Below are 144179 nucleotides of genomic sequence, written 5' to 3' on the forward strand. Positions count from 1 at the left end.
GAGATCTGAGTTGCAGTGGGGGTGTATTTGAGGTAGGCTACAGTAGGTCATTTACCCTTGAATAGATGATATATTAAAGTCAACATCCTCATGTAAAGCCATTAGCCATGGCCTAGTCACAGGGGTATGAAAAACAATTGGGCCTTAATGATTATAAAGGTGAAGGCCAGAAATGAGTTTGTTCTCTTTTATGGAGAGTTTAGTTTTCTTGTCAAAGCACTGCAATGGGAGGTTTGTTGAAGAACAGGGTAGTGCTATGTCATATAATCCCATAATCTACTTTTACGAAGGCGGGTCTTTCCTTTCTTCACTCCAACTGCTATACCACATAAAGGCTAATCGATTCCCTAATACATGATTCTACAGTTTCCGTAGTATCTCCTTGTAATGCATATCTTACTCATGCACATCGCATTTCATATCACAGTAGTATTTGTGTTAGAGCATATCTAACGTCCTACTTATTAAACCTGTAAGAATGTGGCAGAGCAACTTTGAGTGTTTGTTTATTGGCAAGAACACATAGTTCTGGAATGTCTTTTTGCTTCTTGTCTTTTGAAGTAGGCTAATGCCACATTTGACATTTTAGTCATTTAGCAGACACGTTTATCCAGAGTGACTTACAGGAGTAATTAGGGTTGAGTGCCTTGCTCAAGGGCACATCGACCGATTTTAATTATATTTATTATTATATATATTTTTCTTCACCTAGTCGGCTTAGGGATTCGAGCCAGCGACCTTTCGGTTATTGGCCCAACACTCTTAACCGCTAGGCTACCTGCCACCCAAAAATACACCTCTTCAAATGATTGGCACATTTGGAATTAATGAACTTCTATTGGTTGTTTTCCTGGATGATTGTCATTGTTTTGAGTCTAGTGTTTCATAAGGTAGACACTGCTGTAATAGCTATGTACTTCCTCCCGCCATCAACACTGATACTTCCTTAACATGTTTCTTTCCACTTGACAAACTTAGCTATTTTAGGACCGAATGCTAACATGTGTATATGGGACACAGAGATTAAACCAAATGGGTAAAAAACAGCAGCCAGGACCAGAGCTATATACTACTGTTCAAAAGTTTGGGGTCACTTAGAAATGTCCTTGATTTTGAAAGAAAAGCACATTTTTTGTCTTAAAATAACATCAAATTCATCAGAAATACAGTGTAGACATTGTTAATGTTGTAAATGACTATTGTAGCTGGAAACGGCAGATTTTTAATGGAATATCTACATAGGCGCACAGAGGCCCATTATCAGCAACCATCACTCCTGTGTTCCAATGGCACATTGTGTTAGCTAATCCAAGTTTATCATTTTAAAAGGCTAATTGATCATTAGAAAAGCCTTTTGCAATTATGTTAGCACAGCTGAAAACTGTTGTTCTGATTTAATGAAGCAATAAAACTGGCCTTCTTTAGACTAGTTGAGTATCTGGAACATCAGCATTTGTGGGTTCGATTACAGGCTCAAAATGGCCAGAAACAAGAACTTTCTTTTGAAACTTGTCAGTCTATTCTTGTTCTGAGAAATGAAGGCTATTCCATGCGAGAAATTGCCAAGAAACTGAAGATCTCGTACAACGCGGTATACTACTCCCTTCACAGAACAGCGCAAACTGTCTCTAACCAGAATAGAAAGAGGAGTGGGAGGCCCCGGTGCACACCTGAGCAAGAGGACAAGTACATTAGTGTCTAGTTTGAGAAACCGATGCCTCACAAGTCCTCAACTGGTAGCTTCATTAAATAGTACCCGCAAAACACCAGTCTCAACGTCAACAGTGAAGAGGCAACTCCAGGATGCTGGCCTTCTAATCGAAACCACAAATGCTGATGCTCCAGATACTCAACTAGTCTAAAGAAGGACATTTTTATTGCTTCTTTAATCAGAACAACAGTTTTCAGCTGTGCTAACATAATTGCAAAAGGCTTTTCTAATGATTAGCCTTTTTAAAATTCTAAACTTGGGATTAGCTAACACAACGTGCCATTGGAACACAGGAGTGATGGTTGCTGATAATGGGCCTCTGTGCGCCTATGTAAATATTCCATAAAAATGTTGCCGTTTCCAGCTACAATAGTCATTAACCATATTAACAGTGTCTACACTGTATTTCTGATCAATTTGATGTTATTTTAATGGACAAAAAAAATTGCTTTTCTTTCCAAATCAAAGACATTTCTAAGTGACCCCAAACTTTTGAACGGTAGTGTATATATAGATAAATATATGGCTCTGGCCAGGACGTAAAGAGCACAGAGTATTGAGACCCAGGCTAAATCACTCCTCTCTTCTGTGTGTTTCCAGGAGCTGTACAGCGGGGGTAAAGACTGTAACATCCTAGCCTGGGTTCCTGTTGTACGACCACCAGACGTGGAAGAAGAAGGGACAGCCGCCAAGGTAGGAGGCTGCACAGCAGAAACAATTTAAAGCACGTTTGGGGGGTAGTAATTATACGCAGGTCCATGTTCTTGTTCTAAAATGCTGTCACATTAGCCAGACTAATAGACAGGCATCTAGTAGGCCCTTTTTATTTGATACCAGTACATTTACATTTTAGACATTTAGCAGACACTCTTATCCGGAGTGATCAATCAATCAAATGTATTTATAAAGCCCTTTTTACATCAGCCGATGTCACAAAGTGCTATACAGAAACCCAGTCTAAAACCACAAACAGCAAGCAATGCAGATGTAGAAGCACGGTGGCTAGGAAAAACTCCCTAGAAAGGCAGGAACCTAGGAAGAAACCTAGAGAGGAACCAGGCTCTGAGGGGTGGCCAGTACTCTTCTGGCTGTGCCGGGTGGAGAATATAACAGTACATGGCCAAGATGTTCCAACGCTCATAGATGACCAGCAGGGTCAGATAATAATAATCACAGTGGTTGTAGAGGGTGCAACAGGTCAGCACCTCAGGAGTAAATGTCAGTTGGCTTTTCATAGCCGATCATTCAGAGTTAGAGACAACAGGTGCGGTAGAGAGAGAGAGTTGAAAACAGCAGGTCCGGGACAGGGTAGCACGTCCAGTGAACAGGTCAGGGTTCCATAGCCGCAGGCAGAACAGTTGAAACTGGAGCAGCAGCACGACCAGGTGGACTGGGGACAGCAAGGGGTCATCAGGCCAGGTAGTCCTGAGGCAAGGTCCTAGGGCTCAGGTCCTCTGAGAGAAGAGAAAGAGAATTAGAGGGAGCATACTTAAATTCACACAGGACACCGGATAAGACAGGAGAAATACTCCAGATATAACAGACTGACCCTAGCCCCCCGACACAAACTATTGCAGCATAATTACTGGAGGCTGAGACAGGAGGGGTCAGGAGACACTGTGGCTCCGTCCGGCTATACCCCCGAACAGGGCCAACCAGGCAGGATATAACCCCATCCATTTTGCCAAAGCACAGCCCTCACACCACTAGAGGGATATCTTCAACCACCAACTTACTACCCTGAGACGAGGCCGAGTATAGCCCTATTTAGTTTGGGAAACGGAATAATAATTGCTTGCTTGCACTTGGGAAATGTTTGTAATGCTTTCCTGATTACTCAATCACTTTAACTCAAAACAACACGACAGCGAGAGAGTAGAGTGAGTTGAGAGTATTTTACTGAATGTATTTCTCCATCCCAGGGTGGGAGCCAGGCTACGGTGAATCCTGCTTTTGAAGACGCATGGAGCAGTGATGAGGACTGATGCATAAACACAACTGTACAGCCCTACTCCATCGGACATAGCTTTAGGAATCTCATCATGGTGCTAGCTTCAGGAATCTCAACATTTAAAAAAACTACAAATGCAGTTTAACAACTACTATGGAGTTGGAGAATGAACCTTAACAGACTTTGAATCTCTGTTGTGATATCTGATTTATCTTTTATTTTATATACAAAATGGAAATCTACACTGAGTGTACGAAACATTAGGAACACCTTCCTAATATTCAGTTGCATCCCCTTTTGCCCTCAGATCAGCCTCAATTTGTCGGGGCACCTCTACAGGTGTCGAAAGCGTTTCACCGGGATGCTGGCTCATGTTGACTCCAACCCACAGTTGTGTCAAGTTAGCTGGATGTCCTTTGGGTGGTGGACCATTCTTGATACACATGGGAAACTGTTAAGTGTGAAAACCCATCTGCGTTGCAGTTATTGACACACTCAAACCGGTGTGCCTGGCAGCTACTACCAGCAGCATACCACCCTGCATCCCACTGCTGCCTTGCCTCTGAAGCTAAGCAGGGTCGGTCCTGGTCTGTCCCTGGATGGGAGATCAGATGCTGCTGGAAGTGGTGTTGGAGGGCCAGTAGGGGGCACTCTTCCCTCTGGTCTATCTATCCCAATGCCACGGGGCAGTGATTGGGGACATTGCCCTGTGTAGGGTGCCGTCTTTCGGATGGGACTTTAAATGGGTGTCCTGACTCTTTGTGGTCATTAAAAATCCCATGCACTTCTTGTAAGAGTAGGGGTGTTAACCCTGGTGTCATGACTAAATTCCCAACCTGGCCCCACCTAATCATCCCCCTCATTCCTAATTGGCAGATATCACTCCTCACCTCTCCAGCTGATGTGTGGTGAGCGTTCTGGCACAAAAATGGCCGCCGTGCATCACCCAGGTGGGTTCTACACATTGGTGGTAGATGAGGTGAGTTTCCCCGTACTGTGTGAAGAGCTTTTAGTAACTCCGTTTGTAGAAAAGTGCTATATAATTCCAATCAATTATTAATTACCATACCCCGTTCAAAGGCACTTAAATCTTTTGTCTTGCCCATTCACCCTCTGAATGGCAAACATACACAATACATGTCTCGATTGTCTCAAGGCTTAAAAATCCTTCTTTAACCTGTCTCTTTCCCTTCATCTACACTGATTGAAGTGGATTTAACAGGTGACATCCATAAGGGCTCTTAGCTTTCAGCTGAATTTACCTGGTCAGTCTATGACATGGAAAGAGCAGGTGTTCCTAATGTTTTGTACACTCAGTGTATGGTGTTGAGGATTCGTGCATTAAAACCTATGGATGGGTATCTGCACTGTACATTGAGCTGTATAATCTGTTTCTATTGTCTGCCTTTGACGCAACATGTACATTGTACTTTACATGGTGTTAAAATCAGCTTTCCATTATTCCAATGATGACCAGAGTAAAACCAGCCGAACTGGAGCCAAACCATTCCTCATAGCGTCTTTGAACATGACGTTCAAGAGGCCCACCTTTCCGTCATCAATTCATCATTCATGTCTCTCTGTCTCTCCCCTACATTTGCATTATTTATTCAGTTGTCGTTGCTAAAACCAGCTCTGTATTGTTGTTGTTAGACATGATACTGAAATCAGACTCACTTTCTCTCCTACTGGCAGCCTCATGTTTACATATGATTGTCTTGAAGGGCATTATTTCCCTATAACTCACGGCATATTTGCATGGTAGAATTCAATGGCCATAGTTCATTCTATGGCAAAAGTCGAATTGAAAACATTGATTTTGTTGTATTCATAATGGCAAGCTAGGACTGATGATTTGGTTAGCTATAGTAAACTTGCTAGCTACTTCAGTGGATGTTGAACACATTTCTAGCGACAAATATGTTAAATTATAGCCATGGTATAATGGGGATAATCAACTCGGGGTTCTATGCGTTCTCTAGAAAATAACACAACTCTGTGGAAGGTCAGTTCCACTCTGCATGGAACACACCTTCCACGTCATTCATTATTTTTCATAGAACGCATAGCCTCTCTTTGATTAAACCCTTACATACTTATAACCTCTAGGGTTAATTGTAGGTAGGGTTTCCTATCAGTCCCGAGATTCCAGCAAAAATGTACTTTTCATTTATCTGACGTTAATGTATCTGTATGTCTAGCCCTTATATTTAGCCTCACAATTAAGTGTTTTACAGTTTTCTTTTCAGGATAACCAGAGCTCCAAGTAGAACACAAAACAATTTCACATAAACGGTTGCGTTCATGGGTTTTATTGACATGTCAATAAAAAAATGTCCGTCAAAAACATTGAAATTAATTTATAAATTAATTGATATGAATGCTGTAAGTACTGAAATTGTTTGCACACTGGGAAATGAATATAAATATCCAACCAGTCAGTGACAACTGTGGAGTTTGACAGCAATTATGTAAGCTTATTACAGTATTATATACACTATGTCCTAGGATTTGGTATGTTCTTTTCTATGTGGAACATTTTACACTTTTTCCTCATGCATGTGTAATATAAGTTCACTGCTTGAGACACCCAGAGGTGTTTGTTGTACACTATATATACAAAAGTTTGTGGAGCCCTTCAAATTAGTGGATTCAGCTATTTCAGCCCCACCCGTTGCTGACAGTTGTTTAAAATTGGGCACACAGCCATTCAATCTCCATAGACAAACATTTGCAGTAGACTGGCCTTACTTATGAGCTCAGTAACTTTCAATTTCAAAGTGGCACTGTCATTGGATGCCACCTTTCCAACAAGTCAGTTCATAACATTTCTGCCCTGCTAGAGCTGCCCCGGTCAGCTGTAAGTGCTGTTATTGGTAAGTGGAAACATCTAGGAGCAACAATGGCTCAGCCACAAAGTGGAAGGCCACACAACAAGACCGGCGAGTGCTGAAGCGTGTCCTCGGTTAACACTACCCAGGCCCTGCACCCTCATTTGTTGACTTCTGTGATCGAAAAAACCTTGGTTTCATGCATGTTAACATCAGAAGCCTCCTCCCTAAGTTTGTTTTACTCACTGCTTTAGCACACTCTGCCAACCCTGATGTCCTTGCCGTGTCTGAATCCTGGCTTCGGAAGGCCACCAAAAATTCTGAGATTTTCATTTTCATACCCAACTACAACATTCTCCGTCAAGATGGAACTGCCAAAGGGGGAGGAGTTGCAATCTACTGCAGAGATAGCCTGCAAAGTTCTGTCATACTTTCCAGGTCTATGCCCAAACAGTTCGAACTTCTAATTGTAAAAATGAATCTCTCCAGAAATAAGTCTCTCACTGTTGCCGCCTGTTATCAACCCCCCCTCCGCTCCCAGCTGTGCCCTGGACACCATATGTGAATTGATCGCTCCCCATCTAGCTTCAGAGTTCGTTCTGTTAGGTGACCTAAACTGGGATATGCTTGACACCCCGGCAGTCCTACAATCTAAGCTAGATGCCCTCAACCTCACACAAATCATCAAGGAACCCACCAGGTACAAACCTAAATCTGTAAAAATGGGCACCCTCATAGACATTATCCTGACCAACTTGCCCTCCAAATACACCTCTGCTGTTTTCAATCAGGATCTCAGCGATCACTGCCTCATTGCCTGTATCCACTATGGGTCCACGGTCAAACTACCACCCCTCATCACTGTCAAACGCTCCCTAAAACACTTCAGCGAGCAGGCCTTTCTAATTGACCTGGCCCGGGTATCCTGGAAGGATATTGACCTCATCCCGTCAGTCGAGGATGCCTGGTCGCTCTTTAAAAGTAATTTCCTCACCATCTTAGATAAGCATGCCCCTTTCAAAAAATGCAGAACTAAGAACAGATATAGCCCTTGGTTCACTCCAGACCTGACTGCCCTTGACCAGCACAAAAACATCCTGTGGCGGACTGCAATAGCATCGAATAGTCCCCGCGATATGCAACTGTTCAGGGAAGTCAGGAACCAATACACGCAGTCAGTCAGGAAAGCAAAGGCTAGCTTTTTCAAACAGAAATTTGCATCCTGTAGCTCTAACTCCAAAACGTTTTGGGACACTGTAAAGTCCATGGAGAACAAGAGCACATCCTCCCAGCTGCCCATTGCACAGAGGCTAGGTAACACGGTCACCACCGATAAATCCATGATAATCGAACATTTCAATAAGCATTTCTCTACGGCTGGCCAGGCCTTCCTCCTGGCTACTCCAACCCCGGCCAACAGCATAGCCCCCCCCCCCCCCCCCCCCCCCCCCGCAGCTACTATCCCGAGCATCCCCAGCTTCTCCCTCACCCAAATCCAGATAGCAGATGTTCTGAAAGAACTGCAAAACCTGGACCCGTACAAATCAGCTGGGCTAGACAATCTGGACCCTCTCTTTCTAAAACTATCCGCCGCCATTGTTGCAACCCCTATTACCAGCCTGTTCAACCTCTCTTTCGTATCGTCCGAGATCCCTAAAGATTGGAAAGCTGCCGCGGTCATCCCCCTCTTCAAAGGGGGTGACACTCTAGACCCAAACTGCTATAGACCTATATCTATCCTACCCTGCCTTTCTAAAGTCTTCGAAAGCCAAGTTAACAAACATATTACCGACCATTTCGAATCCCACCGTACCTTCTCCACTGTGCAATCCGGTTTCCGAGCCGGTCACGGGTGCACCTCAGCCACGCTCAAGGTACTAAACGATATCATAACTGCCATCGATAAAAGACAGTACTGTGCAGCCGTCTTCATCGACCTGGCCAAGGCTTTCGACTCTGTCAATCACCGTATTCTTATCGGCAGACTCAAAAGCCTTGGTTTGTCTAATGACTGCCTCGCCTGTTTCACCAACTACTTTGCAGACAGAGTTCAGTGTGTCAAATTGGAGGGCCTGTTGTCCGGACCTCTGGCAGTCTCTATGGGGGTACCACAGGGTTCAATTCCCGGGCCGACTTTTTTCTCTGTATATATCAATGATGTCGCTCTTGCTGCGGGTGATTCCCTGATCCACTTCTACGCAGACGACACCATTCTGTATACTTCTGGCCCTTCCTTGGACACTGTGCTAACTAACCTCCAAACGAGCTTCAATGCCATACAACACTCCTTCTGTGGCCTCCAACTGCTCTTAAACGCTAGTAAAACCAAATGCATGCTTTTCAACCATTTGCTGCCCGCACCCGCCCACCCGACTAGCATCACCACCCTGGACGGTTCTGACCTAGAATATGTGGACAACTACAAATACCTAGATGTCTGGCTAGACTGTAAACTCTCCTTCCAGACTCATATTAAACATCTCCAATCCAAAATCAAATCTAGAATCGGCTTTCTATTTCGCAACAAAGCCTCCTTCACTCACGCCGCCAAACTTACCCTAGTAAAACTGACTATCCTACCGATCCTCGACTTCGGCGATGTCATCTACAAAATAGCTTCCAATACTCTACTCAGCAAACTGGATGCAGTCTATCACAGTGCCATCCGTTTTGTTACCAAATCACCTTATACCACCCACCACTGCGACCTGTATGCTCTAGTCGGCTGGCCCTCGCTACATATTCGTCGCCAGACCCACTGGCTCCATGTCATCTATAAGTCTATGCTAGGTAAAGCTCCGCCTTATCTCAGTTCACTGGTCACGATAACAACACACACCCGTAGCACACGTTCCAGCAGGTATATCTCACTCATCATCCCCAAAGCCAACACCTCATTTGGCCGCCTTTCCTTCCAGTTCTCTGCTGCCAGTGACTGGAACGAAATGCAAAAATCGCTGAAGCTGGAGAATTATATTTCCCTCACTAACTTTAAACATCAGCTATCTGAGCAGCTAACCGATCGCTGCAGCTGTACATAGTCCATCTGTAAATAGCCCACCCAATCTACCTACCTCATCCCCATATTGTTTTTCTTTACTTATCTGCTCTTTTGCACACCAGTATCTCTACTTGCACATCATCATCTGCTCATTTATTACTCCAGTGTTAATCTGCTAAATTGTAATTCTTTGCTACTATGGCCTATTTATTGCCTACCTCCTCATGCATTTTGCACACACTGTATATAGACTTTATTGTTTCTACTGTGTCATTGACTTGTTTGTGTTATTGGCTTGTTTATTGTTTATACCATGTGTAACTCTGTGTTGATGTCTGTGTCACACTGCTTTGCTTTATCTTGGCCAGGTCACAGTTGTAAATGAGAACTTGTTCTCAACTAGCCTACCTGGTTAAATAAAGGTGAAATACTTTTCTTCTTTTTTTATGAAAAAAAAAACTACCGAGTTCCAAACTGCCTCTGGAAGTAACGTCAGCACAATAACTGTTCGTCAGGAGCTTCATGAAATGGGTTTTCATGGCTGAGCAGCCTCCCACAAGCCTAAGATTGCAATGCCGAGCATCGACTGGAGTGGTGTAAAGCTCGCCACCATTGGAAATGCGTTCTAATCTGGGTTTGGCGGATGCCAGGAGAATGCTACCTGCCCGAATGCATAGTGCCAACTGTGAAGTTTGGTGGAGGAGGAATAATGGTCTGGGGCTGTTTTTCATGGTTCGGGCTAGGCCCCTTAGTTGCAGTGAAGGGAAATCTTAACACTACAGCATACAATGACATTCTAGACGATTCTGTGCTTCAAACTTTGTGGCAACAGTTTGGGGAAGGCCCAAATGAGATGTTTGACGAGGAGGTGTCCACATACTTTTGGTCATGGAGTGTCTGTAGGCTATGTAAGGGAGTAGTATACAGCGTTGTACGAGATCTTCAGTTTCTTGGTAATTTCTCGCATTGAATACCCTTCATTTCGCAGAACAAGAATAGACTGACAAGTTTCAGAAGAAAGGTCTTTGTTTCTGGCCATTTTGAGCCTGTAATCGAACCCACAAATGCTGATGTTCCAGATACTCAACTAGTCTAAAGAAGGCCAGTTTTATTGCCTCTTTAATCAGCACAACAGTTTTCAGTTGTGCTAACATAATTGCAAAAGGCTTTTCTAATGATCAATTAGCCTTTTAAAATGGTAAACTTGGATTAGCTAACACAATGTGCCATTGGAACACAGGAGTGATGATTGCTGATAATGGGCCTCTGTACGTCTATGTAGATATTCCATTAATAATCATTCGTTTCCAGCTACAATAGTCATTTACAACATTAACAATGTCTGCACTGTATTTCTGATCAATTTGATGTTAATTGACAAAAAAGGTGCTTTTCTTTCAAAAACAAGGACATTTCTAAGTGACCAAAACTTTTGAACAGTTGTGTATATATTTTTTTAATAGCAATATATTAAGCAAATTGAGGTGAGGTCATTGGAAATACTTTTTGCGGTTGATCAGCTTCTGTACTGTGGGTGGCACTGTGTGCTCTTTTCGAAAGATGGGTCCTGGCCTTTCTAGGGCCTAGGGATCTGGGGGGATGTGTGGTCTGCTGGTCACTGGTGTCATGACGTTGCCCTCTTTGGGTACAGCGAGCACTACCCCCCCCCCCCCCCCCCCCCTCCCTCTGCACCATCCCTTTTCTATGCACAATCCCCCTATCTCTCTGTCTCCTACAACCAGGCTGCTGTGGTCAGAGAGGTCATAAATTCCTGGAGGAGGTTATCTCCTCATGGCCACAGTATAGAGAGAGAGTGAGTTTTCATAGAGAGAACAAAGGAATTTCTTCCACCTCACAGAACTTGAGGTCTGAACAACATTTATATTCTGGAGAAGGTATAAAAGATCGGTGAAGAATCCAGCTACGAACTAGTCCGTTTGGTACAATTTTGTGAAACTCATGGGAGACAATACGGCCACATTAGCATAACGCTGTTTATATAATAGCCTCAGTTATGAGGCTTACATCTAATTGTTGTATAAGATGAATGAGTGAGGATGATACTGTTTGTGAAATTGTGTAATGTGATTTTGGACTGTTTAATGAAGGAAACTCCAATTCCCTAAAAAGTTTCACTAAGTCATTGGCACACCCCCAGGGGCACAGACAGGACCTGGCTTCATGAGACAGCCCTTTTCAATGTTCTGAATAAAACCCCCACCTGGGTTTTCTATCACCAGACCAGCTTACCTCCGATAACGAGAGGGCCAAGGTTTGAGAGGAGACCGAGCTTACCTCAATTACGAGATGGCTAAAGGTTGCAGACCAGCTTACCACGAGAGGGCCAAGGTTTGAGTAGAGACCATAAACCTAAGGTTTGAGTAGATGGCTGAATCTTTAAACCATACCACGTGGTTAAACTCTTAGACTATCTATACCGACAGAATAAGAACAAGTCTTTGATATTAATTACTAGTCTGCAGCTAGGAATTCGGTATCATTGAACGCGAAGACTGACAACCGCCGAAACATCTATTCTATAACGACATGAATGAATGTCACTCTGAACTATCCATTCTAACCACGACAGAGAGAGGGCGGACAGACTCTCCAACAGAAACAAACTTTTCAACAGAGATCCCGACGACACACCGAGCGTAAATATATATATTGATTGCAATTGTTCCCGAATGAGTGAGCGTTCATGTGCAAAGGATTAGCATTTCAATTGTTATAATTATCACTCTGTCTAACAAGCCGCCATGCCAGTTTAGCTCACTAGGGCACATTCTCCTATCATTTCCTTGTAACCATATCTACTGTTATGAATTTCTGTGAATTACTTAGTAAATAAATGATTTTAAGACAATTGATGTATGGATGACTCATAGTAAAGACTGGGTTCGTGCAGATAACCAACAATTTACGACGTTTGGAATGAGACTGACGTGAGGTAAATAATAATTAATTAATTCTAAGACTAATTGATCAGATATTAAAATATCAGAAAGTTATATTAGGAAAATTATAACTTTTATCTGAATATTTTCCTTGGTGCCCCGACTTCCTAGTTAATTACAGTTACATGATTAATCAGTTGAATCGCGTAATAATAATTACAGAGAGTTATTTGATAAATAAGTCTTCAGTTTTAATGATGCCAAAGACACAACACTGGGATGACAACCCAAATTGGGAGGGGCTTTGGTGGGTGGAGTAGAGGAGAACAATTGGAGGGTTACTTAGTAGCATTGCAAATATCATTGTACAGCTATATGGATACTCAATCACTATGGTACTTTTTAATGGTAAATTTACAAACATATATTATGATGAATAGATTTGAATCATATCTCATTATGGTGAAATAAGTCTAGCCAGTTATAATAGTAATGGCTTAGCAGATAATAAGAAAATCAATATTTACCTGGCTCAAAGAGAAGGAATATAATATATATTGTTTACAGGAAACTCATTCAACAATTTTAGATGGTGAGTGGAAAATGGACTGGGGGGGGGTGAAATATACTTCTCCCACGGGCAAAGAAACTCAAAAGGGGTGATGAAAATAATTAACAGTAAATTTGATCTGAATGTGCAAATAGTCCAAACAGATCCGCAAGGTAGATGGATGATTTTAAATATGTTATTGAACCATAAACAGATATGGCTCATTAACCTTTACAGACCAAACAATGATGATCCACGCTTATTTGAAAATATATATAATAAATTATCAACCCTGCAAGCAATACAAGACTATTATTATGGTGGGAGATTATAATACTGTTTTAAATACCTAAATGGACCGTAAAGGAAATCACACTACAAACTATCACCCTCATGCTCTTAAGGAAATCATTAATTAATGTCATGGATATATTGGAACTAGTGGATATTTGGAGGCTGAAATACCCTGACCTAGTGAGATATACAGTACATGGCGGAGGCTCAATCAAACTAGTCGTCTTGACTTCTTTCTTATGTCATTCTCGTTGGCACCAAAAGTGAAAAAAGTGTTGATAGGGGATTGAATGCGGTCGGACCATCAGATAATTGGCATATACATTACTCTACCTGAATTTCCACGTGGGCAGGGATATTGGAAATTTCATCAAAGCTTATTGGATGATAACTTGTTTTTAACTTGGACATAGGAATTTATAACTGAATTTTTCTGACAAAATAGGTACAGCAAATCAGCTTATTGTATGGGACACTTTTAAATGTCCATTTAAAGGTCATGCAATTCAGTACTCATCTCTAAACCAAAAGCAATTTAGGTCAAAGGAGTCCATACCAACAAAGGAAATAGGTCTAATAGAACAGATAGCACTAACAACTGTACCATAGAGGCTAAGAATAAGTTAGAGGAAAAACAAAAAGAAATGGAGGATAATAATAAAGCAAACTGGATGGAATATGGGGAAAAATGCACCAAATAATTTTTTAAATCTTTAACATAGAAATGCTACCAAAAAGAATTTACTGGAACTTGTTACAAATGACGGAGTCACCTATGATTCACCAAATTATATTTTGAAAGTGGAAGCAAAGTACTTTAACCATATGTTTTCATTTCAGTCTCCTCTATCTCCTCTAACCAAAACTATTTTTTTCTATTAAATATTTCGAATTACCAGCCATACAGAAAGACTCATGTGAAGGTGAAATTACAGAGGAGGAACTTATTGATGCAATTAAAGCCTTTAAGTCTGGGAAAACTACAGGGCTGAATGGCATACCTGTTGAGGTGTTAGGACCGTTTTAACCACTCCTTTGTAAATGGTAGATTATCAGACACCCAAAAAGGTATGATTTTCATTATTACTGAAACAGGATACAAGTGGGAAATATAAAGAATCAGTCCACTTAAAAAATTGGATGCAAAATGTATAGTGCATAGAATTAAAAAGGTATTGTCAGACATTATTCATTCTGCCAGACAGTTTTTTTTACATGGACATGCATTGTAGATAATATAAGGCAAGTACTAGAAACAATAGATCACTATGAAAAATCTGGGAAACCAGGCCTGCTATTCATAGCAGACTTTGAAAAGGCTTTTGATAAAGTATGACTGGAGTTTATATATAAATGCCTGTATAAATCATGTATAGTAACCCTAGGTATAAAATAGTAAATAATGGCTACTTCTCAGAAAGTTTTAAACTGTCAAGAGGAGTAAAACAAGGTTGTCCACTATTGGCATATCTATTTATTATGGCCATCGAAATGTTAGCTATTAAAATCAGATCCAACAATAATATCAAGGGATTAGAAATACAGGGTTTAAAAACAAAGGTGTCATTGAAAACTTTTAAATCCACAATTTGGATCACTCCACAGCCTCATAGAGGATCTAGATAAATTTTCTAACCTCTGGATTACAACCAAATTATGATAAAATATTACGTATTGGATCACAAAAAAATACTACTTTTACTTTACCATGTAGTTTACCAATAAAATGATCTGATGGTGATGTGGATATACTCGGTATACATTTCCTGAAATAAATAAATGATCTCACTCCAATACATTTTAATAGAAAGTTAGCTAAAATAGATACGATCTTGCTACCATGGAAAGGTAAATACCTTTGTATTTGTGGAAAAATCACCCTGATTAACTCTTTAGTCATATCCCAGTTTACGTATTTGCTTATGGTCTTGCCTACACCTCGTGAACTTTATTTTTCATTATATAAGAAAAAAAGATTACATTTCATTTGGAACGGCAACCCAGACAAAATTAAACGGCCTGTTTATAATAAATATGAATTCGGAGGGCAGAAATTATTAAAGCATTAGACCTCTCACTAAAGGGTTCAGTCATACAAAAGTGATACTTAAATCCGAACTGGTTCTCTTGCAAATTAGTAAGAATGTTTCACCCTATGTTCAAGAAATGCATTTTTCCTTTTATTCAGATTACACCTACTCACTTTATTCAGATTACACCTACTCACTTTTTTATTTTATTTTTTATTTTATTTTAATCCCATTTTCTCCCCAATTTTCATGGTATCCAATCGCTAGTAATTACTATCTTGTCTCATCGCTACAACTCCCGTACGGGCTCGGGAGAGACGAAGGTCGAAAGCCATGCGTCCTCCGAAGCACAACCCAACCAAGCCGCACTGCTTCTTAACACAGCGCGCCTCCAACCCGGAAGCCAGCCGCACCAATGTGTCGGAGGAAACATCGTGTACCTGGCCCCCTTGGTTAGCACGCACTGCGCCCGGCCCGCCACAGGAGTCGCTGGAGCGCGATGAGACAAGGATATCCCTACCGGCCAAACCCTCCCTAACCCGGACGACGCTATGCCAATTGTGCCTGGGCGCGAACCCAGAGACTCTGGTGGCGCAGTTAGCACTGCGATGCAGTGCCCTAGACCACTGCGCCACCCGGGAGGCCCCACACCTACTCACTTTATTCAGATTACACCTACTCTCTTTCAGTTATTTGAAAAGGAAATCATCTCCCAAATATCGCTATTTTTAAAACAAGCCATAGAAAGTTGATTGCAATTTCAGTTTAATCCACCAGAAAAGACAAATAATACAACAAATATTGTGGTTAAACTCAAATATACTAATTGATTTAAAAAAAAACAACGTAAATGATGTTATAAATACGACTGGTGGAGTTATGTCATACATGCAGCTAACTAAAACATGGAAATTTCAGCCCTACTCAAAATAACAACCAACTAATTGCGAAATTACCGCAAAAATGGAAGAGGAAAGTGGAAAGGGAAAAAAGTAAAGAACAAGTCTGTTGGCCCTGCATTAAAGGCCATAATTGGTTAAAGAAAATTGTGATAAATAAAAAAGTATACCAGTTTCATTGAAGGACCAAAAAATGGACAGCAGTGCCATATAGATTTCAAAATAGTTGGGAAGAGATTTTTGACGTACTGATTCCATGGCACATGGTTTATGAACTGATAAGCAAAACGACACCGGATTCCAAACTTTGAATTATTTAATTTAAATTATTATACAAATCCAATGTATTTATAAAGCCCTTCTTACATCAGCTGATATCTCAAAGAACCTAGGAAGAAACCTAGAGAGGAACCAGGCTATGAGGGTTGGCCAGTACTCTTCTGGCTGTGCTGGGTGGAGATTATAACAGAACATGGCCAAGATGTTCAAATGTTCATAGATGACCAGCAGAGTCATATAATAATATACAGAATTATTGCAACCAAAATAATGTTATTTATATGGGGGATACAACCTTCCCAGCTCTACAGTATTTGCTGCGAAGAGGCAGAATCATTAGATTGTTTGTTTTGGTACTGTCCTTATGTAGCTTGTTTTTTGGTTACAAGTCCAGGAAGGGCTGAAGAATTGCAATATTTACCTGGCGCTAACCCTGCAGATAGCATTACTAGGCGATCTGAAAAGTCATAGTCAATCGATCAATAATAAAATAATACTTTTAGCAAAAATGTTTATTTTCAATTTACAATCTTTAGAAACAATGAGAATGGAAAGGTTCAGAGCTTTTGCGAAACAGCACAGTTGAAAAATGTATGGCAAATAGAAATCCAATATGGATGGTGTTAAGAGATAAATGGAGGGGTTGATGGAGCTGAAGGTTGAGACTAATATAAAACATACGGTGCCTGTAAAACGTATATAGGTTAGGAACCTTTTAGAAAGAGTACAGTTTGAAAGATGTGGCAAATGGAAATCAAATCAGATGGACATCATCAATATATGGGATAGGTTGAGGGTAGAGGAAGGACAAGAGTTAAACAAAATAATTTTAAAAAACAATTGTAAAATAGACTGTGTCCATAAAATGTATGTATAAACTGGAAATACAGGCCTAAGTGTTGTTGTTCACTAGTTTGCTCCAATTGGGGGAGGCGTTGTAGGGTAATAAAGGAAATATATATATTTTTAAATGTATATGTGTGTGTGTATGTATGTGTGTATGTATATATCTATATCTATAAAAGTGATTGCTTTTGATGAACACGCTTTATCTGCCTCCCAATGAAAACGAATTAGAAAATATATGTTTTATGTTTCTGGACGATATGTACTACGCTGCCATCTTGACAACATGACCGAGCGGCCCTCCTCCCTCACCGATTTTGCCCGTTCACGTCAAGGGCCATAGACCTGTGCCCCGCGCTTCAAGTTAATATAACTCACTCATTGGACGGCAGTTGCACAGTAGGGAAGCGACTCCCTGAAAATTACATTTGACACACCTGTCGTCAATTGCTTACAGCTGAGCCGGAGTAGTAACACAAGACCGAGTAGGATACTTCTCTCACAATATTGGAGGTTTGTGAATTATGTTACGGTAGCCTATACCATATTGTGTTGCTACATTATTCATACACTGAATAATAACTCTGCCTCGCAGTCTCAGCAGAATGAAAGTGTCATATTAACGTAGGCTATATACAGTAGGCTAAACGCCTCACACTTATTATTATTTTTCTTTTGTCACACATTGTCCGGCATTTTCTCTTAAGTGTAAACTGAGGTTGAAGGGATTTGCTTGAAGTCCATGTTATGCGGCATCCATCTTTGCACCTGTTACGATGCCTGGTCTGTGCTGCTGCAGCCCTGAAAGATTCCTTTTTTTATCAGGTCTCGTGCCTTTGAATCGGCTGTTGAAAATAACCTGGTCTTCAGGGGCGGCGATAAGGGAGGAAACATTATTTTATTAAATACTTTTGTAATCTTGCTTCCCTAATTTATTTGAGATGTAATGTCGAGAGTGTGGCGCATAATTCATCACAACCCATTGCTGTGGGAAATTAGGAGTTTGATAAACGTTGTGGCAATATTCCAAATGATCAGCGATGGTTTTATTGGTATTTTCTCCTCGAGCCTACAGGTCAATTTTATAATTCAGGTGTTGCGCATGCTGTTAGTTTTACCTTGCTGTCTAGCTGCGAATTTCTTGTCTAGAAAGACTAGGCCTAGGATAAAAATACTGAGCTATATTGTATTCTCCAAACAATGATAATCATTATTTTAGATTTACTAATACAATTGTTCAGAAAGATATTTACGTAACACTTTTCTCCCAAAAAGATGTGTCAATTCTTTGTACCCCAGTTTTTTTTCAATATTTTGTGCACCCTCTCCTTGCAAGGAAAATGGCACTGAGCCTTTTTCTATATGTTATGATATTGGAGAACATTGGAGAACTTTGGGTGGGTCATATATAATACCATTCCTCCATACAGAATCTTCCCAGATTATTAATATCCTTCAGTCTGTGTTTATGGATTAGATTACCCCCAAAGACCTTTATTTTCATCTCATAAAATTATGTCCATAGCGCCTGGTTCCAGTCTAAGTGCCAATACTGTTTAACAAGCTACAGGTGTTTACCTTTGTTGGTTCCTCTCAATAAAGTTTTTTTTCTGGCAACCCTTCCAAAGAGACTATTGGCAGGTGGCATCTAATTATGGATTAACAAACTTGGTGACCCCAAGGTGTCACCAAGTACTGTGATTCTCCAACTAGCCGATATACCGCGGAGTGTCTGGATACAGCATGGCCAAAAGTACATGGGCACACCTTCAAATTAGTGGATTTGGCTAATTCAACCACACCCATGCTGACAGGTATATTAAATCTAGCACACAGCCATGCAATCACCATAGACAGACATTGGCAGTAGAATGGCCCGTACTGAAGACCTCAGTGACTCAACATGGTACCGTCATAGCATGCCACCTTTCCAACAAGTCAGTTCGTCAAATGTCTGCCCTGCTAGAGCTGCCCCAGTCAACTGTAAGGGCTGTTATTGTGAAGTGGAATGTCTAGAAGCAACAACGGCTCGGCCATGAAGTGGTAGGCCACACAAGCTCACAAAACGGGACCGCCAAGTACTGAATCGCTCGGTTGTAACACTAACTAGTTCCAAACTGCCTCTGGACGTAACGTCAGCACAATAAATGTTGGCCGGGAGCTTCATGAAATGGGTTTCCATGGACGAGCAGCCACACAAGCCTAAGATCACCATGCGCAATGCCAAGCGTCAGCTAGAGTGGTGTAAAGCTCGCCGCCGTTAGACTCAGGAGCAGTGGAAATGCTTTCTCTGGAGTGATGAATCGCGCTTCACCATCTGGCAGTCTGACAGACAAATCTGGGTTTAGCAGATGCCAGGAGAATGCTACCTGTCCCAATGTATAGTGCTAACTGTAAAGATTGGTGGAGGAGGAATAATGGTCTGGGGCTTTTCTTCATGGTTTGGGCTAGGACCCCTAGTTCCAGTAAAGGGAAATCTTAACGCTACAGCATACAATGACATTCTAGACGATTCCTTGCTTCCAACTTTGTGGCAACAGTTTGGGGAAGGCCCTTACCTGTTTCAGCATGACTATGCACAACGCGAGGTACAGAAATTGTTTGTCGAGATTGGTGTGGAAGAACTTGACTGGCCTGCACAGAGCCCTGACCTTAACCCCATCGAACACCTTTGGGATTAATTGGAACGCAGACTGCGAGTCAGCCCTAATCGCCCAACATCAATGCCCCACCTTACTAATGCTCTTGTGGCTGAAGGGAAGCAAGTCCCCACATAAATGTTCCAACATCTAACGTAAACTCACCCCATTCCGTACAAATGTGCGCAACCGCGACATTCAAACGAGGCTGCAAAGAAAACTAATGGGACTGTAGCGACTGTGTTGACTTCAAAATCTGGGGTGTGAACTACGTTTCTATTCAAGCGTTGATCGACATGGTAATGGCTCTATAGTATTGGAGAAAAGTTGAAAAAACTGACCCTCTGTTACATCGTGATGTGTCATGTTGTAACGTACAGCACGCATAAAGCAACTATTTCTGAGTTGAGCTGAGAAGAACAAGTAGGGGGGTGATGTGCAATGAGTCTTGACTGATGAGTTACTACCGGGATGACTGACTTAAATCCTTTCTGTGTAGCCTGATTGATGGGGTGTTCTGGGCCCATTGGAATACTTAAAAAATGCATTCACCCTTGAGGTAATCACTTATTTTACATGTCTGGAGAGTTGAAAGTAAGGGTTCCTCCTTTCACCAACCCAGTCCTGTATTTAAACTGTAGTCAGATTTCTCACTCATGGTAAATCTGTTCTGAGTAGTCTTCAACTTCTTCCCTCAGTAGAACTCAAGGTGTTTCCTCTGGTGTTCTTCGGCAATGACGTAGTCATTTGTGTATTTGGAGTAGAGGTCGACCGATTATGATTTTTCAACGCCGATACCAAAGCCGATTATTGGAGGACCAAAAAAAGCCGATACCGATTAATCGGACGATGTAATTTTTATTTTATTTGTAATAATGACAATTACAACAATACTGAATGAACACTTATTTTAACTTAATATAATACATCAATAAAATCAATTTAGCCTCAAATAAATAATTAAACATGTTCAATTTGGTTTAAATAATGCAAAAACAAAGTGTTGGAGAAGAAAGTAAAAGTGCAATATGTGCCATGTAAGAAAGCTAACGTTTAAGTTCCTTGCTCAGAACATGAGAACATATGAAAGCTGGTGGTTCCTTTTAACATGGGTCTTCAATATTCCCAGGTAAGAAGTTTTAGGTTGTTATTATAGGAATTATAGGACTATTTCTCTCTATATGTTAAGAGAATTTTGTTCTCAATGTTCATAAACTGAACTTCAATTAAACTACTCTGTCACTAAGAATTTGTAAGGTTCTTATTGAAATGTAACAGACAGAGGCCAGTCTACAATAGTCAGCAAAGTTTATTTACGAGAGCGCTGCTGTGCATATACAAAAACGTTCCTTTTATAATATTCTCTTAACCTACGCACATACATACACACTAATATTTGGATTCTCTCTTTTTCTCCTGGAGTCTCACCACAGTTTATTACCACTCAGCTGACAGTTCCAGTCCCCCCCAGATACGGGAAATCCCTGTTCTATCTCATCTCCCCAGAGTTATAGCCGGGTCAGTTCAAACATAGTTTAATGATCCACTTTGTTTTCTTTAGGCACACACATACATTCCTCTCTTCCCAGGTACATGCTACATAACCTCTTTATTATGAACTAACATTATTTATCAATATAGAAAAACAGGGTTAAATTCAGTTTGTTATAGTTCTACGTTAAATGTATACATCATTTAGTCATTATTCATAAAAATCATAACACTATACCATTTGTATTTCATTAAACTTTGACTATTGGATGTTCTTATAGGCACTTTAGTATTGCCAGTGTAACAGTATAGCTTCCATCCCTCTCCTCGCTCCTACCTGGGCTCGAACCAGGAACACAACGACAACAGCCACCCTCGAAGCAGCGTTACCCATGCAGAGCAAGGGGATTAACTACTCCAAGTCTCAGAGCGAGTGACGTTTGAAACGCTATTAGCGCGCACCCCGCTAACTAGCTAGCCATTTCACATCGGTTACACCAGCCTAATCTCGGGAGTTGATAGGCATGAAGCACAGCGAAGAGCTTCTGGCAAAATGCAGGAAAGTGCTGTTTGAATGAATGCTTACGAGTCTGCTGCTGCCTACCACTGCTCAGTCAGACTGCTCTATCAAATCATAGACTTAGTTATAAAATAATAACACACAAATACGAGCCTTAGGTCATTAATATGGTCGAATCCGGAAACTATCATCTCGAAAACAAGACGTTTATTCTTTCAGTGAAATACGGAACCGTTACGTATTTTATCTAACGGGTGGCATCCATAAGTCTAAATATTCTTGTTACATTGCACAACCTTCAATGTTATGTCATAATTACGTAAAATTCTGGCAAATTAGGCGGCCCAAACTGTTGCATATACACTGACTCTGCGTGGAATGAACGCAAGAGAAGTGACACAATTTCACCTGGTTAATATTGCCTGCTAACCTGGATTTCTTTTAGCTAAATATGCAGGTTTAAAAATATATACTTCTGTGTATTGATTTTAAGAAAGGCATTAATGTTTATGGTTAGGTACACATTGGAGCAACGATACGCAGCGCATCGATTATATGTAACGCAGGACATCAACCATGTGTAGTTAACTAGTGATTATGATTGATTGATTGTTTTTTATAAGATAAGTTTAATGCTAGCTAGCAACTTACCTTGGCTTCTACTGCATTTGCGTAACAAGCAGGCTCCTCGTGGAGTGCAATGTAATCAGGTGGTTAGAGCGTTGCACTAGTTAACTGTAAGGTTGCAAGATTGAATCCCCCGAGCTGACAAAGTAAAAATATGTCGTTCTGCCCCTGAACGAGGCAGTTAACCCACCGTTCCTAGGCTGTCATTGAAAATAAGAATGTGTTCTTAACTGACTTGCCTAGTTAAATAAAGATTAAATAAAGGTGTCCAAAAATACCGATTTCCGATTGTTATGAAAACTTGAAATCGGCCCTAATTAATCGGCCATTCCGATTAATCGGTCGACCTCTAATTTGGAGTACTGTAGTTTAATTGGGTATGTTTGATGGCTTCATCAGTGTGGGAGCTGTCAGACAGGAAAGGTGTGTCAGAGTTGCATAAACTGAAACAAACATGTCAATGCGTGCGTCTAATGGGGTCACCATGTCAACCAAGGTTTTGAATGACTCCGACTAGAGTGCTATCCTCTTGTGTGTTGTCAAGACACCATGCCTTATTGGTCAAAAGAGAAACTTGCATGGTCTGACCTGTAAAGTGCCATGTGTAGATCCATGTAGTGTATTATCTCAAGTAATCACCTACTACACTATACACTGCATCTGGAAAGTATTCAGACCCCTTGACTTTTCCACATTTTGTTACGTTACAGCCTTATTCTAAAACTAATTAAATAAAACATTTTCAATCTACACACAATAAACCATAATGACTAAGTGAAAACTGTTTTTTCTTTTAGAAATGTTTGTAAATTTATAAAAATAAGTATTCAGACTCTTTGCTTTGAGACTTGAAGTTGTGCTCCGATGCATCCTGTTTCCATTGATCAATCCTTGATGTTTCTACAATTTGGTTGGACATGATTTGGAAAGGCACACACCTGTCCTATATAAGTTCACACAGTTGACAGTGCATGTCAGAGAAAAAACCAAGCCATGAGGTCAAAGGAATTGTCCGTAGAGCTCTGAGACAGGATTGTGTTGAGACACAGATCTGAGGAAGGGTACCAAAACATTTCTGCAGCATTGAAGGTCCCCAAGAACACAGTGGCCTCCATCATTCTTAAATGGACAAAGTTTGGAACCACCAAGACTCGTCCTAGAGCTGGCCACCCGGCCAAACTGAGCAATCGGTGGAGAAAGGGCCTTGGTCAGGGAGGTGACCAAGAACTCAATGGTAAATCTGACAGTGCTCCTCAGTGGAGATGGGAGAACTTTCCGGAAGGACAACCATCTCTGCAGTACTCCACCAATCAGGCCTTTATGGTAGAGTGGCCACACAGAAGCCACTCCTCAGTAAAAGGCACATGACAGCCCGCTTGGAGTTTGCCAAAAGTCACCTAAAGCACTCAGACCCTGAGAAACAAGATTCTCTGGTCTAATGAAACCAAGATGGAACTCTTTAGCCTGAATGCCAAGCATCACATCTTGAGGAAACCAGGCACCATCCCTACGGTGAAGCATGGTGGTAGCAGCATCATGCTGTGCGGATGTTTTTCAGTGGCAGGGACTGGGAGACTAGTCAGGATTGAGGGAAAGATGAATGGAGTCAAGTACAGAGAGATCCTTGCTCCAGAGTGTTCAGGACCTCCGACTGGGGGCAAACGTTTACCTTCCAACAGGACAACAACCTTAACCACACAGCCAAGACAACGCTAGGGTTGAATTTCTGAATGTCCTTGAGTGGCCCAGCCAGAGCCCAGACTTGAACCCTATCGAACATCTCGGGAGAGAACTGAAAATAGCTGTGCGGCGACGCTCCCCATCCAACCTGACAGAGCTTGAGAGGATCCGCAGAGAATAATGGGAGAAACTCCCCCTCAAGAAGACTTGAGGCTGTAATCGCTGCCAAAGGTGCTTCTGTAAATGGTCTGAATACCTTTGCAAATCTGATTTTTCTTTTTGTTGTTGTGTGTGTAATGGCAGCAAAGGGGGGACCAATTCCATATTAATGCCCATGATTTTGAAATGAGATGTTTGACAAGGTGTCCACATACTTTTTGTCATGTCTATTTGATTGTTATGATCTTTTGCCATTAGGTAATGATGACATGTGTTCAGCATTTGGATCTATTGTTGGCGGTAGTTTAAAAAAAAATTGTTTTATTTTTAATCCCAGCCCCCGTCCCCTTAGAAGGCCTTTTGGTAGGCCATCATTGTAAATAAGAATTTGTTCTTAACTGACTTGCCTAGTTAAATAAACATTATTTTCCTTTGGCTCAACTCATATGATTTGAGTTTTATACAGGGCAACTCGGTGCTTGAACACTTAAACCCAGTTCAGGCATATCCTGTAGACTTACTAGTACTCTGATCTATGTTTAATATAGGGAAATGTAGTTTTGAATGTTCCATGCATTCCCTTGCTTGGGTGAGAAGGCCCTGGATAGGGTTGAGGTTTGTGCTGAGATGGGAGCTGCTCCCTTCCCCTCTTACTGTATACTGTTCCCTTAAACCAGTCAGACAGCATTTGATTGTTAAAGCTTACGTTCTTATCTTAAGGTAGTTTCACGTGGTAGGCTTTGTCAGATAACACTTTCTATCCAATACTCTGGAACTTTACACGGGTCTGTTAGATTTCATAACCACCTTGTATACTGTGATGTTGATTTACACGTTTGAGATGGAGATAAGTCTCTTCTGTACATGCAGCGCACAATACTGTATTCAGTAAATGTATTGGGTGTTTTTTTTGTTGGTATTTTGGAATACTTTAAAGTCAAATACTTCCAAAGGACAATGTGTAGTTTTCAGGCAGATGTGTGGATCTTTAGAATTGTTAGGTTTCTTGGTGTCCCCAGTGATGGGTTCAGTTTGTGTTTTCTTATTGATGCCCCTCACAAATCAGACCTTTAACTAAATTATTCTGTTAATTTGAATGGCCTGGGAGGAATTTCCCATACTAGTGAATATCAAGAAAACTGAAGTTCCTATTCAAAAAGTCCTTCCCCTCTAGGAATTTTAAATTGACCGCTTCATGTGGTTGTCTAAATGCAGGCTTGTTGTACTAGCCATTACTTGGGCCTACATGTTATGCTGAATCTTGAAGAGCATTGTATCTCATGGTTTATAAAATTAACCATCCTCTCCTGCTTGAGATGTATGGCATGATGGCTTAGGTATCTACTGGTTTAGTATGCAGTAGACAGTTTGAAAGGAAATCTGACTTGGACATGGTGTACATGTCAGACAGCAATCCAGTTGTGTTGAGTGTTGGCCTAATTGTTATACAATGCATCTTTGTTCCATGGCTTGGCATTCTGTGTCTTCAGGCTGTGGTATTATTGAATAGAGAGATGACAGGATAGTAATGCTCGCCGCATGTAGCTGTTCTCTCTGTAAATGCATGGCATTTATCCTTACCCATCAACAGGGAGGGAGCTATCCTTGATTTACCCACTTCATATGTATATACTGTATTCTAGTCAAGGCTCATCCTATATAACTACTGCTGTATACACCTTTTTCTATTACAATACTGTCTATACAGACCATTTGTGTGTATTATTGCACTGTTGGAGCTAGGAACATAAGCATTTTTCGTTACACTGGGCGATAGGTAGGGCTGGGCGATATTGGCCAAAATATCATGTATGGTATTTTTCAAGTTTGACAGTATTTTATGTTTTTGATTTAATAAAAGTTATACGTGTGACCCTAGGGTGGCAACACATATATTCTAAATTATTTCAATGGGACTTTCTCCATTCTGATTGTTTTATACTGTTCAATTCAATTTCAACCTAAAATAATTTCCTCCATTTCCATCAATTTCTGCATTTCCTGCACTCATTTGAGATCATTTCCACACTGCCACGATATGGGCATGAAAATGCCATGGACGAGTTATTGTGACAGGGTAGGAACCAAATTGATGTTCATGGTTTCCTAGGGGACCCTATAATCTTTGACTACATTAAATCTTTATTCAAATAGCCAACATATGCATGCTTCGCCTATTCCTCTTTGTTTTAGAAGATACTGTTGCACAAACAACATGCAGATTTAAGCCTCCACCAGTACTGGTATCAGGCTGTATTAGCTAGCTACGTTTGCTCTGACTCAGTACTTTTATTAGCCAGTTAGCTAGTCAGCGATTAACGTTAGCATTAGTGACTAACACGATTTAGCGTAACTTGCTAAGAAAATACAAATTAGCTGTTTGCAGATGTAAGAAACACAAACTAATATTGTAATTATAGAACGCTGGGGATTTATATTAAAATCAAAGTGGAAACATCGGTGTCATCAAGATGGTTGCATGTGCTGCATTTACCTTGCAGACTTGGCTTTGGAGATTTTTTCTGTAAGGCTATTAAGACTCTACGCAAATGGTAACAGCTCTATCAAATTGAAATATGGCACCTCACCTAGATTTGAGTTAAAGAGAGGAATTAGGACAACCTTGCCTATCTCCCCGTATCTGTTTTTATTAATCACCCAACTTCTTGCAAATTCTTTAAAAAATAGTCCTGTACAAGGTATTTCCATAGCTGGTAAAGAAATTATTATAAGCCAGCTGGCTGATGATACTACACTTTTTCTGAAAGACGCTAACCAAATTCCCATATCGATCAATGTGATACAATCCTTTTCCAAAGCGTCTGGTCTATACCTTAACATTAATAAATGTGAACTCATAGCTGTCAAAGATTGTGTGACACCTTCATATTATGGTATTCCAGTAAAAGAAGAACTTTACATATTTAGGCATAACCATTACAAAGGATCAGAAGTTTAGAGGCTTACTAAATTGTAACACTCTTACTAAAAATACCCAGAAAAAGCTAAATCAATGGCTACAGAGGGACTTATCTTTAAAAGGTAGAGTTCTAATAACCAAGGCTGAAGGTATCTCTAGACTAACATATGGCGCTCTATCTTTATATCTTGACAGTAAAATAAGCAAGGAGATAGACCAGATGCTTTTCAACTTTCTGTGGAGAAACCGTACCCATTACATTAGGAAAACTGTTGTAATGAACACTTATGAGAATGGTGGACTGAATTTTCTGGACTTTACTACTTTAAATAATACTTTTAAGATCAATTGGATAAAACAATTCCTAAGAAGACCCACTTCTATCTGGAATTTTATTCCTCATCATGTCTTCTCTACTTTTGGTGGCCTTAACTTCATGTTGTTGTGCAATTATAATATTGACAAAATTCCAGTGAAACTTTCTGCTTTTCATCGGCAGGTTTTCTTGTCATGGTCCTTAATTTATAAACACAATCTTTCTCCACACAGATATTATATATGGGATAATCGGGATATATTGTATAAAAATACTTTTGTTTTTAGAATATTGGTTCCGAAAAAAATATCCTATTGGTGAGCCAACTGGTAAATGCAGAGGGTCTTTTACTCAGTTATAAGGAATTCTTATCACTTTACAAGATCCCTGTAACACCTAAATATTTTGCAATTGTTTTAGACGCCATTCCCTCAGGTGTTGCTCTGTTATTCAGGAATGTGTCAAGACCCGACCCTCAGAGCCTACCTTCTATTGACCCTGTTGACTCATCAGTAGGAAAGATTTGTTTCTCTTTTGGTCCATTCAACAACAGAGCGATACAAACCTTGTTTCAGCAGGATGTTGTATCTATACCTTATGTCATGCCTTATTGGAATGGATTTATTGATAATATATATTGGAAAAAAGTTTGGATGTTGCCACACACATACCTACTCAACAAAATTAAGGAAGTTTCCTTTAAAATGATTCATAAATATTATCCTGCCAACCACTATATGAAGAAGTTTAAGGAAAACATCAACTCAAATTGCTCCTTTTGTAATGACCACCCAGAAACCGTGTTGCATCTTTTTTGGCATTGTATACATGTAAGAAAAATGTGGCAAGACATCAGTAGATTTATAATTGAACACATTTATGAAGATTTTACACTATTGTGGAGAGATGTACTGCTTGGATTCTTTACATACGATAAAAAATAAGCTGAAACATTAATTATGTAATTCATTTCATTATTCTTTTGGCCAAATTTCATATACACAAATGTAAATTTACTAACAAAAAAACACATTTTCTTACCCTACAAAAAGAAATTGAACTGTATTTTAAGACTGTTAAATACTCTACTAACAAAAAAGCTGTTAGAATTGTAAGTGTATGTATGTCCCTTAAGGTCCTTGTGTAATTGTAATGTGATATTGTACCCCCTAGGTCGATTGTCCATTATATATAATCTATATATACTTGTGTTCCCTTATGTACTTGCTGTATTGATTTGTTGTTAAGAAAAAAAAGAAGAAAAAAACCAACCTTGCAGACTGAACGAAAGTGTATCGTGGTCAAGCAACAACAACATGCGCTCCTTGCGTGACGGGTGGGACTGGGTCTATGTGAAAAGCGGCATGGAGTGGGATGACTCAAGTAGCGGAGTAAACTATAAAAATGGACGTCACACACGGCGTATCACATTTAACAAACCAAACATTCAAATACCGTTATAGAAGGTAAAGTAAAAACCCAAACCTGTCCGTGCATAATTACCGGTGTGTATAGTAAAATAGGGTATACCGCCCAGCCCTACACCCGCCATAATATCTGCAAAATATTTTTACTCAACCAATATAATTTTATTTGATGATTCAGTTTTGGTCTTTTATTGTCTGTAGCTTAGTGGTTAAGAGGAAGGAGCCAGTAACCAAAAAGTAGCCAAAAAGAATCCCAGAGCCGACTAGGTGAAAAATCTGTCTGTACCCAAGAGCAAGGCACTTAACCCTAATTGCTTCTGTAACTCGCTCTGGATAAGAGTAACTGCTAAATTACTCAAATCTAATGTGTGTATCCTTCCCTCCTGCCTAGCAACAGGTATGTTGTCTTGGGAATGGTATACTTGAGCAATAAGGCCAGAGGAGGTGTGGTATATGGCCAATATACCATGGCTAAGGGCTGTTCTTAGGCACAACGCAGAGTGGTATATTGGCCATATACTACAAACCCCCAAGGAGCCTTATTGCTATTATAAATTGGTTACCAACGTAATTAGAGCAGTATAACTTGATGTTTTGTCTTACCCGTGGTATACGGTCTGATATACCATGGCCTTCAGCCAATCAGAATTCATGGCTCAAACCACCCAGTTTATAATACCAGCTGTCAGAGCAGCTCACAGATTACTGCACCTGTACATAGCCCATCTATAGTTTAGCCCAAACAACTACCTCTTCCCCTACTATTTATTTATTTTGCTCCTTTGCACCCCATTATTTCTACTTTGCACATTCTTCCACTGCAAATCTACCATTCCAGTGTTTTACTTGCTATATTGTATTTACTTCGCCACCATGGCCTTTTTGTGCCTTTATCTCCCTTATCTCACCTCATTTGCTCACATTGTATATAGACTTATTTTTCTACTGTATTATTGACTGTATGTTTGTTTTACTCCATGTGTAACTCTGTTGTTGTATGTGTTGAACTGCTTTGCTTTATCTTGGCCAGGTCGCAATTGTAATTGAGAACTTGTTCTCAACTTGCCTACCTGGTTAAATAAAGGTGAAATGAAGTAAAAAATAATGATATTTAGAAAACAGGCCATCTTAAATAAGAAGAGAAAAATGTTGAGTAGAATACATGGGTGATACTGATACTCAACTAAGTTGTATAACATAATTATTATATTCTCTTAATTGAATGAAGCTTGCGTGTGTGAAACTGACTTTGTCCCAATGTGAACGTGTGCCACACACTCCAGTCAATGAGTGTTTTGCTGCTCCCTGCATGCTGACCATGTCTGCGTTTCCAAATGGCACCCTATTCCCTATTTAGTGCACTACTTTTGACCAGAGCCCTATGTGTGCGGAACCCTGACTGATGGCCATTGTACTATCAACACTCCTTCCCTAGTCTCCCTCTGAGCTACTGACAGAAGCAGAGAAATGCTGATCGGATTCTTTTCACTTCAACAATAGTCTTTCATGCATGGCTGGTATATTGTGTTATATGACCCGTCCACTTTGGGTCACCGTATTTGAATATGTATATTTATAAGAGGCAAATGGGTTATCTAGGACATGATGTCAGTTTAAAGGCATCCTTCTGGATTTTGGCAATCGGGTCCTTTATATACTTCCCCAGAGTCAGATGAACTTGTGGATACCATTTTTATGTATACGTGCGGTTTGAAGGAAGTTGCTGATTAGCATTAGCGCAATGACTGGAAGTCTATGGGTATCTGCTAGCATATACCATAGACTTGTAGTCATTGTGCTAACGCTAGTTAGCATTGGCTCGCAAAACTATCCAAGTGATATCCACAAGTTAACCTGACTCAGGGGAAGTAGATAAAAGCCTCTGTGCCAAAATCCTGAAGTATCCCTTTAAGAAAAGGGTGTAAGATTGAGATTAAGGGATGTTACTTCATGTGGATCATCCCATCAAGAAATCTCCTGTAGGACTGCCTAAAACGTGTAGCTCTGTATTACCTCTGTCGAAAATGTGATTTCCCCCCCCCCCCAGTGTTTTATCTCTATTTCCACAATATAAGGTTGGAATAATACTGTGAAATTGTGAAAATTCTGGCCTTTTTATTGTAAGAGCGGTTTGAAAAGACTGCCTGAAATTTCAGCCTGTTTGGTGGGATGGAGTTTTGGCCTGCCTGCTTGACACCAGGCGGTAAATAGACCAATAAGAAAGAGTTATCCAGACCTCAGCCAATAACAGCTAATTTTTGGTTTTGCCCTCCCAGCTCAAACCACTCCCAGACAATCCAAGCAAAACAATTCTTGCTTGAGAAATTGCCCTTTGCTAAGAAGCCATTTTAGTTTATTTTTGACTATTTTAATTGAAAACACCGTAAGGTAACGGTTTACCTTAATGTGTTTTCTATTAGCCATAAATTATTTGATTATTGAGATTAAAAAAACAGCTGCATTGGGCCTTTAACCTATGACCCGTGTGTTTCCTCCAGGACAGCTAAAGGAGCTCCGGGAGACATGGAGTTCAGGGATCTAACGACCAGGGTCGGACTCTGGTATGAGAACTTCATGAAAAATGCAGGTGAGGATCCATCACTAACTGCTGTCCAACAATGATGAATAGATTGAGTTTTGGTATTAAAAAGGCAAATAGGTTTTAGGCTACACGTTTTAGGCAAATGGGTCTCCTGAGTGCCGCAGCGGTCTGAGGCACTGCATCTCAGTGCAAGAGGTGTCACTACAGTCCCTGGTTGGAATCCAGGCTGTATCACATCCGGCCATGATTGGGAGTCCCATAGGGCGGCGCACAATTGGCCCAGCGTCGTCCGGGTTTGGCCGGGGTAGGCCGTCATTGTAAGTAAGAAATTGTTCTTAACTGACTTGCCTAGTTAAATAAAGGTTAAATACAAAAATATATGTTTTCAGTAGAAAACAGAGGATAACAAATGAAAGCATTATGCAACATTCTTTTCCTATGTGTTCCTTGGTGGAAGTGGACAGATATTGGCTGTGTATCTAGCCGAGGTTGGTCTTCTGGGGTTGATGAAGTAGCGCTGATCATCATTACAAGCCATGAGAATCAACTGTAACCTACCCTCTTAAACATAGTGTTGGTGCATCTCAGTTGATATCTTGGCTAGGTGGCATGATGTATTGATTTATTTTATTGAATCATACACTCAACCCTTCTCTGCTGTCAAGACCCCAGGACAGAAGACTGGGTTCTCATGTCATCGCCGCTCCCCCAGACCATAGTAATCGTGGCGTACATCTACTTTGTGACGCGGCTGGGGCCCAGGCTCATGGAGAAACGCAAGGCCTTCCACCTCAAAGAAGTTCTCATCATCTACAACTTCAGCGTCGTTGCCTTGTCCCTCTACATGTGCTATGAGGTGGGTCTCTTTCTCAATGGACTTCTGACAGGCTGTAGTGTTTTATACTGCCTCGTCAAGCAGGACAGTCTGTGAGGCGAGCTGCAAAAAAATGAAGCAATTGGGATTTCTCAAGTTTAATATGAAGAAGTTTAATATGAAGAAGGCTATGCTTCAGGATCACAATGATGCATCATTTCATACTTAATTACTTTCTTCTGATCATTACATTGTCAGCGGCAAAACAAACTTCATCGCAAAATAGTCGGAGCCTTATTTATTTGCATGAGATGTTTTTATAACAATGGTTCAAAATCAAATCACATACACATATTTAGCAGGTGTTATTGTGAGTGTAGCGAAATGCTTGTGTTCCTAGATCCAACAGTGCAGTAGTATCTAACAATACAGACATCTAAAGGGAAAATAATGGAATTAAGATATATATATATATATTGAGAAATGTTGGAGTGGCATTGACTAAAATACAGTATATACATATGAGATGAGTAAAGCAGTATGCAAACATTATTTAAACATTATTAAAATGGCCAGGGATTCCAAGTCTATGTAGGACAGCAGCCTCTAAGGTGCAGGGTTAAGTAACCGGGTAGAAGATGGCTGGTGATGGCTAATTAACAGTCTGATGGCCTTAGAAGCTGTTTTCAGTCTCTCTGTCCCAGCTTTGATGCACCTGTACTGACCTCGCCTTCTGGATGATAGCGGGGTGAACAGGCAGTGGCTCGGGTGGTTGATGTCCTTGATGATCTTTTTGGCCTTCCTGTGACATTGGGTGCTGTAGGTGTCCTGGAAGGCAGGTAGTTTGCCCCCGGTGATGCGTTGGGCAGACTGCACCACCCTCTGGGTTCATATAACACATACATGAAACGGAAGCTGATTGAGGGTTTTCCATTGACACTAGTTCATTGTAGGGGCACAGATCAGTGATTTACCTCAAGGAAACAGGAAAGGATGCCTTTTTGTCTTGTGTATTGGGCCAAATTCCTTTATGTTGACTGGTGTGCAGAACCTGTCTTGAGCAGGAAATGCAGGTCATGATCCACATGCCATATAGTGACATTTCTTTTTTGTACCACTCTTTTGTCAGACTGTCAAGGTTTAATGGTTGTCACCCAAACACCAACGTGTACTTGGTATTAAGAAATGTGTGTGGGGGAGGGGGGTGTCATTAGTAATACTTACTTTCTTTAGTTTCAGTGTGAAGACACATTTTTATTGACGTGTGAAGAAGATACATTTTTATTGATGTCTAATCTTTGCATAAAGGAGAGCTATGCAACAACTAGTGTGTTGTGAAATGGAGTATGTTTTTAATTCATTGCCTCTTCTTCCTGTAGTATGTGATGTCGGGCTGGGGGACGGGATATACGTTCCACTGTGACCTAGTGGACTACTCGGACTCGCCGCAGGCAGTGAGGGTAAGAGCTGTGGAATGTGACTACCTGCAACAGACAGGCAGAGAACTACTACTGGCTGTTCCTCTCTTCTTATGAACACCCATTCACCTGTGGAATCCCCCACTGACTCTAGCATGCCAACAAGCTGTTGGAACAAAGAAGCATTGAGAGCAGGTCATTCCATAGGAGTGATTCACACCACGTTTCCTGTGTTGCATAATATCATTAGTTGTGTGGTGAGGCCTGTTAGGCCGCCACCATCCTACCAAAGCAGGCTGACTATTCCGGCAGTCTTTTCAAACAGCTCTTACACTAAAAGAGCATTATCATTTTCACAGTATTATTCTAACCTCATATTGTGTAAATGCATATAAAACAGGAAAATCATATTATTTACTTTAAAAGTTCAGTGCTGTGACTGGTACACGTTTTGCTTATCTGTAAGTAACGTAATTATACTTGTCACTAATAACCTCTCTCTCACTCCTTAGATGGCAGGGACGTGTTGGCTCTACTACTTCTCAAAGTTCATAGAGATGTTGGATACGGTAAGTTTTTTTTTTTTTTTTTGTACAGCTTTCTGACTATCTGTGTCTCGCTTGTTCAGAGGGGTTGGGTTAAATGCGGAAGACACATTTTGGTTGACAGCATTCAGTTGTGCAACTGACTAGGTATCCCCTTTCCCCTTCTGTCATTTTCACTCTTGTTCTGTTCCGTGTTAAATGGCTGAATTCTCCCTCCTGTCAGATCTTTTTTGTTCTGAGGAAGAAGAACGGACAGATTACGTTCCTCCATGTCTACCATCACTCCATAATGCCCTTTACCTGGTGGTTTGGTGTCCGCTTCGCTGCAGGTACAGTAGACAAGAACTTGAGTTACTCCCATGACTGTATTAAACTACTTACAAATGGGCATACTACCAGATGTATATAATGATGGACTGTCCCAGAAAAATGTCAGTATTCAGCAGGTCATCTTCCTTAGGAGCTGTTGTAGGAAGTGGAACATGGAAACCTGGGTTAGCACTGCTCTATAGAACAACAAATCATGACTGCTAATTGCTGGTGTTGTCCTCCAGGTGGCCAGGGGACGTTCCATGCCCTGTTGAACTGTGTGGTCCATGTCATCATGTACTCCTACTACGGCCTGTCTGCCCTGGGCTCCGCCTACCAGAAGTACCTCTGGTGGAAGAAGTATCTCACCACCATTCAGCTGGTACGTACTGCACTTCACTACTACACTAGAGGGGGAATTGAATTTGAACCAATACGAGAGAGCCACCCATACGTTTTTATGGACAAGGATATTATTCTGTTGGGCCTCTTGGGATGGTCTCCTTATATGTTCAAAACAAGTAATATATAACCTTCCTGTCTGTCCTCAGATCCAGTTTGTGATCGTGACCACCCACATCTGGCAGTACTTCTTCATGGACTGTCCCTACCAGTTCCCCATCTTCATCTACATAATAGGCCTCTACGGCCTGGTCTTTCTCCTCCTCTTCCTCAACTTCTGGTACCACGCCTACACCAAGGGCAAGAGGCTGCCCAAGGTCCTTCAGGCCAAAACTTGGGCCCACCCCTACAATAAAACCAACGGCCAAAACAATAGTGAAATAACCAACGGGAATGGTTTCCATCACGACAAGAATGAGTGACAGGGTGTCCAGCAAATCAGGCTAAGGATTGGGGGTTGATTGCATTTGAATATCAGCCTATTCAGCAACTGAAATTAGACATGGGTTTCCAATATAAAAGTCAGTGCACCTTTGAATTCAAAGAGAATTGACCCCAACCCTCTGGACCTTTTGATCTCTTCTGTTCTCTCTGCTAAGGCAATCTCAAAGCTTTGACCCAAAGCTCTACTGTACTTTTCTATTTTTATACCTGTGCTTTCCTTTCCTGTTCAGGGTGAGTCTGTGTTTTTAATAAACAGATTTTGAATGTTAGATAAGTGTTAGTAGGTTAGCCAATGGTGAGACCGTTCAGTAGCTTTGTCTAGTTCTGTCAAACCAGCCTGAATAACCCACACTTCCTATGACCTGTTCTCCTCTGCTGTTTAGAATTGGTGCTGAACCTTTCTAGTTTTGGCTGCAGGATTCAGCTTTGTGACCTTGCTTTCAGCTGTTTTTTATTTTTCAATACCTGTACTTTTTATACATTTGTTTGTACATTTAATTATAAACATTTATGTATTATGTTATTGAGTCTAGCCTTGAGGACGATTTTGTCTGTCTGAGTATGTGGGCCATCTCCCAGTTAGGGCCTGAATTATTTCCTGGGTCTGGTCTCATGGCTGGGAAAAACTCTGGGCCCTACCCATAGTACACCTGTAATGGTGGAGGGGTAGAGGAAAACCATTGTGCCAGTAAGAACTGATGTTTACATGTATACTGAGTGGAGCATATTTGTGGTGACCCCCTTTTGTAAATTCCTCACCCACTTCTCTGGTTTGAGTCACAGCCGCTACTGGTGCTGAGAAATCTTCAACACCAACCTGCTCCTAAAACTGTATTTATGTCCAACAGAAATGACGGTGTGAATTTGAAGCCAGATAGGAAAGAGGTAGTGCAGTACTGTTCTTGCAGGATCCGGAGCAGAGCACAAGTTGAGCTTAAGCTCTGTCACAAGCATGGCACAATATTTGAGAAACAGTAGCCACTACATGCATATTTGTTAAATCTTCTGTTCCAAATTGAGTTCAGTTCTTATGACTTGCTTATGACAGTTTAAAGTAGGCTTTCTCAATGAGTGTGTTCACATTTGGTGCTCCCCTGGTGATTGAGGACACAGCATTAGCTGAGTGTAGGATGGGCCTCCACAGGTGTAGTAAAACCCCAGTGCCTTGGGTGCAGGCTGAGTCCAATAAGCAACAGCGATCTAGCTGATGTTACCCACGTGGGTTACGTACCGTTCAGTGCCTTTGTCAGAGCCCCTCCAGCTCCTTGATGTAGTTATGAGTGTCCTCCAGACATGATGCCACTAATTCTGTATAAAAACAGTCATTTGTAAATGTAATATTTGTATTTATGATAAAAATAAATGCTCTTTATACTGTTATTATACATCACCTGTGTGATTTTTTTCTATTCCTGGGGCTTAATTCTTAGCAAGGATAGAAATTCCCTTCAGGGCTTTGCTTGAGCATATTTAACTGTCATCTATTAAGTGGGACAGATATTAGTAAGAACTCTTTAAAATGGGTGAATCTTGACCTTTTACAAGTCAGCATTATCAATGTGACGTTCTACCTGACACACCAGATGCCAAGGCGCGTCAGCCATTGAGAATTCAACCTTGGTGATCCTTGAGTTTGGACACTGCCATTGGATGTGATGCAATGCGGGCAGTATCGCAGCTTTCACTGATTTCAAAAGGAGTGTTCCCTCAATGGCTGAAGCACAGAACAATGAGACCGATAATTCACCGGATGTATAAAGTTGGCGTTTCCACTCCACTCTGTTCGTAACAGATTTTCATTTTAGAAACAAAACTGTATTGAGATCAATGAAACATTTGATGAGAAAATTAGCAGAATGTTGTTCATTCTCCCACTACAGGCCAGATGAAGCTGGTGGCCTGCAGTGGGAGAATGAACAACATTCTGCTAATTTTCTCATCGATGAAACATTTGATCTCAATACAGTTTTGTTTCTAAAATGAAAATCTGTTACGAACAGAGTGGACTAAGTTTTTGTAGACTTTGCACTTCCCAGAGTAGGCGTTCCCTAACGGAAATATGCAATTACATGCTAGAATGCTCCAACAGGTTGGTGGCAACTTAATTGGAGAGGACGGTCTGGTTATAATGACTGTTGTGGAATGGTATCAAATACACCAAACACATGGTTTTATACCATTCCATGACCTCCCTTGTAGCATGAACTAACATGTTGTCCACCCAATCAAAGGATCAGAGAATTAATATAGTACTGAAAGCATAAGGTACAGCTAGCAAGCACCGCATAAAAAGTGGTGAGTAGTTGACATAGCGAGAGAAGACAATAGTTGAACAGTTTTGAACAAAAAATTAAGCAAGAGAGCGAGAGCTGTATTATTTTTTCACTTTCAATTACGTCGCTTAGCCTACTCAAACACCTGGCTCAAACAAAATCAAATCACATTTTATTAGTCACATGCGCCGAATACAACAGGTGTAGACCTTACAGTGAAATGCTTACTTACGAGCCCCTAACCAATAATGCAGTTTAAAAAAAATACAGATAAGAAATAAAAGCAACAAGTAATTAAAGAGCAGCAGTAAAATAACAATAGCGAGACTATATACAGGGGGGGTACCGGTACAGAGTCAATGTGCACCGGTTAGTTGAGGTAATATGTACATGTAGGTAGAGTTATTAAAGTGACTATGCATAGATGATAACAGAGTAGCAGCGGCGTAAAAGGGGGGGCAATGCAAATAGTCTGGGTAGCCATTTTAGTAGGTGTTCAGCCTCTTGGACCTAGACTTGGAGCTCTGGTACCACTTGACATGCGGTAGCAGAGAGAACAGTCTATGACTAGAGTCTTTGACAATTTTTAGGGCCTTCTTCTGACACCGCTAAGTATAGAGGTCCTGGAAAGCAGGGAGCTTGGCCCCAGTGATGTACTGGGCCGTTCGCACTACCCTCTGTAGTGCCTTGCGATCGGAGGCTGTGCAGTTGCCACACCAGGCAGTGATGCAATCAGTCAGGATGCTCTCCATGGTGCAGCTGCAGCTGTAGAACCTTTTGAGGATCTGAGGACCCATGCCAAATCTTTTCAGTCTCCTGAGGGGGAATAGGTTTTGTCGTGCCCTCTTCACGACTGTCTTGGCTACAACTGTAGCCTTTTGTTATGACTTTTATTTTGGCGTAATGTATTGAGGCACTTATTTTGTACCTTGCAGGCTTTTATTTTGAAAGCAATAGTATTACCATGGGCACCTGCGCCTGTCAGGTGAAAAAACAAAAGGCGCAGGTGTGGCACGCTTTAAGGGGGTAAAGATTAACAAAGCGTGTGAAAGTCTGTTACAACTAACACATACCTATTGCCTTGGGAGGTGACGGGCAAGTCAGTGATGTCAGCTGCGACCTTCTGGAATGTCCGCCCAGCATTGATGGACTGCAGCGGGGCCCTCGAAGTGGGAGTTGGGGAGCTGCGGGTCTGACATGGGAGACAGTTCGCACAATATTTGTGAATGTCACGAGACATGTAGGGCCAATAACACAGTTTACGAGCTCTCGGCAAAGTACGCTCCACTGAACACGTATCCATGCAGGAAAGTCAGAGCTTTTGGGATGAGTGCCTCTGGAAGCAGTACCTCAGAAAACAGTCATCTAGACTGTTTTCTGAGGGAGAGCTGTGACTTTCCTACATAAGACTCCACTCTGTATTGTTAAGCAGGGAAGCCCAGAGTTTCCTAATTGCTGCAGAGGAATGTTTGAGGTACCCCCCAGTGATGGTTTATGTCCCCCAGCGTCCTTCAATTACATTACTGTGCTGAGGCACGCATTTCCTTGCTGTTGTCGTCGTAGCTCCTCCAAGTCAATGGCTAGTGTCTCAGAAGTGTCTGAAATAGGAGCAGGGTGTGCAGCGTTGTATAGGCCCTCAGATGGAGGAAGAGGGGAGGGAAGAGGAGGCTCAGACCCAGGGCTGAGGTGAGTGATTTAACGCTGTACCTCTTTGCTGATTTGTGTGTGTTCAGGTCTCCGTGACATGGCGTCTGCGTGTCATTTTCCTTCCCTGTGTACCATGACATAGTGATACACATCCAATTCCAAGATCCAATGTCCTGTCCTTCCTGTGGGGTCACTATCCACTGGACATTTCTTGAGGCTGAGTAAAGGCTTGTGGTCTGTTATAACTGAATGAACTGCTGGACAGGAAATGCATAACATTTCTGACAGTCCACACAACAGCCCATAACTCAGTCATAGGTGGCCAAATTTCTGATGATGAGAGGGTGTGACTGGCGTATGCTATGACACACTCCCGGTTGTCTTGGCAATGTGCAAGCACTGCCCCAACGGCAGCCTGTGATGTCACAGCGTAGAGTAGGAATGGCTCTGTAAACACTGGGTGTGCCACAATGGGGGAGTTAGTGAGAATGTTTTTAAGTGTGTGAAATGCTTCCTCACACTCAGAGCTCCAGTGGAATCTAACCCCTTTCTGTGTCAGAGCATTCGATGGAGGCACAACAGAAAGCAAAGTTCTTAACAAACCTTGTGTAGGAGCAGAAACCTGTGAAGGCTTGCACTTCAGAAGATGTTCTGGGTGTGGGCCAGTCTTTGACCTTGTCCAGGTTCTTTGAGTCAGGCTGCAAGCCATCCACGGATATGACATGTCCAAGGAATGTGACTTAGGTGTGAGCAAGATGACACTTGCTTGTCTTGAGCTTCAAGCCAGCCTTTTGGGACCGGATGAACACTTCTTCTAGAGTCCTGTAGGTGTGCCATGAAGGTCCTGTTGAAAACCAACACATCAAGGTAGATGAGACACACGTTCCAATGTAGGCCACGGAGTACAAGCTCCATTAATCTCTGAAAAGTGGGAGGAGCATCCGTGAGGCCCACCGGCATGACCTTAAAATGGTACAAGGAGCTGCCAGTCGTAAAGGCAGTCTTCTGTCTTCCTTAGCTAGTTCAACTTGCCAGTTACCACTAGATAAGTCCATTATACTGAACCAAAGGGCAGTCTTCTCTCGGTCTTCCTTAGCTAGTTCAACTTGCCAGTAACCACTAGATAAGTTCATTATGCTGAACCAGCATGCACCTGATAAGCTGTCCAAAGCATCTGATGTCCGTGGCAGCTTCCTGAAATCAAGGCATTTGCACAACAGGAGAAGCCCAGGGGCTGTTGCTCTCCTAAATAAGGTCTGGAACTAACAGCTTTTCAGCTTGCCTGTCCAGTTCTTTTCTCACTTTGGGCGACGTCCTGTATGCACACTGAAGGATGGGCGGGGAGTCTCCTGTGTTGGTAGTGTGTTTGATGAGATCTGTGTGTCCATGGTCCTGATCATGAGCACTGAAGACAGAGTATTTGTGCACCAAGCTGTCCAGCTGCTGGCGCTGCTAACGGTCCACTGGTGAGTGCTGGAGGTCAAGTTTAAGAAGAGCCTGTGGTTTTGCCTGCACATTGTTAAAGGCGGTCTCAACTACAATGTATTCCTAGCAAGGTGTCACTTGGGATACGACATTCCTCATTGGTGGGGTTCATTACACAGATGAATGTGACACCTTTTTTGACTTGGGACAAAGTATGTGCCACATACAGATCTGGGAAGCTGCTAAGTTCAGGTTCAAGTAGACCAACGTGTTGGAGGACATTGACTGATGCTCAGTTGGGGGTCGTACTTTAGCTAAAAGGTTCATCTGGAACATGGTGGGGATGCACAGGGGAGCTAAAGTAACAGCATTGCATCTGAGTGGGGCATTGTGTCTAGAACACAGCAAGGGACCAGTCCAATTCCACAGCCGTAACTGTTTCTCTCCCAGATCTATTACGGCGTGATGTAAGCAAAAAGTCCCATCCCAGAATGAATGACTGCCTAGTTTCTGACTACTTGTACATTATGGGTGAACATTTCTTCTCCTATTCTAACAGCAATGGAGAGGGTACCTAGACACTATCAAGACACTCGCCAGTCTCTGACTGTGCTAACACATGGGATTTTTGGAGTGGTTTCTTCCTAAGAGAGGGGATTGACATGCGGAGGCTCTCACTAATGAGGGAGATTTCTGAGCCTGTATCAAGGAATGCTCGTAATGCAGCGTCCTCAATAACAGCAAAAACATAGAATGTAAGCCTGTCAGGCCCATTTTCTTCAACAGCAGACACTCGGCCCTCAGTGCTTGCTAGCACTCATTTCCTTCCCTGGTGTGAAGTCTCCTCGGCGCTGAAGCAGACTCGATGCTCCTGCTCTTGTGGGTCGTCACTGCCTGGAGGAGGGGCTGGATGATCGGTAAGTCTACTCAGCTGATTGAGAGTATCCGGCACATTCACACCGCTCCGGGTACATGGAGTAGCGTCGGTGGTCAGGACTGTAATGTCAACAGTCATTGTAGTTGGAAGAACTTCTCCCCTGCCTCGGTCTCTGGAAGTGTAGCGGCTGTGAGGAGAGCCGTCCTAGCGAGGGGACCAGTACTGGGGCCTGGAGGCCCGACTCTGCCTCTCAGTCAAAGCATACGGTGGGGAGCGACATCTCTCTCTGCCCCTCTCTGAACGGAACCAGTCAGGAGAGTGACGTCTGTCTCTGTATGACTCGTTCTGGTGACTGGGTGCAGAGGGCAGTGGTTACTGTGTTTGTTTCAGATGACTCACATCAAGTCAGTGCTTTAACGTCAGCTTTGAGATCCTGAATGAGATTTAAGATCCTGAATGGCCTGCATTATTCCAGGGGATTGGTCAGTGTGAGCTGTGGAGGACACCAGGGTAGACAGCGGTTGCCTATGTGAGCAGTCAGGCAATGTCTCTAGTGTGAGTAGTGTTGTGGGGCTGGCCTGATAGACTGGGGCCATTTTCAGTGCCTCTTGAGCACATTCACACTTGCATGCCACAGCCAAGGCCAGCTCTAAGGTAGCAGCTCCATGTTCATAACATTTTGATTGCAACACTGGGTCAAGACTTACTATGAACCTTCTGAAAAGTTCTGTTTCCCTTGTTGACTGGCCGTGGTCAGGAAATGCCTCTAGCACAAGACTAGTTATTTATGCTGCATATACCTCTAGGGGTTCTCTGGGCTGACGCTGCCAGGCATTGATGAATGTTTTAAAGTGATGCAAAAATTCCTTTCTTCCAAAAAACCCATTCAGCCTCTTTGTAGTCACCCTGCGTATCTGGGATTAGTGAGAGCCAATAGCATCCCCATTTAGCTGTTTTGGTAATAATATTGCCAGGACCTGTCCGTGAGCATCATTGCATGCTAATTAACAGCTAGATCTAAACTTGATTTGCACAGAAAAAAAAATCCTTATATTTGCCATCTCCATGAAAACGGGCTTGTAAGTAAGCAATTAACGGTTGTTGTATTCCGTACATGTGACAAACATAATTCGATTTGATTACCCGTGTGGTATTATCAAGTGGAGCCAGAGGCACATGTCCACATGCAGATCGCCATCCCCACCTTGTGGTTGATTGTCATTTGTCGGCTTCCTCCATGGTTAAAACAGTGCTGGTGTTCACTACTTGACAACTAAATTCTTGCCTTGAAACAAACACTCTGGGTGATTTATTTCCAATGTCCACTCACCACTAGCTAACAAAGTCGGTCAGATAATGCAATCAGTGTTGATGCTGCCTTGGTTGGAGGGAATGCTATGCTAACTTAGCCTAGCCAAGTACCGCTGTCACCAGTCTGTAAACCGTATTTCTTGTTGAAGGTATTTAACACCATCTCCACCGGAGGAATTGTGGCTTAGAAGGAAACAAAACACGAGTTAAAACGGAAAACTATTACTTGTGGTTGAATTCCTCCTGGACAAAGAGATACAGCCCAGCAGTCTCGGTGATAGTCTTTTGTGTGTTTTGTTCCCACCCTCTCTCCACGGGCGCAGGTGCCCCTGTGAATACTATTGCTTTCAAAGGAAAAGTCCCCAGGTACAAAATAAGTGCCTCAATACATTACGCCAATTCATAACAAAAGGCTACACAATCATGTAGGCTGTATGCAGCGGTTAGCGTTTATGATATGAAAGTTTGACTTGGGAAGATTTTTTTCGACTGGTCACAAAAAGCTGATCCACAAGCGAAGGGAAAATGTGCGTGGAGGAGAGCCTAGAGATGTGAGAAGGAATACAACGATCAAAGGGATCATGCTTTTATGTGGCTGCTATGAAAGTGAACTTTTGGCATGTGATCAGGGGTGGATTCATTCCGAATTTCTGTTAACGTTTCTTAAACGGAAGCAAACAGAACAAAACGGGGTTAAACATACCTGAATTTCTCCAATAGAAACTAGTTTGCAACTGTGGGACTAATGATTACACCCTAGACCAGCTAGATGCAGGCAAGAGTGTGCAAAGCAGAATTGAATATGTCAATGTCTGTCACCTTGATTACTCACATTTCTCTCCACCTGTGCACCTACATTGTAAACTTTCATTCATTGGCTAGGTTGTAACAACCTCATGATGAATACAGGGAAAATTCAAGTATCATGTAGTAGCCTAAACCTATCAATGTTACATTGAGCTGGGTGAATGGAATATGAATGAGTCATCCAATATGCTGTAATAGAAATACGGCCATGCTCATAAAAATAACGATCATTCTCCCTCATATCTGCAACGTACAGCGTGCTACGGATTTGAAGTGTGTGACGTTAACTCATATAGGGTCTACTCAAACAAAATCATTCCTGAAAATAAGTAGACCTAGGAGATCAACTTTGAATATATTCTCAATTTTCCTTAGTAGTCCATCAGCTAGGCTACTTTAAGTGTGCATTGAGGATATATTTGTAACCCATCATAAAGTGAGTCTCAGTGAGATCTCTAGAATTGGCTGAATGTTGGAGCTGTCCTTCAGCACCAATAAGTTCACCATGACAACTGCCATGTCTATACATGTCGTGTAGCGGCGCTGTCCTTTCAGCACCCCACATACTCATACTAAGGATACATACTATGATATGAACATAATTGTTTGAGAAAAATGTGTATGTAAAAGCTGATTCAAATGTATAATAGCTATCAACATATACAACTTGTTCCTCACATCTTAAATGACTACAGTCCAAACCAAGACTGTTACAGACAACAAATAAACAGACCACCACTCCATTTGGATTGTTCATGATTTTACTTTTTATTAACAATGCATCCCTTTGATAGAGTGTATGCTTCTATAGGTCAGAAATATCCCAAAACACACTATCCACATTACACAAGGGAAACCACAATTCAGGTAACAAAAACAAAACAATTTTTTTTTAAATTATAATACAGTATCAAGGAAAAAATAAATACATTTTTTCTTCTCTCATCTCTCTGCTACTGTACAGATAAATAATAAATAGATCTCACATCACTCAGCCAATCTATAAATCATCCCTATGAGTCCACATGTGTAGCAGCATAATAGCAAAACGAACTAATAGAAAATGAAACTTTTCCCATGAAAATCTTATGCCAATCCATAAATTATCACATCTACCTGTCCCTCTCATCTCAGCCAATGATAGACAGCAATGTTGCATTGTGAAAATAACTTAGGGACTGTTACTTTCCCCAGTTTGTAAAGAAGTGATGACAACCTATCATGATTTAAGACAATGAAAGTATTAGAAGCATTTGGAAGAAATACATGAATAATTTCCAGAAGAAAAGTGACAATGATGATGTAATATTTCAATATGCTGTTTGCACATGCAGTGGGAACAAAGCACAGAGGTAGGGTTTGGGAAGGGCAACCAGGTAGCCTCTCTCTCTTTGAATATGTACAATCGATGAAACAATAATACACTACACATTACGTACCAGCATATTTAATGGCAGTTTGACAACATCCATAAAAATAACCAATGAAAGGTGAGAGAAAACGGCTGTTGGCATTGTCAGAAGCAGTGTGTTTCCAGACCAGGGTCAGAGACAGAGGAATTACACAAGGCTTGACAGACAGCAAGGCACAGAAGTTCTGTTTTATGTGTCCGGATGGGAAGAGAGTGATGGTTAAATAATAAAAAAAACACTACTGATGTTTGATTGTCAGTAGAAATGAATAGAAAAACAGTTGTTTGAACTAGCATGAGTCTTTTGAGCAGAGTTGAAATTGAAAAACTCATGGGGACACAGCAGAAACAGACTGAGGGTATGACTATGAGGGAGGCTCCTGGAACCTTCTGTAGTGTTTCCATATGGAGGGAGAAGATGATGGGACCAGCACTGACTGGGATGGACTAAACATCCCCTTTTCATTTCATATCAGCATGCACCAGAGCAAAGGTACATTGAAAACACAGACAGACTTCGTCATGATTCATCTATGTGTGTTTAGGTCAATGGGATGTGATAAGTAGTTGATGTGTCTCCTGTCATGTCTGTTGCTCAGGGTTGTGTGTCGTCGGGTTGAGCTTCTGAATAGAGTATTTTGGGAACACTGCTCCCCCTGTTGGAGATGGGCAGGAACAGGACTAGGTGTGTCAGGTTTCATTTGTTCTCAGACAGTCCATCTCCTCTTTCTCAAGCGATGGGAGGGAGACAACCCTTTTCCTCTTTCTCGTTCTTTAACATCGAATGATCCTCCGCTCCTCTCATCCGTGCTCCCTCCATCCTAAGCTTCAGCAACATACTCTGGGTATCCCATCCTGTTTTAGCCCCGTCCCCCATTCTCTTCATCCCTTTAAAAATGTTTTTTTTTTAACCTTTATTTAACTAGGCAAGTCAGTTAAGAACAAATTCTTATTTTCTATGACGGCCTAGGAACAGTGGGTTAACTGCCTTGTTCAGGGGCAGAATGACAGATTTTTACCTTGTCAGCTCGGGGATTCAAATTAGCAACCTTTCGGTTAATAGTCCAACGCTCTAACCACCAGGCTACCTGCCACTCCATCTATTCTCCCACTCCATTGCTGTCGTTATCTCTATGTGAAGGTTGGAGGGAGGGGGGTCATCTAAACAGGGAGAGGGGGAAGAGGATGGGGACGATGATCAGGATTCCATGGGACGGTCTATATCCACTCCGACAGGCTTTGGTGGCTTCGACAGGATCGCTTCTGCTTCCTCGTACATCTAAGGGGGCAGGATGTGACATCAGCATGAGGTCAGAGGTCATATGAGATACATATTTCTGATGTAATCACAAGTGTGGCAGAGAGGGGAGACATTTGCTCCTCGACCCTTATGCTTCGAACACACCGACAGTGTCATTGCATTTTGGTACACCAGAATTACATTAATTTCCAATGAAACGCTGCGTTTGCCTTGCAGCATTGCATTGCAGAGGCAGTTTCAGTGCGTTCTGTGTGGTGCATATGTTGGATTTATCGAACTTATGCATCAAACTGTATGCGTAGACGGCTTGAGAAATGGTAGCAGAACGTAAATGTTGAACTTCTGTTGCCTACATATCCAGATGATGCTGCGTACTATTTTGCTCAATGACGCTGTAGGTGTGTTCGAAGCGTTAATCAACGTATACGCTGTTCAAGTCCCGTACTGTTTTTGAATGGCTTCAAGCTTATATCAAATTCATGAAAATGTGGCCATTTGAGATATACGTTAAATTATATTTGTATTCGTGGATTAATTTACTTCTACCTGATGCCTTTGATTGCATAATTATTTTTTCATAATTGAAAACCTTGGATAAAGGTAAATTAATCCACACATACAAATATAGTTTAACATATCTTAAATTACCCAATGTTCATTAATTTGATGGTATAAGTGTAGAGAGAGCGAGTATTGAGGACCTTACCAGTATGAAGTGTACGTCCTGAAAGAGTTCCTGTATGAAGCGTCGAGATGGCAGGCGGAACATACAGTGGGCCAGCAAGTGAGACACCTCAGAGTACAAACAGATATCATCAAACGCAAAGGGAAACTTCTCCTTTATCCTAGAGAGAAAGGGAGAGAGAGAAGGCAGAATGAGTAAAGACAGACACCATAAAACACAGAGTAAGGCCGGGTGTTGCCAGGGACATTACGATACAATCACAACACTTACAGTACGTGCCGATAATACAGTGTATTCGGAAAGTATTCAGACCCCTTTACTTTCCCACATTTATTTATGTTACAGCCTTATTCTAAAATTGCTTAGTTTTTCCCCCTCATCAATACACACACAATACCCCATAATCACAAAGCAAAAACATTTTAGATTTTTTTGCAAAATAAAAAACGGAAATATCACATTTACATAAGTATTCAGACCCTTTAATCAGTACCTTGTTGAAGAACCTTTGGCAGCGAGTACAGCCTTGAGTCTTCTTGGGTATGACGCTACAAGCTTGGCACACCTGTATTTGGGGAGTTTCTCTCATTCTTCTCAGCAGATCCTCTCAAGCTCTGTCAGATTGGATGGGGAGCGTTGCTGCGCAGCTTTTTTCAGGTCTCACCAGAGATTTTCGATCGGGTTCAAGTCTGGGTTATGGCTGGGCATTCAATCAATCAAATGTATTTATAAAGGCTTTTTACAGCATCAGAGACTTTACATTCAGAGACTTGTCCCAAAGCCACTCCTGCGTTGTCTTGGCTGTTTGCTTAGGGTCGTTGTCCTGTTGGAAGGTGAACCTTTGCCCCAGTCTGAGGTCCTGAGCGCTCTGGAACAGGGAACTTTGTACTTTGAGCCGTTCATCTTTCCCTCGATCCTGACTAGTCTCCCAGTCCCTGCCACTGAAAAACATCCCCACAGCATGCTGCTGCCACCACCATGCTTCACCGTAGGGATGGTGCCAGGTTTCCTCCAGACGTGACGCCTGACATTCAAGCCAAACAGTTCAATCTTGGTTTCATCAGACCAGAGAATCTTGCTTCTCATGGTCAGAGTCCTTTAGGTGCCTTTTGGCAAACTCCAAGCGGCTTGTCATGTGCCTTTTACTGAAGAGTGGCTTCAGTCTGGCTACTCTACCATAAAGGCTTGATTGGTGGAGTACTGCAGAGATGGTTGTCCTTCTGGAAGGTTCTCCCATCATTACAGAGGAACTCTGGAGCTCTGTCAGAGTGACCATCGGGTTCTTGGTCACCTACCTGATCAAGGCCCTTCTCCCCGATTGCTCAGTTTGGCCGGGTGGCCAGCACTAGGAAGAGTCTTGGTGGTTCCAAACTTCTTCCATTTAAGAATGATGGAAGCCACTGAGTTCTTGGGGACCTTCAATGCTGCAGACATTTTTTGGTACCCTTCCCCAAATCTGTGCCTCGACACAATCGGTCTCGGAGCTCTACGGACAATTCCTTCAACCTCATGGCTTGGTCTTTGCTCTGACATGCACTGTCAACTGTGGGACCTTATATAGACTCCAATTAAGTTGTAGAAACATCTCAAGGACGATCAATGGAAACAGGATGCATTTGAGCTACATTTTGAGTCTCATAGCAAAGGGTCTGAATACTTAAAGTGAATAAGGTATTTCTGTTTTTCTTTTTTTAATAAAATGTGCAAAAATGTCTGAAAACCTGTTTTCGCTTTGTCATTATGGGGTACTGTGTGTATATTGATGCGGAAAAATATGTATTTAATTCATTTTAGAATAAGGCTGTAACGTAAACAAAATGTTGAAAAAGTCAAGGGGTCTGAATACTTTCCGAATGCACTGTATATTACGATTCTCTATGTATTGTGATTCGATTCATACTGTGATTTTATCGCGATTTGATGTTCCAAACATATTGCTAACTATATGTCTGCTGCAGAGAGACGAGAGAGCATGAGAAAACTAGTTTTGATCAGTCATGGAAATAAATGTGCTGAAAACATGTTGACTCACTATTTAAGAAGAAGATGGACAACAAGCTATAGGATGAAAAATACTGGAGCTTTGGCGCAGGTACAGCTGACTAGAGCAAGCTAACACTACCTAACAAATTAATACAGAGTAGAAGTATCGATATAATATCGTCCAAAAATATTATTGCGATATATAACTGTATTGATTCCCCCCACCATCACTAATAAAGAGACGTATCCTTTAACCAATAAAGAGAGAGGGGGAGAGGGTGTGTGGGTGTGTCTTACGTCAGTAGTCCTGTTTCGTGGCCCTTGGTTCCAACAGAAGAGCTGAGGTTGATGACAAGGCGAAGCACTTCATCCTCAGCAGAACCCGACAGGCCGGGCCGTCGTCAGATATCCCCTTGCCACCTGATGAACACACACACACACAACGGCCTATCAGAGAGCTCCATTTACACAGGCTCTGTGTGTGTGTGTTTGTGCGTACCCAGCACTATGTTAGAAGGAGACATCCCTGTGCTGCAGCCGGAGACACCAGAGAACTTGGACTGAGACATCACCTAGAGACGATGGCTGGTCTGACTGAACCACGGGAACTCTATGTAGAGAACGCGGGGAGTAACACAACCACTACTCAGCGTGGTGGAGTCACAGTAGTAAAATCTCTTCGTCAAAAATCTCACAATTAAAACAGATTTCATTAGTTACCTTAGACTAATTCAGACTATTTTGAGGAAGTGTATACTGGCTACGGCCTCTCAAAATGGACAAACATTACTATTGCTGCTTTTTTCAAGTTTTTCAAGCGAGGGTCTATTAAGGGAATATGCGAGCACACTCGTTCGGTCCGCCTAGCCGACTTCGGATAGCCGCCAGTCGAACTGAAGCATGCTGACGCTTTTAACTGTCGAAGGTGTAAACAGTTAGCCACAGTTAGCCATTGTTATGTAAATGCAGCCCAAAAAGCCCCGGCAGCCTTGCTTTGGCCATGGCCCAGTGAGTTCCTGGAGCAGGTCTGCTGAGGCCTTGGAGGTGGAAACACAAAAATCTGAGGCTTTTTGGTAAAACACAGGGAGGGTTAAATCATCAGTGTGTGTGTGTTTGTTCAGAGTAGTCTGTGGGTGAGTGCCTGTGTAACTGTATTCTCTCACCTGTGCGTGTGTGTGTGTTGTTGATCTGAGGCTGTGTGTGGTGGCCCAGTACAGTAGTTCCTACGCAGTAGAGACAGTTGTCGTCAGTGTGTTCCTGTAGACCCGTCTCCTCTGGACCCAGGATGTGGTTCTGGTTGTTCTCTCTGCTGGCCATCAGCTATGAGATACTGAACTGCTGCTTCAGCAGTGGAATAGGGGGATAGGGACGACCACCATCACCTATGGTACACAGGGTAGAGAACACACACACTGTCACACAAACTGAACTGGAAGTATCTCCAGCATTCACATGAAACTACCACCACTATCCACCCATCTCTCCATCCTCCCTTACTGTCAAGAGTCTCCAAAGTAAAATGGGCACTTGTCGTCGGCGGGCAGGCTGGTCTTCTGTTGGAAGTAAGGCGCGTCTCGGATGTGGAACATGTCGTTGATGTCCATGGGCAGCGCCAGTCCCACGTAGTCATCATTACAGCCGTAGGTGGCGCTGGACACCATGGATCTCACTGAGAAGGAACGGTGCAGTGCTCTGGTTGATGGGGCTAAGCAGATCCTCCTTGTCCAGAGACGCAAAGCTCAACGCCTTCAGAAACCTGCCAGGCGGAAGGAGAAAGGTGAGGGGTGACAGGACGGAGGGACGGGGGAAAGACAGAAGAGGCAGAGACCAACAGACAGAGATATGGAGAGGTAGAGTGTGAGAGAATGAACGACAAACGGAAACACGGACAAAAAGAGAACTACAACGCAAAAACAAATGAAATGTGTGGGATTGCTAATCGGCATGCCGCACCAAATCTAAACAGTGTATCTATAAGACCACAGGCTTCATCTGCATGAGACTGTGGGAATCTAGCCTCCTAGTCCTAAAACCAATATGGTGCCTTCTGAAAGTAGTCAGACCCCTTGACTTTTCCCACATTTTGTTACGTTACAGCCTTATTCTAAAATGGATTAAATATTTTTTTCCCTTAATCAATCTACACACAATACGCCATAATGACAAAGCAAAAAACAGGTTTAGAAATTTTTGCAAATTTATGAAAATAAAATAAAACGGAAATATCACATTTACATAAGTATTCAGGACACTTTAATCAGTACTTAGTTTAAGCACCTTTGGCAGTGATTACAGCCTCGAGTCTTCTTGGGTATGACGCTACAAAGCTTGGCACACCTGTATTTGGGGAGTTTCTCCCATTCTTCTCTGCAGATCCTCTCAAGCTCTGTCAGGTTGGATGGGGAATGTCACATCCCTAACCAAGGCCCTTCTCTCCTGATTACTTAGTTTGCTCTAGGAAGAGTCTTGGTGGTTCCAAACTTCTTCCATTTAAGAATGATGGAGGCCACTGCGTTCTTGGCGACCTTCAATGCTGCAGACATTTTTTGGTACCCTTCCCCAGATCTGTGCCTCGACACAATCCTGTCTTGGAGCTCTATGGACAATTCCTTCGACCTCATGGCTTGGTTTTTTCTCTGACATGCACTGTCAACTGAGAGACCTTATATAGACAGGTGTGTGCCTTTCCAAATCATGTCCAATCAATAGAATTTACCACAGTTGGACTCCAATCAAGTTGTAGAAACATCTCAAGGACGATCAATGGAAACAGGATGCACCTGAGCAAAATGTAGAATCTCATAGCAAAGGGTCTGAATACTTATGTAAATAAGGTATTTCTGTTTTTTCATTTTTAATAAATTTGCACAAAAAACACACTTCTCACTGTCATTATGGGGTATTGTGTGTAGATTGATGAGGGAAAACGTTTATTTTTTAAAAGGCTGTAACGTAACAAAACGTGGAAAAAGTCAATGGGTCTGCAACACTGGAGAGAAACTGCTCTACAAACGGGATGGAGAGGTGCTCTATAAGCACAGGGGTTAAATGTATCTACGAGGGGGTCCACCCACCAAGGCATAGAGATGGACATCCTGCGGTGTGGCTGGACAGCTGGACAGCTGACCCTCTTAGCAGACAACCTGAGAGACCAACACACACACACACACACAGCTGTTACTGCTCTGAACCAGCAGACACACACCGTTGCTGCTAAAGAGGACTAATAACTGGTGGCGATACAACGCACAACACACACACACACCAGTGTTGCTACTAGAGACTACAGCTAACCCTTTCTCAGACAAGGTGACAGCACCATCACATCCAGGTATCTAAACGTGGGGTGGGTGGAGAGGTCCACTACTGTGGAGAGGTCCACCCACCGAGGGACGTAGACTCTGGATGGCCTGCGGTGTGCATCAGCAAGGCTGGAGCCAGAACAGCTCACTCTCTTAGCAGACAACCTGAGGTACTCCACCTGTCTGCTTCTTTCTGTCTACCGACCAAGACAGGGCTGTGGGGAAGAACCCCTCAGGAGCCCAATCTGAGCTAGAACGAATGGAGAGTTCAATGTCTTCACAAACAAGCACACCCAAACGCACACACACCTGGCCACAATAAAGACACACAGATGAAAAGGAGAGTGGAGAATGATAAAACAGAGCAGGAGAACATTGGTTTGACCAGATACACAGACAGACAATAATGTACGATTGAGAAATGCATGTGAGCTGACAGCTTGCAGCCAAGATGACAGCTAGCAGCCAAGATGACATTGAAAACCCAACAGGAGAAGTTGTGTATTACCTGTCTATGTTAATGTGTGTGTTTGTGCGCGTATATTACATTACCCATACATGTATGTGTGTATGTGTGTGTGCAGCACGAGTTACCCTATGTGCGTGTGTGTGTGTGAGACCTAACTGACCTGCGCGCCATCAGCCTCGAGTCCAGACTACCAGTCTTCATAGTGATAGCATCAGTGAACAGTACGTCTTTAGCGGGCGATGCTAACGCCTCACTATGAGACAGAGACGGGTGGATCCTCTGCTGCTGCAGCTTCTTCAGAGTAGCATAGCCTAGTGCATCCCGCGGGCTGGTGTACATGAAACTGCAGTCCGCCAGGCTCTTAATAGCCGCCATGGAGGGAGACTTGAGACTCTGGGCTCTGCGGGGGAGGGTATGTGAGTAGCCAGCGGGGAACAGGGAGACAGACTTAGAATTGGAAAGGGGCAGGTGGTTGGTCTGGGCCTGGGTTGGGCTGAGGGAGTACAGCGTTTTCACGGTCTTGGTCGAGACCACTGTGTTAAGGCTGACGCAGTCCGAGGAGTCTGGTTCGGGCTCAGGGTTTCCAGCGGTCTCACAGGACGGGCTGGAGCTCATGGAGCTGATGCCGCTAGTGGTGGTGTCCGTGTTGAAGCTCTGACTGCGGCTTTTAAACTGAGTCCCTCCCCCTCCTCCGGAGGAAGAGGAACCACCATCTCCTCCCGCTAGATGTTCCCGGCTACTCTGTTCCCTGGAGGGAGGCTCTCCAGGACCCCCCAGCCCAGTACCCTCTCCACCAGCCTGGTCTAGCCTCCTCTCTACCAGCTGCTCCTCTGACCCCTCCACCGAGCCGCTGGTCACCACAAAGAAGGTTTCCAGGCTGAGTGTGGGACTCTTGGGTAAGCCTCTCCCATTGAATACAGGCGTAAACACATCGCCCTGCGACGAGGAGTAGATAGAGGGCTCTGTGACCGTCCTGTTCCTTCTCAACCCCCCCAGTTTGGGCTCGGTGGGGGGTGCAGCTGCCCCCCACTGCCTTGGGGTCACTGGTGGAGCGCAGCTTCTTGCTGGGGAGGGTCAGGGAGTTGAGGAAGCGGTTGCGTACGAAGCGGGTGGAGGCAAGGATAGTGAAGGGGCTGCGGTCCTTCCCGGGTTTGGAGTACAGGTAGAGGGAGGCATCGTTTGATTGGTCCAACATGTCACACTTGTAATCATCCAGGATGTACATGTCTGAGGACACACACACACACAGCAATGATTTTCTGCCTAAGAACCCATACATCCATAGTATATAAAAGTAGAATAAAAAACTAGGAAAGCAAGAGCTGCTGAGGATGTACTTGAAGGAAAACTATCTTTTGGTATTTGTTTCATTAGTCCATTGCTCATTGTGATGCTGTGTATTGTATCATACGATGTATTTTAGGTCATATAACGCAGTGTTTTGTATCATATTATGTATTTTAGGTCATATAACGCTGTGTCTTGTATCATATGATGTATTTTAGGTCATATAACGCAGTGTTTTGTATCATATGATGTATTTTAGGTCATATAACGCAGTGTTTTGTATCATATGGTGTATTTTAGGTCATATAACGCAGTGTTTTGTATCATATGATCTATTTTAGGTCATATAACGCAGTGTCTTGTATCATATGATGTATTTTAGGTCATATAACGCTGTGTCTTGTATCATATATTTTATTTTATTTCACTTTTATTTAAATCTACTTAACGTTACTTCTTGTCAGATCGAGCGGTACGTTCTCTTCCCCGCTGTCATTCCGACCTGTCCAAGACAACGGGGACATTGTAAGTCTACCCACCTGGGTCATCAGAAAGAAAAAAAAATAGTGGCATAGAATTTCAAGTTCATAAAGCTTATGTTGGGGTGATATTTCAGGCTTACCTCGCATCCGAAGACTTCGGATAGGACGGCCTCGGATGCTTGCCGCCATGTTTCCAGAAATATAAACAACACCGGAAACTTCGTGAATTCTCGTGAGAGAATAGGGGATTGGGTTTATCGCGCCGACACTACTTTAGCGCCGCATATCTATTGTGCCTCTGGTCTGGTCAGTGGTGGAAAAAGTACCCAATTGTCATACTTGATTAAAAGTAAAGATACCTTAATAGAACATGACTAAAGTAAAAGTCACCAAGTAAAATACCACTTGAGTAAAAGTTTTAAAGTATTTGGTTTTAAATATACTTAAGAATCCAAAGTAAATGTAATTGCTAAAATATACTGAAGTATCAAAAGTAAAAGTATAAATAATTTCATATTCCTTATATTATATTAACAAGACGGTCCAATTGTATTTTTTTTATGGATAGCCAGGGGCACACTCAAACACTCAGACATAATTTACAAAGAACCATTTATGTTTAGTGAGTCCTGAGTCCGCCCGATCAGAGGCAGTAGGGATGACCAGGGATTATTATTTTAGGGATGTAGGGATGACCAGGAAAATTATTTTCTTTTGGAATTTAGTGGAGTAAAAGATGTCAAAAATATAAATAGTAAAGTCCAGATATCGCCAAAAACTACTTAAATGGTACTTTAAAGTAGTTTTACTTCAGTACTTTACACCACTGGGTCTGGTGAATGATCTGAGAGCTTATTTGAATTGAAATACCAACTAAAATACATAGTGAATGTTTCACATTCAAAGAGAGACATCCATTCATTCACATTGCAATCCAGGTTAAATAAACGAGACATCCATAGTATAGTTAAGGCACATTTATCTATAGTTATTTCAAGACAATCAATTTAACAGTAAGTAATCTGTTTTTTCACCAGATAAAATAAAGATGACCAGTTGCAGTGTGCATTGCAGAGTTCAGTGCTGGTTGTCTCAGTACATTCTGACACAGAAGTCTCAGTCATTGTCATAAATGCAGCCTGTAAGAAAATAAACAATTAGAACCATGTTTGAAAAATGATTATGCATTGTATTCCAAACAAATACAATTAAAAATAAATGTATGTAGGCCTACAGTTGAAGTCGGACGTTTACATACACCTTAGACAAATACATTTAAACTCAGTTTTTCACAATTCCTGATATTTAATCCCAGTAAAAATCCCCTGTTTTAGGTCAGTTAGGATCACCACTTTATTTTAAGAATGTGAAATGTCAGAATAATAGTAGAAGGAATGATTTATTTCAGCTTTTATTTCTTTCATCACATTCCCAGTGGGTCAGAAGTTTACATACACTCAATTAGTATTCGGTAGCATTGCCTTTAAATTGTTTAACTTGGGTCAAACATTTCGGGTAGCCTTCCACAAGCTTCCCACAATAAGTTGGGTGAATTTTGGCCCATTCCTCCAGACAGAGCTGGTGTAACTGAGTCAAGTTTGTAGGCATCCTTGTTCGCACACACTTTCATTTCTGCCCACAAATTTTCTATAGGATTGAGGTCAGGGCTTTGTGATGGCCACTCCAATACCATGACTTTGTTGTCCTTAAGCCATTTAGCCAAAACTTTGGAAGTATGCTTGGGGTCATTGTCCATTTGGAAGACCCATTTGCGACCAAACTGTAACTTCCTGATTGATGTCTTGAGATGTTGCTTCAATATATCCATATAATTTCCCTTCCTCATGATGCCATCTATTTTGTGAATTGCACCAGTCCCTCCTGCAGCAAAGCACCACCACAACATGATGCTGCCACCCCCATGCTTCACGGTTGGGATGGTGTTCTTCGGCTTGCAAGCCTCCCTCTTTTTCCTCCAAACATAACGATGGTCATTATGGCCAAACAGTTCTATTTTTGTTTCATCAGACCAGACGACATTTCTACAAAAAGTACAATCCTTGTCCCCGTGTGCAGTTGCCTGGCTTTTTTATGGCGGTTTTGGAGCAGTGGCTTCTTCCTTGCTGAGCGGCCTTTCAGGTTATGTCGATATAGGACTCGTTTTACTGTGGACATAGATACTTATGTGCCTGTTTCCTCCAGCATCTTCACAAGGTCCTTTGCTGATGTTCTGGGATTGATTTGCACTTTTCGCACTAAAGTACGTTCATCTCTAGGAGACAGAACGCGTCTCCTTCCTGAGCGGTATGACGGCTGCGTGGTCCAATTGTGTTTATACTTGCATACTATTGTTTGTATAGATGACCGTGGTACCTTCAGGCGTTTGGAAATTGCCCCCAATGATGAACCAGATTTGTGGAGGTCTACAATTTTTTTTCTGAGGTCTCAAAGAGGCACTGAGTTTGAAGGTAGGCCTTGAAATACATCCACAGGTACACCTCCAATTGACTCAAAGTATGTCAATTAGCCTATCAGAAGCTTCTGAAGCCATGTCATAATTTTCTGGAATTTTCCAAGCTGTTTAAAGGCACAGTCAACTTAGTGTACATAAACTTCTGACCCACTGGCATTGTGATACAGTAAATTATTAGTGAAATAATCTGTCTGTAAACAATTGTTGGAAAAATTATTTGTGTCATGCACAAAGTAGATGTCCTAAACGACTTTCCAAAACTATAGTTTGTTAACAAGACATTTGTGAAGTGGTTGAAAAACAAGTTTTAATGACTCCAACCTAAGTGTATGTAAACTTCCGACTTCAACTGTATATTATTTCATCAGCCTGATTCTGTAAGTAGGCCTGTCTTGTCTGCAAACTAATATCTTCAAAGCAGTCCGTACAGCTGGCAATGTCATTGTTTAAACAAAGTGTTGTACAGTTAGTCACAAATAATGGTAAAACTTTATTTGGATAGTCTGTAGAGCATCTGCAGATGGACCATCTACAGACTATCAGTAACATTTAAACTAACTATCTACTAACCCGAGCTCTAACCTTTATCCTAACCCTAGCTCTAACCCTAACCCTTATTCTAACCCTAACCTTTATCCTAATCCTAAATTTAACCCTAACCCTTATTCTAACCCTAACCCTAACCTTAACCCTTAACCTAACCCTAAGTTTAACCCTTACCCTAACCTTAACCCTTAACCCTTATCCTAACCCTACACCTAACCATTACCCCAACCCTCATTTTAAACCTAACCCTAACCGTAACCTTAGCAAGCAGTTTCTTATCAACAGATAGTTTGTTGATAGTATGATAATCTGTAGAGCATATACAGATGGAAAATCTGGACTATCCAAATAAAGTGTGACCCAGATCATTTCGAGAATGGTTTTAAAACATACTTTCTCCTATGTCGTCATAAACATCTCCACCATCCCTGTTGAAGTCAAATCATATGTCAAAACATTAGTTGTGTGTGTGGGGGGGTGTATGTGTGTGTGTGCACACATGTGCATGAACGTGTGAATATTTTTAGTGAGCGCATGCGTATTTCAACAAACAGAAATAACTCTTGAACTTACTGTGCAACATTGACCATGGACACATAACCAACTAGAAAAGAGGAATACGTATTGCAATTAATCATTCATATTTGATTGTGAATAATTCATCCATAACAACTGATGCCAACTTACACTTCCCGTCTCTATTCCTGCCAATCAGTTTGCCGTATGTTGGCTTCACAATGACATCGATCACCTCTCCTGGCTTCAACTGTAGGTCTTTATTCCCCCATTTCTTACTGTCCAAGGTAGGATCTATGGTAACATCATATAACACCTGGATCTCCCCTTCAAACTGACAGTGGAAGATTTCAACACAGTTACTACTACTCAACTCATGTAAGTAAGTACAATATAAATCTGACCATATAAAAAAGATAAATCGATTGATTATCAATATTTCAGAATGTTATCTGGGAATAACTGTGATTCTTTAATTTTAAAATGTTTTTTAATTGTATTATTCTACTTTATTCAGATATGGATAGTTTGAAACGAGACGGGAGACAGTAATGTGCCAGGCTCAACTAAATTATGTCATTATGCTTTCTCCTGTCACAATTAGACATTTTACCTTGAATTTTTTCCTGAATTCCTTTTCCTCTTTCTCAAACTTCTTTTTCTTCTTGGGGTCCATCACCTCTTGCTTTCCCTTAGGTGTCAGCTGAGGGAGACTGAAATGGAGAAACACAAAATGATTTAACGTAGGTATTGATTTCAAGCTCATTTGTGTCTGAACTGACTATTCAAGAGTATAGCTGACCCAACTCTGGCACTGTGACCCAACTCTGGCACTGTGACCCTCTTCTCACCTGTTGAGAGGAGGAGAGGCAGTGAAGCTCTGGGACTCCACGTCATCATATATCTCATCTATGGACATAAAGACAGACAAATGAAGCAACACACTTCTTTAACTTGATTACACAGTACACATCATACAGTACAATAAATATAATGGTGATTTTCTTTTAAGAATACAGGGAAATAATTTGACTGGGAAATAACTGGGAAGACTGTTGTTCACTTTCCCAGTGAACAAGTGATCATATCATTACCTCCCTCTTTAAACACTGTAGGTAGTGGAGGGGGAAATCTGAGAATGAAGATCAAACAGTTATTGAACAGAAAGATCAAGCTGATGTATTGACTGTATTGAGATTATACATGTAAAAGGTTTCAAGGGTCATTCATAAAGGTTTCAGGGTTCATTCATAAAGGTTTCAGGGGTCATTCATAAAGGTTTCAGGGGTCATTCATAAAGGTTTCAGGGTTCATTCATAAAGGTTTCATGGGTCATTCATAAAGGTTTCAGGGTTCATTCATAAAGGTTTCAGGGGTCATTCATAAAGGTTTCAGGGGTCATTCATAAAGGTTTCAGGGGTCATTCATAAAGGTTTCAGGGTTCATTCATAAAGGTTTCAGGGGTCATTCATAAAGGTTTCAGGGGTCATTCATAAAGGTTTCAGGGGTCATTCATAAAGGTAAAGCAAAGAAGGCATAAAAACGCTCTAAATATGTGTCAATGCAGCGCTGTTCCAGCATCACTTTTGCAATAATACTTCTGACCACTAGATGTCAGTCAAATACAAAGCAACGATGAGGAACACCTCGTGAGTGAGAAACTGTATTACATTGACAAAGATTCCTACTCGATGCATAGAATATTCACAAAATCACCACATAGTTACATAATTGCATATACCTGTTTTGATTTGATCCATCCACATCATCATAGATATCACCATCCTCAGCTGTCATAAGAAGAAAAAAATAACAACATGGCAAAAGGCTTGTTATTGCTATGCTGAGTAACAATCCATGCTTTGAACGCTGCATATGCTGCAGTCTAGTTGTTTTTTGTAATTTGCTATATTACTGGTCTGTTATAAGTTCTGATGAATAATATCAATATGAGACTTACCTTGTTGGACCTTGACCCCACTGAAAAACAAAAATCTAGACTATTGAAGCATAGACACCAATGGGTCACAATGACACATCACATAGACAACAAAGAAAACCAACATTTCAAAGCTCTAACATTTAACATTTAGTTTATTTTTTATTTTACCTGCAGGCATTGTCCAGGATGCCTACATCATCGTAAACCTCAGGATTTCTCTCAGACTGGTTAGGTAGGGGTCCTTTCTTCTGCTCCTTTATAAGGTCATAGTCAATGACCACTGACTCAGTCCTTACATAGCCATCTACAACACAGCAAGGAGGAGGAGGCAGTGAGAACAGGAAGAGAGAGGGTGGTTTGTGTGTGTGTGTGTGTGTGTGTGTGTGTGTGTGTGTGTGTGTGTATTTATATGTGTGTATTCACTGTATGTGTATACACTTACAGTTTCCCTCATTGTTCCTGGCCAGCCAACGTCCCTCTGGGTTGTCAGTGATGCGTATGATATCTATAATCTCTCCCTGTGTTAGTGGCAGGTCAGTCTTTCCTCCTTTACATTCCACCTGAGCCTTGGCTTTGTGAATCACCTGAATCGGCCCTGAGAGCTACAAACAGGGATAGGTGTTACTCCACTACACATAGCTGTAATAGATATAACTCCAGATATATGCATATCCTGCTTACCTTGTACTTTTTCTTTGCCTCTTGCTCCTTCTTCTCTCTGGCTTTCTGCATTTTCTTCTCCTGCTCTAGTCGTTTCTTTTCCTCTTTGTCGCTCTTCTTCTCTTGCCCTTTCACTTCGTTGGTTTCTTTCAATCCTTTAGCCTCCTGTTCAGTCCTGTCGTGAGAGAGAAAGAGAGTAAATGTTGGATAAAGAATTATACTGGGGTTGAGAATCAAACATATAAACTCAGCAAAAAAAGAAACGTCCCTTTTTCAGGACCCTGTCTTTCAAAGATAATTCGTAAAAATCCAAATAACTTCACAGATCTTCATTGTAAAGGGTTTAAACACTGTTTCCCATGCTTGTTCAATGAACCATAAACAATTAATGAACATGCACCTGTGGAACGGTCGTTAAGACACTAACAGATTACAGACGGTAGGCAATTAAGGCCACAGTTATGAAAACTTAGTTATGAAAAAACACAGTTATGAAACCCACTAAAGAGGCCTTTCTACTGACTCTGAAAAACACCAAAAGAAAGATGCCCAGGACTGCAGATGTGGCCAGGGCAATAAATTACAACGTCCATACTGTGAGACGCCTAAGACAGCGCTACAGGGAGACAGGACGGACAGCTGATCATCCTCGCAGTGGCAGACCACGTGTAACAACACCTGCACAGGATCGGTACACCTGAACATCACACCTGCGGGACAGGTACATGATGGCAACAACAACTGCCCGAGTTACACCAGGAACGCACAATCCCTCCATCAGTGCTCAGACTGTCCGCAATAGGCTGAGAGAGGCTGGACTGAGGGCTTGTAGGCCTGTTGTAAGGCAGGTACTCACCAGACATCAATGGCAACAACGTCACCTATGGGCACAAACCCACCATTGCTGGACCAGTCAGGACTGGCAAAAAGTGCTCTCCACTGAAGAGTCGCGGTTTTGTCTCATCAGGGGTGATGGTCAGATTCGCATTTATCGTAAAAGGAATGAGCGTTACACTGAGGCCTGTATTCTGAAGCGGGATCGATTTGGAGGTGGAGGGTCCGTCGTGGTCTGGGGCGGTGTGTCACAGCGTCATCGGACTGAGCTTGTCATTGCAGACAATCTCAACGCTGTGCGTTACAGGGAAGACATCCTCCTCCCTCATGTGGTACCCTTCCTGCAGGCTCATCCTGACATGACCCTACAGCATGACAATGCCACCTGCCATACTGCTCGTTCTGTGCGTGATTTCCTGCAAGACAGGAATGTCAGTGTTCTGCCATGGCCAGCGAAGAGCCAGGATTTCAATCCCATTGAGCACGTCTGGGATCTGTTGGATCGGAGGGTGAGGGCCAGGGCCATTTCCCCCAGAAATGTCCGGGAATTTGCAGGTGCCTTGGTGGAAGACTGGGGTAACATCTCACAGCAAGAACTGGCAAATCTGGTGCAGTCCATGAGGAGGAGATGCACTGTAGTACTTAATGCAGCTGGTGGCCACACCAGATACTGACTGTTACTTTTGATTTTGACCCCCCTTTTGTTCAGGGACACATTATTCCATTTCTGTTAGTCACATGTCTGTTGAACTTGTTCAGTTTATGTCTCAGTTGTTGAATCTTGTTATGTTCATAAAAATATTTACACATGTTAAGTTTCCTGAAAATAAATGCAGTTGACAGTGAGAGGGCGTTTCTTTTTTTGCTGAGTTTAGATGATAATACTACAGAGGTGTCACTATTATATATAACATGGTTTTACATTCTATTCATTATTTTTCTGTGATAAAGATTCCTCTCACCATCTCTCCTCTAAGTCTTCATACATCTCTTCATCACTCAACTCTGCCTGTTAGAGGATGGGACATACAATATTACAATCAAGCTTTAAAGTGAAGCTGCAAACTAACAGAAATGATTGTTATCAAAGACGGATTAAACTTGTTGTAGAGATTTGGACTGTAAACATACTGTATCTAAATATGTAAATGATCATTCAAACAAATGTTCAGTCAGAAGTGGCTTACTAAAGCTACATACTGCAAGGGTCTAGATATCACTCTTAACCACTTCCTCTTTTCTCCCAGCATGTTATTTCTACAGCTATATGTGTCACACTTACTTTAACACCGATCATGTGCCCTGTCTAAATGCATGCTATGTACAGTGCAGTAACTAGTTGTACAGTTTCGAGGCTTCATATTACCGGTATCAGGAAAATCAGATATTATACCTCAATTTTTAGGTTGGGATGTCCTGTAATGAAAACCAAACAAACATATAAATCATTTTCAGTTATATGTTGATTATTGACATAATTTTTTATGTCTTAGCTTATATCCACAACATTGAGTATTAAACACATTTTTATTTCTTAATTTGAACCAATCATCTTTGTTCCACCAAATGATTTAGGGCCTAGCTACACATATTATTCACAATGCCCCGTAGTGCTCGTATAGGTGAGGTTGTGTAAGAATGAAAGTGGCACCTCCAGGGGGAAGGGGTGAAGGGAGATTCATGACCCCAATGTCGTCATAGCTCTCCTCCTGGTCGGCCTGGATTCTGATCATCATTCATGGTTAGAAAGACACACACACACATACGATCATTCATGTTATTATCACACCAAAGAATTTAGAACAGGGATGGGCAACTTTGATGGGGGTGGGGGCCACAAAAAAACTGAATTTAAGAATAACCAGTGTTGTGTTCGAGACCACCTAAAGCAAGACCGATTCAAGACCAACACCGGAGCGAATCGAGTCCAAGTCAAGACCAAGACCGGAGGGGGAGCGAGACCAAGTGAAGACCGGGAGGGGGACAAGAGGTCTGAGATCGAGTCAAGACCGAGACCAGAAAAATGTGAGTCCAATTCAAGACCACGACTGTAATTTTGTCAAATCGTCACCATAATAAGAGTTCAACATGTCCAGTATTTCTGTAATAATATTTCAGAAGAACATATGGATTCTTTATACATTCAGAATGGTAAAAAAAAGGCATGCAGAGGGCAAATAGAGACGCTCTACAAATGTTAACTAACCCAAACACAGCAGGGAACAATGAGGACCTTCTATGCTTTCAGAGAAAGGCTAAGGATTTATAGCATAATACAAATAATAATAATTATATAATTATTTTCAATGATGTTCTGATTTAGTCTCTTCAATTTTTGTTAGAAAGGAAAAGGTTAAAACTGAAGAGAAAAAAATATCCAATCAAGATTTTTCTAGCTAGCTAAGTTAGCCACAGGCTAGGCCATCCGAAACTTGATAGAAGGCATCTGCCATTCAACTGTATTAGGGCAACATTTTAGAGTGACAGTGGAATCAACCAATCACATTGACTTGTAATTGACCCAACAGGTCAAAGGTTTTCCCACGGTTTAACTAGCTAGCTTTTGTTATAGGCTAGTTTGCAGCGGCTGCAGTGGATGTTATCGAAGTGGATGTTGTTGCTCATTGTTTAGCTTCTCCCCAAGAATAACTTTCAACAAGAAGTTAAGTTTCAAATGATCATCATCTGGTGGAAGTGTGTTATTTATTGCAGCTCACATACTGTTGATAACCATCTCTTTGAAAACAACTAATGTGTGTGAAACACATTGTTGCATTTAAACTTTAGATCAGTGGTTACTTTGTGTGCTAAAAGTGAAATGTTTTTTTGCAATGGGAAGTAATAGTTGTACATTTCGATTGGGAAATGCTTCGCCTAATGGTTGTGTTTTTGTATTCTTATGATTGGGACCTACTGGCTTATTATGTCCGAGTGCATGGACTGCTGTCTTTCCATCGAGCCTATGCAGTGGTGTAGTTGTGCATGGAAAAGTGGGTCCTGTGTGAAGCATAGGCGCCCTTGGGAAAAATCCTATGTTTTGCTATTGGATTTTTCAGGTTTTCATTCTCAAAATCACATTTTTTTAAATGTGACGTTGTAAGTTGTAAGTCAACAACAATGCCTAAACCACACCAGGAGACCACTGTTGATGTCTGGGGGAAATCTAGAATTTGGGGGGGGGGGGGGGGGGGTATAGTTGCCCTATAATTCAATTGAGCAAAACAAATGCTGTCCCCATAGATACAAATCAGCATTATATCATTCTGTCAGGTAGGCCTACATTGCAGTCAACATTTAATTGGGAAGGTTTTTTGGGGAAAGCCTTTAGAAATGTTCATGCAAACAGCACATGATGACTGGATTACACATCACAAGTAGCCAACTAACCAAGACTGAGGACCAAACGTTTTCAATGCCTGGTTTGCATACCCAATGTTGCGTTAGTTCGCATTTACTGGTAGATATAATATGTTGAAACGTCTTTCCTACCAACCAGCTACCGATGTCATTCTTCTGTGAGCTGCTCCATGAAAACCAGTTGAGAGCTTCGTGCTCTTCCTGCCTGCAGATGATATTCAGTTGAAACTAGGCCATATGTGCTGCGCGCATGTTAATATATTTCACGTGCTTTGCGATTGTGTAGGCTACTTTGTGCATGATTTCTCTATTGTAGCCTACTACATCATTAATACTTCGTATACCATCACTACACTACTTTGAGACGCAACAGAAGGGATTAAGAAGGGTGTATAGGCAATGCCCACTGAAAAGAAAGTGGGTATAGGCCGTATACCTATCTATAGCCTCCACTACACCACTGACCCTTTGTGTTTTACAAAAAATGCACTCTAATACTTGAGTGAGCTGGTATTACGGTTGCTGTCCTTTCCGCATTATGAGCCTGTCACACACTGAAGGCCTAGGTCCAATAGGTTTGTCACTGTGCAAATATGTCTATAATAGATATAAAGACTGTTACAATTTCACCCTGTCTCCCCTTTACTAATAGTGAATGCACAACCTTCAACAATTTCCCCAACTCTTCCCTACCAGCGAGTCAAGGAATTTTTGGAAAAAGTTTTAGCATATTTTTTTCATGAAAATAAAGGACAGTAATGGTACGAGTAAAGATATTCATGTTTCAAAAAGGAGTGTATATATTTGGACTGGCGAAGCGCTTTTCTGGCTGATTTAATGGAAGCTGTTTTTTTACCCTGTTGGTCTCGGCTGGTTCCTGAAGAAATTATGAGTCCTCACTGTCCGAGACTAGTCAAGACCGAGTATCTGACACCTCAACAAAACAGAAACACTCAATATGTGGTCTCGAGAGCGGACAACCTAAATATAGAAATTAGCTCAGTGGCGTACCGCGCGCTGGGGGGGCTGGGGCTATAGGGGTGTGTGGTATGCTAGTGAGTTAGCCTACGGTGGTTAACGTTTGTATGCTAAGGAGTTTCTTCTTGAATCGGTGATTCTCATAAGCAAAGTATTGTACTTACATAGCTGCAGGGGAGTTAGAGAGGAGGCAGGGTGTCAGAGGTGCAGGGAAACTGCTGGTGTGGGGAGCAAGAGGAGAAGGAGGAGGCCCCGCTGTGCTCAACTCAGGACCTGTCACACAACAACAAAGCAATAGAACCATGCTTGTTGTGCATGTTTTCTCCTAATGGTTAAGGTTAGAATTTGAGGAGGGTAAGCTGATCCTAGATCTGTGCCTTAGCTTCTACCTCTGGGTCTGTCATTCTCTTTATGAGACATGATGACATATTTAAGGAAGAGGACTGGGTCTTGTGACATGTCAAATAGACCCAATAATTAGGTTTTAATGTATTTCGGGTGTACATAGAGGAAAGGAGAAGAGATCTCACCTTCAGTCCGAAACATCTGTAAGGTAACATGGGGAGGCCTGTTGGGTTTCAGAGGAGGGTCCCCCAGAGAAAACACATTAGGCAGGGGTTTCTTCTTAGGGGCAGAGGGATCATCATTCTCTTCATGAGGGACCAGTTCATCCCTCGCTCCAGCTTGCGCTGTCAGGAAGTTGGGTTTCAGAGTGAGAGGAGGTTGGGGAGGCATACATTTGCTAGAGTTCAACGTTTGGAGGCTTGCTTCACTTTCCTGTCTAGAGAGGGAGTTCTGCTGGGTGTGGGGTGGAAAGAATTTGAGCATGGAGATCGGGCGCAATTTGGGGGTGGATGGTGTTGGATTTTCCTTCGGGGTCTCTTGGTCAAGGTTGGACTGCAGTGATGAGATGGAGATATTTGGTTTGAGGGCTAAGGGCAGTTTAGGGACTGTAGGGGTGTTTTCTGACTCACTGTCCTTTACCCACGGGGGTTTGGCTGAGCCTGAGGCCGGAGCCGGTTTGACCTTGTTGTCCGGAAAGGCTGTGTTGACAGGAGGTCTTTTCAGTGGAGGTATGGTGAAAGAGGACTCAGGCCCTGAAGACTCTGTGTTCCTGATGGTCTCCACAGGCCTGGGTTTGAAGGACTGGGGTTTGGGGAACAAGGTTCCTACATCTTCTCTGGCTGCGGTCTCAAATTTCTTCGGAAACACAGGCTTAGTTGCAGGGGATTTAGTGGTGGTCAGGGCTCCTCCTGATCGGCTCTTCTCCAGGGCAGCTAGCTTGGCTAAGAGAGGGGAACTAGTGGAGAGGCTGGAGTGGGATGCCAGTTTAGGGTGAACCCCTCCCTCCATGGGGCTGCCTCCTCCTGTGTTGAAGCGAGCCATAAGAGCCCTGACGTCTGATCTTTCCTCCTGCGTAGAAATATGGTGAGAGAATTACATACATTGTGTCATTTTGGCGTAACTTTGATTGTAAATAAGAATAGATGTTTCTGAACAATTCAACATTAATGTGGATGCTACCATGATTACGGAAAATCATGAATTCATCATAAATAATGATGGTCATACCCTCAAAAATCATGAATAAAGATCGTACCTCCCAAAAAAGCTAACCTCTCACCATTACCAATAACTGGGGAGGTTAGCATCTTTTCAGGGGTATGATCTTTGTGCCTCTGTACCTTTCTCACTCATCATTATTTACCATTCATTCATGATTGTCCATAATCATGGTAGCATCCACATTAATTTAGAATTGTTCAAAAACATCTATTCTTATTTACAATAGAAGTGACTCCAAAATGAGACAATACATTATTGACCATTCCATTCTTTTTGGGCACAAAATCATCTGAAACACAACCAAAACAAACAGCAAATGATTCCAACAAGTGTGTAGTCACAAGCTTGATGTAGCCAAATACTCAACTTTTGACTACTTTAATACACTATGAGTGAATTTGTCAGAGTACTCATGATGACTTCTTCAAATGGGGGGAGCAGAAACATAAAGTCCTTTCACTTCTCAACGATAAATTAGATATGTATGAATTCATGAAAATACCCTCAATTAAAAGGTGACATTCTGTACTGTCGCTGTTGAGACAGCGAGACATTTTAGCTTCACTGTCCAAATAAATACGGAAGGGAGTGTATACTGTACTACATTTATCTCAATGGCTTCCTCTCCTTTAATTGCACTGATCTGAAAACCAAGGACAGGACAGATGAAACCACGAAGGTGATGTTGATTTTGCCTGTCCAGTACTTTCCAATCAGTGAGGAGACTAGATGATTCCTCTTTAGACCATTGGGATGCAGATGCAACCATATTTTACCCATACCTTTAATTCACAGCAAAATACATTAATACATGCAACTCAATGACTCGTTCTAACATACCTTAAAAAGGTTTCCTTTCAGCTTTAGTTGGCAGGCAAATGTCTGTAAGAGACGTCCACAACCATGGTATACATCAGAAATAAGACAAATAACTAAAAGGTAACTTCAAATAAAACAGAACGTTCTTTGAGAAAGTAATTCTGAAGACTTTGTAGATATACACTCTCAAAAATCAATTTCCTCCCATGGCATCCACCCTGACACAAGCACTCACCTAATCTGTCCAAGTCTCTCCATACACTGTATAGCCCTGGCCTTGTGTGGGTCTGGAGACAATGTAATACTATCCTGTACAAAGACCCATGGTTTTATACATACACAGGAAGTGTATGGGCTATTACTATTCTGATCAAGGGAGGTGAGAAATGAGAAGTGCTATCGGCAGTCTGTACACAGTTTATATGAACACAACCACTGTCATACCAGTGCTAAGCAACTGACGTACATTGGCATTTTAGCTACCAAACCGTAGCTGCTTTGAGCCAACTAGTACAGTGGCTTGTGAAAGTATTCACCCCCCCTTTGCATTTTTCCTATTTTGTTGCCTTACAACCTGGAATTAAAATTGATTTTTTTGGGGGGGGGGGGGGGGTTGTATCATTTGATTTACACAACATGCCTTTGAAAATGCAAAATATATTTTTTATTGTGAAACAAACAAGAAATAAGACAAAAACGTGCATACCTATTCACCCCCCCAAAGTCAATACTTTGTAGAGCCACCTTTTGCAGCAATTACAGCTGCAAGTCTCTTGGGGTATGTCTCTATAAGCTTGGCACATCTAGCCACTGAGATTTTTGCCCATTCTTCAAGGCAAAACTGCTCCAGCTCCTTCAAGATGAATAGGTTCCGCTGGTGTACAGCAATCTAAGTCACACCACAGATTCTGAATTGGATTGAGGTCTGGGCTTTGACTAGGCCACCCCAAGACATTTAAATGTTTCCCCTTAAACCACTCGAGTGTTGCTTTAACAGAATGCTTAGGGTCATTGTCCTGCCGGAAGGTGAACCTCCATCCCAGTCTCAAATCTCTGGAAGACAAACAGGTTTCCCTCAAGAATTTCTGTGTATTTAGCACCATTCCTTCAATTATGACCAGTTTCCCAGTCCCTGCCAATGAAAACATCCCCACAGCACAATGCTGCCACCAACATGCTTTACTGTGGGGATAGTATTCTCGGGGTGAAAGAGGTGTTGGGTTTGCGCCAGACATAGTGTTTTCCTTGATGGCCAAAAAGCTCAATTTTACTCGTCTGACCAGAGTACCTTCTTCCATATGTTTGGGGATTCTCCCACATGCTTTTTGGCACACATCAAACGTGTTTACCTATTTTTTTTCTTTAAGCAATGGCTTTTTTCTGGCCACTCTTCCGTAAAGGCCAGCTCTGTGGAGTGTATGGCTTAAAGTGGTCCTATGGACAGACACTCCAATCTCCGCTGTGGAGCTTTGCAGCTCCTTCAAGGTTATCTTTGGTCTCTATTGCTTCTCTGATTAATGCCCTCCTTGCTTGGTCTGTGAGTTTTTGTGGCCTCTCTTGGCAGGTTTGTTGTGGTGCCATATTCTTTCCATTTTTTAATAATGGATTTAAATGGTGCTCCATGGAATGTTCAACGTTTCGGATAATTTTTTATAACCCAACCCTGATCTGTACTTCTCCACACCTTTGTCCCTGATCTGTTTGGCGAGCTCCTTGGTCTTCATGATGCCACTTACTCAGTGGCATTTCAGAACAGGCGTGTATATACTGAGATCATGTGACAGATCATGTAACACAGATTGCATACAGGTGGACTTTATTTAACTAATTATGTGACTTCGGAAGGTAATTGGTTGCACCAGATCTTATTTTGGGGCTTCATAGCAAAGGGGTTGAATACATATGCACGCACCACTTTTCCATTTTGACTTCACTTCACCAATTTGGACTATTTTGTGTATGTCCATTACATAAAATCCAAATAAAATTATATTTAAATTACAGGTTGTAATGCAACAAAATAGGATAAACACCAAGGGGGATGAATACAGTTTCCTTTTCTATGTATAAGCAATCCATAGGCTTGTAGGAAAATAATTGAGTTGATGTGGTCTGGCCATCATTTTTGGCAGTAATACAAGTTTTTCATCACAGGTCTCTAGTTTCTACAGTCCCTCCCATTGGTGGTTGTAGACATTCAACAGCATTTTCCTCAGCGCTAAACACACTGACATCATCAGCAGTACAAAAGTTACAAAAACACAACTAGCCTATTCTACTGTAAGACATTCTGAACAGTTTGGCTTTCTTCATGAACATACACTAAGAATACAAAACATCCTTCCATGACAGACTGACAAGATGAACGCTATGATCCCTTATTGATGACACTTGTTAAACCCACTTCAATCAGTGTAGATGAAGGGGAGGAGACAGGTTAAAGAAAGATTTTTAAGCCTTGAGACAATTGAGACATGGATTGTGTATGTGTGCCATTCAGAGGGTGAATGGACAAGACAAAATATTTAAGTCCCTTTGAACAGGGTATGGTAGTAGGTGCCAGGTGCACCGTTTGTGTCAAGAACTGCAACGCTGCTGCGTTTTTCAAGAATGTCCACCACCCAAAGGACATCCAGCCAACTTAACAACTGTGGGAAGCATTGGAGTCAATATGTACCAGCATCCCTGTGGAACGCTTTCACCACCTTGTGGAGTATAAATGACACACATCCTGTATAGCACAACACAAAACATTAGTCTGCAGGACAGTGTTAGAGCTGCAGGACAGTGTTAGACACCATAACCTATATCTGAGCCTCACAATCATCGAAAACTATTTTATTTTTCCTGCAGTCTGTACTTCAACTGTAAGTAAAGAAGCAATGAAACTGCCACTAGATGACGGTTGCATTTGACGCTGACAATGCTTACTTAGTGAAACTGAAACCAAAAAATAATTCTGACTGCTTCACATGTTGCTCATTTGCAAGAAGTATTTTCTGACAGTAAACCCTACATCACACAGGACTGTATTATCCGCTGCCCTGCATGACGGTGTCTCTAGAAAGTACTGTGGCTGAGAGGAGGTTGTCGATATCCTGGATGGTTTTGGAGGTTCTCTGGAGGGCCTCCGCGATGCTCTCGCTGACCGGCTCACAGTGGGCCACGTGCTCTTTAGAACCACAGCCCACCACTGTAGAACCCCTCTGGGCTTTAAGAAGATGACTGTTCTCCAACAGAACTGGGTAGAGCTGGTTAAAGAACACACATCATCCACTGGTTAGCCTATTGTTAATCAAGGACAGGTGCAGTGCCTTAAAATATTCATACCCCTTGACTTATTTTACATTGTGTAACAACCTGTATTTAAAATGGATTAAAAAAATTGTATTTTTCCCCCTCACCCATCTACACACACACAATACCTCTCAATGACAAAGTGAAAACATTCTCGTAGAAATCTTTGCTAATGTATTGAAAATTAAAAACAGAAATATCTAATTTACATAAGTATTCAAACCCCGAAGTCAATACTTTGTAGAAGCACCTTCGGCAGTGATTTCTGGTTAAATCTCTAAGCGCTTTCCACACCTGGATTGTGCAACATTTGCCCATTATTCTTTTATAAATTCTTCAAGCTCTGTCATATTGGTTGTTGATCATTGCTAGACAACCATTTTCAGGTCTTGCCATAGATTTGTTAAGTAGACATAAGTCAAAACTGTAACTCGGCCACTCAGGAACATTCACTGTCTTCTTGATAAGCAACTCCAGTATATATATTTGGCCTTGTGATTTAGGTTATTCTCCTGGTGAAAAGTGAAATCATCTCCCAGTGTATGTTGGAAAGCAGACAACCAGATTTTCCTCTGGATTTAGCTCCATTCTGTTTATTTTTTATCCTGAAAATCTCCCCAGTGCTTAACTATTACAAGCATACCCATAACATAATGCAGCCACCACTATGCTTGAAAATATGGAGAGTGGTACTTAGTAATGTACGTAGTAATGCGTTGTATTGGATTTGCCCTAAACATAACACGTTGTATTCAGGAAAAATAGTTAATTGCTTTACCACATTTTCTACAGTATTACTTTAGTGCAATGTTGCAAACAGGATGTACAGTGCATTCTGAAAGTATTCAGACCCCTTCCCTTTTTCCACATTGTTACGTTACAGCCTTATTCTAAAATGTATGAAATACACCTTATTTACATAAGTATTCAGACCCTTTGCTATGAGACTCGAAATTGAGCTCAGGTGCATCCTGTTTCAATTGATCATCCTTGAGATGTTTCTACAACTTGATTGGAGTCTACCTGTAGTAAATTCAATTAATTTGAAAAAGGCACACACACCTGTTTATGTGAGGTCCCACAGTTGACAGTGCATGTCAGAGCAAAAACCAAGCCATGAGGTCAAAGGAATTGTCCATAGTGTTCCAAGACAGAATTGTGTCAAGGCACAGAAAAATGTCTGCAGCATTGAAGGTCCCCAAGAACACAGTGGCCTCCATCATTCTTAAAATGGAAGAAGTTTGGAACCACCAAGACTCTTCCTAGAGCTGGCCGCCCGGGCAAACTCAGAAACACAGGGGAGAAGGGCCTTTGTCAGGGAGGTGACTAAGAAACCGATGGTCACTCTGACAGAGCTCCAGAGTTCCTCTGTGGTGATGGGAGAACCTTCCAGAAGGACAACCATCTCTGCAGCACTTCACCAATCAGGCCTGTATGGTAGAGTGGCCAGACGGAAGTCACTCCTCAGTAAAAGGCACGACAGCCCGCTTGGAGTTTTCCAAAAGGCACCTAAAGAAATCTCAGACCATGAGAAACAAGATTCTCTGGTCTGATGAAACCAAGATTGAACTCTTTGGCCTGAATGCCAAGCGTCACATCTGGAGGAAACCTGGCACCATCCCTAAGGTGAAGCATGGAGGTGGCAGCATCATGCCGTGGGCATGTTTTTCAGCGACAGTGACTGGGAGACAAGTCAGGATCGAGGGAAAGATGAACGGAGCAAAGTACAGAGAGATCCTTGATGAAAACCTGCTCCAGAGCGCTCAGGACCTCAGACTTGGGCAAAGGTTCACCTTCCAACAGGACAACAACCCTAACCACACAGCCAAGACAACGCAGAAGTGGCTTCGGGACACATCAGAGCACGGACTTGAACCTGATTGAACATCTTTGGAGAGACCTGAAAATAACTGTTTAGCGATGCTCCCCATCCAACCTGATAGAGCTTGGGAGGATCTGCAGAGAAGAATGGGAGAAACTCCCCAAATACAGGTGTGCCAAGCTTGTAGCGTCAAACCCAAGAAGACTCGAGGCTGTAATCACTGCCAAAGGTGCTTCAAAAAGAGTACTGAGTAAAGGGTCTGAATACTTATGCAAATGTGATATTTCCTTTTTATATTTTTAATACATTTGCAAAGAATTCTAATAACCTGTTTTTGCTTTGTCATTATGGGGTATTGTGTGTAGATTTGATGAGGTGAAAAAACTATTTAATCAATTTTAGAATAAGGCTGCAATTAGGGATGCACAATATATCAGTGAGAATATCAGAAATCGGCCGAAATTAGCTAAAAATACCAACATCGGCCCGCTGTCTAGTTTAAGGCCGATGTGCAAAACCGATGTCAAAGCTGACGTGGATACGTATATAACGTAAATAGATGACGTAATGACGCCACGAAAAATACAGCGCTAGACAGAACAAAAGTAGAAAAACAGTAAGAGCACACTCACAACAACTAAACAAGTTCAAGTCGAGCAGTCATTTGAAAGAGTAAGAACATTTCAGCGAGACAACTCAAAGGCGAAATCCATTAACGCCAAGATAATGTAATTCATTGCCCTTGACAATCAACCGTTCTCTGTCGTGGATGATGTTGGCTTTCGCCGACTAGTCGAACAACGGTACACACTACCAAGTAACCGTGGGGTTAAAACGTAAAAAAGTACTCCAGGCTGTGAACAAGCGATTCGGTGGCATTCTCTCTGAGCCTCTTTACTGTGTCGCCACCATGCTCGATGCTGACAAGAAACAGGGTTCACGTGAAATGTTACATACACAGCTGGATAGAAACGGACACAGTGACAGTGCGCACCGAGCAAGAGAAGCCACGGACAGACAGAGCTGAAACTTCACTGCTTGACATGTATGATGAAATCCTGGTATTGACTGAACAATTGAAGAACGAAACAGCACAGCAAGTGAAATAAATAGGTTTTGATTATGATTTACTGGTAATGGCGATGTACGTAAATGCCAACAAAATAACTTTTTGGTCAGTGTGGTGTGGTGTGTGTAACCTTTATTTAACTAGGCAAGTCAGTTAAGAACAAATTCTTATTTACAATGACAACCAAACTCGGACGACGATGGGCCAATTGTGCGCCGCCCTATGGGACTCCCAATCACAGCCGGATTTGATACAGCCTGGATGCGAACCAGGGACTGTAGTGACGCCTCTTGCACTGAGATGCAGTGCCTTAGACCGCTGCGTCCATGTGTGTGTGTGTTTAACTATTTAACTGTACTAGAATGCTTAAAAGGCTACAAAAATGTTAATATCGGTTATCGGTATCGCTTTATTGGGCAAGGAAAATATCAGATATCGGCCCAAAATGTCATATCGGTGCATCCCTAGCTGTAACGTAACAACATTTTGAAAAAGTCTAGGTGTCTGAATAATTTCCCGAATGTTTTGGAATATTTGATTTATGTACAGGCTTCCTTCTTGTCACCTTGTCAATTAGGTTAGTATTGTGGAGTAACTACAATGTTGTTGAACCATCCTCAGTTTTCTACTATCACAGCCATTAAACTCTGTAACTGTTTTAAAGTCCCCATTGACCTCATGGTGAAATCCCTGAGCGGTTTCCTTTTTCTCCGGCAACTGAGTTAGGAAGGATGCCTGTAGGCCGTCACTGTAAATAAGAATTTGTTCTTAACTGACTTGCCCAGTTAAATAAAGGTTAAATGTATCTTTGTAGTGACTGGATGTAATGATACACCATCCAAAGTGTAATGAATAACCATGCTCAAAGGGATATTCAATGTCTACCCCCCATCTACAGTACCAATAGGTCCCCTTCTTTGTGAGGCATTGGAAAACCTCCCTGGTCTTTTTGGTTGAATCTGTGTTTGAAATTCACTGCTTGACTGAGGGACCTTACAGTTAACTGTATGTGTGGGATACAGAGATGAGGTAGTCATTCAAAAATCATGTTAAACACTATTATTGCACAGAGTGAGTCCATGCAACGTATTATGTAACTTGTTAAGCACAATTTTACTCCTGAACTTATTTAGGCTAGTAATAACAAAGGGGTTGAATACTTGTTTCGAAAAACCTGATTCCACTTTGAGATTATCGGGTATTGTGTGTAGGCCAGTGACAAAAAAATCTAAATGTAATCAATTTTAAATTCAGGCTGTAAGACACAAAGTGTGGGGTCTGAATACTTTCTGAAGGCACTGTAGCTGTTAGCCTGGATGCATTAGCCTGGTCTGTTTCTTCCTAAGCCAATGTGGTGTTGTCTTGCTAAAGACAACGATGTAGATAGTGTGTTGTAGAATTCAGAAACAGTTATGTACCCTACCCTGGTTTATTACCCATAAAAGCCACCCAGAATAGTGACACTAAGGATACAGTTGAAGCGTTTGATCTTCTCCAGCTCTTGAGCAACACAGTTAGGCCTGAAACAGAAAACAAATCATATTTTACTAAGCAAATAATTGCTATGCTAGCAAGCGCAACACTTACAGTTCCACCATTTAAAAATACATTTCACTCAATACAACATAGCTGAGCATTAATGTCTAAACTTCGATGATTTTGGTACACAGACCTGCTTTATCTTACCTGCTTTGTCTTGTTTCAGTGATATTCATGTAACCAGACTCAGAAATGTGTACTTCCTGTACAAAGGGCTCTGAACTGGTCTCCTGCACAGAGAGAGAAATACAATGCATCTCAATGCAGCAATACACAAACGACTAACACACACAACTGTATGGATGGATGAAACATGTGCATGGTCTAACCTGGTTCAAGCAGCTCTGTGTAGCAGGGAGCTTTAGAGAGTGTCTGGCCTGGTTCAAGCAGCTCTGTGTAGCAGGGAGCTTTAGAGAGTGTCTGGCCTGGTTGTAGCACTTCAGGATCCTGTCAAAACAATGTTTCACTTTCAACGTTTAATGTTACATGCACAATTACAGTCAAATGCCTTTCTTCCAAACTCAAAAAAACTCAAAGGCAATAATATTGGAGGGTACTCATGAATATAATTTGAAGTTAAAATAGAATTGGCCACAACCATGAACAGTTTTGTTGATTTACAGTAATTAATCATTCAAATGTTACTGATGATTAATAACAAGGTAGTAGCACTGCCTGAAGTCTAGAGGTGTGCTAGCCGTAGTCATCAGAGGTGGTCCAGGTCTACGGCCGTACCTCACCTGCTGGCTCGAGTCACCATAGAGCACACAGAGTAGACCTGCCCAGGTGTGTCAGGGGGGAGGCTGCTCAGGTGGTACGTCACATCCTTTACCTGAGGGAAACACCAGAACATGAGCAATGCTATCAGTCGGTCCTAAAACATAACTACACACATACTGGAACTCCTATTAGATTTGTGTCAGCATCCCAAAACTGTTTAAGATTCCACAATTAATCATGGAAGCATCTGTAAAAGTCTGTACTGCCATAAAATCTGTATGATATGGTAATAACAAAAGATGGCTTTCTACTGCATGTAAGCACATGCCAGGATATAGCCAGCATAAATGACATGACAGACTGCTACTCTGTGCAGGGTTCAAATTACAGGGTGAACACTGGGTAGCACAAGTCTTAAGGAAATATCAACAGCTATTGTACGGGCAAAAAGCGTGATTAGGTCAGGGTTTCTGTTAGGAAAATGTGGAGCAGGACATTTGACCGAAAGGATTTTAATTTACAGGACATTTAAGATATTTACCGGACCCATCTGCATTGAGTGCGTAACCTGATTAGGACGTCCACTCACGGTGCTCAGAATGACATCACATTTAGATAATTATTAATGCATATTAACAGAACACGTAAGTCCAGGATGCAACGATGTGCGGTCTTTAACGAATTCTGATTTGCACTTTGAAGATGTGAGAATAACTGTCCACATTTACTTTACCTCAGGAAACAAGACAAGCACCGAACCGCAAAAATCACTAGCCTGTCAATCTACTATCCCCATAGTAGAAAAGCTTACCTGTTCTATTGGTCAGCTTGTCGAGAAAGAAATAGCCTACTTCAAAACAGACTCTGGCACAGTCGTAGGACGATAGATCCTAAATTCATACAACCAATAGGACTAGGCTACATTGATTGTTTTTTAAGCTATTGAGTGATGCAACAGATTAGAACGTTTAACTTAAACTATTATTTCTTAACATTATATCAGCATTTTAAGAGATAGCAATGTGCACAAGGCAGTAGACTACGTGCAAATGTTCGTTCCATAATGCAATTAGCGGGAAAACACTGTTGTCAAAAGGGCACCGCACGTGAGCGGTTATATGTGACAGAGATGAAAATAGCCTTTCGAAAATGTAGAAAGAGGGTAGATCTAACATGGATCAACTAGCATGGTTTGCTAATATGACTATGATTGTGCTTTTGGCTACTGGACAATAAACAAAAGTTATATATATAAATTGCCTCCACGGATATGGTCCGAATTTGGCTAGGCTACTTTGAAGCAGGGTAAGACATGCCTCATACTATGTATTAAAACATTCAAGTTTCAAACAATGAAGTATATGTTTTTAAAATGCATACTGCCTCCAGCTCATTCCAAAGTGATGTGTGACACACTGATGAAGCCTGCCTTCCGTTGCCTATGTTTGAGATTCTGCAGCATCTGACAGATTTTCCACTCAAAGGCTCTGTATCTGTATGCGTGTGATAAATAACATACATAATGAGGCATGTTCCACTAAATTAGGCAAATTAACTTAAAGACCGATAAGCATGACAAGTCGAATGTATTGACATCAACTGGTACAGTTGAAGTCGGAAGATTACAAGTCATTAAAACTCGTTTTTCAGCCCCTCCACAATTTTTTTGTGAACAAACTATAGTTTTGGCAAGTCGGTTAGGACATCTACTTTGTGCATGACAAGTATTTTTCCAACAATTGTTTACAGACAGATTATTTCACTAATAATTCACTGTATCACAATTCCAGTGGGTCAGAAGTTTACATACACTAAGTTGACTGTGTCTTTAAACAGCTTGGAAAATTCCAGAAAATGATGTCATGGCTTTAGAAGCTTCTGATAGGCTAATTGACATAATTTGAGTCAATTGGAGGTGTACCTGTGGATGTATTTCAAGGCCTAACTTCAAACCCAGTGCCTCTTTGCTTGACATCATGGGAAAATCAAAAGAAATCATCCAAGACCTCAGATTATTTTTTTGACCTCCACAAGTCTGGTTCATCCTTGGGAGCAATTTCCAAACGCCTGAAGGTACTACGTTCATCTGTACAAACAATAGTACGCAAGTATAAGCACCATGGGACCACGCAGCCGTCATACCACTCAGGAATGAGACGCGGTCTGTCTCCTAGAGATGAACATACTGTGGTGCGAAAAGTACAAAATAAACTGAAAACAACAGCAAAGGACCTTGTGAAGATGCTGGAGGTAACAGGTACAAAAGCATCTATATCCACAGTAAAACAAGTCCTATATTGACCTGAAAGGCTGCTCAGCAAGGAAGAAGCCACCGCTCCAAACCGCCATAAAAAAGCCAGACTACGGTTTGCAACTGCACATGGGGACAAAGATCGTACTTTTTGGAGAAATGTCCTCTGGTCTGATGAAACAAAAATAGAACTGTTTGGCCATAATTACCATCGTTATGTTTTGATGAAAAAGGGGGAGACTTGCAAGCCGAAGAACAAAATGGCAAAATGGCTTAAGAACAACAAAGTCAAGGTATTGGAGTGTCCATCACAAAGCCCTGACATCAATCCTATAGAAAATTTGTGGGCAGAAATTAAAGTGTGTGCAAGCAAGGAGACCTACAAACCTGACTTCGTTACACCCGCTCTGTCTGGAGGAATGTACCAAAATTCACCCAACTTATTGTGGGAAGCTTGTGGAAGGCTACCCGAAACGTTTGATTCAAGTTAAACAATTTAAAAGGCAATAATACCAAATACTAATTGAGTGTATGTAAACTTCTGACCCACTGGAAATGTGATGAATGAAATAAAAGCTGAAATAAATAATTCTCTCTACTATTATTCTGACATTTCATATTCTTAAAATAAAGTTGTGATCCTAACTGACCTAAGACAGGGAAGTTTTACTAGGATTAAATGCCAGGAATTGTGAAAAACTTAGTTTAAATGTACTTGGCTATGTATGTAAACTTCCGACTTCAAATGTATTTCCATCAATTAATAGGCTAAAAAGCAGTATTTCACAATGCGATTTTTTTCTTCTCCCGGACAATTGGCCGGTGCCAATTTGATTAAATCGGCTTTTCCATTATTTTTTTTAATTGGCCAAAAGCCGGCTTTTACCGGCTAACAGAAACCCTGGATTAGGTGACGTATTGTACCTCCCCAGGCCCAGGGCCAGCTCTGTGGTGAGTGAAGTAGCTGGCCAGCACTCCGTTAGACCTGATGACTGAACCATCCCCTGGAGAAACCTCCACAACTGGGATGGCTCCATCCACTATCCTGGACAGGAGAAACAGACAGACAGGATGTAATGATGATTAGACAGAAGAAAATAACTGGACACAAGGTTGGTCAACCACCCTTTTTTAAACAGTTGAGATGTCACATGCTTTCTATGATGTATGAATATAGTATCTCATTAATCATCTATATAACAAGAAACAGTAGCCTGTTCAAATAAAGTCACGTGAATACGTATCATCCTGCAGAAAGGTACCTGTACAGCACCCCTTGGCACCACACCACTTTAACCAACTCTGTAGGGAGGTCTTGGTCTGCCTCCTGTTCATCTTGGACCAGAGAGTACCTGGACTTCCACCTACAGTAAAAATACATGCATCTCTACAGTTTACTGCTAGAGGTTTACATGCAGCTAATTATACACTACCAGTTTTGGCAGTAATATCTTTGTCTATTTTCATAAAATAAAATGAATCAATCAACCTGTGCTGATGAGGGGAAGGGCATCCGAGAGGCAGGGCTTGGGGCAGGTGAGACCTCCTCTCTCCTATTGATGTGTTTGTCATTGTCACTGCTCTCTCAGTCTGATCTCTCCCCCTGGCTGTCTCTTCTTCTGTCTCCCCCCTGTTCCTCTCTCCAGAGGGCGGCTGGGACTGGGCGTGCCAGAGGTGAAGGGCCAGAGACAGAGGGTAGCGCCACACCAGAGGAACACAGGAGACAGAGTGGTGCTGGACCACTCTGGTGGACAGGTATACCGCTCCTTGCTTAGAATATACAAGTTTGTCAGAATAATAAAGAAACTTACCATTGGCTTCACACAACCACATTGACATTGTAATTAAAAATAAACATTCAAGAATCCAGAGCACTTTGAGCATTGCAAGCCTTACCTGTTGCTCAGCACAGGCGCTACTCTGTTGAGATGGAGTCTTTGGCCTACAGGTTTGGTTGTCTTGCTGTGTGTGTTCAGTGACAGACCTATTTGGGTCTCGGCTCCGAGGCCTGTGGTGTTGGTTGTGACTAAGTCTGCAGGTGAAGTTTACAGAGAACTCCTCTCCAGAGGAAGAAAGCAGCAGACTGGCACTCCGCTCCACTGAACTGACGACGATCTTTCGGTTCAAGCCCACCTCAGCAGTACAGGAATAACATGCAGGCCACTCCACCTCAGGGTCAATGCTGAAGACCTGCTGTAAGACAAGGTGAAAAGCACAATCTCAATGGTGAAAGGTTAACTAGGTAGTTTCCTGTGGTAAGCGGACAACTGTGGGCAAAATAATGTCCTGTTAGACAGGGGAAATTGTGCGATGTGTATTTGATGATTTAAAAATGTCCCAATTACACAAAAATTAAGTGTAGGCATAATGTGGTAATTCATTTCTTTCTTCTGGAAAAAACCGAATAGTTAGCAAAACTGTGTTAGCTAGCTAGCTACCTTTCTGTGGTCGTCCGGGATGAGTTCTTCGGGCAGGTATGGGCGTGTTGCATACTCGTTCCTGAACTCCAAAGCACCAAGCATCAGGTCCTAGAATATTGACAAATCACGATTGGCAAACATATGGGTTGTTTTTATTATGAGATTGGGTTCTGCTGATGTTAGCTACCTTGTAGCTGCTGGTGGCGAACCTGGTCCTCTGTCGAACCTTCTCACTAGACTGAAGAGGATGTGCAGATCGTGCAGGGGCTTTCTCCAACATGAACTCCGAGCCACAGGGCGACAAGTGCAAACGGGAATCATCTACGTAACGGACGTCCACCGACTCATCCTTGTACATGATCATCAAACTGATATTAGTGTTGCTGCTGGTCATCATAAACGTTATTTTATATATTCTAGCTAGCTAGATAGTAAACCAAATCACGTTTAGGAGCGTTGTCAACAACAAAATTCCCGCTACATGAAAGTTGTGCTCCTATTGGCTGCTGCTGCTTCTTCTACTGCACATACTTTGACCAAAATGAGCATAGCGCCACCTACTGAGCTTTTCAGGTAACACGTATATTGAAATAAGCCACACACTGCTAGACACACAAAATAAAAGTCCATCTGTAAGTTATGCACTTCACTGGGTGGTGAAAGTGCACGGCGATCTTGATGCTCCTTTACAATAAATATCGAGGGTCTTATTCTGGTCACATGATGATCGATGCTTGAATGCCGTTTGACAAATACAAATATTCTTGCTCTAATCCATAATAATGTCATCATGTAGACTAGCCTACCAGCACTGTATCAGCGAGCAGTTGGCTAGAGCGCACATGCCAAGGCCAGAGTAGGCACAACTGCTATTTAACACAACAGTATTTGTGACAAAACTATCGGTAGAGTTGAAAATGTGAAGAAACATATTGAACTTTAGATTTTATTTGGTACTTGAAAATTTCAGCAAAAAAGTACATTTTGTGTACATGTCATCGCGCACTGACTTTTATCAGCAACAAGTCTGTTTGCGGAAAACACTAGTGGGAAAATGTGCATATTGTTTTAATGCGGATTTTAGAATATTCGCATGAACATCTGTCGCCAATATGATGAATGTCTAGCTAGACTAGTGTGTGAAATATTCATATTATGAAGAATTTACTGCAGACAAACAATACTATGAATATTATTTACAAACTATAAAACAAACATTCCTTTGTATGGGGTTCATCAATTGATAAAAAACTAAGAATATATTGTGGAATCCATCCTGAGAGATTTCTGTTGCAGTGGTCTCTTAATCAGTTCCAAACTGCCGACTGCAAAGGTGTTAAAGCCTTGTTCAACAGACAAATTGAATTCAAAATGGCCCCGTTCCCACTTCCCAGCAAGAGACAGAACTGTACTACTCAACAACTCAGTGAAATAACTTCATTCTAAAAACGCTACTTTGATCCTGTAAAAGGAAGAACAAAAACACCCCTAAAGTTGAAATAGCTTTTGAGTTGTCTTTTATGGCCAGTTTGCTGCCACTTGCCGGTATTCAGTACTTTAAGCTCCTTTGTTAGTTGTACAAATCCACCACCTTAAAATGCATAGACTGATAATGGGTGGTTGACCATCAAACTGAAATAAATGGCCAACTCCTCACAGATGTATAATTAACAAAATGGCCCTGGAGTTCAGTAGTGCAACATTCAGAACACTGAAAGCTGAGATGTACTATAGAGAACATACAATTCTCTTGAATACTGTATTTATTTACCCTGTTGTACCCTGTAGCAACATCCGATGCAGTGCAGTGTCCGTTCTATACATCACATTTGTATCTGCAAGTCTGAGTGTCGCCTCCAACTGAATAAGCCCTTGCAGTATTCCTGGAGCTGAACCCTATGTTCTGTCGTTGATTATACAGTTAGTTTGCTACTCTGCTGTTGAGATACGTTTACATAGGCAGCCCATTCAGATTGTCAATTACTTGCACATCTGATACCCATCTGCTATTTCCCCTAATGTGTAAACAGCACAAAACCCCATGGAATCTGATCTTTCGACTTCAGATTAATACCACATCCATATGTGCACCTCAATCCTGATACCATCTGGATTGGTATCAGGCAAATCCGTGTATCACGCAAATCCGTGAAGCGCTCCTCATTTTTATCACCACCTTCCGGAGACACCTGAAACCCCACCTCTTTAAGGAATACCTAGGATAGGATAAAGTAATCCTTCTAACCCCCCCCCCCCTTAAAAGAGTTAGATGCACTATTGTAAAGTGGTTGTTCCACTGGATATCATAAGGTGAATGCACCAATTTGTAAGTCGCTCTGGATAAGAGCGTCTGCTAAATGACTTAAATGTAAATGTAAATCTGGATTATCTATGTTACCTCAATCTGGATGCTCAGATCCGATTTGCTCTGAAGTGGGGTTTTTTGCCAATTGCCTGCAGTTATCAGGACAACCACCCAAAAATGGAAAGTAACAGGAAATGAGCATTGCATCTGTGTGCTTCTTCAGAGGCTACATCAATGTGAATGTGCAAATATGATATGGGTCACTGAGTGTGGACAGGCAGGAAAAAAATATTTTCTTTCTATATCTAGAGTTGGGTTTTTAGGGTGGCTGTGTAAACAGTGTTTCAAATCCACAGCACACATTTTCCCTGTGGCGTTAAGACGAAGACCAAGGGAAATAAGTGTGTCTGAAAGAATCAAAAGCAGAGAAGGAACTCCGCCCACCCCCCAAAAAATCCAAACTCAGAACAGTCGGTATAACTCAGCAGATTATTGATGTAGTTGATTGTCCCCTATCTTCCAACCAACACAAATCCCAGCCAGAAGAAAATCTGTAAGTGAACTGCCAGGAAGAGCAAACTGTATTGTTTTTAAAAAAAGATCAAAAAACATCGCTAGTTCTTAGATTTTTTCCAGTCGCAAACATTCCAGCATGTCGAACACGAAAGGTATGTGCCAGTTCAGTCTGTCGCAGCACTCTCATCGTCGTCTCCTCTCTGACTCTAGGCAGAACTTCTCAAAAGCTTCCTCGATCTCAGGGTCCATCTCATCCTCGTCATTGAACGACCTGGAACACAAAACAATGTATATTCATTAAGAACTGAACAAGGTGCAGGCAAATTCATGAAGGTTATATACAGGTTTGTTTCAGTGTACAACTAAAGATCAAAGTCACAGTCCTTCAAAGGAAAAGACACAAACACAAACAGTGGAAAGCCCAAATAATTGTCAAAGACTCGAGTAACCCAAGTCATAGACTGTTCTCTCTGCTACCGCACGGCAAGCAGTACCAGAGTGCCAAGTCTAGGTCCAAAAGGCTCCTTAACAGCTTCTACCCTCAATCCATAAGACGCCTGAAGAATAAGAATGCTGAACAATTAATAAAATGGCCACCCGTACTATTTACATTGACCCCCCTTTCTTTTTACACTGCTGCCACTCACTGTTAATTATCTATGCATAGTCACTTTACCCCTACCTACATGTACAAATGACCTGGACTAACCTGTACCCTCGCACATTGACTCAGTACCGGTACCCCTGTATATATCCTCGTTATGGTTATTTTATTGTGTTACTTTTTACTTTAGTTTATTTAGTAAATATTTTCTTAACACTATTTCTTGAACTGCATTGTTGGTTAAGGGCTAAGGGCTTGAAAGTAAGAACGTCACAGTAAGGTCTACACCTGTTGTATTCAGCGCATGTGACAAATAACATTTGATTTGAGTTGAGTGAGGGGTAGACAGGGGTCAGCTAAGCCCCCTTTCTGGTCCATCTGCTGACTAGTCTGAATCAGAGGCTCTGGCTTCCCCTGTTGCATTGTGGGCAAGACAATCACACTGACCCACACTGGCCCCACAAGTGAACAACCTCACGCTGCTCTCAGGTCACAAGACCAATGATATGGGCGAGGGTAAAAGGTCACAAGACCAATCCTACAGTGTATTAGTAACTACGGCACTGGATTGTCTGACCTATTTGGTGTGTTTGACTGGCTCCCACAAAAAAATCAAAATTCTAGGACTACAGAGAGATATTCTAGAACTACACAATAGCATTCTAGAAATACAGAGGAATATTCTAGATCCACAGATACATATATTTTACGGATTCAGTATCATAATGACTCACAAGAAACCAAACAAGTCCACTGAAAGAGCAAAGATCATGACCACAACTAATCACTGTATAGACAATTAACACATGTACATTTGTCATTTAGCTATACTCACGATTCATTTCCATTCTCTTCACAGTCCTCTGGGAAACAGTCGTCTTCCCGATCCAGGATCTCCTGGTATTTTTCGGAATATTCTAACACAAAAACATACATTTAGTGACAATGCAAAGCTTTTGCAGGGTTTTACCTTGATGAATAATGTCGATATACTCACCAGGGTCGGCTGCTGTGAAGGGAGTGCCGTCTGCAGTGTAGAACGTAGGCTCATTCTGGGAGGAGAAACGCACAAAGACACAAAGAACAGCAGTGAAAAGGTTAGTAGGCATGAAATTAAAATTTGAACATCTAAACCAGTTTCCCAAAATGGTAGATCGGTGCCAATTCCTTTTGGAACACGGGTTAAAGCTGGGAGCTGGCTTGAAACTTGAGAAGTTTAGAAGATAGATGGAGGGAGTAGTGTTGTTTTCTAGCCCCAACTCCTCACCATAAAGTAGTTGGGGTCATTGTCAGGTGTAGCGTCGGAAGCAGCAGCAGCATGGACTCTGCCCCAGTTACTAGACCTCAGCTCCACCAGCCGCAATAACATCTGCTTCACATCTCTGATGGACACACAGACAGTCCTATATTCATTGGACCAATCACTCACTCATCATCAATAACATCTCCTTCAAACAACAGACAGTCAATCATTCATTCATACAACCAGCTTTTATCTAATCCAATCTAAGAAGCATTCATTTTAATTCTAAATGTGGCAGAGGTAGTTTTGACAGAGTGTTTCTACTAAACAGTCTCTTTATTCATCTCACATGCACACCTGCTGCACTGGGTGTCCAGTACGATGTTCTCAATCCTCTGGACTAGCTGGTCCATGTCAGACTTCCCTTTCTCTTTCCACGCATCTTCCAGAACCGAGCCTGTCAACTACAGAAGGCATCATAGATAAACTTCAATGTAACAAAGGGGAATTTGTCTTCCGCATTATAACAAACTTAACAATAAACATTATTACATTGTAATACAATACAATCTTTTCCATTCACTCGGGATGATGGCCTGCAGATTTCTCTTGAAACACAGTAAATAACTGTACCACAGATGACGTGGAACCTTGAGATCAGAAAACTTGCGAAATCACCTTAAGCAGTTTGACAGCACATATGAGGTTTCCATCCACTGGGTTCGAGAAGAGGGCATTCATCAGCTCCCTCAGGGCGATTAGCAGGATCTCAGCTCGGGACGGAGGCCCCTTTGCACTCCTTACCTGAGACAACCAAGAGGTCAGGTTCTGTCATTCTCTAGGGTTTATTATCAACTCAAAATGGATCTAGGGGAGGGGTTATGGAAGGAGGTTGGGTTATGGGAGGCAAGTGTCAAAGTTGTGAGGGGCTGAAATGGAAATAGTTTTTAAAATCGAGTGTCACTTGGGAAATAAGTGTTTTAAGGAATACTTTTAAGTGCTTTTGTTCTGGAATACAATGTACATTTTGCTGTATATGTTTCTACCAAATTAAATTCAGCTCAATTCAACAGACACATAAATAGCCCCAAAAGCCTGGGACAGGACAAAGGTGCTCCTGCTCACCTCCAGTCTGAGATAGAGCTCCCCCAGAAAGAGCACATAGGCCTGGAACTTCTTCTGTGTCTCCTGGTCTCCCCGCACCGCTACGTCCCTCTGTTCATACTCTGTCCGACACCTACAGCACCCAGATACAGAGCAAGAGAGAGGGTTTCTGTATAAATGGCTACAAGTGTTTCTTGTGGTGAAGCATCAGGATTAAGATGGTGATGAAATTATACTAACAATGCTCACCGTTTTAGTAAAAGCTGACGAAAGTTTCCACTTGCTGGGCTGAGTAGGAGGTTATGAGACAGGAAGTTACAGAGCCTTGCCCCCGTGTACGAGAAATTGGGGATAGCAGTAGACTGCAAAAATAAACAAAATGAACAGAACACTTTTTTTTAAACGACACCAAAACAAAATTCAGTAAACTAAAGTATAGACATCGCTATAAAATGAATAAGCACGTAGATGACCGAACCGTGTGTGTGTGTTGATACACATACTTGTGTGTAGATGAGTTCCACCAGTTCTTGCAGCGTCTCCTCAGTAGTGACCCAGCTGTTCAGCATGTTTACCATGTGCTCAATGTCCATCTCAAAGGACCCCGGCGAGGAGTTTAGGTAGCTGAGAAACTCCTCAACCAATTCAGCCAATGTCATCTCAGTATAATAGCCATCACTGCCATCCTCTGAAACTGATTCCTTTAAAATGGAGAACACTGGTAATAGAAGATAGGTGAAAAACATAGAAACCAGCTAGTAGCTACAGCCAGTACCTCCAGCTGAGAGGTACTCATTAGTTGTGGATGAGGTGATTGATTAGTTTGGTCCTTATAATGTAAAGTGCAGTCACCAAGACACTAGGCAACCCATTATCATTATCCATTATTACAGGGTGTGCAGACTTTTTGTTCCAACCCAGCACCACCACACCAGATTTAATTTAATAAGCTGGTTTAGTGATTACCCTAGTTGAACCAGGTGTGTTAGTAGTACTGGACTGGAACAAAAGCCTGCACCCTGGGTGGATTTCCAGGACCACTGCTTTCATACCTCATAGGGGGAGAAGCTAGCAGGGTAGAACTCCGGTGCATTGGCTGACAGAATGGAGGTATTCACCAGAGAGTCCACACTTTTCACTTTGGAGGCAGGAGTGCTGTGGTTGTGAATGAATTGGTGGGGTTTGCTTGGGCTTCTGCTTTCTGAGGAAGCAAATTAACATTTATTTTAAGGACATGTAACTAGCAATAGAGGTCTGGGTGGCACATTAAGTAATGTGCTTGCCCTGTAACAGAGACACTCGGTGGCAGGGACCTAGCTTGTCATGTGAGGTGATTTGGCCGCCGTCCTTGAGCTTCATTTAGCAGCTAAGTCACTGACTTTTAAATTTAGTGACAGGTGCAACTAGTTAGTTAGCTATTTATTTTAAACGACGACAGTTTGGGTGCTCTAGCACCAAGGTAAAGACAGTTTCAAGTTGGATATTCAACGGATATTAGCGCTTTCAAACCTCAATAGCTTTCAAACCACTTGAGCCACAGACTCCAAATAAGTGTTGTTATGTTGGAAAAATTGTGCAAAACATTGCACAGGTCTTATTTTCACAATTTGGACATTAATTCGCTTTCGAAAGCTAATAAACATGTGGAAATGTGAGCAGCATTTTGTATTCCTAGTTGAATTAGTTAGGGAGCGTAAACAAAGCACAAACTTTTTTTACATTCAAATTTCAATAGCTCCTTGGTCATGTGACCTACTGACTTCAAACAAGGTTCAGAATGTCCACTGAGTGGGCCTACACATTGCACACCCTTTAGTTTGTCCATTTTCTTCTCAGATGGTTTTTCATATATTTTTCTACATTTAAGATTTCAATAGCTCCTTGGTCATGTGAACTAATGACTTCAAACAAGGTTCAGTATGTCCACTGACTACCCTTCTATATTGCACATGCTTTAGTTTGTCCATTTTCATCTCATATGATTTTACATTAATTTTTCAAAATTTAGAATTTCAATAGCTCCTTGGTCATGTGACCAACTGACCTCAAACAAGGTTCAGAACGTCCACTGACTACCTTCATATCGCACACCATGATGTTTGTCTACTTTCATCTCATGCTATTAGACATAAATCTGTAAGCTTTGCAGGCCTTCATTTTACATGGTTGATTAAAAAAAAATGTTTTAAGTTAACAGCCTCTCAATAACTATCTTTCACATGGACACTGAAAAGATCCACAACTGGCTGTATGTGGTATGGATGAAGGACAGGAGAGGTGTTCAAACAGAGGTGCTTAAAGGAAGGCGCACAGGTAGGCCTCATGAAAAACAATGTTTCATATGCTCTTTTTAATCACAGTAATAGGCAGTGATTTGTCAGTCACAGTGAGCTTGATAACGTGAAAGAGTCATTTTCATAGCATCACTTTCATATACTGTACATTAAGACAAATCCTTCTACGTTGAGTATTAGAACACAGTTTACATAACCTGATAATGACTTGATATTTGAGGGCATTCACAACAAGCCACCTGCAGACAACTTACAAAATGCAATATTGCATTTGACAGTTCGTTTTTCTGATGAAAATACTTATTTGATGCATGGCCTACTATTTCTAACTGGAAAAATACATTCCTATGTCTTTTGTGAGTAAAATCCTTTTTCCAAAATTGATTTAGGTACATTTGTGAGAAGAGGTATGAGGGTTGTGATATGGGTCATTTAATAGTAAAATCATTTAAGGGATCAATACATTTCTATATTGCTTCCCCAGTATCTGCATGAACCATCAGGCCCAGTGTTTTTGGTTGACCCTGCTGGACAGAAAGAGAAGGAGGAATCGAAACACGCTGCATTCGAATTCAGGTCTTAGTTATTCCATTGTACTGGATCTAATACATATTAGCATTGTACATTCATAAGTGTAATATTTCTTTATGACATACTGTGAAAAACTCTTGGCTGCTGGCTCTGTCACTTTCAGACATGCACAGAGCAGACTGAAAGGGGAAGGGAAGCTCTTGACTTGAACGACAGGGGTTCTCTGTAAAGAGAGAGTAATCCAAAAGGCACAGACACACCCCTTGACTTTCAATTGGCACCGTTGACCTGTATGTATTCTCTCCTGATTGGCTCTGTGGTGCAAAGTCTGGCAGTCTGACTAAAGTGCCAGAGGTAGGAGAGACATCCTCCTTTGTATTTATGGGAACAAATATTTCCTAACACTTTGGATCCTATTCTTGGACATGTAGAAGACACAATGCATCAATGCAAAAAAAATATTGATTACTAATTACTGTCCATGAGTAACCTCAACCTTGTGGGTCTGTGGGTGTTTGGGCCAATAAAGTGCCAACTCAATTCTACCACTGACTAGTCTCTCATGCCCCTATGAACGGGGACACAGGGCAATAGTTTTTAATCTAAACCAGTCATTTTTTAATGGAGTACACTAACCCCTAATTGGGGCTCTTTTCTTGACACACAGTAGCAGTTTACCAGATAAGTCAAAAAGATCAAAAAGTAGATTGTTGTAAGGGTGTATTACATCCTGTGCTGCCACATTGTCATATCCATTCTGGATTCTGAGTGGTAAAATCATAGCTGAAAAATGCCTCTATGTATGTGTATACATTTTCCCCCAAGACAGAACTGCCAAAGGGGGTGGAGTTGCAATCTACTGCAGAGACAGCCTGCAGAGTTTTGTCATGCTATCCAGGTCTGTGCCCAAATCCACCTTTCCAGAAATAACTCTCGCTGTTGCCGCTTGTTACAGACCCCCCTCAGCCCCCAGCTGCGCCCTGGACACCATATGTGAATTAATTGCCCCTCATTTATCTTCAGAGTTTGTACCGTTAGGTGACCTAAGCTGGGATACGCTTAACACCCCGGCCATCCTACAATCTAAACTAGATGCCCTCAATCTCACCCAAATTATCATGGAACCTACCAGGTACAACCCCAAATCCATAAACTCTGGCACCCTCATAGATATCATCCTGACCAACCTGTCCTCTAAATACACCTCTGCTGTTTTCAACCAGGATCAAATGACCACCCCTCATCACTGTCAAACGCTCCCTAAAACACTTCAGCGAGCAGACCTTTCTAATCGACCTGGCCCGGGTATCCTGGAAAGATACTGACCTCATTCCGTCAGTAGAGGATGCCTGGTTATTCTTTAAAAAGTGCTTTCCTCACCACCTTAAATAAGCATGCCCCATTCAAAAAATGTAGAACCAGGAACAGATATAGCCCTTCGATCACTCCAGACCCGACTGCCATTGACCAGCACAAAAACATCCTTTGGCGTACTGCATTAGCATCGAATAGCCCCCGCGATATGCAACTTTTCAAGGAAGTTAGGAATCAAAAGTACACAGGCAGTTAGGAAAGCTAAGGCTAGCTTTTTCAAACAGAAATTTGCATCCTGTAGCACAAACTCCAAAAAGTTCTGGGACACTAAAGTCCATGGAGAATAAGACCATCTCCTCCCAGCTACCCACTGCACTGAGGCTAGGAAACACTGTCAACACCGATAAATCTACAAATATCAAGAATTTCAATAAGCATTTTTCTACGGCTGAACTTGCTTCCACCTGGCTACCCCTACCCCTGTCAACAGCTCTGCACCCCCACAGCAACTTGCCCAAGCCCCCCCCCATTTATCCTTCACCCAAATCCAGACAGCTGATGTTCTGTCAGAGCTGCAAAATCTGGACCCCTACAAATCAGCTGGGCTAGAAAATCTGGACCCTCTCTTTCTAAAATTATCCGCCGCAATTGTTGCAACCCCGATTACTAGCCTGTTCAACCTCTCTTTCGTATCGTCTGAGATCCCCAAAGATTGGAAAGCTGCCGCGGTCATCCCCCTCTTCAAAAGGGGGAGACACTCTAGACCCAAACTGCTACAGACCTATATCTATCCTACCCTGCCTTTCTAAAAGGTCTTCGAAAGCCAAGTTAATAAACAGATCACCGAACATTTCGAATAGAGGTCGACCGATTATGATTTTTCAACGCCGATACCGATTATTGGAGGACCAAAAAAGCCGATACCGATTAATCGGCCGATTTTTTCAAATGTATTTGTAATAATGACAATTACAACAATACTGAATTAACACTTATTTTAACTTAATACAATACACATCAATAAAATCAATTTAGCCTCAAATAAATAATGAAACATGTTCAATTTGGTTTAAATAATGCAAAAACAAAGTGTTGGAGAAGAAAGTAGAAGTGCAATATGTGCCATGTAAAAAAGCTAACGTTTAAGTTCCTTGCTCAGAACATGAGAACCTATGGAAGCTGGTGGTTCCTTTTAACATGAGTCTTCAATATTCCCAGGTAAGAAGTTTTAGGTTGTAGTTATTATAGGAATTATAGGACTACTTCTCTCTATACCATTTGTATTTCATATACCTTTGACTATTGGATGTTCTTATAGGCACTTTAGTATTGCCAGTGTAACAGTATAGCTTCCGTCCCTCTCCTCGCCCCTACCTGGGCTTGAACCAGGAACACATCGACAACAGCCACCCTTGAAGCATCGTTAACCATCGCCCCACAAATGCCGCGGCTCTTGCAGAGCAAGGGGAACAACTACTCCAAGTCTCAGAGCGAGTGACGTCACCGATTGAAACGCTATTAGCGCGCACCCCGCTAACTAGCTAGCCATTTCACATCGGTTACACCAGCCTAATCTCAGGAGTTGATTGGCTTGAAGTCATAAACAGCGCAATGCTTGAAGCACAGCGACGAGCTGCTGGCAAAACGCACGAAAGTGCTGTTTGAATGAATGCTTACGAGCCTGCTGGTGCCTACCATCGCTCAGTCAGACTGCCCCTGAACGAGGCAGTTAACCCACCGTTCCTAGGCCGTCATTGAAAATATAAATGTGTTCTAAACTGACTTGCCTAGTTAAATAAAGGTGTAAAAAAAAATAGGCTAAATCGGTGTCCCAAAATACCGATTTCCGATTGTTATGAAAGCTAGGAATAGGCCCTAATTAAATCGGCCACTCCGATCAATCGGTCGACCTCTAATTTCGAATCCCACCATACCTTCTCCGCTATGCATTTTGATTTCTGAGCTGGACATGGGTGCACCTCAGCCACGCTCAAGGTCCTAAACGATATCATAACCGCCATCGACAAAAGACAATACTGTGCAGCCGAATTCATTGACCTGGCCAAGGCTTTCGACTCTATCAATCACCACATTCTTATCGGCAGACTCAACAGCCTTGGTTTCTCAAATGACTACCTCGCCTGGTTCACCAACTACTTCTCAGATAGAGTTCAGTGTGTCAAATCGGAGGGCCTGTTGTCCGGACCTCTGGCAGTCTCTATGGGGGTGCCACAGGGTTCAATTCTCGGACCGACTCTCTTCTCTGTATACATCAATGATGTCGCTCTTGCGGCTGGTGATTCTCTACGCAGACGACACCATTCTGTATACTTCTGGCTCTTCTTTGGACACTGTGTTATCCTCTCTTGGGTAGGGGGCAGTATTTTCAAGTCCGGATGAAAAGCGTGCCCAAAGTAAACTGCCTGTTACTCAGGCCCAGAAGCTAGGATATGCATATAATTGGTAGATTTGGATAGAAAACACTCTAAAGTTTCTAAAACTGTTAAAATTATGTCTGTGAGGAAAAGTTTATTAGTAACGTTTGGGATTCATTTTGTATGCATTTTGATGGAGGGAAACTGGGTGGATTATTGACTGAAGCGCGCCAGCTAAACTGAGTTTTTATGGATATAAAGAAGAAACATGATCAAACAAAAGGACCATTTGTGATGTATCTGGGACCGCCAACTGAAGAAGATCAAAGGTAAGGCATTTATTATATCGCTTTTTCTGACTTTCGTGGCGCACCTGCCTGTTTGAAATATGTTTTTCATGCCTTTGTATGCACAGCGCTGTCCTCAGATAAACGCATGGTGTGCTTTCGCCGTAAAGCCGTTTTGAAATCTGACACAGCGGATGGATTAACAATAAGTTAAGCTTTATTTTGATGTATTACACTTGTGATTTTATGCAAGTTAAATATTTTAATTCTGTAGTTTGAATTTCAATCTCTGCAATTTCACCGGATGTTGGCCAGGTGGGACGTTATCGTCCCACCTGCCCATAAGAAGTTAACTAACCTCCAGACGAGCTTCAATGCCATACAACTCTCCTTCTGTGGCCTCCAACTGCTCTTAAATGCAAGTAAAACTAAATGCATGCTCTTCAACCGATCGCTGCCCACACCTGCCTGCCTAGCATCACTACTCTGGACGGTTCTGACTTAGAATATGTGGACAACTACAAATACCTAGGTGTCTGGTTAGACTGTAAACTCTCCTTCCAGACTCATATTAAGCATCTCCAATCCAAAATTACATCTAGAATCGGCTTCCTATTTCGCAACAAAGCATCCTTCACTCATGATGCCAAAAATACCCTCGTAAAACTGACTATCCTACCGATCTTTGACGATGTCATTTACAAAATAGCCTTCAACACTCTACTCAGCAAATTGGATACAGTCTATCACAGTGCCATCCGTTTCGTCACCAAAGCCCCATATAATACCCACCACTGCAACCTGTATGCTCTCGTTGGCTGGCCCTTGCGTCATATTCGTCACCAAACCCACTGGCTCCAGGTCATCTATAAGTCCTTGCGAGGTAAAGCCCTGCCTTATCTCAGCTCACTGGTCACCATTGCAGCACCCACCCGTAGCACGCGCTCCAGCAGGTATATTTTACTGGTCACCCCCAAAGCCAATTCCTCCTTTGGCTGCCTTTCCTTCCAGTTCTCTGCTGCAAATGACTGGAACTAATGGCAAAAATCACTGAAGCTGAAAATTCATATCTCCCTCACTAACTTTAAGCATCAGCTAGCAGAGCAGCTTACATATCATTGCACCTGTACATAGCCCATCCAACTACCTCATCCCCATGTTATTTTTTTTTTGTTGCTCCTTTGCACCCCAGTATCTCTACTTGCACATTCATCTTCTGCACATCTATCACTCCAGTGTTTAATTGCAAAATTGTAATTATTTCGCCACTACGGCCTATTTATTGCCTTACCTCCCTAATCTTACTTCATTTGCACACAGTGTATATAGACTTTTCTATTGTGTTATTGACTGTACGTTTGTTTATTCCATGTGTAACTGTGTTGGTGTTTGTGTCACACTGCTTTGCTTTATCTTGGCCAGGTCGCAGTTGTAAATGAGAATTTGTTCTCAACTGGCTTACCTTGTTGAATAAAGGTGAAATAAAAAAAATACTGTATGTAGGAATGCCTTATGTCCGTCCTACATGTAGTGTTGGTACATGGAATATTCCTCAACTGCATATATCATAAATTGCTATTGCAAATAGAAGAGACATTCTCAGATAATATTTTGACAAACACACTTTGGTGCCTACAATTCATTCTCTATTGTCATAGATTTGGTGGGCACTGTCATCTGTGATCTTTGTGATATGACTTTCTTTAAGCACGTACAATATCAAACCTGAAACTGTCTTTACCTCGGGAGCGACAATGTTAGCCCAGTACCATTAGTTGTTCGGGCTAGTTACCTAGCTTTAACACACATAACGTAGCTAGCTTAAGCAAATGGGTAAATGCAAAGTTGATCTGACAGAAAATCTTACCTCCGCCGATAGCTTCACTATTGTTTGGGTTGTTCTCAGTCAAAGGTGGAGACGTCCGAGGTTGCCGAAGAGGCTCACGCTGGTTGAAACCAGATGTGGCGTCCCCGTCTCCGTCTCCTACATCTGCAAGGCCGGGGCTTCTTGGCTTTATACGGGCTCTACCAGCGCCTGGAGCTCGGTCGAAATTCTCAGTCATCTCTGTTGCTTTTTTTTGTGTTATGACCTTTTCGGCGAGGCGCAAAAAAAACTGAGGCGGTTTGGCAATTCCAATAACTTGTTACGGAATTATTTAGTTTGGCCTCACTCACCCTACCTCAATTTCATATTTACTAGCAAGCTAGCTACTTTATGTTATCGAACGGATATTACAACATATTTCTGTAAGGGCCACTTCCTTCAACAAATCCGATATCGGCTGAGATGCACTATGAAGGAGTGAACGTGTTGTCGCCCTCTATGGGAGGGGAGCGGTAGAGCACCAACAGTGCGGAGCCTATACCTCATTGAGCGTACTGAGTAGCCTGGAAAAAAGTCCCAGGAAGCCTACTTTCATCTGAAGCAAGAAAGTATGTTTAACTAGCTAATACACATACTGTATCATGTTAGATGTGACGTAGTTTCTTCAGCAATGAAAGCGAGTGGGGTGATCGAGTAATAAACACATACCTCCCATTCTACAATAAAACTACAGATGCATCAGAGAGCGGAATCAGAATTCTGTGGATCAAACCAACCCTCACATGTGCTGCTCTCCCCCTGCTCTCTCAGTAGCTGCCCACTATAGCCATGTGTGTTACACCAAAACTCAGAAGAAGCATTCATTAATTGTTTAGCCTCCAGTCATTTTCCACTTGTTTCCCAAAGCTGGATCACATTATGTCAAAGATCATACCCCTTGCAGAAATATGGAGACCCACTTTGATAAAAGATTATGGCCCCTATTTTCTGTTATTGCAAAATGGGTGTCTTGGAGGGAGTTCAAACATTCACAAGTCCTGGGAATGCGTACAAGATGAAAGATGACAATACCTTTAGGAATCCACGAAGGAGTAATAGACTAGCTAGAGTTGGTATAGCCAACAGCAGCACTGTGTGTGTTCAATGCAATTAGTTTAAAGGAAAAGCCGCACACACTAGTAGCTCCGATAGGGGTTAATTTTGGACTGGGCAGGAATACATTTGTTAGTATTCTTGCAAATGGTGGGGCAGGTAAGCAAACCCTGAGGGGCAGGGAAGCAAACCCCGTGGGGCAGAGAAGCAAACACCCTAGGCATTGCACCAATACCCCGATAGTTGGGTGTAATATGACTCATATAGCGAGCGTTGCTACAGTACCCTATGTTGGATTGCATTGCAACATTCAAAAGCGTTGCACCATAAACCATAATTACAGGGACAATATGAGCAGTTCAAGCTCAAAGCAAATACCATCATGATCCCTGGCCTCCTGCAGTAGCTCCAGACCAGGAATCACGGTCTCTAGTTAAATGGGATAAATCTGGGAATTTTGGAAACGTTCTGTCTTTCATGTTAGTTTTGCTCGCACTTTGTGCTCTTTTCCCAATTGCACTCCCTTACATAGATACAATTAGATGTTAGATGTTCAAAAACAGGACGAGAGAGGCACGAGACGTTTGTGGTGTTAACATTCTCCCCTTAGTCTTTTGATCTGACATCTGACAGTTGTTATTGATTAGACTATTTGATGACAATTAAAGGAGGAAGTGGGTGGGGAGAGACAGTTCATAAATAATAATAATAGAGTTGAAGTCGGAAGTTTACATACACTTAGGTTGGGGACATTGAAACTCGTTTTTTCAACCACTCCACACATTTCTTGTTAACAAACTATAGTTTTGGCAAGTCGGTTAGGACATCTATTTTGTGCATGACACAAGTAATTTTTCCAACAATTGTTTACAGACAGATTATTTCACTTATAATTCACAATTCCAGTGGATCAGAAGTTTACATACACTAAGTTGACTGTGCCTTTAAACAGCTTGGAAAATTCCAGAAAATGATGTCATGGCTTTAGAAGCTTCTGATAGGCTAATTGACATCATTTGAGTCAATTGAAGGTGTACCTGTGGATGTATTTCAAGGCCTAACTTCAAACTCAGTGCCTCTTTGCTTGACATCACGGGAAAATCAAAAGAAGCCAAGACCTCAGAAAAAAAATTGTAGACCTCCACAAGTCTGGTTCATCATTGGGAGCAGTTTCCAAACGCCTGAAGGTACCATGTTCATCTGTAAAAACAATTGTACTCAAGTATAAACACCATGGGACCACGCAGCCGTCATACCGCTCAGGAAGGAGACGCGTTCTGTCTCCTAGATATTAACTTACTTTGGTGTGAAAAGTGCAAAATAAACTCAAAACAACAGCAAAGGACCTTGTGAAGATAATGGAGGAAACAGGTGCAAAAGTATCTATATCCACAGTAAAACAAGTCCTATATCGCCATAACCTGAAAGGCCGCTCAGCAAGGAAGAAGCCACCGCTCCAAAACCGTCATAAAAAAGCAGACAGACTACGGTTTGCAACTGCACATGGGGACAAGATCATACTTTTTGGAGAAATGTCCTCTGGTCTGATGAAACAAAAATAGAACTGTTTGCCCATACTGACCATCGTTATGTTCGGAGGGAAAAGGGGGAGGCTTGCAAGCCAAAGAACACCATCCCAACTGTGAAGCACAGGGGTGGCAGCATCATATTGTGGGGGTGCTTTGCTGCAGGAGGGACTGGTGCACTTCACAAAATAGATGACATAATGAGTAAGGGAAATTATGTGGATATATTGAAGCAACATCGAAAAGACATCAGTCAGGAAGTTAAAGCTTGGGAAGCTTGTGGAAGGCTACCCGAAACGTTTGATTCAAGTTAAACAATTTAAAGGCAATGCTACCAAATGCTAATTGAGTGTATGTAAACTTCTAACCCACTGGGAATGTGATGAAAGAAATAAAACCTGAAATAAATCATTTTCTCTACTATTATTCTGACATTTCACATTCTTAAAATAAAGTTGTGATCCTAACTGACATAAAACAGGGAATTTTTACTAGGATTAAATGTCAAGAATTGTGAAAATCTGAGTTTAAATGTATTTGGCGTATGTGTATGTTAACTTCCGACTTCAACTGTATGTTTTATTGTCAAATACACCAAATAGGTGCAGTGAAATGTGGTGTTTTACAGGGTCAGCCATAATAGTACGGCGCACATGGAGCATATTTAGGTTAAGTGCCTTGCTCAAGGGCACATCGGCAGATTTTTCACCTTGTCTATCTCTGGTATTCTCACACACACACACACACACACACACACACACACACACACACACACACACACACACACACACACACACACACACACACACACACACAGCTTTCTACCCCACATACCCTGCAACAGATGTTAAATAGTGCTTGATGTTGGATATTACAATGCAGAAATGTGAGATCTACAGGCTATTACATTTATTTCATTTTACTTACTGTATGAAACAAGTGATTCTTGCTTGTTCAGTATCCATGTGACCCAGTGTCTGGGAAATTTGCATCTCCACACTAATGGGTTATAGTGAAATAATGTAATCCCATACCAGTGTAGCTATCTCCCTTCCATTTTCATGTGGTTTCCAGTTTGTTTGGAAACTCTAATCATTAGTGCAACAGTTGCCACATGGAATATCTGGTGGGCTTGTAATGGTTGCCTTTTGTCATTACCTACCTCAGTCAGCCTGATAAGAATAGTTCCTCAGCGCGACCTGAAAACAACACTGGGTCTCTGTGCTGTGGGTTTTCATCCTTTAACCATAACCTGTCACCTTAGAATATATCTACTTTGACTGTAGTTGAGACACCAAGCATTCTGCTTGTTCTTTCAGAGTTATTGTATTAACAGGATCTCATTTATTGGGTCACATTCTCAATCATATGTGTATTTGTCGGATTTGTCAACCAGTTTAAGTTACAAACTTTATTGATGAACATGAGAACATCTGGATACCGAGGAGGAAATAGCAAATGTATTTTATTTACTTCACAGACATAAGGTGTAAAGAATGCAATGAAATGTTCACCTTCTTTCCACCTTCAGTTAAATATTACACAAAATAAATAATTTACTTCAACACAGTCCAAACTCAGTGGTTAAGTATCATACATTAGTTTTTTCTTTCACTGTATTCACTTTTGATATGGTTCCAAGATCTCATGACCACTAGGATCTTGCTCAATTATATAGATTTTTTCTGCATTTACCGATCTGTTAAGCCTTCTTCTTCATTTCAGAATGTTCAGATCATTGAAATGAGATTGAGGACCATGAACAACAGTTTAATTGTTTTTTTGTATACACAAAACCAGTGCTTCCTCACTTCATCCACTCGGTGTGTGAAACAGCGTCCTACTTTGTTCCCACATGTCACGCCCTCCTTCAGTCCACATCTTTCCAAAGATTTGGCACAGAATAGGATTCAAATTTCACCCTGTGCCACAGAAAGCACTGTACATCCTCAAACCAATCAACCATCTCAACGAAAGTCTTAAGCAGGGAGTATATGCACAGTTTATTACCTTCCTTAGAGAAAATATGTATTTTAGAAATGGTATAGTTCAGATGCTCTCTGTCCAGATTGGAGTACATTTTTTAAAATCTTTATCTGAAAGATTGTTCAGTGCTGAATAGCTCTCCCACAGGGTATGTCTAGTCCAGTGAAATGCTCTTCTTCATCACACCATGATGGGGAGGAAGTGGGTGGCCACATTCCTCCTCCGTGTTTTCTTCCCTCTCAGTGGCCTCCCGTGGACACTCAGGCCCACAAACATCTGTCTCTTCTTGTTCCTCCACTCGGCTGAGGCATAGGTGTTATAGCCGTTCTCCTCAATACGCTCCTTCAGTGTGCAGTCAATGCCAAACTTTCTCTGGAAGAACAAAGGACATTACTGGGATACGTTCTCATATGTGTATTTGGATACTGACTCAATACATTTCATACTGAATCAACTATTTTCATTTGTGAAGTGCATACACTAGCAAAGGATGTGAGAATACTATATGTATAGTTAATGTACTGTTCATACAAGAGTCAAAATATATATAAAATATATCAATGTTGAAATATTTCCAGGAATTTATTCAACCTTTCTACAGTGCATTCAGACCCCTTGACTTTTTCCACATTTTGTTACATTACAGCCTTATTCTTAAATGGATTTAATTGTTTTTTCCACTCATCAATCTAACTGAAATAAATCCAAATCAAATCACATTTACTTAAGTAAATATCACATTTACATAAGTATTCAGACCATTTACCAGTACTTTGTTGAAGCACCTTTGGCAGCGATTACAGCCTTGAGTCTTCTCGGGTATGTTTGGCACACCTGTATTGAGGGAGTTTCTCCCATTCTTCTCTGCAGATCCTCGCAAGCTCTGTCAGGTTGGATGGGAAACGTCGATGCACATTTCTTTTCAGGCCTCTCCAGGGATGTTCGATCAGGTTCAAGTCCGGGCTCTGGCTGGGCCACTCAAGGACATTCAGCGACTTGTCCCGAAGCCACTCCTGTGTTGTCTTGGCTGTGTGCTTAGGATTGTTGTCCTGTTGGAAGGTGAATCTTTGCCCAAGTCTGAGGTCCTGAGCGCTCTGGAGCAGGTTTTCATCAAGGATCTCTCTGTACTTTGCTCCGTTCATCTTTCCCTCAATCCTGACTTGTCTCCCAGTCACTGCCGCTGAAAAACATGCCCACGGCATGATGCTGCCACCTCCATGCTTTACCTTAGGGATGGTGCCAGGTTTTCTCCAGATGTGACACTTGGCATTCAGGCCTAAGAGTTTAATCTTGGTTTCATCAGGCCAGAGAATCTTGTTTCTCATGGTCTGAGAGTCCTTTAGGTGCCTTTTGGCAAACTCCAAGCCTGTCATGTGTCTTTTACTGAGGAGTGACTTCCGTCTGGCCACTGTACCATAAAGGCCTGATTGGTGGAGTGCTGCAGAGATGGTTGTCCTTCTGAAAGGTTCCTCCATCACCACAGAGGAACTCTGGAGCTCTGTCAGAGTGACCATCGGGTTCTTGGTCACCTGCCTGACCAGGGCCCTTCTCCCCCGATTGCTGAGTTTGGCCGGGCGGCCAGCTCTAAGAAGAGTCTTGGTGGTTCCAAACGTCTTCCATTTAAGAATGATTGAGACCACTATGTTCTTGGGGACCTTCAATGCTGCAGAAATGTTTTGGTACCCTTCCCCAGATCTTTGCATCGACACAATCCTGTCTCTGAGCTCTACGGAGAATTCCTTTGACCGCATGGCTTGGTTTTTGCTCTGACATGCACTGTGAACTGAGGGACCTTAAATAGACAATTGTGTGCCTTTCCAAATCATGTCTAATCAATAGAATTTACCACAGGTAAACCAAGTTATAGAAACATCTCAAGGATGATCAATGGAAATAGGATGCACCTGAGCTCAATTTCGAGTCTCATACCAAATGGTCTGAAGACTTTTTATTTTTAATACATTTTCAACAATTTCTAAAAAACATTTTTTGCTTTGTGTAGATTGATGAGGGAAAAAAGTAATTTTAGAATAAGGCTGTAACGTAACAAAATGTGGAAAAAGTCAAGGGGTCTCAATACTTTTTCGAATGCACTGTACACTGTATTTATTTATCTGAATTTTGCAGGATTAAATCTTTTGACATGCACCATCTCATTCAAGTGTCCAAATGTAAAAACAAAATAAACAAACAATACTTAGTGACAAGAATAATATGGCAACTACTGTCTAATAACAACCCAATTCAACTTAGTCAATATGTACCATGTACTAGTACCATGTACTAGAGGGGTACATTCAATAGAAATAGTTAGTTATGTAAATCGGTTACAGTGATAGATGTGATCTATTCTAATGTCTGTGTCACGTAGCACTATAGTCATTACTTGCTGACCTCCAACTTCCTCTTTGAATCATATGCACTTGGTTTGGATGGTGTGCTCTTTGAACTTCTGATAGTTTCCATTACACCATTAGTTAAAAGTGAACCCAGCTCCAAAGATAAGAACTCTTGTGATAAAGTTGAAGGAATCTAAGTGTATGTCTTTGAGGCTGGTTAAAAACCTGTTATGGCTGCAAGGGAAAGTATTGAGTAGCCAGATAAAAGATGCCCATTTCAAACGGCCTCGTACTCAATTCTTGCTCGTACAATATGCATATTATTATTACTATTGGATAGAAAACACTCTCTAGTTTCTAAAACCGTTTGAATTATTTCTCTGAGTGAAACAGAACTCATTATGCAGCACTTTTCCTGACCAGGAAGTTCAAAGTCTGAAATCGAGGCTCTCTTCCTCTTCATGCCTATACATGGGCAATGAACGTAAGAGTCTACGTACACTTCTTACGCCTTCCTCTGGGTGTCAAGAGGATGTGAGAGAAGAAATTTTGTGTTTATCTTGGTCTGAGGTGGAATAAAAGCTATTTCTTTGACGTGACCATCCACTTCCGGTACTCTGAAGCGCACGACTTGGACATGGATATGCCTTCTGTTTAGCTGTCGTTATGAACGACTAACATCTCCGTCTTAGATTTTATTTGATACATGTGACCATATCATAGTAACGTATGTTTTTTCAATATAGTTTCATCAGATTATTGAAATTTTTTCGGGAGTTTTACCGTGTTCCGTTCTCTTCCGTTTGTTTACATGGAGAGATCCGTGCAACCCGGCTAGCGCGCTTGCTAAATGGAGAGAGAAAGTTGCCATTCTGAATCCAAACAACGACTCATCTGGACAAAGGACACCTTGTTCAACATTCTGATGAAAGATCAGCAAAAGTAAGACCCAATTTATGATGTTATTTCATATATCTGTCGTAGTCGCCGGCGCCCAAGTGTTTCTATTGTGCTAAGCTAAGCTAATATAGCGCTACATTTTGTTTTCGCTGTAAAACATTTAATAAATCGGAAATATTGTCTGGAATCACAAGATGCCTGTCTTTCAATTGCTGTACACTATGTATTTTTCAGAAATGTTTTATGATGAGTAATTAGGTATTTGACGTTGGTGTCTGTAAATATTATGGCTGCTTTCGGTGCAATTTCTGATTGTAGCTGAAATGTAAACTATGATTTATACCTGAAATATGCAAATTTTTCGAAAAAAACATATGCTATACAATAAATATGTTATCAGACTGTCATCTGATGAAGTTTTTTCTTGGTTAGTGGCTATTTATTTCTTTATTTGGTCGAATTTGTGATAGCTAGTGATGGAGTAAGAAACTGATGGAGTTAGAAAAGTGGTGTCTTTTGCTAACGTGGTTAGCTAATACATTTACATATTTTGTCTTCCCTGTAAAACATTTTAAAAATCGGACATGTTGGCTTGATTCACAAGATGTGTACCTTTCATATGCTGTATTGGACTTGTTAATGTGTGAAAGTTAAATATTTTAAAAAAATATCTTTTGAATTTCGCGCCCTGCACTTTGAGCTGGCTGTTGTCATAAGTGTACCGGTGTCGGGCTTGCAGCCCAAACAGGTTAAATGACCTCTGACCCGGATACTGACCGCTCCGTACAGCTCACCCTTCCTGCTGATAGCCAGGTAATAGTTACTGCCCAGGCCTTTGATAGCCACCACCCCCACATCCACCGACGTGATCTCCAGAATACCTGAGAACACACAAAATAACATGTATAATCATTTAGAAACAAGTGATAAACCTTTTATAAAACATTTATAATCATCATGACCACTTATAGGGGAGGATTTAAGGGAAATCTGTAACTGTTCAGGCAGGGAATTTTAAGGCAGACCACAGACATAACATTGGCCCAGATCAGAACACAGAGTCAGAGTACATAGAAGCTATGGAATGTGTTCTGGATCTGCTGTAGTCATATAGATAAGAGCTTGTCGAACTATCAGGAGTGTCTGCCTGTTCCTCCTTACATGAAATATTAGTTTGTATTTGTGTTGTTTATTAGGTTTAACCAAATGGGAAAAGTAAGTTAAATGTGTTGAAAAGAAGTGTTGCAACTTAAAATATAGGTTTGTTAATAATCAAATATAACAGTTGGCATTGAATCATGTATTTGGTTTCATCAAATATATATATTCTTTTAAATTGAGAAAACCTAACTGATTTACTTGTAACCAGCTGAAGTAAAAAATAATGACGTTGATAGTTTTGTTTATAGTGTAGAGCCTTTCTCAAGACAAAACATAATCTAGATGTGTTTTAGAAAGTCTCTATCTGAAATCCTGTGGGTTCATAGCCAACTGTCATGCTGTCAGTCATATTTCTGTTACTCTAATACTCTAGTTCATAGTCAGAGAAAAGCCTGAAGAATCTCTTCAACTGTAGGGTAGAGTTTTCATCCATCCAGCCATCCTTCATATCACCCAGATTTGTTTTATTTCACCTTTATTTAACCAGGTAAGCAAGTTGAGAACAAGTTCTCCTTTACAATTGCGACCTGGCCAAGATAAAGCAAAGCAGTTCGACACATACAACAACACAGAGTTACACATGGAATAAAACAAACATACAGTCAATAATACAGTAGAAAAATAAGTCTATATACAATGTGAGCAAATGAGGTGAGATAAGGGAGGTAAAGGCAAAAAAAAAAGGCCATGGTGGCGAAGTAAATACAATATAGCAAGTAAAACACTGGAATGGTAGATTTGCAGTGGAAGAATGTGTGAAGTATGTGCAAATGTGCAAAATAAATAAATAAATACAGTAGGGGGAGAGGTAGTTGTTTGGGCTAAATTATAGATGGGCTATGTACAGGTGCAGTAATCTTTGAGCTGCTCTGACAGCTGGTGCTTAAAGCTAGTGAGGGAGATAAGTGTTTCCAGTTTCAGAGATTTTTGTAGTTCATTCCAGTCAATGGCAGCAGAGAACTGGAAGGCGAGGCAGCCAAAGGAAGAATTGGTTTTGGGGGTGACCAGAGAGATATACCTGCTGGAGCGCGTGCTACAGGTGGGTGCTGCTATGGTGCCCAGCGAGCTGAGATAAGGGGGGACTTTACCTAGCAGGGTCTTGTAGATGACCTGGAGCCAGTGGGTTTGGCGACGAGTATGAAGCGAGGGCCAGCCAACGAGAGCGTACAGGTCGCAGTGGTGAGTAGTATATTGGGCTTTGGTGACAAAACGGATGGCACTGTGATAGACTGCATCCAATTTATTGAGTAGGGTATTGGAGGCTATTTTGTAAATGACATCGCCGAAGTCGAGGATCGGTAGGATGGTCAGTTTTACAAGGGTATGTTTTTCAGCATGAGTGAAGGATGCTTTGTTGCGAAATAGGAAGCCAATTCTAGATTTAACTTTGGATTGGAGATGTTTGATGTGAGTCTGGAAGGAGAGTGTACAGTCTAACCAGACACCGAGGTATTTGTAATTGTCGACATATTCTAAGTCAGAACCGTCCAGAGTAGTGATGCTGGACGGGCGGGCAGGTGCAGGCAGCGATCGGTTGAAGAGCATGCATTTAGTTTTACTTGTATTTAAGAGCAATTGGAGGCCACGGAAGGAGAGTTGTATGGCATTGAAGCTCGTCTGGAGGGTTGTTAACACATTGTCCAAAGAAGGGCCAGAAGTATACAGAATGGTGTCGTCTGCGTAGAGGTGGATCAGAGACTTACCAGCAGCAAGAGCGACATCATTGATGTATACAGAGAAGAGAGTCGGTCCAAGAATTGAACCCTGTGGCACCCCCATAGAGACTGCCAGAGGCCCGGACAACAGGCCCTCCGATTTGACACACTGAACTCTATCAGAGAAGTAGTTGGTGAACCAGGCGAGGCAATCATTTGAGAAACCAAGGCTATCGAGTCTGCCGATGAGGATGTGGTGATTGACAGAGTCGAAAGCCTTGGCCAGGTCAATGAATACGGCTGCACAGTATTGTTTCTTATCGATGGCGGTTAGGTTATCGTTTAGGACCTTGAGCGTGGCTGACGTGCACCCATGACCAGCTCTGAAACCAGATTGCATAGCGGAGAAGGTATGGTTGGATTCGAAATGGTCGGTAATCATTTTGTTGACTTGGCTTTCGAAAACCTTAGAAAGGCAGGGTAGGATAGATATAGGTCTGTAGCAGTTTTTGTCAAGAGTGTCCCCCCTTTTGAAGAGGGGGATGACCGCAGCTGCTTTCCAATCTTTGGGAATCTCAGACGACACGAAAGAGAGGTTGAACAGGCTAGTAATAGGGGTTGCAACAATTTCGGCAGATAATTTTAGAAAGAAAGGGTCCAGATTGTCTAGCCCGGCGGATTTGTAGGGGTCCAGATTTTGCAGCTCTTTCAGAACATCCGCTGACTGGATTTGGGAGAAGGAGAAATGGGGAAGGCTTGGGCGAGTTGCTGTGGGGGGTGCAGTGCTGTTGACCGGGGTAGGGGTAGCCTGGTGGAAAGTATGGCCAGCCGTAGAAAAATGCTTATTGAAATTCTCAATTATAGTGGATTTATCGGTGGTGACAGTGTTTCCTGTCCTCAGTGCAGTGGGCAGCTGGGAGGAGGTGTTCTTATTCTTGTTCTTATATAAGCGTGCTTCATCTATGTAGGGCCACAGTCTACACAGAAGAACAGACTTCAGCTTAATAACTAATTTGGCATGAGGATTATAATGAGAGCAGGTTGGATTTATTTGTGAATAGTTTGGCTCATTTGGAATATAAGCCACCAATTCCCAGTGCAAATATACACACACACTCTCACACACGCACGCATGCAGGCACACACACATGTATCTAATCTGACACTGGTGTGTGTTAATGGCCCCTCTCTTATTCCTATGGTACGTTTGATTTCATGACACCCTCCTTCACTTCCTCTCCACACTTCCTGTGTGGTGTTGTTATCCTATCCTGACACACACGCGCGCACGCACGCACGCACGCACGCACATGCACGCACGCACGCACGCGCTGCAGGGAGTTGTCGTGAAGATGGCCTTTGATCAGACTGCCACAGCAGTTCCCCTCCTTCGTCCCTGATGAGTATGTGAAGCCGCCTGTGTCATTGTCAAGCTCCCTTGCTTGTGGTCGGACCGTCTAAAGGTGCCGTGTGAACTTGAAGGGGCAGGTGTCCTGGAAAAAGTGCCCTTCGAAATATACTGTGACCTACATCCCTGTCTCCACATCAGTGAGGTAACCTCTGCATTAGTTTCCAGTTCAAACAGGTTCACACCGGCAGGTTAAGTGGTGGTGGGGACCACGACACAACGGCCATTGAAGATCTGAGAGTTGCTTCTGTAAGGGATTAGGTGTCAGGTATCGAGTGAGGATGTAAGACTATCTAAGGCTGTTTCTGGGCCCTCTGTAAACATGCCGGGGATGAAAGGAGAGAGAACAGAGGAGGACAGATGAGCCATGACAGAGAGACAGGGAGGGGAGGATTATAAAGACCTTAATGACCACTGATCAAACACACACACCGGAGGCTGGGGCGAGATGGCTTATATGGGCGGCAGGTAGCCTAGTGGTTAGAGCGTTGGGCCAGTAACCGAAAGGTTGCTAGATCGATTCTCTGAGCTGACAAGGTAAACATCTGTTGTTCTGCCCCTGAACAAGGCAGTTAACCTACTATTCCCTGGGAGGCCGTCATTGTAAATATGAATTTGTCCTTAACTGACTTGCCTAGTTAAATAAAGGTTAAATAAAAAATACAAATAAAATAATAAATATCAAGTGTGTGTCTGGGACACGGAGTCGCAGACACACACACACACACACACAGGTGTGCATATAGTTGCGAGCAAGCATTGTGCTCACACACATATACACAGTCTCTACAGCATTTCTCTATAGAGGAAAAGCCACCCGTATCCACTCAGTCTTTGATGATTAATGTTCAGCACTACTGTCTACTTGCTCACTCAGGAATGATATCTACAACGCATCAAGGGTGGAAAAAAAATAACCGAAGCCATTAGAACAAATGTGTTTTTTGTTCAACATATTACGTCTCACAACACTCAACACCAAATGTATGTGACACTGTGTGTTATGTAGTGGTGATTCTGATACACCACACATTAAAGCATGGCCGTGGGTCAACCACACATTTCCAACTGTTTATTTAGTGGAAAATGAGTTGCATGCTGGACACTTTCTCCTAATGTGTGGCTCATTTGTTACGCTCTGTTTTGTAGTTACTGCAGTAAATGGTGTGTTAGGGTGGAGTGGAGGGTGGAGTAGGGTGGAGTGGGTGCAGACAATGCCAATGTGAATTGAAGGTAGATTTTCCACAGTGGGTTGCCAGTTAAAGGTGAATTTTCCACAGTGGGTTGCCAGGTAAAGGTAGATTTTGCCGTTTTACATTGCTATTCATGGTAACTGGAAGTTACCTCTTTTAAAAAATGGGACAGAGCTTACAGTACAGATACACAGACACACATCTGAAACCATTCCAACTGTATCGTCATGTTGAAATATGGGAATGACGGAAACAAATCACCTGTAATGCAGATGAGGACCACATTGAATGTAATTAGTTTGTTCATACCCTGCCTCTCTCCACGTCCATAAACATCTTCACATCTCTTATCTCCGTGTCCCTTAGAGTACTGGCTGTGGTTTCCCTTCTGAGGGACACACACACACACACACACACACACACACACACACACACACACACACACACACACACACACACACACACACACACACACACACACACACACACACACACACACACACACACACACACACACACACAGAGCGAATGAGGAACATGCCAGTCCCAGTCTGGAGGCACCTCAGCACACATGACTCCCCGCAGAGAGAAAGACACAAACACATTTGGTGGCCTCCTATATTGCCCTCCTGCGCTCTTGACAGGCTGAGCTCACACTCACACCATCCCAGCTTGGGGTAATTAGACTAATCCGGCCGCCACCACACATCTGTTAGAGCCTCAGAACTGGTCCACCATTACTGTTCTCAGTAACTGTGTATAATATATGAGAAATATTTTTGGCTTTTCAAATGTGATGAGATGCAACAATATAGCAAACCAGGTTATCGATAAGCACAGTTTTGTCTAGTTGGTTTTTTAAGCTGATGCCGTCTAGATGTGTAGCTTTAGTTAAATGTGCTTATTTTTGCAAAGCTCCATATTGCCCGGGAATCAATTCCAGCCCTCTCTCTCTGTAAGCTCCCAGCAGAATCCCAGCACGATGGAGCAACATGTGGGAAAGTTTTTCACAGGCATCCCCATAAATCTGTGGGAGGTTGGATACATGCTCTTAAACAGCCCCCAAAACCACCACCTCTACATCTGTCGAGATCTTTGCTAGCAAGGTTGGTAGTTCAAGCACAATACCAGTTGTTCCCCCTCAATTGTTACTATGCTGTAACCAGGTTTCAAAGCTCGGGTCTCACTCAGCCTTGGACAAAAACAAACTGAACCTAAACCATATCTCCAAAAAGGAGGAGTAATAAGAATGATTAGTGAAAGATTGAAGCTGTTTTTAAATCAAAACTGCTAACTTGGTCTCCAGATATGCTTCTGTACTGCACAAACTGCATGATTTTACATTATCTATGAAAAGATTGCCACATGCTTGCTGATAGCAAACAAACATATTTTTTAAGGAAATGTCCTTTTCTAGTTTTATTCATAAAGTATATCCATTATTATGATGTTATTATTTTCTACCAACCCAGAGTTTTTAACTGGGCATTGCCACAGAATCAATGCCATAAACCTGATGCTGTGTCATTTTCAGGGGCTACAAAGGACACCATCCCAGGGATCATGTCTAGGCCCTGGGCCAGAGCAGAGACTGGAGCTGCTCTCCTGTAGTATCTCTTTCCCTGTGAACCTGATAGTGGGCCATATAATCCACACTGTCCCCAGTCCCCCCCAGGAAATGACTTTGTGGCAGCACCATTGATACTGAACACTAGCAGCTTTGATGTGACCACAATGATGTTCAACCATGTCATTCATGAATTAGTACCCCTCCCCTACTACTGCAGTCAAACCTAACCCAAAGATAAACTTGGTCACCTTATGCAAAAGCTTAGTATTATATACAGCAGTATATTACTAATATGTGCTAGTATAACTGTAGTATTATAGCCTGTAGCATAAAGAATTGTGAGGAGTAATGATGAGAGACAATAGAAAAGTTCAATAAGTTAACACCTACTAGCTTCAAGTTGAACCCTCCGATCATCTTAGAACAACAGCCGGTCCAGCAATGTCTTCACTATGTCACAAACACCCAAAAGAGGCATTTTGAAATTCATTGCATTTTTTTGCCTCACGGTCAAATAAAGACAGTGTAAAATCTATAAAGACATGTATATAAAAGTGTAGGGTCTATAAAATACATGTATATACAAGTGTAGGACTCTAAAGACATTTACAGTTGAAGTCATAAGTTTACATACACCTTAGCCAAATACATTTAAACTCAGATTTTCACAATTCCTGACATTTAATCCTAGTAAAAATTCCTTGCCTTAGGTCAGTTAGGATCACAACTTTATTTTAAGAATGTGAAATATCATAATAATAGTAGAGAGAATGATTTATTTCAGCTTTTATTTCTTTCATCACACTCCCAGTGGGTCAGAAGTTTACATACACTTGGGTCAAACATTTCGGGTAGCCTTCCACAAGTTTCCCACAATAAGTTGTGGGAATTTTGGTACATTCCTCCAGACAGAGCTGGTGTAACTGAGTCAGGTTTGTAGGCCTCCTTGCTCGCACACACTTTTTCAGTTCTGCCCACAAATGTTCTATGGGATTGAGGTCAGGGCTTTGTGATGGACACTCCAATACCTTGACTTTGTTGTCCTTAAGCCATTTTGCCACAACTTTGGAAGTATGCTTGGGGTCATTGTCTATTTGGAAGACCCATTTACGACCAAGCTTTAACTCCCTGACTGATGTCTTGAGATTTTGCTTCAATATATCCACATAATTTCCCTTCCTCATGATGCCATTTATTTTGTGAAGTGCACCAGTCCCTCCTGCAGCAAAGCACCCCCACAACATGATGCTGCCACCCCCGTGCTTCATGGTTGGGATGGTGTTCTTCGGCTTGCAAGCCTCCCCCTTTATCCTCCAAACATAACGATGGTCATTATGGCCAAACAGTTCTATTTTTGTTTCATCAGACCAGAGGACATTTCTCCAAAAAGTACAATCTTTGTCCCCATGTGCAGTTGCAAACCGTAGTCTGGCTTTTTTATGGCGGTTTTGGAGCAGTGGCTTCTTCCTTGCTGAGCGGCCTTTCAGGTTATGTCGATATAGGACTCGTTTTACTGTGGATATAGCTACTTTTGTACCTGTTTCCTCCAGCATCTTCACAAGGTCCTTTGCTGTTGTTATGGGATTGATTGGCACTTTTCGCACCAAAGTACGTTCATCTCTAGGAGACAGAACGCGTCTCCTTCCTGAGCGGTATGACGGCTGCGTGGTCCCATGGTGCTTATACTTACGTACTATTGTTTGTAAAGATGAACGTGGTACCTTCAGGCGTTTGGAAATTGCCCCCAATGATGAACCAGATTTGTGGAGGTCTACAATTTTTTTTCTGAGGTCTCAAAGAGGCACTGAGTTTGAAGGTAGGCCTTGAAATACATCCACAGGTACACCTCCAACTGACTCAAATTATGTCAATTAGCCCATCAGAAGCTTCTAAAGCCTTGACATAATTTTCTGGAATTTTCCAAGCTGTTTAAAGGCACAGTCAACTTAGTGTATGTAAACTTCTGACCCACTGGAATTGTGATACAGTGAATAATAAGTGAAATAATCTGTCTGTAAACAATTGTTGGGAAAATTACTTGTGTCATGCACAAAGTAGATGTCCTCACCAACTTGCCAAAACTATAGTCTGTTAACAAGAATGTGTGGAGTGTTTGAAAAACGAGTTTTAATGACTCCAACCTTAGTGTATGTAAACTTCCTACTTCAACTGTATATAGAAATGTAGGGTCTATAAAGACATGTATAAACAAGTTTAGGGTCTATAAAGACATGTATAAACAAGTGTAGGGTCTATAAAGACATGTATAAACAAGTGTAGGGTCTATAAAGACATGTATAAACAAGTGTAGGGTCTATAAAGACATGTATAAACAAGTGTAGGGTCTATAAAGACATGTATAAACAAGTGTAGGGTCTATAAAGACATTTATATACAAGTGTAGGGTCTATAAAGACATGTATATACAAGTGTAGGGTCTATAAAGACATGTATAAACAAGTGTAGGGTCTATAAAGACATGTATAAACAAGTGTAGGGTCTATAAAGACATGTATAAACAAGTGGAGGGTCTATAAAGACATGTATAAACAAGTGTAGGGTCTATAAAGACATTTATAAAGAAGTGTAGGGTCTATAAAGACATTTATATACAAGTGTAGGGTCTATAAAGACATGTATAAACAAGTGTAGGGTCTATAAAGACATGTATATACAAGTGTAAGGTCTATAAAGACATTTATATACAAGTGTAGGGTCTATAAAGACATGTATATAAAAGTGTAGGGTCTATAAAGACATGTATATAAAAGTGTAGGGTCTATAAAGACATGTATAAACAAGTGTAGGGTCTATAAAGACATGTATATACAAGTGTAGGGTCTATAAAGACATGTATATACAAGTGTAGGGTCTTTAAAGACATTTATATACAAGTGTAGGGTCTATAAAGACATGTATATACAAGTGTAGGGTCTATAAAGACATTTATATACAAGTGTAGGGTCTATAAAGACATGTATATACAAGTGTAGGGTCTATAAAGACATTTATAAAGAAGTGTAGGGTCTATAAAGACATTTATATAAAAGTGTAGGCTATATAAAGACATTTCTGTCATCTTCTTGTCAAAACAAACACCAATAGTGCCTTTCCTTACTCTTTCCCATAAGCCTCTTTGATTCATTTTGTGGTTTAGAACGCCTAGAGAAACGTTAAAGACTTCCATATACACGGGATGGGGGTGGTGTGTGTGGGTGGGGGGGTGGTTGTAGTTTAAGTGAGCACATGTGTCTCTGGTGGTGGTTGCTTGGTTTGCTACATCCGAACACACACTTGAGCATGTAAGTGCCCGCACACAGATAGGCTCACACACTTATCTAACTGGTATAACTGTACTGTAAGAATAGGGCATGAGTACTAAACATATCCATTCATGTTACTGTACCTCTGTAAATTAATCCCATTCACATTATACTGTATTAATCATAAACCACACGGCATCAACATTATGTACAATATGTGTGGACTTAAACGAAGCAGACTGGTTGTGTGTGAGAGCATGGTAGTGATTGACATATCCTCTCCTACCCCCTGTCCTGCTCCTGTCAAGCTGTTATCAGTACTGTTGACCCTGGGCTGTGAATACGGACAGATAACAGGCTGGTAATCTACCCCTCCTGTTTTAATCATCTTAGAGCTACCATCATTGTACGGAATGTTGCGACATCCCTGTGATATCTGTCCTGTCTGGTAGATACAGAAAGAAGCTTCTTGTCAGGAATGTGTTGCCTAGCTCTAAGAATGTCCATGTCCTGCTGGGAGACAGATCTTGCCACAATTTAGATTCAACATGCCGTATTGATGATCAATGCTAAAAAAGTTGTGCTGGAAACCTGTCTTTCCAAACATACAGTAAAGTTATTCAACACAAGTCAATCATTTGAAATTGTTTCCCTTTTTCTGTAATTTGTTTGATATTCTGTAGTGAAGAGTGAGGAAAGCCCTGACAACACAATGATTTATTTTCAATACACTATGGTTGAACCTCTGTTTCCCCTCTTTTACTCTCCTACTAATTGAAAAACACACTCTTGTGGTTACTTACTGAGGGGGTCGTCTTTGCTCTTGGTCCCATTAACTCTGCCATTCGTATCGATCCGCAGAAAGAACTTCTGGAAGGAGAAGAGCCTCCTCCGCCGCACATCTCCCTGCAGGTGGTTGTAGCTGCGTACGTGCCTCCCCAGCGGAACCCCAATACCTTCCAAGGGACCTCCAGTTTCCCCAGTCTCTCCAACCCTGGATGCAGCCAGGGAACTGTTCACTGGCACCCTAAGAGGGCTGCTGGGGCTGGAGGGTTGGGGGCTGGGGGGCTGGAGGCTGGGGAACTGGAGCCTGGGGCTGGTTGGCTGGAGCCTGCCTCTGTAGAGAGGTTGATGGCAGACAACCACAGGGAGGGAAAGGGCGAGCAGCAGTGCTAGCAGCAGAGACAGGGACAGGCTGGAAAAGAAGGACCTAGAGATCAAGCTGGAGCCAAAGCCAGACCTAAACCTGGACCCAGAGCCAGACCTAAATCTGGACCCAGAGCCAGACCTAAACCTGGACCCAGAGCCAGACCTAAACCTGGACCCAGAGGTGGCCCAGGCAGTGACAGCCGTACTCCCTCCAGCAGCCCATGTGGTCATGGTAGAATGGTGTGGGGAGGACTGGAAGCAGCCTCACAGCCTGGGACATGCTGCTGGGGACAACGGGAGGCTGGGAGGTCAGGGAGGGGAGCCCTCCTGGGAAATGGGTCTCTCTGGTACCTAGTCTACCAGGTCTATATGCAAAAGAGATTTCCTCCTCAATGATACCTATTTGGGTTTAAAATCAATGTCTCCTTGCCTTTCTTTTGGTAGCTAGAGCAATTATTGTACTGAAAGTCAATGTATTCCAATGTTCTCTTTCACTTTTGTTCCTATACTGATATCCTGGTAGATAAATTAAGACAAATACAAATCGATAAATAAAACAGCCTATTGTCCCACTCGTCTTATTGTTGCCAGTGCAATTACCGTCAGTGTATTCCAATGACAAACCAGGCAGGCGTCATATGTTCCACTTTTGAAACTGTTCTTCTGTCCTTAGCTGTTCCTGGTGCTGAATTTAATTCCAATCCAGAAATCCTTAGATGGCTACTCCCACAATGAAAGGTCCATTGGCATATGGACATTCTACTATAACACTTTCTCCAGGTTCATCCCTCTGTCCCCTAAGGCCCAAACATTCAACAGCTCAATGCTGCCAGATACCCTCCACACGTTTCCAGATTTCACTAAAAAGAGAGAGATGGTCAAACAAAATGTAGTGCTAAGTCCTGGTTGGCCAGTGGGTGCCTGTGAGACATGACCTTCTCTCTTTCTCTCTCCATGAATGAGTGTGGAGTGGACTCCTCTCGCTCTCAATTACAGTGGCTCCACCTTCACTGAGGTAACAGGCTGAGGAGGGGTGTGTGTGTTTGTGTGTGTGTGAATATGAGACTATGTCAGCTGATCTGCCCCCTCTCTTTAACTCCCACCCTCTCCTTCTCTCATTCTCTCTCTCCACCACCCACCTCTCTCTTTCTCTCCCTTTCTCTTTCCACCACCCACCTCTCTCCTTCTCTTCCTCTCTCTCACCACCCACCTCTCTCTCTCTTTCTCTCTCCCGCCCCCTCCAGCTCCCCCTCCACCTCTCTCTCTCCCCTCTCCACCTCTCTCTCCCCCCTCCACCTCTCTCTCTCCCCCTTCTACTATCTTATTATACCATCCACCTCTCTCTCTCCCCTCCACCTCTCTCTCCCCACCCTCCACCTCTCTCTCTCCCCCTCCACCTCTCTCTCTCCCCTCCACCTCTCTCTCTCCCCCTCCACCTCTCTCTCTCCACTTCTCTTTATCCCCCCTTTCCCCCTCCACTCTCTATCCCCCCTCCACTCTCTCTCCCCCTCCACCTCTCTCTATCCCCCCTTCACTCTCTATCCCCCTCCACTCTCTATCCTCCTCCACCCCCCCCACTCTCTATCCCCCTCCACCTCTCCCCCCTCCACCTCTCTCTCCCCCTCATTCTTTCTCATTCTCTCTCTCTCCTTCCACCTCTCTCCCCCAACTCCACCTCTCTCTCTCTTTCTCTCTCTCTCTTTTTCATTCCCAAACCGATGCCTCCGACTACACTTACCCTGCTCTCATTTCCCATCAACCCTCTCACATATGGGAGTGAGTCGGGTGTGTGTGTGTACGCGTGCATGCGTGAGAATATGGGGCAGGGGTGGAGGTGTGAATGGAGACCAGGGTAGGATAGGATTTATCTGGGTTGATAGTACAGGGGTGGAGGTGTGAATGGAGACCAGGGTAGGATAGGATTTATCTGGGTTGATAGTACAGGGGTGGAGTTGTGAATGGAGAGGACGTAGTGGGAGTGTTTTTTTATAGCTGTATGTGTGTGTGTGTGTGTGTGTGTGTGTGTGTGTGTGTGTGTGTGTGTGTGTGTGTGTGTGTGTGTGTGTGTGTGTGTGTGTGTGTGTGTGTGTGTGTGTGTGTGTGTGTGTGTGTGTAATTTGAAGTGCAACTACTTGGTACTGGTACCATCAAGATATGAGAAAACAGACCTGGTGCCATTTCCCATCCAACCACTGCTAGTTCCAATCCAATGGCAACTCTAAGAGGATCTCAGTCAGGCCTCTCTCATCTCGCCTCCTTCCTCTGAGACTCAAGTGTCACATGGCCAATTAGAAGCTCTTATACTCCACTACTCGAGTTGTGACACGTCCTCACATTTTCAGTAATCAAATTCTGTTGAAGAATTAAAAAACTTAAACAATATAACTTAATTCAACTACATTTCCAATCTGGGAATTAGTGGTTTCTAACATGCTGACTAGACCGGGCTCGCGCTTGTGTCCGTGTGCACTATCGCGCGCATGTTGATTTTGTCCATCCACACAGACGCGATCAGGACACACAGGTTGAAATATCAAAACAAACTCTGAACCAACTATATTAATTTTGGGACAGGTCGAAAAGTATTAAACAATCATGGTAATTTAGCTAGCTAGCTTGCTGTTGCTAGCTAATTTGTCCTGGGATATAAACATTGGGATGTTATTTTACCTGAAACGCCGACAATTAATCCACAGATAAAAGGGTAAACCGAGTTAGTTTCTAGTAATCTCTCTTCAGGCTTCTTCTTTGGACTTTATATGGCGGTTGGCAAACAACTTCAAGGTGCATTACCACCACCAACTGGACTGGAGTGTGGACCTCAGTTCATCTTTTAATCACCCACGTGGGTATATGCTCCTAAAAACCAATGAGGAGATGGGAGAGGCGGGACTTGCACCGCGTCAAGTGTCACAAATAGAACCAAGTTCTAGTTTAGAGCCTGGCTACACAGACGCTTGTTGACGTACGCGAGCAGTTTGGATGCAATGATTGAATAACATGTATGTGTACATTTATTTTGCAATGCTTGCACACGTAACGCGAGCAGTGTGGTCAGCATGTACTGTAAGAACTGAAAGGTACACTCAGCAAGATAACATCATCATACACGGGGAAGCAACTTCCTACTTACAGAATTTAAAAAAACGAATATCTGCTAAGATTGCCATTATTAGATCTTAACAATGAGGGTGTCATCACGGAGGAATTTGTTAGCCATGCTGAGTGTAACTGGGTCATTCCACGAAAAGAGTGCCTTTTGCTTCCCTTTGATATTTTAAGTAGAAATTGTGCACCAATATTGAATTTGAAAAGCCTGTTATATTAAATGAAGTGCACTTTAAAGTTTAGACCACATGGAGAAATCAATAAATCCAATTTTTTTATATGAAGAAATGCTTGCCAAAGTGCCAAAATTCAGCATTTTGGCATGTCCCTCCATCAACCCTGTGTCACCTCTAGGAACATTTTAACCCACTTAAATTTACAATTTCTCAAAGTTTCACCATCATTGTAAAGCCCTGGTTATTTTGTTGCTTTGACAAAGACATTTCTGAAGATAATTATTGACTTCATGTGATTAGTGATTAATTTACAGCTGTTCCTCATTTTAAGGTCAACCCTGTTAAGTGAACTGAATTTTGTTTTAATATGGTGAATCTATTCCCTTTTAAAATATTTTTTTTCCATAGAAACATTGAACTTCTAATAGTCAAATCATAGTGTAAAAGCAGGTGAGCTGGTTCTACTCTTTTTGGCCATTTTCTGGTGTTTTGTTGTGGAAAACTGAGTGGGTCAAGCATTACATGTCAAACCAGATTACCCGTAGATAGACAGGCTAGAAATGGTTAAAAAAAAGTATGAATTGTATTGAATTGCCACTCCCTGTCACAAGGGGATTTATGGCTGATTTAAGATGAAATCATCAACCCTGTTACGGTCAACCCTGTTACGGTCAACCCTGTTACAGTCAACCCTGTTACTTTAAATGCGCATTAATAGGCATTTACTATAGTCATTTTTTTATTTAATCTCTTGAGATGGGAAAACTTGTTTTTTAGGAAGTTGGAACATGTGCTCTTTATGACAGAATGTAAAATTGAGGTGAAATTCAACGAAGTTACACTTCTCAAAAGGCATGGAATTAGTGGAATGACCCAACTGTAAATGATGGTTCAGAAACGGCCCTTTTCATATCTCCTCCTTTCACCCCTTGATGCCATGTCTTGCCTTCTGCTTCTATCCTAAGGCCCCTCTCCCAGTTTCTTAGTGTCTGCTTTAATGTCTGTCAACGACCTGCGGCCAGAGGATTGGTCTGGTCCTAATAAATCTGGTCTTAATCTGTCTGCTTTTATCAGGTACCCCACAGACAAAGTAATCTTATCAGCAGGCTGCTTCCTTTGTTCTGTCCCTTCCCACCGTGGTAGCCTTAATCAGCACTGAAGGAAACAGAACTGGAGGAGCAGGGACAAGTTGAATTGATTATTGAGCCAATCATAATGGACATCCATAGGATTCCCATGGAACTTATACACTGAGTGTACAAAACATTAGGAATACCTTCCTAATATGAGCTGCACCCCCCTTTTCCCTCAGAACAGACTCAGTTTGTCAGGGCATGGACTCCACAAGGTGCCGAAAGCATTCTACAGAGATGCTGGCCCATGTTGACTCTAATGCTTACCACAGTTGTGTAAAGTTGGGTGGATGTCCTTTGGGTGGTGGAACATTCTTGATACACACAGGAAACTGTTGAGTGTGAAAAACCCAGCATCGTTGCAGTTCTTGACACACGAACAGGTGCACACAAACCCTTTCAAAGGCACAAACCCGTTCAAAGGCATTTCAATATTTTGTCTTGTCCATTCACCCTCTGAATGGCACACGCAAACAATCCATGTCTCAACTGATTCAAGGCTTAAAAATCCTTCTTTAACCTGTCTCCTCCCTTTCATCTACAGTGATTGAAGTGGATTTATCAAGTGACATCAATAAGGGATCATAGATTTTATCTGGATTCACCTGGTCAGTCTATGTCATGGAAAGAGCAGGTGTTCATAATGTTTTGTAAACTCTGTTTATTACTGGATGTTTCTTTTAACCCCGACCCATTTGAGGCCTTTCCTTACCCTATATGTTTTTAATGATAGTTACTGTGTATTCTTCACTTTTTGATTATCACTATCAATTGCTAAACTGCAGCCTGTGTTCCTCTCATGGAAAATGTGAGAGCCAATATCACATTATCTCGCTGACAGACTGAATGCCCCATCTATAGTTACCACCCCATTAGACACAGCAGGAATGTCTTTGAAAACCTTTATCCAGCTAGCATAAATCCATATCTCCTTATATAACTCTCTCTCTGAGGGGCAAATCTCTTCTTCTGGGTAAAGGTTTACTCTAGCCACTTTCTATTGAGTTGTTTTGCTCTCCCTTCAAACAGAGGATCATGTTCTTTGCAGGTGCCGCCTAGAAAGATGGATTTGTTTTAGAGTTGAGATGTGGTAAAGATTTGCAGGATTTCTTTAGAAGCCGAAGAGAAAAAGATTTGTAAATGCAACCATGTCTGTGTTTTTTTTCTCCTAAACGTAATATAAGTGAGCTTTGGAGGTACTAGAGGGTGGCCTGGGTCTCATCTTCCTCTGCCCTCCCTGGGTTTAGTGTTTACCATATCTTTATTGATCTATCTTAGAGCTTTGTCATCAAAGTTCAAAAAGCAAAGACAATACCACAGGCCAATGTTTTTCTGATCTCTAGCTGCAAGCTGCAAATCAAATCAAATGTTAATCGCCACATGCTTTGCAAGCAACTAGTGTGGACTAACAGTGAAATGCTTACTTACGGGCCCTTCCCATCAACACAGGAGCTGGCTTTGTACCGTGCAAAAACAAAAACAACAGTAATTTGACAGGTGGGATTTATATTCTCTCTACCTCTATTTATCTATGAGAAAATAGGGTTTCTTTAAGAATCAATATAAATCATATATCATATTATATGTAGTATTTCAAACATGCCTGTTATTCAGCTTGTGTTCATTAGGTTACAATGTAGCAAAATGAATAGAAATGGAAAACTAAATGTGACTACAAAAATGTACCCTAGTAAGTGCAAATAAAGTGTTCAACAAAACAAAACTACTATTTCAACTTGGATATGTAGCAACAGTTAAGTAGCATACTCTATGGAATGCTCACTCTTTAAAGTAATGAGTGATACTGACATTTAATTCATTGTTACACTACTTAGGTGACGCTAAGGCAAATCTCATTCACCTGGAAAGTTGCATTCTAGAATATTCCATCAGTGAGAGCCAACCGTAGATATGATGTCTGGGCCCCAGGCCTGCTGTACTCTGTGCGTGCTGCCTGGGTCAGAGAAGGCTGCGGTGGAGACTTTAATAAAGGAACAGGTCTGGTACAGTACAGTACAGACAGGGATGCCTGTGTTACTGCCTGAGGACACACAGTCTGATGGGTCCCAGATAGGAGGGACTGGGCCCCGCCTCGGCCGACCTACGCATCCATTCCTATTCTCACTTCACCTTGATAGGTGATGAAAAGGCCCCTGAAATTGGTTACTAATTGTTTTCCATTCATTTGTTAACAGAAAGCAAGCATTGTTCTTTACATTCTTTACATTCATCATGTTGTTGAACTAGTCACGTTCAACAGGAGGCAAAGACACCTTCCTTGGCAACTGTTGTTCTAGTCTTATAGGTGACCTGAGGCCCTTTAAGCCAGCCATCAAATGTCAATATTTGATGAGTGTCCCAGGCCGGTGTGTGGTGGTGGGGTGTCTGGTAACCCAGATGAGGTTGCCGTTTCCTGTTTTACGCTGAGCGATAGATGTTTGCCATGTTATCTCCCATTAGGGATGGACGGTCACATCATCAGCCTGTCTGCAGCCCGAAGGTCGGTTACAGCAGGCTAGAGGAGTTTATTTACAGGTCATAGAATGGATTCACTCACCTGTATCGAGCAGTGGTTGTCATTACTTTGATAACAAAGCAGTAACATTAACACAGATCCCAAACATTAATTTCATCATCAGAACTAAAATGGACAGACCAAGATAGAATAATATTATTGGCTTCTAATACGGTATGATGTCAAGTGAAAATGTACCAAAGATGATTTTTTTTAATCTACGAACTAAAGACATCTAAACATAAAGGGCTGCTTCCCGGACCCAGATTAAGCTTAGTCCTGACTTGAGCCTAGTTCTGTGTAGCTCAGTTGGTAGAGCATGGTGCTTGCTCTGCCAGGGTTATGGGTTTGATTCCTGGGGCCAACCATACGTGAAATGTATGCATGCGTGACAGGAAGTTGCTTTGGATCAAAGCATCTGCTAAATGGCACATTTTATTATTTTAAATGACTGAATATTTTTGCAGGTCAGGACGAGTCTTGAGAAAGGGAAAGGGGGATACCTAGTCAGTTACTGAATGCATTCAACTGAAATGTGTCTTCCGCATTAAACCTAACCCCTCTGAATGAGAGATGCGGGGGGCTGCCTAATGAAGAACTATTCAGCATGGAGTGCAGCGTGGAGTGCAGTGACTAGGAAAGAAGGAAACCGAGATTCTTTCCATTGTGCAGTTACTACAGACTCAACCCAATACACTATGACATCACAGCAGTAAGAGAGATGGGGTTTGGTAATAGGCCTACAGTTGGATGGAGACAGCTCCGTTATTAACACACACACACACACACACACACACACATACACACACACACGCATACACACACTGACTGTATCTATGACACTGTGCTCCACATTGGGCCGGTGTACCGTTACTGCTGACTAGCTTCTGGCATAGTCTCAGGTTATCTGGGACAGAGGAGTTCAACATGGTTCCTACAGAAACAGAACCTGGTGCTATGGTTCTAGGTGTTACACAGCTACAGATGTAGCATGTTAATTTGGTTGCAAGAGAACTTCTGGTTGCAAGAGAACTTTCCTGTATTGCAGGATATGTAAAAGTTGTAGTGTACTTGAGGTTTAAAAATGCTTCTTAATATTGTAATTTCCACTTTGAAATTTCAGACTTGATTTTACCTACCGAAAAATTGATCAGCCCCTACAAAAATGTACATGAAATATAATCCACATAATAATTATAATTTCTTGTTGCTGCAGGATTTTTTCCCCGCTGTAGCAAACTGGCTCAAATTAAGATCCTACACCTGTAGCTAATCACTGACTGTTTTCAACTGAGAATATTCCCCGTCACCTTTCCACTGTGATGTCTGTTGTCTGTTCCATGTCTGTTGTGGGCTGAGCTGGGTATGTGCTCTACATTGGGGGTGTATGTGTTCCTTTTCCCTAAAGACATATGCGGTGAACAGTCCAATTTCATATTAAAGCATGTAGACCAAGCAGGAGGTACTTACATAGTGTACATACTATTACAGTGGAAGCTGCTGAGGGGAGGATGGCTCATAATAATGGCTGGAACGGAACAAATGGCATTGCATCGAACACATGGAAACCATGTGTTTGATGTATTTGATACCATTTCACTTATTCCACTCCAGCCATTGCCACGAGCCCCAATTAGGGTGACACCAACCTCCTGTGATACTATATACAGTACCCTTCCAACTTAACTCTGGACCTTGAAGTTAAAGCTTTGCTATTTGAAGAGTATTACCACCAATAACTGTGTTTTTCATTGTTCCTCTCTGAACATGGACTGGTTTAGACCTGGAACACCAGGTGGGTGCAATTAAATATCAGTTAAAACAGAAAAGCAGCAGGCTCCGGACCTCGTAGCGTAAGAGTTGAATACCCCTGATCCTAACAAGTGTACTTATTCAGATGAATGCTAACTCCAGTCCAAATGCCATTACATTAATTACTCCTGTTTAGCATGCGCAATCATGACAGTAAATTGTACTAGAAAATGTACAATGCCACGAAACACCTTGTTATAGAATGTATCCTGTTTACCTTGCCAACTATAAAACCAGTTGTGGTTGATGAGAGAAGCTGGTATCCCCTGACGTCATGAGCCTGAGGCCAGTGTTAAAGCTTTGCTGTTTGAAGAGTATTACCACCAATAACATCCTCCTCTTCATTTCCTCCTAGATCGACCACATGGCTCGTATCTCACCGATACTGTCAGGACAACATAGACAACCAGAGGCACCACGGGCCAGGCAGGACTCAGACTACATAACATCATCCCATCAAAACACACACACACACACAAACCCATTTTTTGGACACCACAATCACAAGAAGGCTGCAACCTCCAAACTAATACCTGATGATGGGGTACTGCAGGGAAATAACAGTGAAAATGAATGATATCATCTTGATGGACATTCAAAGCAAAAAGCAGTCACACCAAACGCTTCTTTCATCATTGCATTTATTGCTGAAGGTTTGTATAAAGATAATAGCACCTGTACAATATCATATAAACACATCGGCAATCTTAACTGAGGCCTGAGAGGGATGACCTGCAACAACTCATTCTCATTGGCCAGCCTAATAATGGGGAGGGGCACCACAGGATAGATATACAGCACTAGAGTAGGATGACGTTACCCAGAGACACTAATCTAGGGTCAGTTTTATGTTTTCCCCTCATGGTTAAAGTTAGGATTTGGGGAGACCGTAAGCTGATCCCAGATCTGTGCCTCAGGTAAATCACTTTTCAGAGCCACAGTACGCCCGAGAGCTCTTAGAACGAGAGAAATAACACAGAAAACCCCCACAATAACACAATTTAAAAAACACTAGACAAAAACATGAATCTTTATTGCATAGTCTACTATTTACCCAGCATTTTCTTAGAAGCAGAGATGGGAAGTATTTAAAATACTTCTGAGTATTGTGTAATTTGTATTACACTGGACTGAACTACACTCCAATGTGTTTTTAACAAGATCCTTTTGAAAACTGTAATTTGTATTTTCAAAATACTTTTTTTTTGTTATAGCGATTCACCATTTTGTGGCCCCCTATCACTCTGCATTGGTATCAGAAGTCTGATGGCACTATGGGGTGATAAGAGCATCTGCTAAATTAGCTAAATATAAATGTGTATGTAAAAATGGACAATTGCAAAGCAAGCTGAGTGTTATGTGAATAAGCTCCGCCCCGAAACAAGGTTTGTCTAGAAGGGATACAGCTTTTGTCAAAATTGACATTTGTAGAAGGTTTAGGAGAATTTACGCAAGCAGGTTAGGAGAATTAGGTTAAGCTGTATCCCATCTATACGTGACCCTGAAACAAGGCCAATAATAATACCCAGTGTGCTTTGCAGTTCATTTTGGTATGTTCATTTTCACATATACATTTACATTTTGGTTATTTAGCAGACACTTTTATCCAGAGTGACATACAGTCAGTGCAAATTAACAACAACATATCACAGTTATAGCAAGTAAAACGTTTCTGTAACCGTTACTCAGAATGTTGTTGCTGTTCGGGCCATCTAAGTGCTTCTGTATTATAAAATACAAAATACATGTATTTTAATTAAATACATTTCAAAATTCAAGTATTTTGTGGTTTATTTTGATACATTGATCTTTATGGTACTTTGTTATTGTATTTTGTCGTTTTTGCCAATCCCTGCTCAGAAGTGACATGGAAAATGTTGATGACATAATAATTATCTTATCATTACTAATTTGTTTGTTTTGGGGATTAATTAAGTATCAGAAAATACCCATTGTCACATCCTAATGTCTTTGTAAATACCAGGCAAATACCAGCTGAAAGGGGGATGTAAACACAGTGTTACCGGATGTCATCATAATTTCTGTGGTGGGGGAACGTTGAATAGAAAACAACATGGCAGCCGATTACACAGGTATACATTCTGAGTGACATTCATCAGTATTGGAAAGCAGGTGGGATATTGGAGAGAAGTTGACATAACTAACTCTTTAGAGGCAGCTGGAGGCCTGATACCCTGGAAGAGCTGGGAAGGTGCAAGACTGGCTAAGACAAACTGCACACAGCAGCAGTACACAGTACCATAGCTCCATGAATTTCTGCCCAATGAAGATAACAACAGTTTGTGGGGGTTATTATGATGATGATGGTGAAAAGGCTGCTGTCGGCTGATTGCACTAGAGATGAAATCCACCAATAGGATCGCAGTGTGGAAGCCCTGTACGTGTGCATTTTGTATGAGAGGGGTCCATGAGATGGGTGTAGTGCGGGTCAGAGTTTACCCTCTACAGGTGACACAGCACTGTTTCTGGATGGACCTGAGGGAGCAGCGGCCCAGCAGCTTCAACTTGTCACAGAACCGAGACGACATGCTGTTCTTCCTACACAGCAGACCTATACAACCAACACCAAGGACAGAACAAAACACGAATTTAGGTCAACCGCAATAAATTAAAAAAACCAGAGCAACTACAGTTTAGTACCTTGCTTAAGGGCACATCGACACCTTTTTCACCTAGCTGGCTTGGGGATTTAAACGAGCAACCTTTCGGTTACCGGCCTAGCGCTCTTAACGGCTAGGTTACCTGCTATACTGTATGTCAATCAACAGCATATACAGCTCTGGAAAAAATTAAGAGACCACTGCAAAATTATCAGTTTCTCTGGTTTTACTGTTTTTAGGTGTGTGTTTGGGTAAAATGAACATTTTTGTTTTATTCTATAAACTACTGACAACATTTCTCCCAAATTCCAAATACAATATTGTAATTTAGAGCTTTTTTTTGCAGAAAATGACAATTGGTCAAAATAACAAAAAATATGCAGTTTTGTCAGACCTCGAATAATGCAAAGAAAATAAGAACATTTTTAAACAACACAATACTAATGTTTTAACTTAGGAAGAGTTCAGGAAATCAATATTTGGTGGAATAACCCTGATTTTCAATCACAGCTTTCATGCGTCTTGGCATGCTCTCCACCAGTCTTTCACATTAATGTTGGGTGACTTTATGCCACTTCTGGTGTAAAACTTCAAGCAGCTCGGCTTTGTTTGATGGCTTGTGACCATCCATCTTCCTCTTGATCACATTCCAGAGGTTTTCAATGGGGTTCAGGTCTGGAGATTGGGCTGGCCATGACAGAGTCTTGTTCTGGTGGACCTCCATCCACACCTTGATTGACCTGGCTGTGTGGCATGGAGCATTGTCCTGCTGGAAAAAACAATCCTCAGAGTTGGGGAACATTGTCAGAGTAGAAGGAAGCAAGTTTTCTTCCAGGACAACATTGCACGTGGCTTGATTCATGCGTCCTTCACAAAGACAAATCTGCCTGATTCCAGCCTTGCTGAAGCACCTCCAGATCATCACCGATCCTCCACCACATTTCACAGTGGGTGCGAGACCTGGAGAGGCCTACAAGCCACGGTGTCTCGCCCCCACTGTGAAATTTGGTGGAGGATTAAGACCCTGTCATGGCCAGCCCAATCTCCAGACCTGAACCCCATTGAAAACCTCTGGAATGTGATCAAGAGGAAGATGGATGGTCACAAGCCATCAAACAAAGCCGAGCGGCTTGAAGTTTTGCACCAGAAGTGGCATAAAGTCACCTAACATCAATGTGAAAGACTGGTGGAGAGCATGCCAAGACGGATGAAAGCTGTGATTGAAAATCAGGGTTATTCCACCAAATATTGATTTCTGAACTCTTCCTAAGTTACAACATTAGTATTGTGTTGTTTAAAAATGAATATGAACTTATTTTCTTTGCATTATTCGAGGTCTGACAACACATTTTTTTGTTATTTTGACCAATTGTCATTTTCTGCAAATAAATCCTCAAATTACAATATTTTTATTTGGAATTTGTGAGAAATGTTGTCAGTAGTTTATAGAATAAAACAAACATTTTCATTTTACCCAAACACATACTTATAAATAGTAAAACCAAAGAAACTGATAATTCTGCAGTGGTCTCTTAATATTTTCCAGAGCTGTATATGAAACAAAAACAGCCTCAGTATTGCAGTAACTATTCCTTCATCTTAATATGACATATCCTGCTAAAGAGCCATCAGGAAGTTTTACCTGTGTTAGCCTTACCTGCGTTAGCCTTACAAGTGTTAGTCTTACCTGTGTTAGTCTTACCTGTGTTAGTCTTACCTGTGTTAGCCTTACCTGTGTTAGTCGTACCTGTGTTAGTTGCACCTGTATTTGTCGTACCTGTGTTAGCCTTACCTGTGTTAGCCTTACCTGTGTTAGCCTTACCTGTGTAAGTCTTACCTGTGTTAGTCTTACCTGTGTTAGCCTTACCTGTGTTAGCCTTACCTGTGTTAGTCGTACCTGTGTTAGTCGCACCTGTATTTGTCTTACCCGTGTTAGTCGTACCTGTGTTAGTCATACCTGTGTAAGTCTTACCTGTGTTAGTCGTACCTGTGTTAGTCTTACCTGTGTTAGTTGTACCTGTGTTAGTCGTACCTGTGTTAGTCTTACCTGTGTTAGTCTTACCTGTGTTAGCCGTACCCGTGTTAGTCTTACCTGTGTTAGTCTTACCCGTGTTAGTCGTACCTGTGTAGTCTTACCTGTGTTAGTCATACCTGTGTTAGTCGTACCTGTGTTAGTCGCACCTGTGTTAGTCGCACCTGTATTTGTCTTACCTGTGTTAGTCGTACCTGTGTTAGTCATACCTGTGTTAGTCTTACCTGTGTTAGTCGTACCTGTGTTAGTCTTACCTGTGTTAGTCGTACCTGTGTTAGTCGTACCTGTGTTAGTCTTACCTGTGTAAGTCTTACCTGTGTTAGTCGTACCCGTGTTAGTCGTACCCGTGTTAGTCTTACCTGTGTTAGTCTTACCTGTGTTAGTCGTACCTGTGTAGTCTTACCGGTGTTAGTCATACCTGTGTTAGTCGTACCTGTGTTAGTCGTACCTGTGTTAGTCGTACCTGTGTTAGTCGTACCTGTGTTAGTCATACATGTGTTAGTCATACCTGTGTTAGTCTTACCTGTGTTTGTCGCACCTGTGTTAGTCGCACCTGTATTTGTCTTACCTGTGTTAGTCGTACCTGTGTTAGTTTTACCTGTTATAGTCTTACCTGTGTTAGTCGTACCTCTGTTAGTGGTACCTGTGTTAGTCGCACCTCTGTTATTGGTACCTGTGTTAGTCGTACCTGTGTAGTCTTACCTGTGTTAGTCGTCCCTGTGTTAGACGTACCTGTGTTTGTCGTACCTGAATTTGTCTTACCTGTGTTAGTCGTACCTGTGTTAGTCGTACCTGTGTTCGTCTTACCTGTGTTCGTCTTACCTGTGTTAGTCTTACACTCCTGCAAGTTGCATGTCCTGATTGTGTCAGGCCTGTTGCTCTGGTCACAAAGACTGTTCTCCACAGAGCTAGAGTCCTCAACGACACACGCCACCACGCGATGCTGCATCCCCCAGCCACAACTCACAGAGCACTGACACACACAGAAGACAACAGACATTACTCACATACACTAGTCCCCAATGACACACCGTACCATGCAATGCACACTCTGAACATGTAACAGGCGCAAACTGTAAGTAAGTATGTTCCCCTGTGCCATTACCTTCTCCCAGTCCTGCGGGTCCCAGTAGCTGCAGGGCTGCAGGTTGCAGGTCTCTGTGTCGTTTGGCCTCTGGGTGGAGCTACAGCGCTGCGGCTCAGGGCAGTACACCAGCCGCTCCCACAATCCACCACCACAGCTACGAGAACACTGGGGATGAAAGGAGTTTATATTAACAATCATATTGTAATTCATATGGACCAAGCCAGTCAACATGTGATAATGTGTGTGTGTACCTGTCCCCAGGGGGAAGTTCTCCAGGGCTGGCAGGGTTGGGGACGACAGGACAGGGTGCTGGGGGGTCTGGAGGAAAGAGCTTGGCAGTGGAATGGTCTCAGTGGATGTCCCTTCTGCCCATCCACACACTGCACCTCACGCTGCCTCCTCCCCACCACCTCACATCGCTCTGGACACTACGGAGAGAGGGGGGAGAGAATGAGAGAGAGGGTGGGAGAGAGAGAGAATGAGCGAGAGAGAGAATAAGATAATGAGAGAGAGAGAGAGAGAGGAGACACAGAGAGAGAATAAGAGAGAGAGAGAGAATGAGAGAGAGAGAGAGAGAGAGAAAGAGACAGGGAGAGAGAATGCAAGAATGAGAGAATTAGAGAATGAGAGACAGAGAATGAGAGAATGAGAGAGAGAGAGAGAGAAAATGAGAGAATGAGAGAGAGAGAGAGATGGTGCCCAAAAACTCAGGATGCACTCCACATCCTGTCCCAGCCTGACTTTGGCACACCAGGCCACATTATTATTCACACCGGCACCAACAACCTACGAGAGGAGCAGGACAGTATAGGCAGCCTGGTCAACAGAGTAGCAGAGAGGGCCTCTGAGTGGTTCCCCATCTCCCACATCACCATCTCCACTCTGCTGCCCCACAAAGACTTTCATCCAAATCTTCCTTTGGCTGCCTCTCCTTCCAGTTCCCTGCTGCCAATGACTGGAACGAACTGCAAAAATCTCTGAAGCTGGAGACTTTAAGCACCAGCTGTCAGAGCAGTTCACAGATCACTGCACCTGTACATAGCTCATCTGTAATTAGCCCATCCAATCTACCTCATCCCCATACTGTATTTATTTATTTATCTTGCTCCTTTGCACCCCAGTATCTCTACTTGCACCCCAGTATCTCTACTTGCACATTCATCTTCAGCACATCTACCATTCCAGTGTTAACTGCTATATTGTAATTACTTCGCCACCATGGCCTATTTACTGTCTTACCTCTCTTATGCTACCTCATTTGCACATGCTGTATATAGATTTTTCTACTGTATTATTGATTGTATGTTTGTTTATTCCATGTGTAACTCTGTGTTGTTGTCTGTGTCGAACTGCTTTGCTTTATCTTGGCCAGGTCGCAGTTGCAAATGAGAACTTATTCTCAACTAGCCTACCTGGTTAAATAAAGGTGGAAAAAAAAATATATATCCTCATACCATTCAGAAAGCAATGCTGACATGGCCTACTCACCCCAGAGCATTTGCATGACCACTCCCACCTGAGGAAGTAGACAGTAGGGATGTTTGCCAAGTCTCTAAAGGACGTGGCACTTGGTAGACAAACATCCCATACCGCACGGGACAGAGGACCACCCAGAGACCCCTACCAGACCCCTGCACCACTACGGAGCCCCAGGCCCCCTTAACGCCCCACCAGACCCAGCGCACCCCACAGGCCCCACCCACCATCAGAGCATCACCACCTCCATTGGCGCAGCCAGACTGGACCGGGCCCAGCCTACTACCCCACACCAGACCACCACCTCTACCAGACCAGAGAGTCAGCCCCCCGGCCCAGACCTGGCCCCGCTCCCCTCCACAAGGCCCAACAGCAGGACCAGCGCAGTTACGCGGAGGCCCTCAGAGGACAGGAGAACTCTGTAGGATTGAGTGAGATTAAACAGCTCCTCCAATAAATCTGCACTAAACTGCACTAAACACACACACACACACACACACACACACACACACACACACACACACACACACACACACACACACACACACACACACACACACACACACAGCTATTGTGCTGTTCGATGAATAGGAAGAAGGAAAAAAGAAAAAGGGAACAGATGTTTGCTGTTATACTGTTTATCTCACTCTGAACCACTTAGTAGTTAGTAGTTACTGTATTTCTGACTGTTATACTGTTTATCTCACTCTGAACCACTTAGTAGTTAGTAGTTACTGTATTTCTGACTGTTATACTGTTTATCTCACTCTGAACCACTTAGTAGTTAGTAGTTACTGTATTTCTGACTGTTATACTGTTTATCTCACTCTGAACCACTTAGTAGTTAGTAGTTACTGTATTTCTGACTGTTATACTGTTTATCTCACTCTGAACCACTTAGTAGTTAGTAGTTACTGTATTTCTGACTGTTATACTGTTTATCTCACTCTGAACCACTTAGTAGTTAGTAGTTACTGTATTTCTGACTGTTATACTGTTTATCTCACTCTGAACCACTTAGTAGTTAGTAGTTACTGTATTTCTGACTGTTATACTGTTTATCTCACTCTGAACCACTTAGTAGTTAGTAGTTACTGTATTTCTGACTGTTATACTGTTTATCTCACTCTGAACCACTTAGTAGTTAGTAGTTACTGTATTTCTGACTGTTATACTGTTTATCTCACTCTGAACCACTTAGTAGTTAGTAGTTACTGTATTTCTGACTGTTATACTGTTTATCTCATTCTGAACCAGTTAGTAGTTACTGTATTTCTGACTGTTATACTGTTTATCTCACTCTGAACAACTTAGTAGTTAGTAGTTACTGTACTGTACTGTTAGTAGTTACTGGATCGGTTCTCTAAGTCCTGTCGTCTCCTCCCTTTGCCCGGTCTCCCTACTGCCCTACAGACTGCGGAGGCCTTGTTTACACATGTCTTCCGGCACTACGGGGTGCCTGAGGATATAGTGTCTGATCGGGGTCCCCAGTTCACGTCGAGGGTCTGGAGGGCGTTCATGGAACGTCTGGGGGTCTTGGTCAGCCTTACCTCGGGTTTTCACCCCGAGAGTAACGGATAGGTGGAGAGAGTGAACCAGTATGTGGGTATGTTTCTGAGGTCTTATTGCCAGGACCGGCCGGGGGAGTGGGCGGCGTTCGTGCCCTGGGCAGAGATGGCCCAGAACTCGCTCCGCCACTCCTCCACTAACCTCTCCCCTTTCCAGTGCGTTATGGGGTACCAGCCGGTTCTGGCGCCTTGGCATCAGAGCCAGATCGAGGCTCCTGCGGTGGACGACTGGTTCTGGCGCGCGGAGGAGACATGGGACGCCGCTCATGTTTACCTTCAGCGGGCCGTGCTGCGCCAGAAATCCAGCCCCAGACCGTTACCACAGTGAGACCCCGGTATTCGCACCGGGGGACTGGGTCTTGCTCTCGACCCGAAACCTGCCCCTCCGCCTGCCCTGCCGGAATCTGGGTCCGCGGTTTGTGGGGCCATTTAAAGTCCTGAGGAGACTGAACGAGGTATGTTACAGGTTACAGCTTCACCCTGATTACCGTATTAACCCCTCGTTCCATGTGTCTCTCCTCAGGCCGGTGGTGGTTGGTTCGTTCCAGGAGTCTGAGGTGCGGGAGGTTCCTCCGCCCCCTCCGCCCCCTCTGGACATCGAGTGGGCGCCGGCGTATTCAGTTCGATCTATACTGGACTCGAGGCATCGGGCAAGGGGCTTTCAGTACCTTGTGGAGTGGGAGGGGTACGGTCCGGAGGAGAGATGCTGGGTTCCGGTGGAGGATGTGTTGGACCCTTCAATGCTGCGGGAGTTCCACCGTCTCGGTCCGGATCGCCCTGCGCCTCGCCCTCCGGGTCGTCACCGAGGCCATCGTCGGCGCGTTGCTGGAGCCGCGCGTCAAGGGGGGGGGACTTCTTCCGAAGTCGGGTCCTCTCCTTGTTTGGGCGGCGCTCGGCGGACGACGTCGCCGGTCTTCTAGCCATCGCCGATCCACTTTTCATTTTCCATGTGTTTTGTCTTTGTTTCCCACACACCTGGTTTTCATTTCCCAATTACTGGTCATGTATTTAACCCTCTGTTTCCCCCATGTCTTTGTGTGTGATTGTTTATTGTTCAGGTCGGTACGTTTCCGGCTGGTTTTGTCCGGGTGCTGTTTTCACCCGTGTTTTGTGGCAACCGTTATTGTTCGCACATTGGTACTGTTACTTGTGCTATTTCTTAAGTAAAGTGCGTTGTTCGCTCATCTCTGCTCTCCTGCGCCTGACTTCATGCACCAGCTACACCCACCGCCTGACAAGTAGTACTTATTGTGTTTCTGACTGTTATACTGTTTATCTCACTCTGAACAACTTAGTAGTTAGTAGTTACTGTATTTCTGACTGTTATACTGTTTATCTCACTCTGAACAACTCAGTAGTTAGTAGTTACTGTATTTCTGACTGTTATACTGTTTATCTCACTCTGAACAACTTAGTAGTTAGTAGTTACTGTATTTCTGACTGTTATACTGTTTATCTCACTCTGAACAACTCAGTAGTTAGTAGTTACTGTATTTCTGACTGTTATACTGTTTATCTCACTCTGAACAACTCAGTAGTTAGTAGTTACTGTATTTCTGACTGTTATACTGTTTATCTCACTCTGAACAACTCAGTAGTTACTGTATTTCTGACTGTTATCCTGTTTATCACTCTGAACAACTCAGTAGTTAGTAGTTACTGTATTTCTGACTGTTATCCTGTTTATCACTCTGAACAACTCAGTAGTTAGTAGTTACTGTATTTCTTTAAAAAATTGAAACTAGAGGAATTAGCAATACATAATGGTGACCGCACATTTTAAAACACTCTACAACACAGTTCAAATTGATGCAAACGCAGAACAATGCCAAATTCATGAGAAGTTGAATGGATTAGAAAAAGCTATAAAAGACAATCAAAATCCAATGGACTCCCTAATTACTGACCAGGAGCTCTATAAGAAAATTCAGGCCCTCAAATTTAAAAATTAGCATGCAGAACTGATGGAATCCTAAATGAGATGCTCAAATTCACTAGTGCAAAATTTCAATTGGCTATATTAAAACTGTTTAATTTGATCCTAAGTGTAGGTTATTTCCCTGAAATCTGGAATCAAGGACTCATAACCCCAATCTTTAAGAACAATTACAGAGGCATTTGTGTGAACAGTAACATAGGGAAGGTTTTCTGTCCTAAACTTCCTAAATAAGCACAATGTTTTGAGTAAATGCCACACCCTAATCTGTTTCACCTGTCTTTGTGATTGTCTCCATCCCCCTCCAGGTGTCGCCCATCTTCCCCATTATATCCTGTGTATTTATACCTGTGTTCTCTGTTTGTCTGTAGCCAGTTTGTCAAGCCAACCAACATTTTTGTGTCAGCTCCTGCTTTTCCCCAGTTTTCTCGTCCTCCTGGTTTTTTACCCTTGCCTGTCCTGACCATGTACCCACCGCCTGACCACTCTGCCTGCCCCTGAGCCTGCCTGCCCTCCTGTACCTTTGCCCCACCTCTGGATTACCAACCTCTGCCTGACCTGACCCTGAGCCTGCCTGCCGTCCCGTTCCTTTGCCTCTGTTGCTGTAATAAACATTGTTACTTCGACACGGTCTGCATCTGGGTCTTACTTTGATTCCTGATAGAACGAACTGGCCATGACTGACCCAGCAGACCCGGGCCAGCTGCGCTACGTCATCTCCACCCAGGGAGCCACCATTGGTATGCAAGATAGCCTACCTCATCACGCTGATGTTCGGGAGGGCTCTCACCTGGTCTACTGCCGTGTGGGAGCAACAGCCGGCCATATGTGCTAGTATGGAGGGGTTTGTGGGAGAAGTGAGGAAGGTCTTTGATGCCCCGTTCTCCGGGCGAGAGGCTGCACGGAAGCTAATCCAGCATCGGCAGGACTCCTTCAGTGTAGCTGATTATGCGGTGGATTTCCGCACGTTGGCAGCGGAGAGTGCTTGGAATCCAGAGGCACTTTCGATATGTTCCTGCTCGGCGTCTTGGAGGAGGTCAAGGACGAGCTTGCAGCCTGGGAGTTACCTACGGAGCTCGATTCCCTCATTGCTTTGACCATCCGTATCGATGGGTGATTACGGGAACAACGGAGGGAGAGGAATTTGGATTTTGGCTCGCACGCCCAGGGATCTCACTTGCCTCTGAGTCATCCCGGAAGCTCTCGATGGACTTATTGCCGAGAGAACCTGAGGCTTCCCGACCTGCCCCAAAGGCTGCCGAAGACGGCCGAGTCACCTCTTCCTGAGCCTATGCCACTAGGAAGAGCTGGGCTCTCACCAGCAAAGCGGCAATACAGGATTGACACGAAGAGTTGTCTGTATTGTGGGACTCTTGGTCATTTCGTGTACTCTTTTCCTTTAAAGAAACCAGGCTCACTGGTAGGTGCAAGTACTCTGGTGGGCCATATGGAGAACGTTCCTGCATCCCAGCATCCCGGAGTCACCTCTTCACTGTTGACGTTGAGACTGGTGTTTTGCAGGTACTATTTAATGAAGCTGCCAGTTGAGGACTTGTGAGGCGTCTGTTTCTCAAACTAGAAACTCTGATGTACTCGTCCTCTTGATCAGTTGTGCACCGGGGCCTCCCACTCCTCTTTATATTCTGGTTAGAGCCAGTTTGCACTGTTCTGTGAAGGGAGTAGTACACAGCGTTGTATGAGATCTTCAGTTTCTTGGCAATTTCTCGCATGGAATAGCCTTCATTTCTCAGAACAAGAATAGACTGACAAGATTCATAAGAAAGTTATTTGTTTCTGGCCATTTTGAGCCTGTAATCCAACCCACAAATGCTGATGCGCCAGCAAATATCCACTAATAATAAAAACTCAAAAAAGAGCAATTCAGTTTTGGAAACATCTCAAATACAATGACCCCCACTCATATCATTACTACGCCCTGCAATGCCAAGAGCTGAGCAAAGAAAAGAGTCCCCTCATTCAGCTGGTCCTGGGGCTGAGTTCACAGACCTGGTCCACTAACACACTGAAGCCTCAGGACCAGAACATCCAATCAATCAGAATAAACCAAATTACAACACTGTCAAAACAAAACATAAGCACAAGCACAAAGTAAAATACAGTGCTATCTGGCCCTAAATCGACAGTACACCGTGGCAAACTATTTGACCATGGTTACTGATAAAAATCTTGTGGGTTGGCAGCGTGTGAGTTGGCAGATGTGGGTTGGCAGCGCACTACATTGCTGCCTGCCATAAGATGAGGGACAGTGTCTGACAGACCAACCAACCTGTACTATGCTTATTGTTATGGTTCAATGTTAAATAAAGGTTAAATAAATAAATAAATAAAAATGTATGGTTATTTTGACCCTTGATTATTGTTGTTACTGTTGTCCCATTGACAATATTGATTATTATTATTTTAATTATGTTAATATTGTAAATCTCCAAAGTAAGCTTTGGCAATATGTACATTGTAATGTCATGCCAATAAAGCAAATTGAATTGAATTGAATTGAGAGAGAGAGAGAGAGGTATAGTATAATCAGCTCACCATAATAAGTGACGTGTTGCTGTCTTGCGTAGTTTACCCAGGATACTGACCTTGCTCCAGTTGCCACTCAGCCAGGTGGCACAGGGGCGCAGGTGGCAGGTGCGAGCTGGTTCCGGTCTCTCCAGGTTGGCACAGTCCGATTCCTGCTGGGAGCTACACAGCACTGGCCTCCACACTGCCCCCAGGCCACATGACGTAGAACACTGACACAGACAACAGGAGAGAAGAGAGAGAGAGGAAGACGGAACGTCAGTAAGAGGGTCAAGAGAGATTTGGTTTATTTAATTTAATTCTGATATTAAACCCTCGTTCATCAAAGGAAAGTATGTTGTAAGTAAGTATAGACGTGTGTCTTCTCCATGACTGTACACCGCTATTAGGGGGTTCATTCTTACATCTGGGATTCTAATAAACAAAAGGCATTGTATCTTTATAGGGTCATCATCACTAAGCTCATCAACAGGGGGTTCTAGTCTCCTGTACTCACCTCGCTCCAGTTGCCCACCACCCAGAACACATCCATGCTGATTGGCTCCTGGGCGTTCAGGTAGCCATAGTCATTGGTGAAGGTCACTACGGGACTTTCTGGTTTCTGCTTCTGACCTTTACCTTTTGAACGAGGGGAGGGGCCTTTAAAATGCGAGGCAGGCTTCTTAGCCAGTGGGCCTGGCATTTTAGAACGGGGGGCAGAGCTGCCATTCTTTGGGATCTCACTGGGCTTCTTCAGCTTAATGATCCTCGCAGTGGGGTGGGGGGCCTCTGATGATGGGCTAGTAGAGCAGGGGGCATCTCTAGTGTGGAAAGTGCCTTCTGTTGTGGGGTACAGTGCTTGTTTACTGTGGTAACGGACTTTGGGTGTACTCCTCACCCCTGCCGTGTGTGCCAGGGGTGTAGGGGTGGTGTGGGGCACCCTGGTTGTCCGTTGGGTGGAAGGGTTGATGAAAGGGGTGGTTTTGGGGCGAGTGAGGGGGTAGTGGCGGGTGGTCACGGGCCAGCGTCCAGTGCTGGTTTGTGGGGTTGAGGGGGAGGTAGTGCGGAGTACTCTGGTTGCGTGTGGGGTTGTAAGTGTTTTTGTTTGGACACTTGTGTGTGGTGTAGTTGTAGGGTGTAACCTGGTGGTGGTCACGGTGGCTGGTGATTGTTTGGGAGTCCTGAGAGAGGTTGCCGTGGTAAAAATGTCCAAATCTATATGCCCCTCCTTCCCTGTTGTCATGACGTCCTCCACTACATAGTCATATCCCGGGGTGTACCTCACCCCCGAGTCTGGAAACAAAAAAACAGATGTACTCCCCTCCTCCTTTATCTCTTCTTCCTCTTTTTCTCTCATGTCCCTCTCTCTGTTCTCCTCTTCAGTGGGACTGGTCGTAATAAAAAAAACTTTCTCATCCTCTACACTCCCATTCTTCCCCACTATCAGGTTCAACTCATAGCCATCTACGTCGATGATGTCAGAAGCTGTGGAGGATGATGGAAGGGGCCTGGTGGTCGAGGTGGTGATGGGGGTTGTAGTTCTCTCAGTCACAGTGATGGTTCTGGGTGTAGCGGTGGGGCTGGTGCTTCTGGAACCCCAGGCGTGTGTAACCGGCTGCCTGGTGGGGTGTCTCTTGGGCGGGTAGACACGGCGGTATTTAGGGGGTGGTCCTGGACGTCGTCGGAGGCCTGCGCTTGGGCAGCTCAGCAGGGCACATAGAGACTTGGAGCGAGGCATGGTTTCTATGTCACACTTTCGTTTGGGTGCGGTCAGGCAGGTGACCGTCCGGGAGCGCACGCTACCACCACATGTCACTGGGCACTGAGAGGGAGAAAGATTAAATAGGTTATTAACAGAACAAGGAGAGAGAGACACAGAGCAAGAGAGAGAGAAATAGGTTTACAAAACAGGCAGGATAGGGAAGCTAGAGAGGAGAATGGATAGAGGCATGGCCAGAAACACAGGAAGAGACAGGGTGGGAGAGAGGGAGAGAAAGGTGGAGAAAATAACTGTACCGCGCTCCAGCTGCCCACGGCCCAGTTGGGTCCACAGGGCAGGTCTCTGTTGCAGGGCACCACAGGTTTGGGTTTGAGCAGCTGTTTACAGTCCCCAGAGTGGAGGACTCTCTCCTCCCCTGCCACCGTGCGAACACACATCACTGTGCGCTTCCTCACCCCTCCTGAACCACAGGTGGCAGAGCACAGCTGCCAGCCCCCCACCCACCACCTACCCAGGGGGAGAGGGAACCGAGTGTGAGATAGGAGTCCTGAACAAATATGTATTCTGCACATATTATTTTCAGAAGCAAATCAGACTAAAAACAACCATACTAAAAGTTAGAACAGACAGTAATAACACCAGATACAGCAGTAATAACGTAGTACTAGAGTAGAAATAAGACAGGTGTTATAGAGTGGTTGTCTTAGAAATGGGGACACTATGGAACCTGACGGGGCAGTCCATGTTCTTGCACTTGCGGTGTCTGTCCTCCGGGCGGCTCTCTGGGTCACACAGAGACTCATCTACCACACCCACCTCCAGCTCAAAACACCTGACAGGCTGCTGCTGCTCACCTGGATGGCACAGAACACAGGGAATGTTTCCGCCTGAATAATCACACTGTAGGCTATAACTCTCAATACTGCTTAACTCTCTGAATTGAAATGCAATCATCGTCCATATCATCCAAATCCAAAAGTTAACACAATCCACAACTCTTAATATCTGACAAGTTAACACACGGACTACAAATATTCTACACACAGAGTATGGCCGTCCTACCAAAGCTGAATATGAATTTAGGAGCTTAAGGGTAAAGCATATCATTAGTTGTTTAAAAGACAATCACTCACCTAGCCCACATGTGGTGCTGCAGTCTGTCCAGGCCCCATGCCTCCACCTGTACTCCGACTTGATTACCTCATTTCCTGTCTGGCGGCTCCTCTTGATGGTGTACTCGTACTTTATACCTGGGTTCTTCTCCTGGTACAGCAACTGAACAACAGGAAACACACTCAGCTGTTAGTGTGTGTGTATGACATCTGAATCCTGATCTGGCTGGTCAATATCTAGCTGGGTGGTTTCATGTGTTTGGTGTGTATAGTTTATATGGTGTCTGTAATTAGATTTTGACTGTTTATTTGGTGTCTATAGTTTAAATGGTGTGTGTACCTGGATCATGACTGGTTGTTTGGTGGGTCCAGAGGAGGTAAGGTTCTCCAGGTTCCCACTGCGTTCATAGTAGAAGGTGGCTCCGCCTGCCTTGTACTCCCCGTTCCATTGGATGATGTACTGGCCATTCAGGAAGTACTCCTCTGACATCTGACCCCGCAGAGCCAGGAAGTTCCCCGCCTCCTCCACTTCCTGGACAACAATGTCACGAGCCCCCTCTGGGATCACTCCCACGTCCACGTAGCCTGGGACAGGAGGATGGAGAAAAAGGGGAATCAGTGTCACGATTTCCGCCGAAGTCGGGTCCTCTCCTTGTTCGGGCGGCGCTTGGCGGTTGGCGTCGCCGGTCTTCTAGCCATTATCGATCCACTTTTCATTTTACATGTGTTTTGTCTTGTTTTTCCTCACACCTGGTTTCAATTCCCTCAATCACTTGTTGTGTATTTAACCCTCTGTTCCCCCCATGTCTTTGTGTGGGATTGTTTATTGTAAGTGCTTGTGTTGTGTTTATTGGTGCACGACGGGTTTTTGTACCCAATATCTTGTTATTTATATGACGTTGGTTTTGCTATTAAACTGCTCCGGCTATTACCAAGTTCTGCTCTCCTGCGTCTGACTCCATGGCGGCTCCACCATCTCGGCGCCGCCATGGACCGTGTTGTCCAAACTATGGACTGCTGGGAGAGACAGGGAGTTCCTCCAGCACCTCCACCAGCACAACCAGGGTCTCCACTACTCGCCCCCCCCTTCACCCGGTCCCAGTGGGATTCGTCTCGCCCTTCCCCGGGAGTATGACGGGACGGCTGCACGCTGCCAGGGTTTCCTGTTACAGCTCGACCTCTACCTGGCAACCGTCCACCCGGCTCCTTCAGGTCGTGAGAAGGTGTCCGCCCTCGTCTCGTACCTCTCTGGGAAAGCCCTGGAGTGGGCCAACGCCGTGTGTGGAGAAGGAGATGCGGCGCTGTAGCATTTTGAAGATTTCACCCGCCGCTTACGGGCAGTCTTCGAACATCCACCCGAGGGTAGAGCGGCAGGTGAACGTCTCTTCCATCTGAGGCAGGGAACGAGGAGCGCCCAGGAGTTCGTCATGGATTTTTGGACCCTGGCCGCCGGCGCGGGATGGAACGATAGGGCCCTGATCGACCACTATCGCTGAAGTTTGCGCGAGGACGTCCGTCGGGAGTTGGCCTGCAGGGACACCACACTCACCTTCGACCAGCTGGTGAACCTGTCCATTCGGCTGGATAACCTGCTGGCTACCCGCGGACGTCCAGATCAGGTTCTGTCGGTTCCATCCCCCAGCACCGCCGCTCTGGTACCCATGGAGCTGGGAGGTGCTGTGCGTAGGGATACAGGAGGAGGTTCTGGCTAGTGCACCATCTGTGGCCGCAGAGGTCACACTGCCGGTCGGGGGCCGGGTTGGTTCCTCTGTGGATCGAGGCAGCAGGAAGGACACTCTGGAGTCATCCCAGGTGAGCCGGCACCCTTCTCACCCAGAGCCCTCTGTTGCACACATGTTTTTGTATGTTTCTTTCCCTGAGTTTTCCCCGCATTCCCAGCATAAGGCGCTTGACGATTCAGGCGCGGCTGGGAATTTTATAGACAGATTGTTCGCCCTTAGTTTAGGGATCCTCATTGTTCCCGTGGCTGTGCCCTTCCCCATTCACGCCTTAGACAGTCAACCATTAGGGTCAGGGTTGATTATGGAGGCCACCGCTCCTCTGGGTATGGTGACGCAGGGGGGTCACAAGGAGAGAATTAGTCTCTTCCTCATTGACTCTCCTGCGTTTCCCGTGGTGCTAGGCCTACCCTGGTTATCTAGTCATGACCCCACTGTTTCTTGGCAACGGAGGGCTCTCACGGGGTGATCGCGAGAGTGCTCGGGGAGGTGTTTAGGGGTTACTGTTGGTGCTACTTTGGTGGAAAGTCCAGACCAGGTCTCCACCGTGCGCATTCCCCCTGAATATGCTGATTTGGCTCTCGCCTTCTCCAAAAATAAGGCGACTCAATTACCACCCCATCGACAAGGCAATTGTGCCATAAATCTCCTGGTAGATGCTGCACTTCCCAGGAGTCACGTGTATCCCCTCTCACAGGCGGAGACGGCGGCTATGGAGACATATGTCTCCGAATCCCTGCGTCAGGGGTACATTCGGTCCTCCACTTCACCCGCCTCCTCGAGTTTCTTTTTTGTGAAGAAGAAGGAGGGAGGTCTCCCAGTCCGGTACGTCCTGTGCCTGCTCCTCTCACTCGCCCTGAAGTGCGTGTCACCAGTCCGGTGCCACCTGTGCCGGCTCCATGCACCAGGCTTCCGGCGACGGTTCACAGTTCAGAGCTTCCGGCGACGGTCCCCAGTCCAGAGCTTCCGGCGACAGTCCCCAGTCCAGAGCTTCCGGCGACGGTTCCCGGCGTCCAGTCCAGCTCCAAGGCCGGAGCCTTCCTCTGCGTCGGGGCCCAGTCCGGGCATGGCGTCCAGTCCAGCTCCAAGGCCAGAGCCTTCCTCTGCGCCGATGCCCAGTCCAGGCACGGTGTCCAGTCCCGTTCCATGGCAGGAGCCTTCCTCTGCGCCGATGTCCAGTTCAGGCACGGCGTCCAGTCCCGCTCCAAGGCCGCAGCCTTCCTCGGCGCTGGTGCCCAGTCCGGGTGCGGCGTTCAACCCAGCTCCATGGCCGGGGTCCTCCTCTGCGCAGAGGCCCAGTCCGGGCACGGTGTTCTACCATGGCCGGACCTGTGGTCTGGGCGGGGGAAAAGTCCCGCACCAGAGCCGCCACCGATGCTGGATCCGCGGGATGAGCGGGTTCTTTGTCCCGCACCAGAGCCGCCACCGACGCTAGATGCCCTCCCCTATAGAGTCAGGTTTTGCGGCCGGAGTCCGCACCTTTTGGGGGGGGGGGGGGGGGGGGTACTGTCACGCCCTGACCATAGAGAGCCTTTTTATTCTCTATTTTGGTTAGGTCGGGGTGTGACTAGGGTAGGTAATCTAGGTTGTTTTATTTCTATGTTGGCCTGGTATGGTTCCCAATCAGAGGCAGCTGTTTAGCATATTTAGGCAGCCATTTCCCCACTGGTTTTGTGGGATCTTGTTTATGTGTAGTTGCCTGTGAGCACTCCATAGCTTCACGTGTCGTTTCTTCTTTATCGTTTTGTTGTGTGGTTCACTTATAATAAAAAATGTCAACCCGATTTCACACTACGCTTTGGTCCGAATGTTCTTACGACAATCGTGACAGGGAATTTGTCTCTCAGTGTCTTTTGGAAAGCGGACCGAACCCGGTTTTACTCTAGGATTTTTCCTGTGCTTAGCTCTATTCCGACCCTGCCAAGCCGCACTGCTTACTTAACCCGGAAGCCAGCAGCACCAATGTGTCGGAGGAAACACTGTACAGCTGGCAACCGAGGTCAGCTTGCAGGCACCCGGACCGCCACAAGGAGTCGCTAGAGCGCAATGGGACAAGGAAATCCCGGCCGGCCAAACCCTCCCCTAACCCGGATAATGCTGGGCCAATTGTGCGCCGCCCCATGGGTCTCCCGGTCACGGCCGGCTGTGACACAGCCTGGGATCAAACCCAGGTCTGTAGTGGCGCCTCAAGCACTGTGATACAGTGCCTTAGATCGCTGCGCCACCCGGGAGGCCCAACTTTACCATGCTTAAAGGGATGTTCAATGTCTGCTTTTTTTTCACCCATCTACCAATAGGTGCCATTATTTGCGAGGCATTTGAAAACCTCCCTGGTCTTTGTGGTTGAATCTGTGTTTGAAATTCACGGCTCGACTGACGGACCTTACATATAATTGTATTTGTGGGG

The 144179-nt window shown here is 42.8% G+C and overlaps 7 protein-coding genes and 1 pseudogene across 11 annotated transcripts in view; 2 read left to right on the forward strand and 6 right to left on the reverse strand.

Annotated features, from left to right (window-relative positions):
- Positions 1-3988, forward strand: part of ercc8 (excision repair cross-complementation group 8) — a 13371-nt gene extending 9383 nt beyond the window's left edge. For all 4 annotated transcript variants that reach the window (XR_005478490.1, XM_039013729.1, XM_039013731.1 and 1 more), the window contains 2 exons: positions 2312-2404; positions 3634-3988. Coding sequence is in view for 3 of the 4 variants with exons in the window: in XM_039013729.1 (XP_038869657.1) it covers positions 2312-2404; positions 3634-3696 (156 nt within the window). In the remaining variant the exon portion in view is untranslated. The remainder of the gene's footprint in view (positions 1-2311; positions 2405-3633) is intronic.
- Positions 3989-17653: 13665 nt separating this feature from the next.
- On the forward strand, positions 17654-36930 carry LOC120063378 (elongation of very long chain fatty acids protein 7-like). The gene is made up of 8 exons (XM_039013732.1): positions 17654-17805; positions 31570-31658; positions 32279-32469; positions 33807-33887; positions 34358-34414; positions 34614-34719; positions 34945-35081; positions 35251-36930. The coding sequence occupies exons 2-8, from the start codon at positions 31595-31597 to the stop codon at positions 35521-35523; spliced, it is 909 nt and encodes a 302-aa protein (XP_038869660.1). The 5' UTR covers positions 17654-17805; positions 31570-31594; the 3' UTR covers positions 35524-36930.
- A 9370-nt stretch (positions 36931-46300) lies between these two features.
- On the reverse strand, positions 46301-54954 carry LOC120062922 (annotated as a pseudogene).
- A 783-nt stretch (positions 54955-55737) lies between these two features.
- LOC120062923 (FYN-binding protein 1-like) lies at positions 55738-67457 on the reverse strand. Its single transcript, XM_039012982.1, has 17 exons — positions 66602-67457; positions 66236-66344; positions 63388-63461; positions 63130-63152; positions 62699-62745; positions 60924-61077; positions 60685-60844; positions 60411-60546; positions 60261-60280; positions 60042-60090; positions 59395-59432; positions 59152-59209; positions 58914-59013; positions 58472-58634; positions 58358-58388; positions 58178-58212; positions 55738-55904 (listed from the first exon to the last, which is right to left on the reverse strand). The coding sequence occupies exons 1-17, from the start codon at positions 67455-67457 to the stop codon at positions 55882-55884; spliced, it is 2076 nt and encodes a 691-aa protein (XP_038868910.1). The 3' UTR covers positions 55738-55881.
- A 3639-nt stretch (positions 67458-71096) lies between these two features.
- c18h5orf34 (chromosome 18 C5orf34 homolog) lies at positions 71097-81953 on the reverse strand. The gene is made up of 9 exons (XM_039012983.1): positions 81762-81953; positions 81593-81682; positions 81204-81347; positions 80644-80924; positions 80417-80518; positions 80079-80199; positions 76924-77015; positions 76513-76630; positions 71097-71707 (listed from the first exon to the last, which is right to left on the reverse strand). The coding sequence occupies exons 1-9, from the start codon at positions 81936-81938 to the stop codon at positions 71489-71491; spliced, it is 1344 nt and encodes a 447-aa protein (XP_038868911.1). The 5' UTR covers positions 81939-81953; the 3' UTR covers positions 71097-71488.
- Positions 81954-83858: 1905 nt separating this feature from the next.
- LOC120062792 (polyadenylate-binding protein-interacting protein 1-like) lies at positions 83859-96365 on the reverse strand. 2 transcript variants are annotated; one of them, XM_039012865.1, is made up of 11 exons: positions 96015-96365; positions 88399-88547; positions 87850-88047; positions 87596-87708; positions 87368-87479; positions 86921-87046; positions 86600-86706; positions 86267-86381; positions 85997-86051; positions 85835-85916; positions 83859-84666 (listed from the first exon to the last, which is right to left on the reverse strand). In XM_039012865.1, exons 1-11 carry the CDS (start codon positions 96208-96210, stop codon positions 84579-84581), a joined length of 1341 nt encoding a protein of 446 aa, XP_038868793.1. In that variant the 5' UTR covers positions 96211-96365; the 3' UTR covers positions 83859-84578. The 2 variants fall into 2 exon arrangements, with proteins under 2 accessions (XP_038868793.1, XP_038868792.1); XM_039012864.1 differs by having other exon boundaries at positions 86267-86402.
- A 4391-nt stretch (positions 96366-100756) lies between these two features.
- LOC120062925 (fibroblast growth factor 10-like) lies at positions 100757-115445 on the reverse strand. Its single transcript, XM_039012984.1, has 4 exons — positions 115163-115445; positions 114869-115033; positions 104593-104696; positions 100757-100948 (listed from the first exon to the last, which is right to left on the reverse strand). The coding sequence occupies exons 1-4, from the start codon at positions 115443-115445 to the stop codon at positions 100757-100759; spliced, it is 744 nt and encodes a 247-aa protein (XP_038868912.1).
- A 9152-nt stretch (positions 115446-124597) lies between these two features.
- Positions 124598-144179, reverse strand: part of LOC120063379 (A disintegrin and metalloproteinase with thrombospondin motifs 12-like) — a 47698-nt gene continuing 28116 nt past the window's right edge. The window contains exons 16-25 of the mRNA XM_039013733.1: positions 140374-140618; positions 140055-140196; positions 139649-139775; positions 139218-139428; positions 137719-139023; positions 137282-137434; positions 129950-130126; positions 129717-129863; positions 129434-129584; positions 124598-126530 (exon numbers count right to left, since the gene is read on the reverse strand). Coding sequence (XP_038869661.1) covers positions 126415-126530; positions 129434-129584; positions 129717-129863; positions 129950-130126; positions 137282-137434; positions 137719-139023; positions 139218-139428; positions 139649-139775; positions 140055-140196; positions 140374-140618 — 2774 coding nt within the window. The 3' untranslated portion in view covers positions 124598-126414. The remainder of the gene's footprint in view (positions 126531-129433; positions 129585-129716; positions 129864-129949; positions 130127-137281; positions 137435-137718; positions 139024-139217; positions 139429-139648; positions 139776-140054; positions 140197-140373; positions 140619-144179) is intronic.

Source organism: Salvelinus namaycush, chromosome 18, assembly GCF_016432855.1.
Source record: "Salvelinus namaycush isolate Seneca chromosome 18, SaNama_1.0, whole genome shotgun sequence".
In the NCBI taxonomy this organism is placed as follows: Eukaryota; Metazoa; Chordata; class Actinopteri; order Salmoniformes; family Salmonidae; genus Salvelinus; species Salvelinus namaycush.

Bases quoted from the DNA above. Each gene is read 5' to 3' on its own strand.
- LOC120063378 (XM_039013732.1), top strand. From the start codon at position 31,595: ATGGAGTTCAGGGATCTAACGACCAGGGTCGGACTCTGGTATGAGAAC. The intron at 33,888-34,357 runs GTAAGAGCTGTG...CTCACTCCTTAG, and splicing joins ACTCGCCGCAGGCAGTGAGG to ATGGCAGGGACGTGTTGGCT. The intron at 35,082-35,250 runs GTACGTACTGCA...GTCTGTCCTCAG, and splicing joins ATCTCACCACCATTCAGCTG to ATCCAGTTTGTGATCGTGAC.
- c18h5orf34 (XM_039012983.1), bottom strand. From the start codon at position 81,938: ATGATCATGTACAAGGATGAGTCGGTGGACGTCCGTTACGTAGATGAT. The intron at 80,925-81,203 runs GTAAACTTCACC...GTATATTCTAAG, and splicing joins CCTCTGGAGAGGAGTTCTCT to CAAGGAGCGGTATACCTGTC. The intron at 71,708-76,512 runs GTTAGACCATGC...TTCTTTAACCAG, and splicing joins CACAGAGCTGCTTGAACCAG to CTCTACCCAGTTCTGTTGGA.
- LOC120062925 (XM_039012984.1), bottom strand. From the start codon at position 115,445: ATGACCACATGGGCTGCTGGAGGGAGTACGGCTGTCACTGCCTGGGCC. The intron at 115,034-115,162 runs GCCCCAGGCTCC...GGGAAACTGGAG, and splicing joins AGGCAGGCTCCAGCCAACCA to GTCCCTTGGAAGGTATTGGG. The intron at 100,949-104,592 runs GTCAGTATCCGG...TTGTTCTTCCAG, and splicing joins AGGGTGAGCTGTACGGAGCG to AGAAAGTTTGGCATTGACTG.
- LOC120062792 (XM_039012864.1), bottom strand. From the start codon at position 96,210: ATGACTGAGAATTTCGACCGAGCTCCAGGCGCTGGTAGAGCCCGTATA. The intron at 87,480-87,595 runs GTGAGCATTGTT...TGGGTGCTGTAG, and splicing joins CGTCAGCTTTTACTAAAACG to GTGTCGGACAGAGTATGAAC. The intron at 85,917-85,996 runs GTGAGTATATCG...TTTTTGTGTTAG, and splicing joins CTTCACAGCAGCCGACCCTG to AATATTCCGAAAAATACCAG.
- LOC120062923 (XM_039012982.1), bottom strand. From the start codon at position 67,457: ATGGCTCGCTTCAACACAGGAGGAGGCAGCCCCATGGAGGGAGGGGTT. The intron at 66,345-66,601 runs GTGAGATCTCTT...GTTGTGTGACAG, and splicing joins ACAGATGTTTCGGACTGAAG to GTCCTGAGTTGAGCACAGCG. The intron at 59,014-59,151 runs GTGAGAAGAGGG...TCTCCATTTCAG, and splicing joins GCCTCTCCTCCTCTCAACAG to TCTCCCTCAGCTGACACCTA.